Raw genomic sequence first — 144,179 nt, 5'->3', positions numbered from 1 at the left:
GCGCCAAGGTGGACCCCATGGCTGTCCTTTCATTTACTTTTTTCCTTATTATAATACTAAAAATCATGCCCAGGGATGGAGATTAAACACACATGAGGCATGAAGAGGAATAACCTTTAAGAATACAGGTGCTAATAAATTCCTGCCTCTATGGGCTTTGAGTCACCCTTTTCCCACCTAAGTTTCTTTAAAAAATTCTCCCTGACCTCTCCCCAGGGAGTCAGCCTGAGGATTCTTATCTTTGTGCTGTCTCCCTGGCACAAGACCCAGGAAACCCTGGCCTCCAACCTGGCTGGCCTCTTGTCAATTGCTCTTGCCTAGAGACCCCCCAAAGACCCAGTTCAGTAATAATGGAGGTAAAGGCAGAGTGTCCAGGGAGTCCACTGGGTCCAGGATGCTCTGTTCTGGGGCCAGGAGAGACCTATTACCTACAGCAACTGTCCCCGGGACATTGAGAGATGGATAGCCACTTCCTTAACAACTAGGCCTCCCATTCTCCCCCACAGCAGCCCAAACTGGTTTACCCACTACGTCTACTTTGAAGTAATGAAATTGTTACTCATTTTCCTTAAACCACAAGATTCACTCTGCCTATTGAATTAGAACTGAAAAGTCTTTAGGAATGAAAAAGACTAGAAAACAGGCTCCTGAAAGCACCAATGTAGAAGATGAGTGGAGGTGACTTTGGAGGCCTGGAGGAAGGGAGGAAGGGAGAAAGGGAGGAAGGGAGGAAGGGAGGAAAAGAAAGAGAGAGAGAAAGAACGAAAAACTGAGATGGAGGGATGATGGAGGGCTATGTATCCCAAAGCCAAAATCTTTAAATGCTAGAAAGGTCAAATTAAGAGATTATAAATAGAGTTCACAGGGAATGATGAAAATATAAAACCATAGCTCCTGCATCCAAATCAAGTTTTATACCTCAAAAGCCAGTATAAAATATTTTACCTTGATAAGAGACCTAACCCAGGGAGCCAACACTGCACTGGGCCAAAGACTCAAAGGAATAGACCGGACTAGAAGGAGCAGATGCTAACTAACTAAGATCCAAAGTTTGGAGATAGAGAGAGATAGAGAGAGAGAGAGAGAGAGAGAGAGAATTAATTGAAACCAAGACTGAGATGAGTCAGATTTTAGAATTACCTAACAAGGATTTTAAAGCCATCATAAGAATACTTCAGTAATCACTTATAAATTTTCTTGAAGTAAATAAGAATAAAAAATTTCAGCAAATAAAATGTATAAAAATGTTCTAAATGGAAATTATGGAATTGAAAAATATAATAGAAATTGTAACAATTTCCTGAATGAGCTCAGTAGAATGGAGATGCCAGAGGACAGAATCAGTCAACTTGAATAGAAAGTAATAAAATTTATTCAGTGTAAACAACAGAGAGAAAACAGACTGGGTAAAATGAACAGAGTCACAAGGACCTGTGGGACAGTAACCAAAATGCCAGCATTTGTAGAATCAGAGTCCTAGAAGGAGAGGAGAGAGAGAATGGGTCTGAAGGAGTATTAGAGAAAATTATGGCTGAAAACTTCCCAAATTTGGCAAAAGACACAAACCTACAGTTCCAAGAAGATGAGCAAATCCCACCAGGAGAACTCCAGGGAAATCCACACCAAGACACATAATTAAATTCCAAAAACTAAGCACAAAGAAAAACTCTTGAAAGCAGATAGAAAGAAACAACATATTATCCAACAGAAGGACCTAATTCATTTGACAGCAAATATCTCATTGGAAATCAGAGCTGACAGAGGAAATGGCAGGGGACTTTTTAGAAGCTGAAAGAAAAGAACAGTCAACTGCAAAGTCTATATCCAACAAAATGCTCCTTCAAGAACAAAGAGGAAATAAAGACATGTTCAGATGAGGAAAGGCTAAGGTAATTTGTTGCTAACAAACTTGCCCTTTAAAAAAGGACTAATGAAAGGGTACCTGGGTGGCTCAGTTGGTTAAGCATCTGCATTTGACTCAGGTCATGATCCCAGGGCCCTGGGATTGAGCCCTGCCCCAGGCTCCCTGCTCAGTGCAGAGCCTGCCTCTCCCTCTCCCTCTGCTGTTCCCCCTGCTTGTGCTTTCTCTCTCACTCTCTCTCTCTCTCTCTCTCTCAAATAAATAAATAAAATCTTAAAAAACAAAGAATAGGGGCGCCTGGGTGGCTCAGTCCTTAAGCATCTGCCTTCAGCTCAGGGAGTGATCCCGGCGTTATGGAATCGAGCCCCACATCAGGCTCCTCCGCTTCTTCCTCTCCCACTCCCCCTGCTGTGTTCCCTCTCTTGCTGGCTATCTGTCTCTCTCTCAAATAAATAAAATCTTAAAAAAAAAGAATAAAAAAGGGCTAAAGTAAGGTATGATAATGGAGAATAATTTGAAATTTTAGAGAGTAGCATCTTAGAATAGGTAAAACCTGGGGTAAATAGAATATCCTTGTCATGAGATTTTACAATCATATTTGATGATTGAAATATGTGATACTCAAGGTAATAATATTAAAAATTGGGGAAGGCAAAGGGACCTAAACAGAAGCAAGGTTTCCATATTTCACCTGAAGTGGTAAAAGGTTGACACCAGCAGATTGTGATAAGTCACGTATGTATATTGTATTACCTTGAACAATTTTTATACAAAGAGATATACTCAAATACTCTAAAAGTAAATTAAGATAGAATTCTAAAAAATGAAACCCACAGGAAGGTGAGAAAAGAGAAACAGGAAAACCAGAAAACAAATGATAAAATGGCATACTGAAGCTTAAATTTATCAAGAGTTACCTTAGATGTGTAATGGTGTGAATACACCAATTAAAAAAGCAGATTGGCAGAGTGGATTAAAACAGGCTTACAAAAGAAACACAAGCCAATTACATGGTGATTGAAGTGAGAAGAAACTGACTTCACATTTAATGATAGAGGCAGGTTGAAAGTAAAAGGATGGGTTCGCCTGGGTGGTTCAGTCGGTTAAGCATCTGCCTTAGGCTCAGGTCATGATCCCGGGGTCTTGGGACAGAGCCCCACATCGGGCTCTCTGCTCATGGGGAGTCTGCTTCTCCCTCTCCTTCTGACCACCCCCCCACTCGTGTGCTCTCTCTCTTTCAAATAAATACAATCTTAAAAGAAAAAAAAAGTTAAAGGATGTTTTTGTATGGTAACACAGGTTATATGGAAACCAAAATCAAAAACACAATATTATTTACAATTGATATAAATAAAATGAAATACTGTGTATACACTTAACAAAACACCTGAAGGATGTAAATGCTGAAAATTACAAAATGCTTCTAAAAGAAATCAAATTAAATAGAGACATAATATGTTCATGTATTAGAAGGTTTAACTTAGTAAAGATGTCAATTCCCTCCAAACTGATTTACAGGTTTAATGCAATTCTTGCCAAAATCCCAGTAAGGTTTTTGTAGACATAGACAAGCTTATTTTCAAATTTAAATAGAAAGGCATAGTACCTAGAATAGTTAAAACACTCTTGAAAAAGAGGGATAGAGTGAGAAGAATCACTCTTTGATATTAAGGGTAATGATATAGCTGCAGTAATTAAGTCAGTGTAATATCGGCAGAGATGGTCATATAGGCCAATGGAACAGAACAGAGAGCCCGGGAGTAGGGGCACACAGATGTGCTCAGCTGATTTTTGACAAAGGCACAAAAGCAACTCAATGCAGAAGGATAATCTTTTCAACAAATGGTGCTAGATCAATCAGACGTCCATAGACAAACACACATAAGCAAACAAAAAACCTTGAACCTAAATCTCCCACCTTACAAAATAATGGAACTTACATATAACATGTAAAATTATAAAATCATTAGGAAAAAAAATCTTTGAGATATATCTTGATTGTGGTTGCACATATACAAACTTACACATATGATAAAATTCTATATAATTAAATATATATGTAGATGAGTACAAGTAAAATAGGAAATCTGAATAAGAGCAGTGGATTTTTTTGATGTTAATATCCTGGTTGCAATACCGTCTACAGTTTTACAAGATATTACTATTGAGGGAAACTGAGTAAAGTTACTCAGGATCTCTATTATTTCTTATAATTGCATATGAATCTTCAATTAGCTCAAAGTAAAAAAAAAAAACACATTAATTTTAAGAAGCACTTGCAAAAAAACATAAACAATGCAACTCTCACGGCTCCCAATTAAAGCCCAAACTCTTTCGTTCCATATTCCCAGCTCCCTGTAAACAGACCCCAAATTCCCTTCAAATCTTACCTTCCGTGAGCCTTTTGCACACACTGGCTTAATAATTCAATATTCTTGGAAGTTCCCTATGTCTCCCACTCCCCTCATCCACACGCCCCCTTCTCCTCTGCTTCAAGATTCACCTTCAAATGGTACTTCCAGAGGGAAGGAATCCCTCCCTCTGAGTTCCCAAGTACCTTTTCACCTTGTATTAAAGCTTAGTTGGTACTTGTTTTCTATTTTCCACAAAGTAAAGAGCTTTTTACTGACAGGGCGGGAATTCATTTAGCTCTGAATCCCTCACACCTGCTAGTAAGCACCAGCAGGTAGGGCTCAGAGGCAAGCAGGATGGCCAGGGTTAAGGTAGACTCCATCAAGAGGGGGGAGGTGCCAGCCTGACTGCTCCCGAGTTCTGCTTTCATGACCTCTTAACAGTTTAGCCTTTAACTCTAACCTCAGTATCCTCAGTTGACAATAGGGGAAGTACATGGCAAGTGCTGACATGTTAGCAAGTACTTTTGTCAATGCCTGGCACAGATTAGATATTTAGACAATGTAGCTAGAGTCTGGAGATGCGGTCTCCAGTTCCTGTTTGCTCACATAGTAGTTGTAGGGACTTAGACAAACAATTTGTTTGCCTTTTGCATCGTTCTTCACCTGTAAAATGGGGACAAAAATAGCTATGTTTGAAGTAAGATTAATTGGCTCACTTGTGTAAAAGTCAAGCAGGGTGTTGCTTCTAGAATGTGAATGAGCTAACATTGAGTGTTTGCCATGAGATAGGCATTACTCTTAATTTTACATGTGTGAACTCATTTAGAACTTATTCTGAGTATACGAAGTGGAGACTATTTTATCTCCATCTTGCAAATGAGGAGACCAGACATGGAGAGATGAACTGTGGTAGGGGCTGGGAAATCTGGCTCGCTTCAGGGCTTCTGCGTTTTCCATCTTGCTGCCTCATTAGCAGAGACAGCTGGTGTGGTGATGTTCAGGACCCTCATGATTACAATGTCTGAAGCCTGTTTTCTTTCACTTACTTTCTAGGCTTCTCCCCCTTTTAAGCTCTGTAGAAAACTAATGGCAGTTGTGTTTTCCATCCTTCACAAGGACGTAGTATCTTTACAGCTTTGATTTCCAGCATCAAGGTTGCTTCAGAATCCCTTCTTTTATCCCATGCAAGCATTTTCTCCCATTCCTACCACTTCTGTTCCCAGCCTGACTGCTTTCTCCGACCACTCTGCGGCTACAAATAGCCCCTTTTGCACAGAGATATCATCTCCTACCTCATAAATAAAGGAGGCCACCAGATAAAACTCCCCCAGCCCTGGTTCACACATATCCCCATGATATCTCTTTTCTCCACCCAGGGTTAATGCCTTCATCTGAGCCCTGGAGTGCTTCTCAACCTGTGGTCCTAGAATCAAGTGTGTTAGAATCACCTGGAGCTCTTGTTAAACATACCCAACCCACATCTACAGAATCAGAATCTATAGATGAGACCTGGCGGGGGGGGGGGTTGCATTTTAACAGGCCCCCTCAAATAATTCTGATACAGACAAATCTTAAAACTGCTCCTTGAGAACCTTACTTGATCACTGTATTCCTTTATGAACCTTTCAATGTTCACTGTGTCAGTAATCATGATCCTTATTTCATTTCTGATATCAATAATTTGTGTCTTCTCTCTTTTTTTCTTGGTTAGCTAGATGAGTGGTTTATTAATTTTATTTACCTTTTCAAAGGCCAATTTTTTGTTTCATTGATATTCGTATGTTTTCCTGTTAATTTTGCTGATTTCTGCTCTAATTTTTTTTTTTTAAAGATTTTATTTATTTATTCAACAGAGATAGAGACAGCCCGCGAGAGAGGGAACACAAGCAGGGGGAGCGGGAGAGGAAGAAGCAGGCTCCCAGCGGAGGAGCCTGATGTGGGGCTCGATCCCAGAACGCCGGGATCACGCCCCAAGCCGAAGGCAGGCGCCCAACCGCTGTGCCACCCAGGCGCCCCCTGCTCTAATTTTTTTAATTTCCTTTATTCTGCTTGATTTAGTTGTAAATTGTTCTTCTTTCTCTAGCTTTTTAAAGTGAAAGCCTAAATCATCGCTTTTAGATTTTTCTTCTTCTCTAATATGGGCATTTCAGTCTATAAATTTCCTCTGTGAGCACTGCTTTCTCTACGTCCAATAAAAAGTGTGTTGTTAAATCTCCAAATATTTGGGAGGGTTTTTTTTTTAATCTATTATTCTGTTATTGATTTCTAGTTTAATTCCACTGTGGTCTGAGAACATACTTTGTATGAGTTCTAGTCTTTTACGTTTGATCAAGTCTGTTTTATGGCCCCAAATGTGATTATGTTGGTAAATGTTCTACATGAGTTTGGGGGGAAAAAATGTGCATGCTGCTGTTGTTGGAAGAAATATTTCATTAATGTCAATTAGATCTAGTTGATTAATGGTGCTGTTTAGTCCAACTGTATTCTACTCATTTTCTGCCTGCTGGATCTATCCATTACTGAAGGGGTATTTAATTCTCCAACTATTACAACGGATTTGTCTATTTCTACTTGCAGTTCATTTAGTTTTTGCCTCACATGTTTTGATGTTCTGTTATTATATACATACATGTTGAAGATTGCTATATTTTCTTGGAGAATTCACTGCTTATCATTATGTAATTTCCCTCTTTATCTCTAATTATTTTGCTCTTCTCAAGTCTAATTTATCTGAAATTAATATAGCTATCCCAGCTTTCTCTTCATTAGTTCTATTATATCTTTTTCCATCCCCTTACTCTTACTGTGTTTCTTTATATTTAAAATGGGTTTCTTGTAAAAGAATATATATAGTTGTGTCTTTTTCTTACCTACTCGGAGAGTCTTTGTCTTTTAGTTAATGTATTTAGATCATTCATATTTAATGTGATTATTGATTTTTTTGGTTTAATATCAACCATGTTTATAACTGTTTTCTATTCATTGTATTTTTTGTGTTTATTTTTCCTCTTTTTCTGCCTTTTCTGGTTTTAGCTGAGCATATTATGTAATTCCATTTTCTCTTCTCTCTAAGCATATCAGTTTACAATATATATTTATAACAAATTTAAGTCTACTTTCAAATAACATTGCACCATTTCACATGCAATGCAGTTACCTTATAACACAGTATCCCTAATTCATAACTCCCATCCCTTATACCATTAACGTCATTCATTTCACTCACCCATATGCTATAATCACCTAATAAATTGTTACTATTTACTATTATTACTTTGAACAATTATCTATTGGATCAATTAATAAGAAAAGTAAAAGATTTTATCTTACCTTCATTTATTCCATCTTTAACACTCTTTCATTCTTTATTTAAATCTGAATTCTATGGAAAAGCTTTATAGAGAACATGCTGTCTGGAGAGAACACTGAAGGGGGAGGAGGACATATTAGGGAAAAGACACTTCAGAGAGAATGATGTCAAAAGGGCACAGAGCCAGGAAAGTATCCATGGATGAAACAGTAGTTGAATTGGAATTTATCCTAGAAATCATCTGTGGTTTAATTACCTCATTTCCTAGGCGAGTAATTTGCCCAAGGTTACACAGCTAGAAGGTTGCAGAACTAAGACTCAAATACAGCAAGAATAACTTCAGCACCTCTTCTAACCACGGAAGGAGGTTAAGACCTGTTCAAGGTGGCCCAGACCATCAGACACAGCCAGAACAAGGCTTGTCCCTGTCTCTCAGACCCTTCACCTTCATTCTCCCACTGGTGCACATTCTGAAACATAATTAATGTTCAGAAATCCTATGGAGATTTTAGAGATGGAGTTAATATAGTCTTCTGAGGTCAAGGAAGAAAAAGTACCATAGGAATCGGAAATGATATATTCTCAGGAGGCAGAGAGGGTTTATAGAGTAGCTCTAATTATAGCTTTGAATAAGCTGCCTGCAGTCCTCTTAATGAAATAAGCTGGAATCCTTCCTTGGAAAATTTCCTAGATAATCAGGTCTGTGTAAGTGAATGCTTATACTCCAGACCCAAGGGAAGGCACCAATCAACTGAAGCCTCCCTGAAGAGGGGGTGGTGGGGAGGAGAATGTCAGACACCACAGTGGGACTGGCAAAAGAGGGTCTTTCCCTCTTTCTTTCTTTCTTTCTTTCTTTCTTTCTGCTCCTTCCTTCCTTCCTACCTTCCTACCTTCATTCCTACCTTCATTCCTTTATTTCTTCCTTTTTTTCCTTTGTTTTCTTTCTTCTTAAGATGCTAACCTTGGAATATTATGCAGCAATTATAAGTGTGTCATATATTCACATAACAATAAGAATGGATGTTAAAAACATAGTGCTTGCTGAAAAAAGAAAATGGGATGAGATATATGGCACCTCACCATTTATATAAATTAAAGATATATGCCTACAAAACAATATTATACATTTTTGTAGGAACACACACATACAAGATACATACTAAACACATTAGAAAAGTTGCCTGTGGGAGGCAAGGAAAGAGTGATCTATGCAGAATATATATGATTTACATATTCACAATTATTAGACACACATGATATATAAGGATATAATTTATATATCCTTACTACAAATTATAATATATAATTTATATATTCACATATAAAGCATGTGTGTGCATGTTACAACCTGAACAACGATAAGATGCTTAAGGGTAGCATCTGCAAAGGATTCATTTTAGAAGCCTCACACTTCCTGGTATATAGTAGGCAAACAATAAATATTTCTGAATGAATGGTTTCATCTTCAACTTGCGTGATATTCTGAACATGACCAGCCAGACAGAGCAAAGACTTTTCTTCCCAACACATCCTTTACCCCCACTCCCAGTTCTTTATTTTCACCATGGTGGTCTATTAAAGTGGCAAAAAAGAGCTACCTAGAAAGAGAGGAATAATTATTAAAGAATGAAAATAATTTACCCGATTAAAAACAAGAAGCACATTTTATGTTCCTTTTAAGTAACAGAATTCTGTTTCCAGTGTATTCCCTTTTGATTGTTTCCATATGCACAGTGTTTCTACTGTAAAACACTCATTGGCCAAACAAAAGTAATATTTGTGCAAGTCCATAAAGAGAAATCCATTTTCATTCCTTTGTGTCACTACAGCAAGACCCTGGATGCTATTGTGGAACATAATGGCATATGCTCCTCATTTCACTGTTTGAAAGCAAAATCCTGTTTCTGCCAGTAAAATTGAATTCTGCAAGTCTGATTTTTTAAACTTTTTAAAAAAGATTTTATTTATTTATTTGACAGAAAGAGAGAGACAGCCAGTGAGAGAGGGAACATAAGCAGGGGCAGTGGGAGAGGAAGAAACAGCCTCCCAGCAGAGGAGGGAGCCTGATGCGGGGCTCGATCCCAGGACCCTGGGACCACGCCCTGAGCCAAAGGCAGATGCTTAACGACTGAGCCACCCAGGTGCCCCTGATTTTTGAAAATTAAAAAAAAATTTATAGTTCTAGATTTATAGAATTATTGCAGAGACAGTAAAGAGATATACCCCGTATACTCCACAGCCAGTTTCCCCTATTATTAACACCTTATGGTGCATTTGCCACAATTAATGAACCAACATTGATACATAATTATGAACTCAAGTCCATACTTTATTCAGATTTCTGCTGAGAGGACCTCAGTTTTTCTCTTAAGGCCTTCATCTGATTGGCTAAGGCTCATCCACATTATGGAGAGTAATCTGCTTTCCTCAAAGTCTACTGGTTTCACAGTAATCACTTCTAAAAAATATCTTCATAGAATCATCTAGACTTGTGTTTGACCAAACAACTAGGTACCATGGCCTAGCCAAGTTGACACATAAAATTAAGCAGCACAGATAGCATGAAGAGTTCCTATATATCTCATAGACAGTTTCTCCTCTTATAGCTATCTTACATTAAAATGGCACATTTGTTACAATAAATGAACCAATATTGGTATGTTACTTTTAACTAAAGTCCATTCTTTATTCAGATTTCCTCATTTTCTTTTCTAATGTCCTTTGTCTCAGGATCCCATGCAGGTTACTTACCTGCGTTATATTCAGTCATCATGTCTCCTTACTTTCCTCTTGGTTGTGACAGCTTCTCAGACTTTCCCTGTTTTCGATGACATTCACAGTTTTGAAGAGTACTGGTCAGATACTTTGTAAAATGTCTCTCAGTCAGGGCGTGTCTGATGTTTTTTCTCATAACGAGACTGGGGTCCTGTTTGAAGACGAAGAGTACAGCTTTGACACCAGCACTGTGAGGTAAGTACCGTCATCTCCATGTTGCAGACGAAAACAACAGGCGCAGAGAGTAACCTCAAAGAGGGCAAGTACCTTGTCTAAAGTCACACATCTCATAAGTGACGGGACCAAGACCGAAATGCGTGCATCTGGCTCCAGACTCTGTGCTCACAGCCTCTGTGCTCTACCAGCTCTGAAACTGATGAGCATCGACTGGGCCTTGTATTTCCACATGGCTCACGGAAGCCTTGTCGTTCACACGTACTGTCTTCCTGTTGCCTGTGGCACAGAGCTCTCGCTCAGGATGCACTCATCTGACATGGACCCAGCTCCATGGTCAGGCGCAGCCTCCTCTCACCCAGCTTCTCTCCAGGCTGGATGCCACAGCCAGCCTAAACCCTGACACCCTTGAACTTCCCCACATCTGTGAGCAGCTCTGTGCGGGAGCACATCCTGAAGAATCAGACAGAGCTGGGTTTGAATTCGGGCTCTGCAATTTATTGTTTCTAGAATAGCCTTGGGCAAGTATATAATAACATTGACCTACTAGGATTTTCATGAGGATTCAAAGAAATAATGTATATGAGTGTTTAACATAGTGCACTGCACCCCTTTATATAATATGCACTTCCAAAGTAGAAAAAAACAACTGATGTGGGAAATTCCAGTATTTCCACCTTCAAACAGCTCATAAATAGCTACTCATACCCAAAACTGGTTGACAGATCCTCTGCAGACCGTGCATTCTGATTGAGAGTATGGAAAATAGGGTCGATATGTAGCCGTCGGAATGCACAGGGAAGAACACGCACAGGGGCCTCAACTAGTCAGCAAAACCTTTCAGAGGAAGCTGCACTGAATTCAGCCCTGCAGGCAGAATTGGTTCATCCAGGCAGGAATAAGTGGGCGAGTTGCAGACAGGTGCTCAGACACAAAAAGCACACAGTATTTGCGGTGGTGATTTCTGTCTGGTTAATAGGCACCACCCAGGGATCAGTGGGAGATAGGTTAGAGAAGTTAGCTTAAGGAAAGAGTATAAGGGTCTTGAAATCCGGGCGAGGGATATGAGATCTCTCCCTGCCTCCTTGCCTTTCTCTTATACAGCACAAAAACAGCAACAGCAAAGACAAAACCTCTCAGAGGAAAAGAGCCCAGTTACTAAGATGCACTCTCAGATTAAATATTAAAACCCAAATCTCCGTATCCCACATGTAGATGAGGGAGCTTGTGGCCACACAGAAGGGTTCTGGCAAGTGTGTTCTTCTTACAACAAAGCTCTCAGAGGGCTGCATTCACTCGGGATGAATCACGGCAAATCGCAGCTTTGTGTTCTTGGAGATGTTTCCATTCTGCTCTTGGCCAGTCAGTGTTCAAAGTGTTCTGCCCTCATGTAGTCCAAGATTAAGACAAAACAAAAGTGTCACCTGGACCAGAGAATATATAGGTTGGGTATGAACCAGGAGGAACCTCACAGAATGAGCGGGGGTGGGTGGGTACAGTGGGAGAGGGAGAGAGAGAGAACCTAAACAGGCTCCGTGCCCATCACAGAGCCCCAATGAGGGGCTCAATCCCCACGACCCTGAGATCATGACCTGAGCCCAAATCAAGAACTGGTTGCTTAACCAACTGAAGCCACTAGGAGCCCCAAGAAGCCTTCTTCTAAGGTGTTTGGTCTTTGTTGAATTACCCTCTTCAAAAGTTTCAGGTTATATTCTGTGGGTAGCTTTTTTTCCATGAGTTCAACTTAATTCTTTTATTAGTAATTATTAATCTTGGATAATTTCCCCCTTTTATTTCATCAATGTTGCTCATAAATTGTCACATCAACTATGACATTATTATAACTGGTAGTGTAAACAAACAGTTTCCAGAGGTTGATCTGATTAAGGCAGTGCTGATGATTGAATTAAATTATTGAAATGTATCTTACATAAAAAAAAGAGTGTGCAAATCATAAGCATGTGTCTCAATATAGTCCATCACCATAGTCAATAGGACATTTCCAGCACCCCAAACAAGATGTGGTATATATAAAAATGAAATATTACTCAGCCATCAAAAAAATGAAATCTTGCCATTTGCAGCAATGTGGATGGAGCTAGAGTGTATTATGCTAAGTGAAAGACGTCAGTCAGAGAAAGACAAATACCATAGGATCTCACCCATATGTGGAATTTAAAAAGCAAAACAGATGAACATATGGGAAGGAGGAAAAAAGAGAGGGGGAAACAAACCATGAGAGACTCTTAATGAGGGTTGACGGAGGGAGGTAGATGAGAGGCGGGCTAGATGGGTGATAGGTATTAAGGAGGGCACTTGCTATGATGAGCACTGGGTGTTGTATGTATTGAATTCTGCTGAATTCTACTCCTGAAACCAATATTACACTGTATGTTAACTAACTAGAATTTAAATAAAAATTTAGAAAGAAAAAAACCCACAGAGACAGAATCATAAATGCAGAGAACAGACTGGTGGTTGCCAGAAGAGAGGGGATTGGGGGGGTGGACGTAAGAGGTGAAGGGGATTAAGAGGTACAAATTTACACTTGTAAAATGAATAAATCACAGGGATGAAGAGTTCGGCATAGGGATTACAGTCAATGATACTGTAATAACATTGTATGGTGACAGTGGTGACTATATTCCTCATGGTAAGCATAGAGCAATGTACAGAATTGTTGAATCACTGTGTTGTACTCCTGAAACTGATGTTGTATGTCAAGTATATTTCCATTAAAAAAAGTGTATGTATTTCAACCTGGACTTACGTGTTCAGGCATGACTACATGAGAGACATAATGAATTGGCAGATGCTTGCTCCTACTTACAACAAGAAAATTTGGATGTAAGAGACGTAAGACAATACTCAAATAACATTGATTGCTGACACTTCTTCTTTATATTGCACATTTTATGAGATAAAAGCTAAATGAGCATGCTTGTGTGCATACACACATAGAATCGTTATGAACGGGACAGCTATGAAAGCAGGCTGACACCGGTGGAATGTGTTGTTGACTCAAATACCAGAAGCTGTGTCACTGATGATGGAATATTTCAAAGTGATGATCGATTCTTGGTCAAGTTCTGCAACAAAGTACAATCATCCCTTGGTTTATGTGGGAGTTGCATTCCTGGAAAATTCAGTATATATTAGAACCATGAAAAACATCCTTTTAAAAATATGTAAAATGGAGTTAGGTGCTAGGCTGGTCAGTGTAGAGATTTGTTTTACCTATATGAAGCATTTAAAATTTGCGTGGGGCTGCTTCCCTCATGGTAGGACATCAGCAGATTTGTCCCTTGTCCAGTAAATCCCAATAGCACCCCCTAAATATTGTGGCAACCAGTCTCCCCACACCCAACACATTTTCCAACACCCCCCGCCCCCCAGGGAGCACTGCCGTCTCCGTTGAGAACCTGTACCTAGTTCCCGTCAAGACAGAGCGGCCCCCTTCACTCCCACTCTTCCAAATCCTGTGCGAGCACAGTGCGGGCTCCAGAGGGTCCCACAAGCCACATACGAGGATTCCGCATCGCATCGCTGAATCATCTTAAATGTTCTCATCATCTTCCAAAAAGGATGTTTTGGTAAATTATAAACAGACATCTCCAGAGGGGGGAATATCCGGCAAGGTGAAGAGTCAGAGAGACACAGGCAGGCAGGTGAAGCTGGAGGTGAACCTGGTACCTCAAACACACATTCGCAGGGCTTGCACTTTTGCTAAAGGTGAGAAGTAACCTGGTTATCGGGAGGGACATTTGATCAGCTACAGATTCCATTGTCTCTGAAATAAAAACAGGGTAAGAACATGGGTTCTGGAGCTGGACTGTGTAGATTCAACTTGGCTTCACTCTTACTAGCTTTGGGACCTTGAGTAAACAACCATGTGCTTCAATCCCCTTGCCTATAAACAGGATGATAGTAAGAACACCTATGATACCCACCACATAGGGCTATTAGAGGATTAGGGATGTTGATGTAATAAGGTGCTTAACGCAGTACATAGGAGCCAGTGTGTGTGCTATCCAAGCATTTGACAAACAAAAACGCAAACATCGTTGCTCAGAGAAAACACAGCCTTTCCTAGCAGTTTCTCTCACTGAATGATGTAGGATTGGGTTACCTAGCTTGGGTGCTAAGGGGAAACTCAACATCATTCATCCATTCCAACCTGCTACAGTGCAGGAAAACTAGAGCTGGAGACCAGAAGTCTCGTGGCCAAGCTCACGTAGCTAAGTTAGTGGAGGATACAAGTCTCTGGCTCCTGTCTGCTGCTTCTTTGAATACAGCACGGCTAGAGCTGGCCTGGGGTGCAGAGCAGTGGCCTGTGATCTCTCTTACCCAGAGCACCTACAGCTCCCAAATCTAGCCCTCTCCCAACTATCCTCTTCCTCCTCAAACTCCCATCTCTTACTAAGTACAGAGAGCAAAGAACGAAATAAATCAAGTGTGAGTGATCCATAAACTCAAACTCTTAAGGAATAGGCAAATTCAACATGGATTTCCTTTAAATAAATCTCTAACTTTGGGTAGGAGCGGGGATGGGTAAGGAGAGGGCAAAGGTTTTGGCAAGAATTTAAAAGTAAACTATCTGGACTGGTGAAGTTGCTCCACTTTCTAGTTGAAACTGCACACAGTTACTTCAGAGTCTCCCTACCTCATTTGGCTCCTCTGTAACATGGGATTGCTGTAAAGAGTAAGCGAGATAATGTAAAGTACCTAGCACCATGCAGGGCACAGAGTCAGGGGCCAACAAATGTTATCACCATTGCTCTGATTATTTTGGGTGTCAGCAACCTACCACAAGAGAGATCTTTCCTTCGCTCTCTGAAAAGTTGAAGCCATATGTTATTCCACCCCAGAAAGGTTTTATTTCCGTGTCTTCCTCCTCCACAAACCCAGTTACCTAGTGGGGGGCACGGGGATGTCTGGAAAGAAAAACGCCGAATGCTAAGTGGCTCCAGGCCCATGAGCAGCAGTGCCAAGAAGAGCATGGCCGTGGGATTGGATCCAAATCGCCCTCTCGCTGCAGCGTGTTCTTGAGCGTGTTGTCTTCCCTCTCTGACCCCCAGACAAATATTCATTCATTAGACATAATACATGGCAGGGCTTGCCATTATTATGTACTAAATGAAGAATTTGAAATATTGTACAAAAAATCCAGAAAGGCAGTGAAGCAGGATGAATTCTCCCATAGTGACAGCTCAGAATGATTGGCAGCAAAGGGCTTTGCAAAGTTCATGCTTACAAACACGTGCTCTCTTTTACCAGGAAAATTATAAAACTATATTGAGTCATAGCAGGAAATATTAGAAAACTTACTAAAGTGTTTTTATACCCTTAAAAATTCAGTAACTCAATAGTTCCGCTCCACTTTGTCATTGGAAAAACATGAAATGTCTTATTGCAGACTCTGATTTTCAAAGGGACTTGGACCTGTGGGGGGAGGGAGGGCCAGTAAATGCCTTCTTCATGGCTTCTGGGAGCTGCAGTCTCTCGGCTCGCAGAGGTGTGCGTGGCCCGACATCTGCTCTCTGGGGAGCAAGGAGAGGCTGGAGGATCCACCAAGAGCCAGCTGTGTGCCTTCAGTAACCCACTGCACAGCTCCCTCCCTGTGTTAGGAAACCACGTTCACTCCTCCTGCATTCTTGCCAGTCTACAAAACAGGAATTTCTGCCCTCTTGAGGGCATTAGAAAGAAGCTTGTCCCCATGCCTCTACCTGCCCTTCACTTCCTCCAACGGGAGGGAATGACCTCTCTTCCCCGTTCACGGGGGAAGTCCTGAGTGGCAGGCTCTCTTTTCAGGCTGGCTGCACACGGGTTGGAGCCCTTTGTCACTGTGGCTGCTTTCCCGTGGGAAAAACAGTTGGATCCCAGCTTAGGGTCCAGAGAGCCAGGTCTCTTTCACCAGAATTCACGGGTTCGAGGCTGCCCACCCCCATGCATCTGGGCCGTAGCCCCAAATCTGCCCCCGTGGGGGTCCGGACTCAGTCAAGGCAGTGCCATTTGAAGGTCATTTGGTGGCAGGTGCGGTTTGAGGGCTCCAACATGACCACCAATAAAGCTGCTATATTCGTCTTTGTTTGACTGTAAATATGACATTTTTAAATTGGCCCAGAACTAGAGAAGTCCACTACTTAAAAGAGCTGAAGGAGCCAGAGAAATGGTACAGCTCAAGCCCCTTACTGTGTAGGTGGGAAGCTGAGACCCCGTGGCCCCTGGCCCAGCCTCCCAGACCCCAGCAAGGTGCTGGCCGCGTAGTGAAGTGCATTGCTGGACATTGTTCCATTGCCCCGCTGCTCTCAGCACGGCCCGAGCCCTGGGCAGCGGGCTCTCCATCAGACCTCACGGTGTCTCGGCTTTGTCCCGCAGACCCCTGGCCTCAAACCGCTCTCTGCCTGTTGCTTTCACTCCCTCAGAAACATCTGAGCCTCTCTCACCCTGGCAGTGCTCCAACCCTTTTTCTCTGCTGGGGGCATCACCCCCAGTGTCTCGGGGTAAGATCCTAGAAGCTGAACATAGGTCTCCTGCCCCATGCCCAGTGCTCTTTTGGCCCACACCTGGGTGGTCACTTACTGTGAGTTATATAGTTGGGCTTCTCTTCATATTGGACTCCATTAAATAGAACAATAGTTTTAGCTCATCGTGTGATTCAGAGATGGTTGCTAGGGAAACCAATGGGAATATGTTTAACTTGTAAATCCTATAATTGCCCTAAGTTAGCACTAATTTGTGCTTTTGTTTCAAAAGGATTTGGCTGAGCTGACTGGGAAGCAGGTGAGGAGGAGGGAATAATCACAAATTGGCTTCCATGGCGATTTGGACACAGTCCTTTTAAGGGGCTTTTTCCACTGCTTTGCCAGAAAGCCAAAGGGACTAAAGAGGGAGCTACAGGGAACGCCATGGCGTCCTTTAGCGGGCAGGGAAAGCTAGAAAGACAATATAGTGCAGTCCCTCCTACGCCACTTAGGAATCAGATGGTCAGAGTAGAGTGGGGGCGGGGGGGGGGGGGAGCGTCTGAAGTGGAAGGGAGAGATTAAAGAACGTCTACAAGGACTTTTCATTTTTAAATGGATTTGGAATGAAATCTTGCCATTTGCAATGACCTGGATGGAGCTAGAGGGTATTATGCTATGCAAAATAAGCCAGTCAGAGAAAGACAAATACCATATGATTTCACTCATATGCGGAATTTAAGAAACAAGACTGATGAACATAGGGAGAAAAAAAAGAGAGAGAAGAGAGAGCGAGGCAAACCAAGAAAGAGACTCTTAACTATAGAGAACAAACAGGTTGCTGGAGGGGAAGTGGGTGGGAGGGTGGGGGGATGGGCATTACGGGTGTTGTACTTAAGTGATGAATCACTAAATTCTACACCTGAAACTAATATTACACTGCACGTTAAGTAACTGGAATTTAAATAAAAACGTGAAACTAAAATAAATAAATAAAGCACAAGTAAATAAATAAGTAAAATTGATTCGGAATCCTAAAATCATAATTCATAAAAGGCTGCTAACTCCACATTAAAAGAAAAAGCTATTTGGGAAGTTTCTTCATCAGAAAAAGACGCAGGGTGTTCTAAATGTAGGATGTCAGATTTGGAAGAGAGACTGGCATCATCTCTGCCAAACGTTTTCTTTCTTTTTTTTTTTTTTTTTTAAGATTTTATTAATTTATTTGACAGAGAGAGAGAGAGACAGCCAGCGAGAGAGGGAACACAAGCAGGGGGAGTGGGAGAGGAAGAAGCAGGCTCCCAGCAGAGCAGGGAACCCGATCCAGGCTCCCTGGCACCGTGGGATCACGCCACCCAGGCGCCCCTCTGCCGATCGTTTTCTTGATTCACATCCGTAATCAGAGGGTTGCCCACACTCTGCTCTTGGGCATTTTCAGCGATGAAGGACTCTTTCCCAAGGCAGTCAGATCTGTTTTAAAATAGCCGAGACGGTCACCAAATCTGCCTTATCTTGAGTTAAAATGGGTTCCTTCCTTGATGCAGTTGACTGGCTGAGTTCCGAGGCTTGTTTATAAGCCTGAGACATACTCAGCCTCTGTCCTATGTGCCCATCACTGAGCAAGCCACGCTGGTTCTAGGGCCCAGGACTACCCAGCCAGTTGGAGACTCCCACCTTCAGGCAGAGGGTAGAAACAGTAGGGGAAAAAATTCAATGCGATAAAAACCAAAATCAAACTGCAGACCCTGTTGCCCGGGGTTAATGTCATATTAAATTCTTCTTTCCACGGTATCCAGATCAATGAAGGAGCACTGTGTTCCAGATGTGGCCAGGTGTGTTCACTCCGGGGGGGCATTGTACCCTCTTTTGGAAACGCCCACGGCTGAGCTTTCCATTAGCTTGTGGCAGGTGCATCCCACTGGTGACTCACGGTGGACCCTGGTAACCAGTGCAGACCCCCAAGTAGTTCTTACCTTTGTTGGTGCAACATCACACGGCCCCCCGCCCCAGCTCGACTGGTCTGTGAGTGTCCAGGGCCCCTTCTGGCCCCTTGGCTACTTCCATTGTCAAGTTCATCAGTTCAGCATCAGCATTCCAAAATTCAGGATTTCAGGGACTGTTTACCTCTCTGTGATGAAAACCAAAATCAAAGTGCAATCCTGTCTCTGGCTCTTTAGCACCTCTCCTGGTTTTTAAGGCCCCAGGAGCTCACTGCCTGGGGCTAATTAAGCTCACCTGCATGGTCCAGTTTTCTGAACTCTAATTTATCCAGACCAGCATGTTTAATGAAGCGAAATGTCTAACCTGCCCTTTATCGATGGCTTTTCTCTCTCTTTCCAATTCCTTGACAGAAAAGTTGGAGGAAAGGCAGGAGCTGTGGAGTTCTGCTCTTTCTTGAATCTGTTGAAGCGTCATAGTTAAGTTACCTGGTAATATATTGCCTTTGTGAGAGGTAATGGTTTAGGATTTTGGAACAAGATCTCCCACCTGAGTGTCTATCCTTTGCAGAGTCCTCTCACATTGTCTAGTACTTCTGTACTTAATTATTTTAACAAAGAGTTCCAAGGTCTATTAGAATGGACACATGTGCTAAATTCTCATTTGATTCAATTACTCTTGTGGAAAGTCTAGTTTATCTGCCTGCCGCAGAGCCATAACCAAAGTCTGCCTCGTTGTAGAGAAAGAGTCCGGGAAGTAATAAATGGTCATGAGTAGCGACTTCGCAGATTCCGAACAAGGAAACGAGGGCAGAAATCACTGTCCAGGGGGCCTGGGCCCAGGAAATCCAAATCCCAGAGAAAAAGGGATCCCAGTTGTCTCTCTGAATTCTGCTCAAGATTTACTAAGGAACTAGCTGCCATGCAAAACTAGAAATCCAGAAAGGACGTGCTTCTTGGAATGTAGGCATGTGAGTACCCTCAGCGTTAGAGCAAGGAGTCGGACTATGTCTGACCTAAGGAAATAGGAGTGGGAGACAGGACTGACTTCTGAGTCTGCATCTATGGACACAGATCAGGACCCCACACTGAAAGTCAGAGGAGTGTACAAAGATGTTTCAGTAGGAAAGAGGAAAAAATGTCTTCAGTGTCTAACAGGAACGCGCATGGGCTTGGTGTCAAGGTAACAGGTGTGAGAAAAAAGATGGTAATATGCCATCATTTTTCTACCATTTTCTTTCAGAATAATGACCTTAAACTTAACATTGGTCACTGCAGTCCAAGTTTTGCTAAAGGAAGCCAAGTACATGGCTCTAAAATTCTAGAATTCCTTGATGCAGATTTGTGTCTGGGAAAAATCCCAGCTAAAAACAACTAATGGTCACTCTCATAGCAATGCTCTGTATTTAAAACATAGATACATCAATAATACATACATTCTTGAGTGGTTTATTAAAAGGCATTTAGAACCATTCATAAAGAGCAAACGCTAGTATAAGGCGACATGCCCCAAGGGCCGGGAGGGGAGTCAGGGGAGATACAAGATGCATCTCCAGCAAGATGTTGAGTCTGGATGGGCGGGGTTGGCTGCACGGAGACCACAAGGGACCCTTGAAAGTATGCCTGGACGATAGTATCCTCAGGGTTCCCGAGACTCTGTGTGAGCTCTGCAGCTTGACTGCACCAAAAGGCAGTGTGAGGGACAAAGACAGCATCTCTGGGCAGGAGGTAAAGCCCCAGGCCCAGTGGCCTCCAGGTTCTGGGACCCAACCCCCTAGACCTGGGAAAGTGGGCTGTGACTTGATTTCATCCAGGAAGCAAATTAATCCAAACTCTATTCCAGAAACTTGGTGAATTTAGGAACTCACCACCAGCCATTCAACAATGCCAGATTTCAGGGCAGAAGAGTTCAGTGTTTCTCAGGCATTAAATGCCTGAGGCCTCTACACACATATAAACATGCACGCGCATGTACACACACACACACACACACATTATGACAGAGCAAACAAGCCTCACACATTTCCTGGTATGCCCTGGGAGGGGGAACATTTAACCCTCATGGCAAACCTGTAAGGCAGGTACTATTCTATCACCCACATTTCACACAGGTGGAAAATGAGACAGGTGCACAATTTACCCAACCATAGGCACAATGCTGAACATGGCAGAACGGGGACTTGGACCCAGGTCTGCCTGACTCGAAGCCCAGGCTCCGAGGTGAACTTGATGCAGAAGAAGGCACATCCTGCAGTTTTGCAGAAAGCCAGCTCTAGAACCATCTCTGCCCTCCATACCCGGCTCTGGAACTTTTGGTGGAAACAACACTAACGCCAAAGTCGTCCTGACAAGCCCCACAGCCTAAGTTCAATGCGGACTTTTATCAATCTTGAAAATGGGTATAATAATCCTTATATGTACATAACACCTGTGTACTTTGAAGCTGTTTGCCTTCCATCCTCTCACTTGGTCCCACTGATAGCTCCGTGCTGTGGGTAAGGCAGGTATGTGACAGGGGAAGAGCGGCTTCTCGACAAGCTCTATACTGGGATGGAGAAAACTCCGGATGGCCAGTTCCCAAATCATTTGAAAGGGGCATGTTCCCAGCTTACTGGAAAAGGAGCTCATTTTTAAAGTAAAAAAGGCCTGGCTTTGAATCCTGGCTTTTGCACTTAATAACTATGCAACTTTGCTTAACTCCCTCCACTCCTCGGAGTCTCAGATTCTTCAACTTCTAAAAGGGTCATTAATGGGGATACTAATGCTTATGTCTCAGGGTTGTCTTGAGGACCAGAGAAGGTCATAGGGAATATTAGAAATGTCCACCAGCTGCCTCCCTCCTCCCTCAAAGAGAGTACCCACCTCTACCACTCAGCCCCGCATGTGCTCTAGTCTACACAAGATCCCCCCTCCCACTTCCTTCTCCACTGGGACTGATTGGACCAAGGTGGGCAGTTAAGTTAAAGAGTAGTTAGCTGAACTCAAAGGAATCCATCAATTGGCGGAACTGAGTCACTTAGAATCTTCCTCTTTTGAGATTTCTTTTTTTTCACTGAGAACTGAATTTACTTTCCTTCATTTTAATTAGCCACATGGGAGGCACCTGGGTGGCTCAGTCAGTTAAGTGGCTGATCTTGATTTCGGCTCAGGTCATGATCTCAGGGTCATGAGATCGAGCCCCACATTTGGCTCTGTGCTGGGCATGGAGCGGGCTTAAGATTCTCTCTCCCTCTCCCTCTGCCCCTCCTCACCCCAGTCTTCTCTCTCCCCTTCTCTAAAATAATAATAATAATAATAATAATAAATAATCACATGGAATTAGTGAACATATTGGACAGCTCAGGTCTATAGGTTTCTTCTCTGGAGAAGGTAAAGACAGAAGTCAAAGAACTGAAAAACTGGCGGGGGGGATTTTTGTATCACTGAAAAAATTAGCACCACCAAGAGGCTATGAATTTGGAGAAAAGCCAAAGGAATATAAAGGATGGAAATGGGAATTTTTGAAGGTATTCAAGCACCGGTTGGGAGGTAGAGCTAATTGTGAAGATCAGGTAAGTTCTGTCTTGGGCATATTCACCTAAATCCCCATGTAGTCGAATCCAATAGGATTAAAGAGCATTCTGGCACTATGGGAAACTGTTTGATGGAGTGCTTGCTACTCTAAGACCAATAGAACCTGATAAAACATACTTTTCATTTGATTTCCAGGCTTTCAGGAAGAAATATAGGACTCTTCCCCTGAGCACCCTATCCCAGCAGGAAGTGATAAGTGTAGGTGAAAGCAGTTCACCCGCAGTTCACAGCAGTTGGCCCTGCTGGCAGATGCTGATGTTAAAACCACAGTCAAAAGCTAAGTAACCAGGCAGACAGATTAGGCCTGGGACGCTGGCAGGGGGCAAAAGTTTTTAATAGGTAGGTAGCACCCTCTGGCTCTGAGCAAGAGCAAATGCAAAGCCTCTCTAGAGGAAAGCTCTCTCCCTTTGGCTTTCTAGAATTTTCACTGATTAAGATCATTGGTATAAATATCAGCTCTCAGGAAAATGTAACCAAACACACAAGAGACCAAACCACTATGAAGGAGAGGAAGAAGAAACAAAGAACACCTAACTTAGAGCTTGACGTAGTGGAATAATCATATACAAATGCAAAATAATGATGTATTAAATCCTTAAATAGAATGTAAACTCACAGAAATAAGCATGCAATGCCATCAAAAATGAAATGGGAGATTTCAAAGAGAATTAGATATAACTTTTATAAAGAAAATTATTATTCAAATAAAACCCAGATGGGTTAAACAGAAGGAGAGAGAATGAGTGAAATGAAAGATAGAATTGAAGAAATTAAACAGGATGCATCTGAGGGAGAAATAGAAGATAAGAAAGATTAATAAATAACGATCATAGGTTACAGATAAAAATAGTAGATTGAACACATACATTTAACTTTATTCCTTTCCCCAAACCCATTAAGACGGCAGTAAAGGGATTTTTTAAAATTATATAAACCCACAAGGATGAGCAGAATATGAAAAAAGATAATAGCAACAAACTTTTAGAAAATGAAGTCAAGTAAACAAGTGATAATAGACATTACAACTAAGAAAACCAAATTCTAAATTAATGGTGAGAAAAGTGTTGAATCAACCCAATTTTCTAGTAAAACAAACACAAGTGAAGTAGAAGGAAGGACAGAATAGAGAAATTAGTGTAATAAGAAGCAAAAATACAATAGAGAAAAACTACCAAAGCAAAAGTTCTTTGAGAAGACTATAAAAATAGATTAATCTCTGGTAAGATTGAGAAGAAAAGAGAGAAGGTATGAATATGAACAAAGGGGCATGTCCGCAGAAAGGCAGAAGTTTTTAAAAGGTGGTAATAGAATACTCTAAAGTATTTACACCTAAACTTTGAAAGAAATGAAAAAAAAAATTGGAAAAATATTACTTATAAAAGTAACTGAAGAAGAAATAGAAAATCTAAATAGCCTTATAATTATGAAACAAATTGAAACAGTAGCCCAAAACCTTTCTGCAAAGAAAAGTTTCAGATAGTTTCACTGGCATACAATTATGTCATTTTTTAAAAGATTTTATTTATTTGAGAGAGAGAGAGCATGCGCAGGGGGAGAGACAGAGAGAGAGGGAAACGCAGACTCCCAGCTGAGCAGGGGGCCCGATGCGGGGCTCAATCCCAGGACCCTGGGATCACGACCTGAGCTGAAGGCAGATGTTCAACGGACTGAGCCACCCAGGCGCCCCTGATTATATCATAAATGGAAAAGCAAATGTCCAAGAAGAGCCAAGACATTTTGAAGACAAACAGGACAAAAGAACTTGCTTTTTGGACTGCATGACTTACTAAACAGTTAAAGTAATTAAAACAGGATAGTGAGGATAGTCAAATTGGTCAAAAGAGTGGACTGGAGCTTTTTTTTACGAAGATGGTGCCGAACGCTAAGAAGGAAGCCCTTGCCCCTCCCAAAACCGAAGCCAAAGCAAAGGCTTTGAAGGCCAAGAAAGCGGTACTGAAAGGCGTCCACAGTCACAAAAAAAAAGAAGATCCGCACATCACCTACATTCCCACGACCCAAGACTCTGTGTCTCTGAAGGCAGCCCAAATATCCTCGAAAGAGCGCCCCAGGAGAAAGCTTGATCATTGTGCCATCATCAAGTTCCCCCTGACTACTGAGTCAGCCATGAAGAAAATAGAAGACAACAACACACTTGTGTTCATTGTGGATGTCAAGACCAACAAGCACCAGATCAAACAGGCTCTATGAAGAAGCTCTATGATATTGACGTGGCCAAGGTCAGCACCTTGATCAGGCCTGATGGAGAAAAGAAGGCATATGTTCGATGGCTCCTGACTATGACGCTTTGGATGTTGCCGACAGAATTGGGATCATCTAAACTGAGTCCAGCTGGCTAAATCTAAATAAAATTTTTTCACCAAAAAAAAAAAAAAAAAAAAGAGTGGACTAGAGAGAGAGAACTACATAGATATGATAAGTTGCTAGATGAAGAAAGTGAGAGTAGATCATGGGTGGACCATTCAATATATGGGGCTGAGGTCACTGATTATCCAATAGGAAAAAAATGAAAGACAATGCTTATCCTCATATCCAAAAATTAATTTCTGATGGATTAAAATCTTAAATATGGAAAATGAAACTTTAAAACTTTTCGAAGAAAATCTGAATAACTTTATAACCTTAGGATTTATTAAAAGATAAAGTACCACCACCCATCGATAAATCAACTACATTGATATCACCAAAAGACACAAGAAAAGTGAAAAATATCAAATATCTTGGTGAAAGATACTCGTAACAGATATAACTGACAAGAAATTAATGTCCAGATTGTATTTTTAAAAATTCTACAAATCAATTAGGACAACACAATAAAATATGGAAACAGAATACAAATAGGCATTTTACAGAAGAAACAACACAAATAACAAATACACATATGAAAATATGCTTAGTCTCAGTAATCAGGAGAACGAAAACTAAAACCAATGAGATACTATTTTATACACTAGACTACACACTAGATTGGGGAAAATTAATACAATAGCAAGTGTTTATGAGGATGTGGGTTAATGGGAGCTTTTATACACAGCTAGCAGCAGTGAAATTTGTACAATCATTTTGCAAAACGATCACCATTTAATAAAGTTGAAAACGTGCGTTTCCTATTACCCGTCAACTCCATTCCTAAATGTGTAGTTACAGGAGCTCTTGCACACATGCGCTGGGGACACACGTAAGAATGTGAAATGAGGATACTACGGCTGTAGGACCGACTCCAAAGGCATCTCACAGAGGTGTGACTCTTAGAAAGAAGTTGCCCATAGAGCACATCCTTCCCTAATGTTCAAAACAAGCACAATGAAACAATATGGTGCTTAAACATTCATAAGTATGTGATAAAATATAAAAATAAGGCAAAGGAACGGTAAACAACCAAATTCAGAAAAGTGATGACCTGGAACATTCCAAGAAATAGTGTGGTGTGGGGCTCCAGGACATAGGCAGATATGAAACTACTGGTAATACTCTAATTCTTAAGTTGTTGGTGGGCTTTTAGTATTTCATTTAATTGCTTACATAAACATTACATATGCATTTTGTATTACTAAGTGTTAAATAATAAAAAATTTTAAGATACTAGAGGAATACTCAAAGTGATAATAGTAACACTTATATATTGGCTGCAATTTATTATTAGGTACTAATGCAAGGGGCCCAGGAATCTGCAAAGGGCTCTTTCTGAGTTCTGTTTCTGGAGATCACAGTGCGTGAGTTTGAAGTCCATGGCTGGTTAGGAGCCACGTAGCCTCCCAGGGTCATGTACAGGGTCCAGATAGAGGCACAGGGATGAGGCATGTAGTCAAAAGCTTGCAAGCTGGGTCCTGGTGCTGCCTTCCCACCATGTCCTCCGCCTAGCCCCCTGGAGGAGTGAGAAAGGAGTTGACCCTTCTCACTGTAAGCACAGCCACCTGGCAAGGAGCAGGGAAGGTTCACCTAGTACTAGCCAGCAGGGTGAACAAAGCTGTGAATTACTATCTAGGCTGAGAAGGTGTGGGGGGGGGAATGCAGGTCCAGCCCAGGGAAAAGTGAGAGCACAGCAGGGCCATGTGGGACCGGCCAGCAGCCCCACACATCTGTGCCTGCATGACCCCAGCTCGCAAGCCAGAGGGCTACAGATCAAACACAGGGGCCTGATTGTTCCATCTTTTCTCTGTTGAGCTGTTACAAGCTTTTGGGAACCACGGGTGAACTTGGATCAGTTGTTTCCACTATGTTCCGTGGTCTCAATTCAGAAATCTAGACAGAGAATGAGTAAGGCTAGGGGAAGGGAGGACCCTTGTGGTGAGCGGGGTAAGCTGGTGAAAAGTGGCGCAGTGCGCAGCCTGCACCCCGAGCCGGCTTCTCATCTCCCTCGTCTCCCTAGCTCTGAGAGCCTGGACGTGTTACTGGGCTTCAGTTCTCTCTTCTGTCAAGAAGAAGGTTGTTCGCATTTGGGGGTCATTCAACCCTCGGGAGAGGCCCTTTGAAACATGTAGGGGAAATTTGGGGTTGTCACAGTGACTGGGGAACCAAAATGCCGGCGGCGCCCTGGACGAGGAGCACTGGTTCTCAGCGCCCTTCAAACCATCGGCATTTCTCTGTGTCGTCTGCATATGTGATACTCGGTGCTGCCGCCGGGAAGTGGGGGACACTGTGTCAAGGTGCACATCTCTGCCCAGCCCCTTGGGACAGTCGGTCGCTGATCCTCACTTTAGGGTCTGGAGCGCCACAGAAGCTCTGTTCTCACTTATTTCCTGCTTGGAAGCTCATTCTAGAAGGTTTGGTGGAATTCGGTTGAAGAGGGCAGTTACAGACACTACAGACCACGCTCGCTCTTTCCCGCAGCCCAGGAGAAGAAAACTGGTTTGCTCCAGTTGTCACCGCGGAACAACGGCGCACTGGTGCTTTGTTGCCCCATGCAAGGCTTAGCAGCGCCCTCCTTGGGACACGCGGGGAATGCACAGGAGCGGCTGCTCAGAAATGCCTTGCCTTGCGGAGAAAACACCCCGCGGCTGTGACGAGCCAATCGGACCACCGCCAGCCCCTGCGGGTGCCTTAGTTGACACAAAGGTGGGACAGCCGGCTGTCAGAGCTCCCCTGCTCCCTTGGCCGGCGGCTCTTGTGCAATGCGTGAGCTGTACAACTGTATTCAGTGGCCAGACCCTCTCATTCCCTGCCAGTCTGGTGACCCAGCCTTGGCTTCACTGAGGAGCCTGTCTCTCTGTGAATGCCTTGTGGTTGCCTGAACCTAACAGCACGTACCTCCCAGACTCTAGTTCTAGAGAAATGGATCCAGGTGTCCAGCCGCCATGACCTGACACTGCAGATCCCAATTTGCTTTTCCACTCACCACACCCGACTTTGTTCTGAGCAGTCTGCTTTAGTCCTTGCCTCCCAAAGAATGCTCATGAAATTTCACCTTCACACTCTCTCACACCCGTCCTCTGTGCTTCCCTGTGACCCAGCTATTTGAAAGCCTGGCTCATTTTTGCTTCTCTGGGAAGCCTTCTGGGATTGCCCCAGCACAGGAATCACAGAAAATACTCACTGTAGCTCCTTTTGGGCACTGGCTATACAGCTCATGCATTGGTAGCCCTGTGCCCCTAGACGATTTTAAGTTTCTGGAAGGTCAGAACTGAATTGGGGTTGATTTTATATCCTGCGACTTTGCTGAGTTCCTGTGCCAGTTCTAGCAATTTGTGTGTGTGTGTGTGTGTGTGTGTGTGTGTGTGTGTGTGGTTTCTTTAGGGCTTTCTACATAGAGTATCATGTCAACTACAAAGAGTGAAAGTTTGATTTCTTCCTTGCCAATTTGGATGTCTTTAATTTCTTTTTGTTGTCTGGTTGCTGAGGCTAGGACTTCCAGTACCATGTTGAACGACAGTGGTGAGAGTGGGCACTCCCGCTGTGTTCCTGACCTTAGGGGAAAAGAACTACCCTACGACCCAGCAATTGCACTACTAGGTATTTATCCAAAGAACACAAAAATAGTGATTAGAAGGGGAACATGCACCCCAATCTTTCTGGCAGCAATGTCTGCAATTGCCAAAATATGGAAAGAGCCCAGATGTCCATCGACAGATGCATGGATAAAGAAGATGTGTGTGTGTGTGTGCGCGTACGCACGCGTGTGTATAAAATGAAATATTACTCAGCCATCAAAAAGAATGAAATCTTGCCTTTTGCAGTGACGTGGATGGACCCAGAAGGTATTATGCTAAGCAAAATAAGTCCGTCAGAAAAAGACAAATACCATATAATTTCACTCATGTAGAATTTAAGCAACAAAACAGAGGAACAGGAGAAGGGAAGGAAAAATAAAATAACATAAAAACAGAGAGGCAAACCATAATAGATTCTTAACTATAGGGAACAAACTGAGGGTTGCTGGAGGGGAAGTGGGTGAGGGGATAGGGTATGTGGGTGAAGGGCATTGAGGAGGACACTTGATGGAATGAGCACTGGGTGTTATATGCAACTGACGAACTGCTAAATTCTACCTCTGAAACTAATAATACACTATGTGTTAAATAACTTGAATTAAAAAAAAAAAGAACGGAATTGGGGGAGACTTAATGCCCATGCTCACCTACTTAAGAAGCTCAATGAGCAGTTACCATGGTAACACATAGCTTATCTCCCTGTTCTCGCTGATCAAAACAGAAAGACAGACAAACTGCTGAAGAGCAAGAAAACTGGCTCCCTCCCTGGACCGGCAGTGAGGGCGAGGAAACCAAATCTGTAAACTCGGGTTAGTAAGTTGCCCGTGAGCTTGGCCTGGGATGCTCTGGCGCCATCTTAAACCAAGCTTCCTTCTGGAGCTTCTTGTCCGCCTGTAGCGCACAGCCCTCAGTGCCGGCGCAGGAAGCACCCTCTCCATGAGACCAGGAGACCGTCAGAGCTGAAGCTCTTCTCACAAGAAAAACAGCCAGGTCTTCATAGGTGGAAGCCTCATATAAAAGTTGGCTGATTCAAATTTACAAGTTTAAGAAAGAGGTGTTTGGGGTGGTTTTCCCAATCTTTGGTGAACTTGCAGGAGTCTTGGATCTTAAGAACTCAAATCCACCACAGCTCAGGAGAGCAGATGTTTCAGAAAATGCCAGGAAAAGGGCACCTTTGCTGAATGTCCCTTGCCATGCAATCATTGCACAGAGGCTTACTGACCACGTCTGTGATCCAGGCACAGTTCTAGGTTCTAGACTTGCCAAAGGGAATGAAACAGAACTCCCTGCCCTCACAAGCATGCACTCCAGCTCAATGTCCAGCCCGCTTTTCACATGATCCCAGCCCTGCAGGAGACTTTTGGGCTGTGCCAGGGATGCCATCCGAGCTGCTGGGGAAGGGAACCCAGCGGACACACCTTTCAGAAATATTCCTCAGATGCCACTGTTCAAAGTGTGGCCTGCGGACCGGCAGCATCAGCATCATCTGGGAGCACGATGCAGGCTCCTCCCGGACCTTCTGAAGCAGAAACTGCCTTTCAGAAATGGCATGTGGATAAGCTCCCAGGTGAACCATGTGCAGGTGAAGCTTTGGAAAGCGAACTACAGAACCCCAAGTCCCCCACACTGTTCCACAAACAAAAGAGGGCCAAATGGTCAAGTAAGTTTGAAAAGGAGCAAACCCTGTCCCTCTCTTGCAGACTCGGCAAGCTGGCAAGTGAAAGACAAGGATGTCCTCAGAAAAGACACTTGCTTAAAACACCAATGCTCCTCAAACTTATTTGACAGCCCAACAATGATTCGACAACCGTAAACATTTGATGGGACTAGTGTCCTGTGAAATGCACCTTTGGAAAAACTGTCTGGCCCCCTGGCATGCACAGATTCAGCTTACTTGGTTTAAATAGTTCCAGATGGAATGAGCCTATAGCATGATAACTGGCAGCACAACTCTGAATCATGCCCACTGCCTGGCTGGGGCTCTGGACAAAGGTCTCAGTTCTGGGGGCAGGCTAGGGGGATGGAAGGGACCCAGAGACCACTCTTTCATATGGCTGGGTCGGTCTCTGCCCACGACTGAGTGAGTCAACGGCAAAGCTTATGGGGAAAGAAAGACACTGAATCCCCGTGAATACTGGTCAGCACATGAGAGGTAAGCCTTCACGCTGATTTAAATTGCTGGTTAACTTATTGTGAGCATATACACAGGGAACACTGCATTCTAGAAGGAACATGCCATTTGGAGAAACCAGGAGCCAATACAGCATTTCTTGTCACTGGGGGAATTTGAGAAGGTTCAGAGCCCTATATGGTCCACAGGTATCAAGAATCATGATGATGGTGATGATTATGGTGATGATTGTGATAGCTGACATTTACTGACAGTTCTTTCATGCCAAACACTGCCCTAACTCACGTTTTCCTGACAGCAATGCTGCGAGAGGAGCAGTGCATTCATTTTACACACGAGGAAGCTGAGCACCAGGGCTGGTTCCCCGTTTCCTTGTATGTGAATTGTGACTCCTAAGATCTAAGCGCCAAGGACTGGTGGAGACCAACCCAGCCAGATGATGAAGTGGAGCCTCGGTCCCCCATCCCTTCATCCAGCTCCCCAAGAGCTGAGAGCCTTGCCCAGAGCCTCAGCCCAAGGCAGGTGTGATTCAAATTTGTGCCTCAGCAGAACTGCCCGTTACCATGCCATGGGCTCATTCTTTCTGGAATGAAGAAACCAAGAAAGTTGAACCTCCTTTGAGAAAAAGTCTCTCGTGTTCCAATTTAGAGGTGCCATTTCAGATGGGAGGCAGGCGCAGACAGGAGTGGCCTCAGTCGTGGGCCCAAGCATGGGAGGGGATGCCTGGTTTGCCCGAGATTCTGCGTCTCTGTCACGCTCCCCGTGATGCGGACGTTGCTGCGCTGTCCTGGAAGAGGGCATGGTGCTCGGCTGCAGGGAGCAGTGACCTTGCACTTGCACGGCCTGGGCTCTAGTCCCAGCGCAAGCCTCCTCCCCTGGGCCACAGTCCCTTCTCTTTCATGCTTGGAAAACTGGTATGCCCTGCCCTCCACACCCCCACATAAGGCTGCGAGAGCCTCTCACCTAATGTGGGGGACACTGCTTGCCACCTCATGTTTGAATGCATGAATGTTTCCCAAGAAGTCCTCCCCAGGGTCCCCCTGGGCTTGTGGCTGCTCCACACTGGTGATCTGCATCACGTGAGAACCAGCCTAACCACCCCTCTCTCAGGGACACACAGATCTGTTGCCTCCAAATCCCAGCAGTAGAACCCTAGAGGTCAGACAAAACCCAGGGATACATTTTTTCTGCTCCTTGGGATGATACGTTGAGGTCCCTGGGTCCTAGAGGTGAGTCATTCAGTTTATCACGTTTCCCGCATTTTGGGACTTAGCATAGAGCAGTGGCAATGGAGTCATCCAGGTGCAGCCTTGAGAGTTGGCTGTGTAACCACAGGCAAATGACTTAACCTCTCTGAGCTTCAGTGTACTTATCTGTAAGTGTCGTGAGTAACAGTGCCTATGCCGTGGGGCTGCTGTAAGGGGCTGGCACCTAATCAGTGCTTCTTAAAGAGTCGCTATCATATTTGCTATAACCACTGCTATTTGGACATTGGTTACGAGAGGATTCTGAGATATACCATAACAGTAAACTTCTAAAAACTGCCTTTTAAAAATATGTTCTTCTCTCCTTATAAAATTAATATTTAGTCTGAGGTGGAACACCCATGATTTTTAAAATCAAATAGAAATGAAGGGCTTTTAAGAATTCTAAGACTCCTTCGCTCTTCCTGTGTCCTGCTGCTGTCCACCTGGTCCCCTCTGGCAGCAGGTGCTGGTGGTTTAGGGGTGTGTATCCCCCCCCCCAGGGGGGAAGCAGGTCAGCAGATGCCAGCTATCCCCGGCACAGACCTGAAGTCCTCCGGCTGTATGTTGTCCCTTTGCCCTGGAGATCTAGCCCGGGCAGGGGAGGACTGCTGGCTTCATCATTAACTTCCAGATTGCCTCCTGTCCTTCATGCTGAATTAGAGAAGCAGGAATCACAAGGACCTCAGGACAGGGGCCTGGAGCAGCCAACCAGAGATTCAGCCCCGCCTGTGGCTTCCTGGACCTTCCCATCTGAGGGCCAGCGTCTGCGAGGGAGGAGGACAGGAAAAACAGCTGGTACAGCCCTGCTGTGACCATGCACTTGCCAGGCATTACTCTTCTCACAACTACATGGAGTGAGGGACTAGCTCGAGCCCTACAGTGGCAGAAATTGATGCGTGGCTGAGCCGAATGAGCAGAGCAGGTGTTTGCCATCTAATAATGCCCCTGTCCGTATAATATTGGGGGCAGGAAGGGGAGCATATCTACTAGAACATGACAGTAAAGGGAATGTATGCAGTGGCTAAATGGGCTCTGGAGCCAGACCGATTCAGACAAGGCTCAGTTACTTCCCAGCTGTGTGACCTCAGGTGAATCAGTCAACCTCTCTGTGCAGCAATTTCCTCATCTGTAAAATGGGAAATAATCATACCTAACTCATAGGACTGATTTAAGGGTTGGGACACCTGGGTGGCTCAGTTGGTTAAGCATCTGCTTCCGGCTCAGGTCATGATCCTAGAGTCCTGGGATTGAGTCTTGCATGGGCTCCTTGCTCAGCGGGGAGCCTGCTTCTCCCTCTGCCTGCCACTCCCCCTGCTTGTGCTCTCTCTCTAACAAATAAATAAATAAAATCTTTTTAAAAAAACGATTTAAGGGTTAAAATGAGTTCATAAATATCAAGCAATTCAAATACTGCCTGGCACCTATGTAGCAAGGACTCTATAAATGTTAGATATTATCGTTGTTGTTATCAAATTAAATACTACGAAGGTAGGAATCTTTGTCTATTTTGGTTACTGGTCTGTTTTAGAACAGTGTCTAATACTTAATAGGCGCTCCATAAATATGTCTTGGGTAAATGAATATTATTACAAGCGAAACCGGTGTTTTGTAATGCAGACATTATTTATTTTGGCCAGCAGAGGGCAGCAAATAGCTATGACGGGCGCTAATTGTGGGCAAGCATGGTTTTAAATGTTAACTTTGAAGGCTAGTAGGCCTGTCCTTCCTGACCCGGCTGGTGGGTTAAAAGGTTGCCATTGCAGCTGTATGAGTGGTCCTTACCCTCCCACTCACCTCTGTGTCAGTTGGAATGACTGGCAGAAATTTCACCTCACAACAAACCTTGCTTCAATTTTTTTCCTCACGGGCCCAACTTATTTTCGACTTCCTCCCCACCCCCTCCCTCTCTTCTTTCCCTTCTTCTCGTCCTTGCTCTAGGTATCTGTTTCTCACACACACCCTCCTCTGCATCAAGCTAGTACACAGCACACACTCCCAGATCTGACCCTACAACTGCTGCCTGTGCGCCACACCATGACATCTAGTGCATAGCCTTATGCGGTGTTCTTCCCACCCAATGATGCTCAATGTGGCATATTAAACACGGACACCCGATTTGATCAAACTAGGTCCAGAGAGGTACTGTAACTTGGCTAAGGACACAGAGATTAGTTGCGGAGTGAGAGCACGGGCCAGGGTCTTCTGCTCCGTCCACCCCATTAGGTCTCCACTTGCTTTTTTCACCCCAGAGGAGGCTCAAGTGGTCCCTGTGTGCTGATCTAATGGATGCAGCTGCCGGCTTCCGGCCCCAGACGCTGTGGCCCTGGGTGCTGGCACAGAGGAGCAGATCGCTTGCCGGGGCAGCTCACTGAGAGGCCCAGGGAGAGCGGACAGGAGGCCGCCACTGCCTACTCCCTCCTCAGCCTGCTCAGCCCCGACCCACAGTGCTCACATTTCCTCTGTGACCCTCATCTTCCCCAGATGGTGCATCTCCTGGGCGCGGACAGGGCCCACACCACCAAAATGAAAGGTGCATTTCTTGGGAGCCTCTGCGGAGCGCTTGGGTCACAGAACCCAGAATGCAAAGCCGCCAGCTGGAATCGTTCCCTGGATTCAGCCTCGTGGCAGCTCCTGAGTCTCAGCACTAGGCGGGGCGGGGAGGGGGGAGGGTTCCACGGCCATGGCCTCCCCTGGTTTGTTTAAGATCCTGTCTTCCCCAATTATTATTTTAAAAAATTATGCCGGGGTAACTATTTGGAGAAAATATTTAATTGAGATTCCTGCTGAAAAACAAATTCCAGATGAATTGACGGGTCAAAGAAAGAAAACTGAAAGAGGAAAAATTTTAAATTAGAAAAAACAGGGGTAATGCACCCTATTACCTTGCCTGGCTAGTGCAGCATTTCCACCGGGTCAGCGTGTGAGGAACATCGGTCACGCGTCTGCTGGGAAGATCTCCTGTGGTGGCAGCTGTTCCTGCCTTTAGCTCCGTCTCTCAGGGTCCCTGAACTGGAGGCGTCTGCTTCCCTGGGAGTAAAGACCATCCCCACCTGCACTCACCCTGCTAGAAAGAGTTACTGGAGACAGGAGCCACCTGAGGGAGCTCAGACGAGAGCAACGAGAGGTGTGGGGCTGCAGAGCCAATAACTGATTGGGATCTATTTATAGTAGCACCCCCCAGACAGCGACGGCCAGCGGAGCTGGGTCAGGTGCCCCTTATTACTACAGGACATCATTAGCACACAGCCTCCTTTATGATTCTTAGAATCAGCGCTGGTGAGGACTTCAGAGATTACCTAGTTCAATGGGGGAGGGGGGGGCTCGGGTGCCCTGAGCGTCCCAGAGCAAAGCTACATGCAGAACCGGGACCAGAATTCACTAAAAAGCAGTAACTATCCTGGAGCACCTACACATTTCCCAGATTCCAAGGTTTGACTTTTGTCTCAAGGATTTGCTCAGCGGTAGCTGTCATCCTCCCTTTGGCCAGAAGAGGGCAGACACTTGCCATCGATGGAGGTGGAGAGCCACGGGAAGATCTTTTTTAGGCTAAAATAACATCTCCCTAATAAGGTCATTCTGCTCTAATGAGAGTTGCAGCTCAAAACACAATTCTTGATGCTTCTGCTACAAATATGCTACTCAAAAGACAGGGAGGTTCAGAGACTGAAAATCTCCTCTTCATTCCAACTTCATCAGTTTACCTCTCCGAGACTCATTCTTTATTATGTGAGGTCGGATCTCCACTGTGTGACTATCCAGAGGCGATACTAGGAGGAAAATAGGTAAATTATAGTTCCTTATTACAAAACACACACAAAGAAAGGGAGGTCCACAGCAATGGGATGTGTGTGTGTGTGTGTGTGTGTGTGTGTGTGTGTGTCTGAAGAAGAGAGCTGAACAAAGGAGAGAGGTCCAAGCTGTGGGATGGTTTTCTGGTCTTGGATGAACAGATTTGTAAACCCTCTGGCAATTGAAACCGACCCATTTTGCGCTTAGAAAGGCCTTTACACTTGCACTTATATTTCAAACTGTGCTTACTTTATTTTTTTTTTTAAAGATTTTATTTATTTGACGGAGAGAGACAGCGAGAGAGAGAACACAAGCAAGAGGAGTGTGACAGGGAGAAGCAGGCTTCCCGCCAAGCAGGGAGCCGGACGTAGGGCTCGATCCCGGGACCCTGGGATCATGACCTGAGCTGAAGGCAGACACTTAACAGCTGAGCCACCCAGGCGCCCCTCAAACTGTGCTTACTTTGAACCTGTGCTTTACCTATTGAATCTGTGTAAGAAAACGGAAATATCACTGGGATACTTGCAAAGTCCTACAATTAAGTTGAAAAATACTGAATATAAAAGAAGGCATTGATAATATCCATTTTTAAAACTCAAAGGTTTGAGTGGTTACATGGTCACAAGAAACAAAAAAGTAAGATGTGGATATTTTTAAAAACCTAGTACCATTCTCTTAGGATGTCAAGCCCCAGAAGAAGTGTTCTTTTCACACTAATCTGTGCCAGCCACAGCAAGATTGCAGGCCGGGTATCCCATTTTGGAACAGTGAGGAACTAGAATGCAGTTAACAGGCGAGCAGTCCCAAGGAAAGGGTCTGGAAACTATGTCTGCAGGAGGGGTTTTGGAACCGAGACACGAACCTGGAGGAGAGCAGCCCTGAGTGGGAGAGGACCTGTGGGAAGGAATTCAGTAAGAACAAGAAGGTCAAAGCCACAAAGGAAGGGCCGGTCTCAATACTGAAGGGCCTTCTCAATAACTGAAGCCAAGGGCATTGTTCCCGAAAGGCAGCTCTGGACACGGGATGGTTCGAGAGGTGCGTAGAAGACCTTTCTGATGTCCAGAGAAAAGGCATCGCTGAAGTAGTCTTGGAAACCAGGTTATCTCTACACAACCAAAGCAGTCATGCATCAAAACATGATGGGGGAGAGCAAGCTTGCCGAAGTCAGAGCGGTTCTCGTAGCACCACAGGATGAACGGAGCTGGAAAGAGAGGGGACAAAGGTATAGTCCCATGAATGGCAGACTGTACCAGTGAGTTCTGCCAAGTCAGGGGCACTAACATATCCTGAAAGGAGCAACGTTGGCTTGAATGAGAAAAAGATAAGGGTCCTAAAGAATTTGTTTCCACTGCAGTCAGACTGAGATCAGGATGAGCCAGGTGTGCTCACTCACTCACCAACCATCCCCGATTGAATTCCCACACTATGCCAGGCACTTTGGAGGGAGCGGTGTGTGTTTTCTTTGGAGGCTCAGGGATGATCTTTCAGGCTTCACTGTGGTTGAGATGTTACTATCTTTTTCTTCTGTGTCCTCCTTTAGCCTCCATGATTACCCGACAATGGCAAAGGGAGAACGCGTCTGGGATGATGGAGTCACAGGTCGTATGTGCACGTGGCACTGTAGGATTGCCCGGGAACTGCAGTCTACTGAGATTCCCCAATGTGACCAGCCAGCCTCTCACAGCCTCATCAGTTTGAAAGTTGATGAAACATAGTTTCTAGAACTGTGAAGGTGAGAATGAGACCCAAGACCAATCTCCGCTCTGAATTTCTTTCAACCTTCTCAAAAGTACCTGCCAGGGTGTGACTTAAGGGCTCCACCAGCTCTGAGAGGTGCGCTGAAGGACTCGGGCATCGCCGCTGTCACAGTGATTCACCTCAGTTCTGAGAAAGGGTAAAACGACCTGGAGGTCATGCCGGGAATCATTTATATCGTTATTATGGACATTGTTTTCCCAGAAGGGGAAGATGTAGGAACTAGTGAGTACCCAATGCAACTTAATAACATAAAGCCAATTTTGTTTTCTCTTTGAAACAGCAATTGTGTTTTATTTGCCTGGTGAGTATATTGGTGGATTTTCTTATTTTTTAAAAGCAGAAACTTTATACTTCTTTTCTATCATATTCTTCAAAGCACCCTGAACAATTCAGAACTGGTGGTATACACGGCCAGTAATTTTTTTTCTCTAGATTGATGGTCCTTAATAGAGGCTTCTTCTCACCTCTTGGAGTCTCTTGAACTTTCCATGGATCGAAAATGGTTGTGTTCAGTGCGCATTCTTGAAACTGAGTACTTCTTTAGCGGAACGCCAACACTCATTTCATGTTTGCGGAGAAGACAGAACACCCCAAGGGACGGGCTGCAACCTCTCCCTTGGACTTCACTTCTCCTCTAACATCCATCCGCTATTTCTCTCCCATCTGAGGATGAAAGTATCCTTTCATTCTTTCAAAACTAACCTATCAACTTGTGTCCTTGATCCCAAGTGTCTGAATTTCCTTGATGCTTATGTTACCTCACCACCATCTTGACCTCATGGCTGGCTCTTACTCCTCAGGTTTACAAACTCAGTCCAGTTCTCTCCTCAGACAAAAAAAAAACAGAAGCCCTTCCTTTACTCTGGTTCCTCCTGGAGCAACCATCCTACCTCTCTCCTTCTCAATACGACCACCCATTAATTCTGCTCCACATCTGTCTAACTTCTGTCCTGCCACTAGAGAAGGTCAGAGACTTCCAAACCACCAAACCTAACAGGTCAGATCTCTCGGGATTTCTCACTTCTTCCCCTGTGAATCTGGCTCTTTCTTTGGATTTTTTGACAACTTGCATTTTTCTGGGTAAGCTACCTCATTTTCTTTCTCTCACGTATTGACGGCGCTGTGCCCGGTTCACCACTCTGGTTACCTTCCCTGCAGCTCTGAGGCTCTGCTCCAGCTGTACTTCTTATTCTCCATAATGACTGCCAAACCTCCTACCCCCAGTGCTCTGCTTTACCTCTGTTTCTAATTGTTAGCCTGTCGATTCTTCCAGAAGATGGATTTTAAAACTCAGCTCAGGCAAATCCAAGTTCATCAGTCTTGCCCATTGTGCCAGCTCAAAATGGATTCTTTAGAAACTGACCCCAATCCGCAGGGTGAGCCACTAGCAGCCGTTTGACTCGATTTCCTGAACACAGTTGATTGGCAAAGGGTCGGGCAGCTGCCTGAGGCTGAGCTGCTCACATACCCCCTCCTAGTTTTGAAGTGAGCCAGAGACTTGGACTGGGTGTAAATGGTACAGCTCGAGGGGAGAGATCCATGAATTCCTGGTGCTGGGGTCTCTTAGAGTTGTCCCAGTCGCTAATGTTTCCGGTTAATTCCACTCTTCCATGGATCCATGAGATACTCTAGGAAAGTTTTAGTGAAGTTCCTCTTTTGGCTAAGGTTGCTAGAGTTGGCTTCTACTACTTACAGACCTTTAAGTAATAGACCCACTGACATATCTCTAGGAATCTCAAATTCTGTCAAGGGCCTTACTATTCCCTCACCCAGCAAGGGCTTGCTTGAGATTTCACTCTGCTCTTAATTTTCATGAGGCTCACACTGAGAAACTCAAACCATGTCAGTTTTATCTCCAAATAACTCCCTTCCTCTCCATGTCCTCTACTGTCGCCCTAGTTCTGGCCTTGGTAATCTCTTTGCTGAGCCCGCCCAGCTTCTCCAGGCTCCAGTGGTCATTCTGATCATATCGCTTCTCTGCTTGACACCTTAAGGTTCGGTCCTACAGCTCTTACCACAGCATTCAAAACCCTTCTCATTGTGGCTTTAGGAACATGGGGTTCCTCTGCTGTTTCCACGCCTTCTAGGTGTCAGCCAGGCCTGAGGACCAGCCTCATCCAAATGTTCTCTGCTCTTCCCTTCCTCTATGATTTTTGGACTGCAGTTTCCTCTGCCCTTTGGTCTTGGTAAAATCTTACCTCTTGAAGGCCTATTTCAGGCCTTTCCTATCTCCTTAGGAGCAGCTCTCCTTCCATCCTTTGGGACAGGAGATCACAAGTCATGTTTTACGTTCGCCGTCCCTTCCCGACTGCGAGGCACAGGCTACGCTGATTTCCTGGCATGGCGGTGGTTGATCAGAAAGTAGATGTTGAAAGCGCTGGATCACATCACGTGTTTACCAGGACAGGAAAAGGCCTGGGAGAAGAGCCAAAGCCAAAGTGTGTCTTTCCATCATGGCTTAGCATGACTTTAGCCAAAATCAAGGACAAGAAAGGATGGGGGGCTGCTGAGTCTCAGGGTAAATTACACGGCTTCGCCCCAGACCTGAAGCCATGTGTGTGTGAAAAACACTCACAAAATGGTCTCTCGACTCCAGGAAGAACACATTTATATGGCTTAGAGCTTAAGAAGCATTTCCATATACTTTAACTCATTTAATTGGCACCGCAACCCCGTGAAGCAAAGTTTATGAATGCCAGTTTGTAGGCGACGGAACAGCCAGGTCAGGAGGCTTCAACAAGGTCACATCGTTAGTGATGACAGGAAACTGTGCGTTCTAACGTCCGATCCTGTACCCGTTCTCTCTGCTGTGCCACGTGGACTCTCCGATGGCAGAGTTAAAATACGATAAACAGGCTACTTTGGAAGTGAGAATAAGGGGGTGCGGGAGGGGGCGGATGTCTGCTTGTACCTCCTATAACTTTTCTTCCCCACCCTTGGGGCCATATATGTGAGCACTCATTGCCAGCCTGGGGAGGTTAAGCACCTACCTAGCACAGAAAGTATTACCCTATTTCCAGAAATTGATGCCACCCCCAAACACTCTGATTTGGTAGCAAAATATTTTAGTTTTTCCTAAAGCTATTTCCCCAGCCATTCCCCGCCCCACAGACTCGGCAGGGAGAAGATTCTGAGGGCACGTGTGCTGGGGGAGGAGGCGGAGGACGTGTGTATATACGTATGTGCATATACATACAAGTTTATTTAAATGATCAGATCTACACTTTTGGAGGCTGTTGGAAGCATCTTATCAAAAGAAAACACATTTTAAGCAAGAGGTTAAAAAAGCTTTTCAGACCCAAAGGCCATTTAATACAATAAATCCTACTCGGGTAGTTTAGCAAACATTTTTTAAAACCCACATCCAACAGACTGGTTAGTATTGAATGTACAGATTTGGTTTCAAAGCTGAAATGCCCCTGGCGTAATAGACCTTCTCATGAAATTCAGTTATTTTATATTATGCCGTAAAAAATAGGGACACATATCTATTGACAACTTAAATATTAACTCAATAGGCTACTTGGTGATATAAATAGAAAAAAAAACATCAAGTGGTCACAGACTAGGTTTGAGAAGACTATGAACCAGCCTATCCTGGCCTGCAAAGATGTTAAAACCTATCCTAGAATCTAAAACAGGAAAAAGAGTCAAATATTCCACTCCATATAGACCCCATCTGGCCCAAACCATCCCCCAAGGAGAACACCCCCAACACATGAGGTTTACTAACCACCTGCTACAGATGTTACTATGTCACTAATTAACAATGATCACAGAAAATGTGTCATATCAGAGGTTTTGTTATCATACACAACGCATTAGTGGCCGCAGGAATCATCCTCCGAGAGCTACAGTCAGAAGGCGAACTGACAAACGTCTATGCTGCTGGTCCAGAAAAATCACAGCTAGGAGCCTCAAGCATTCGTCTGCGCCTGAGCTCTCTCTGGCACACTCCCCACTTTAGTTAGAGGGGCTGGAATGTGGGGGACCGTCCCAGCCAGGTGTTGCAGCCTCTTACTCCTGGGCCTCCTTGCGGGTCAACTTGTAGATCTCAGTGGGTCCGTCCACATGGGTGATGGTGGTGGTGAGCTGGAGTTCTTCCCCACTGTGGACACCCAGGTCACCTGAAACAGGGTTTTGGTGTTAGACGGGTGCAAGGAGGAAGAAGCAAGCTGGAACTCGCCTCAGCAACAACTGCCCAACACCAGCCCTCATCCCCATCCGAGCTTCTAGACACCACCAGGGCACAAACACCTGGGCCAACGCGCACCCCTTCACTCAGACTCTGCAGTACTTACATAGCATTCCTGTCTCTCAGAGAAGAGATATTAATGACAGAGGAGTCAGCATAATGCTTCTATCATTTGTAGTCATTATTAACATTTAATGAGAGCTTACTCGGTCCCTGACGCTGTTCTTCATGCTTTATATGTAATCGTAGTTAATCCTCACAAGAGCCACCCCAGGTGGGCGCTGTGATCGGGCAGCTTTAGAGATGAGGAAACAGGGAGGGAAGTAAGGACACTGCCCCAGGTAGAGAGGGGCAGACACAGGACCGGGCCAGGAACTAAGCCAGGGAAGGAAAGTCTGACTCCAAGGCCTGTGCTGTGGGCTAAGCCAGCACAACATGCCTCCCCAGGGATGGGGAGGGAGGCACGTACACACTCGCTGTGAGTAATTCACAAAGCAGCTACGCCATGCGAGGGCAAACAAGACCTGCCTATATTTACCAACAGACTGGGCAGGGTACTGCATGTAATACATTTAGAAACATTTAGGGGTTTTCTTCTGGAAAAAAAGTCCCAGAAATGTGCTCTGAATTTTCTGCTGCCCCCAGGATTCTGTGTACAACACCGGTGTTTTGGACTCATCATCAGTGACAGACGTGTTCCTCTGCTAAAATGGAATAATGTAGTCTTTTCTCCACAAGCAAGAAAAAAATAAGTTTCTGTAAATTAAAGTGTTCTACCTGCCATAAGACAAACTAAATGAATGTATAACTAGCAAAGGGAAATGGAAAACATCAGGCTCTAACTGTTCTCAGACTGTGTCTGTGGGGGGTGCATGGACTTGCAGATTTGCAGAAAGAGGTACTGGAGAATGAAAGGTCAGGGTTAGGTCTGTGATTTTTATATTTTATATTTCTATTTTTATTTATTTATTATTTTTATTTATTATTATTTATTTATTATTATTTATTTTTATTTATTTCTATTTTATTATATTATTATAGAATATATAATTTTTCCTAGTTAAAAGCACAGAATTAAATAAATAAGTGCAGTTTTCAACTGGGATTGAAACTTAGAAGAAAGCTTTGGCCCTATGCTTCCAACTAATGTCTTGTCACTAGTCTAAGAACTGCTGGGCATCAATGCATCTCCTGGTCTCAGAACCCCAGGAGTCACCCCACACGCTGGTCCCACAGGCTGCGTGGCTGGTGCTCTTCACATGTGCGTGGACTAGTTTTTCATCGTAGACCCATTTCTCAGCAGCTGTGCGGCTGAATCAGTCTTATTAAATGCTGAGTCTGCAGCTCTCTACCTGAGAGACTTCCTACTTTCAGTAGCTGGGTCATTAGCTGTTGCAGAGGACTGCTAATGGTATTTGGGGCTATTTGCACAAGGGTCCAATCCACAGGACTGGGGGCAGAGCAAGTAATAAAGGGGGTATGAGCCCGGCCTTGGGCATGTCCAGCTTTATCCTCCCTTGGGCCAGGGCACAGACCAACGGGGCGCAAAGGCTGCAGAAGCCTTACACAGGGCCCCTGGGGCCACACTGAACCATTATTTGTATAACAAGCAAGTTTTCCCAGGTCACCAGCTTGCATTCTCACTGCTGCAACTTCTAGCCCACTCCTCAGTCTAGCACAATGCCTGGGCCTCAAATTTCTCCATCAAAGCTAGTTCTGGATTTGCATATCTGGGTGAGCCATCAAAACTTCAAAGCGACTGTCAGGATGTGGATGTCTCTGTGACTCATTAAAATTTCAAAGAAAGTCCTGACCACCCCAGTAAAGCCATTAGCACCTCCAAGTGTTTACCTAAAGAATCCCTTTCACTGAAGACTTAAAAATAGACACTAGAATGTAATTCTACTCAGGTTTTGAACTCGAGATGCTAATTCTTTAAGCTTAAAATGTGACTCTCATTAGCATGTCCTAAAAAATGTGTATGATCCTACAGATCACTTGAGCCAAATTACTTTGGCTTCCTTATTTTAATGAGAATCCCATACTGGTCTTTATGGCCGTTCTAAATACTTTACAAATACTAATGTATTTAATCGTCATACTAGTGCTTTGATAGAAATACTACTGTCATCATGTCCATTCTTTTGATGAGAAAACTAAGGCACAAATAGGTTAAGTAACTTGCCCAAGGGCCAGGTTGGTAAATTGTTATGTGGGATTCAAACCAGAGCAATAAGGCTTCAGAATCCAGGCTGTCAAACCTTTAGGCTATGTGGACTCTTAGTAAACATGCTAGTTTCTAACAGCCAGTGAGACTGCCAGCAAAGGATGAGTCCCCATGCAATGTGTTATGGTCATAAACATATACATGCAATAACGTGGATGAGTTGTTCAGCATGTTAACTTTGCTTCTGTATTTGATGAAAGGGAATTTATAGCACACAATTATCAGTGCATGGGTAGTAAAGGGAGCTGTTATTGATGAGTATTTACCCTATTCACTATTAGGGGCTCAGCATGCCCTGTATTTCTTTATAAGATAGGAAGACACTGAGGCTTAAATGGCAATTAATTTCTCTAATGTGATCCAGTTTGCTCCCAGCAGAGCTGGGATGAGGACCCAGACCACTGGAACCCTGGCTGGCCAAATGTATGATTCATTCACATGTAGTTTTATTGTACCTTGAAGGCCAACTCTCTCCCCACCCCCCCTTTAGGGGGTGAATGTGGGAATACAGTAAGATGGCAGGAGTGGGGATCCCTCCATTTCTTTCCAAATTCCATCAACCCCTACTTCTGCCAAGGTCTTGCTCCATCTGTTATTCTCCCTCTCTCTTGGCTCCTGCTACTCAGTGCACAGACATGCTCAAAATCTTTTCTAAGACAAAAACAAAAACAAAAAACAAAAAAACCAAACAACCCCCCCCAAAAAAAAATCCTTTCCAAAAATGTAGTATGTTTCTTGTTGGGAAGAGGAGAAGAATAAATGGGAAAAAAAATTAAGAAAGGTAAATGAAAGAATTCTTCAGTTTGCAGTAACTCTCTTTCCCGGCTTATGGTGTCAGCTCCTCTCAGCTAATTAACAAGGAGATAAGGGCTTGTTTCTGTCTAACTGTTGTGAAATGAGACTAATCTCTGGCATTGGATTTAATCACTAAGGACTGTCAATGGATCCATATTTATGATATGGCATCCACAGGTATGTAGCTGCTTGCTGCTAGATTTTAACTGGCTGGAATGCATCCTGGAGACACAGAAAGCTATATAAACTACACTATAATGAGACAGCAACAACCACAGCTCCCTAATACTGGCTGCATTTTAATGACAATCCCTTGTGTACCTGTGACTACTGCAGTAAAAGGAAAGAAAACTTGCTAAGATGATTTCAAGACTGTTTCACAGAATCTGGGAGACCAGCAGTCTTTGAACATTATGGAGCTACCTAATTCTGTCCTCACAACCATTAAGGAAAATGAACACCCCATTACCCATATCTGGAAGCCAGAAAGCTCCCATACCATGAGTTCGTATTTCTTCAGGTCATACTCAGTACATATTGGAGCCAGGATTCCAAACCATCTATGTCTACCTCCAAAGCTTATGTTCTTTCTATAACACTCTTGACTTCATTCCTCACTGTGGAATTTTCTCTAGTCCCATACCAACCAACCTTCTACTCACTTTCAAAGCTAAGTTCAAATGGTAACTCTCTGTAATAAAGTCCAGCCTGGTTCATGGCAGAATGAGAAAAATAAGGAGAGTACAGTATTTGTAAAGCTAAACTATTTCCATGGAAAGGACTATGGTTTACTCTAAGGTTATGTCCTTCCTACATTTTGGGTGTTAAAAATAAAGTGGACAGTAGGGCGTGCCTGGGTGGCTCAGTCAGTTAAGCATCTGCCTTCAGCTCAGGTCATGATCCCAGGGTCCCAGAATGGAGTCTGCTTCTCCCTCTCCCTCTATTCCTCCCACCCTGCTCACACTCTCTCTCTCTCTCTCTCTCTCTTTCTTGCAAAAAAATAAAATCTTAAAAAAAGGTGGACAGATTTTTAAAAATCCTAAAAAATTTTTTTTCAAAGAATGTAAATAACCACTGCAGTATCTGATAGGGATAAGTGCTCATGAAAACACCTGCAAAGAGCATCCTGGTACAGGTCAATCCAGGTCCTCCCGGCTCCACTGCACATGGCTAGGTCCAGACCAGCGCGGCAGCACTCATGTTCCCCATGGGGGCTTAGGGACAAACCCTTGGCTGGAAAATAAGAGTGCCTTGGGATGGCTTGGCCTTTGTGACCCCTTCCAGGGGATGGGGCACGGTGGCCTGGATCCAGCCATCTCGTAGTCGCTTTCAATCATTTAGGTGGTTTATACCAGGCGTGGGGTGAGCCATTCCCCACCTACCTCTAAAGTACCTCCAGATACTGAGTACCAGGCAATTGCAAGAGGGTGGACACAATAAAACCTAGACATTTTGAGTGAAAACTTAATGTTATAGGCTTAATTAGAGCCTCCCAAAATTTATTTGTTGAACTCCTAATTCCCAGTACCTCAGAATGTGACTGTATGTGGAGATAAGGCCTTTAAAGAGGTAAGGAAGTTAACATGAGGTCACAGGGGTGGCCTCTAATCCAATATGACATATGTCCTTATAAGAAAAGGAGATTAGGATAGAGAGACACACAGAGAGAAGATGACCATCTACAAGTCAAGGAAAGAAGCCTCAGAAGAAACCAATCCTGCTGAAACTTTGTGGACTTCTAGCCTTCAGAACTGTGAGAAAAGACATAAACTTCTGCTGTTTAAGCCTCTCAGTCTGTGGTATCTGCAATAGCAGCCTTTTTAGGAAGCAGAAAGTTACTCCCAAGAAGGCGACTGAGGTACCTCCTATCGTAGTGGGGTGACAGTTACTCGAAGAGTCAGAAAAAATGATTTATTTTGCCTGGGAAAGAAAAGATCAGGACACTGGACGGACAGCAGCCCTGGGAGAGGCAGGATACAGGAAGTGCCCAACTCCATACAGCAGAGCAGGCGGTGCTAGGCTGGTGATGGCTTGTCACCTGCTTCCCATCTTCATTAGGAAATGGGAAGAGGATTTGAGACCCACTTCAGAGTCTGAGTCCAGCCCTGGTGGTAAGACCACTTCCGACACTGCTCACAGACATCAAGAAGCCAGGCTAGCCATGGGTGGGTCATCTAACATGCAACCAGGGGAAAGGCCTCAATAAAAGGCAGCCACTGTCAAAGCCTCATGACTCAAACCAAACATTTATTGAAGCAACAAAAGCCAAAGCCACCTTTCCTGTGAAACAAGCAGCAGGAGACCTTAGAAGCCTCTGGCAGTAAAACTGACACAGCGTGGTAGCGAGCTACCAAGACATGGGACCCGGGGTTGCTGCTGTGGCTTCCAGCAAAATGAGTGTGTCAGACAGAAGACATTTAGTGTGAATAGAAATAGAAAGGAACCAGTTGGCAATTAGAGTGTCTCCTGTTCCCTTCGTCATAGTCATCTAGTCAGGAATTCCGTTTCTCAGGTTTTTTTCTAAAACCTTCTGACAAGAATTCTATAGACGAAAGAACACAAAAATGAAAGCTATGATAAGACTTGTCTGACTTCGTGAGCAGCTCCAACTTTTTTTCCACATGAAATGGTGGCTGAGGGGGTTGGGACAGTTCGTTGTGTGTGCAGAGCATCGATGCTGAACTCCTGGGAGATGCTGCCTTCATTCCAACCTAAGGTTAACATCAGCCTGCTGCAATTCGTGTCTGCCTGGGAAGACATCCAGAATGATTCACAAATTGCTTACGGAAACAGGTAAAAAGAACAACTTTAATGAGAAGGCAGCAGGAGCTGGGCAGAAAATGTGAATGGTCCTTAAAAGAAAGAGGTCTAAAATATCTTTGCTAAATTAAAACAAATTGTATTTCTGTTTGTATAGGTGTCTATACATATATGTACACACACATATACACATACCATGATTAAAGATATACACATATTTGTATACACATACATATATGTGTGTATATGAAATAACTGACATGAGAACATTTATATTGCCAGCTATGGTAAATCAACCAAGAGCTTCCAACCAAGATGGAACCCAGAGCTCCACACCTTTGCAGCATCAATCAGCTGCTAAAAACATGAAAGTGTTCCGGCCTGGAGCTGTTCTGCCATGTCCTGAGTTTCAAGAGGCACCCAGGGAAGCTTGTCTCTCAGACCAGGATACTAACTCCCTAAGAGTCCCTCCTTTGGGCTTCATGTCACTCCATCTGATCAAACCTGACAGGGTGCTAAGTACTGAGGTACTCAGTGGTTCATTTCCAAGGGTCACTTTCTGATCTACACAATAAAAGAGAAACAGATGTATAAGAAAAAATGCTCTTTGGAAAGCAAGCCTTTCTAGAACCTGCCATCTTCTTTGTTTCTCTCAGTCCATTCCTTGACCAAAAGGGAGAAGCCAAAGTCTATGCCCTCTGCTTTCATTTTCTTCCTACCCACTCCCTCCTGACACTTCTTGGCATCTCTCTCCACGTCCAAACAAAACAACCCCTCTCAATGTTCTTTCTCTTTCCTTATCCCCTTCGGCTGCATCAGAAACCACCTGCCAAGTTCCTGGAAAGGAGCTTTTTCCGGAGGTCCATCCAGGATCCATCTCACGAAGGCAAGAAGCACCACACACCTGGGATTCATTCTCCATAGCAAGAGATCTGAATTCTTGGCTCTGGACCTTAAAAGCAAGGGAGCGGGGGAGCCCAAGCCAACTTAAAAATAAAAACTTTCCATGACAAAGGAAAAGGAGCATGGGAAGACTGGGGGAGGAGAAGGGATGTCATCCAGAGACCCAGAGAATTTAAAAATACAGCGTATCCCCCTAGGAGTTCATTTGCCACGTTTCCATGTAATATTTCAAACTAGCTCTTCCCAAGGAGCTGCAAAATCTTGGCAGACGCTCCATAACCCCTGGGAGATACCGTGTGGTCAGGCGGCAGATGAAGAGATGAAAAGTGAAGGAGAGCAGAGAAGGACCATGATCAGAGAACCCAACGTGGAAAAGCTCTTTCCAAAGGCACAAGGTCACAGCACCATGTGGGAATGGAAGGACACAGCAAGCTGGTGGGGCTCACAGGCTGCTGTGAAGTCACAGCCGATCATGTTACCATCACAGAGCTGCTAAGTTGTGTGACTCGTGTTTATGATCGGAACAGGGTCCCAGAAGAGTCTGCCCACTTAACTGCTTGAAGAATGTTTTTCGACAAGGGCCCTATTGGCGTTTTAGGATGGACAATTCTCTACTAAATGGGGACTGTTCTGCTCACTGCAGGACACTCAGCATCCTTAGAATCTGGCCACTAAATGCCAGTGGCACCTCCCAGTCATACTGACAATTCTCAAACAAACAGGAATACTTCTGGCAAGGGATTTGGGGGATATGACCTCCTGGTGAGAACTAGCTTTTGAGCTTTCTGTGAAATTACAGGTCAAGCTGCCTTCAACCAAAAAAAAAGAAAAAAAATCTGGTAGGAACAGATAAGTGCTATTCTCACCTGCAAGGTTTCAAGCCTCAGAGGGTGGCTGCTCAGCAGCCTCAAAAGCCCTAGGGGGAGCTACCTAATACCTGGCTTGCAAATCAATCCTCTGGCCCAAGAGGGTGGGAGGCAGTCAGCCTGTCTCTGCAGGGCTGGCCACAGCTCTGGCTTCCCACATGCCTAAAACGATGGGCTAGGATGGGCAAATTCTCACCACTGTTGGGAAACCCCTTACCTGTGACAGAATCACCCCCTGAGCTGCCACTTTATGACAGGAGCTGCTCTTCTTTGCCAACGGGAAGAAAGAGAACCACAGAATTTCATGGTCCTAAAAGACTTTAAGAGATCACACAACTGGGAGAAGTGGTGCGCAGGGGTTAAGCAGCGTGCCAGTAGTCACATAACAAAAAACACCAGAACAGTTTACAGAAAGCACTCTAGTACATGGTCGGTATGCAGTAACTATTACCCATTAGCAGTATCATTCCAACTTCCCGGGAAGTCCAGCAACTGCTTTATGGGGTACTTCCCTGGAAGGCAGAAACTTCACCTACTGGGTTCCTGCTTAACACTCTCAGGTCAAGGACACGTCCATGTGGTTTCTGTCAAAGTCCAACAGGATGACCAAGAAATGAAATCAAGATTCTTGTTCACAGGCCCAGAATCCCTTCCTGCTGGTGTTATGGAGGTCCACTGTTTGAGAGGCTACGTGCCACCATTTCCCACGCTGAGTGTAACGAGCCAAGGAGTAGGAAGGAAGACAGGCCTGAAGGACACTCTTACACAGAATGGCAAGTATAGTACTGGAGGTGGATGGTGGCTGAGAATCATCTACAGCCCCAACCCTCAACAGAGATGCCCTTCACTTCCCACACGCTATCTCTCATGTCATCACCCCCTCCTTTTAATCCCAACTCTCAAGATCATTGGCTCATTTGTGAAATATGAAAACTAATCTAGGGGCGCCTGGGTGGCACAGCGGTTAAGCGTCTGCCTTCGGCTCAGGGCGTGATCCCGGCGTTATGGGATCGAGCCCCACGTCAGGCTCCTCCGCTATGAGCCTGCTTCTTCCTCTCCCACTCCCCCTGCTTGTGTTCCGTCTCTTGCTGGCTGTCTCTATCTCTGTCAAATAAATAAATAAAATCTTTAAAAAAAAAAATAAAAAAGAAAACTAATCTAGAACTCCTATTTCTAAAGCATTAATTCAATCAACACTTTCAAAGCACCCTTAAGAACCTGTCCTTGCTCTTAAGGAGTCAGTATTCCAACAGGAGAGAGAAGACATGGGCAAACCCATCGACCACATTTATACAGCAAGTGTTATGTGAAAAGTATAATCATGTTTCCCCAGGCCTGTTTCCTAGAACACTATTTCAAAAAAAAAAAAAAAAAAAAAAAAAGGAATGCTTGGAAAAAGGGGTCCAGGGCCAAATGATTTAATAATTTGGGGAAACACTGTTACTCCCATCCATTTAAAAAGACCTGTAGTAAAAATTAATGTATTAAAGGCATTAAGATGTCTTACAGTAAAAACCTCATTAATGCCAATTAAAAACCCAATGGTTCTCAAATTTGTTTGACTACTAAAACTTATCAATATCCCATGGCAACAATATTCTATTGAATATAGTTTGCTGGGTTCCAACTAGGGTGATCAGGAATAGGTTTCAAGAAAGAAGAAGCATTTTGAATGAGCCCAGAAGATGGGTAGGGTTTTGTTAGGCCCAAATGGACCCAGGGTATGAATCTATTCATTCAACACACACATGGTAAGCACTTCCTGTGAGCAAGGCCCACCCATTGTGCCACAGCTGACATGCAGACCTTAAAGCTCTGGTCTCTGTTCCAAGGCAGTGAAGGGCACTGGCTCTGATTTGAGAAAGAGCATCAAATACTTGGGGAGTAGCAAGAACGTGGCAGGTGTGAAAAAGAGAAGGCAAAGTAAGGGTGGACCCAAATAGTGCGGGACTGAGTTGTCAAAGAAAAAGGAGCTATCAGATCTGCTGTTGTTACCAGGCCACCTATTCCAAGTTAAGAGCATGGCCTAGAGCAGTGACAGTCATTTCCCTCTGCCATGGCTGATAGAGACACCCCAGGCGAGCACTTCCCTTCTCTGGGTCTTAGTTCTTTATCATCTACAAAATCGCCAGACTGGCTAAGTTCCCAAACTCTCCTTATAGCATCAAAGGCACTTAAGGAGAAGATGACCATGGGAACAGCTGAATAGCTATTGGTCTGGACACACGTCAACAGCCTTGCACAAGAATTTGCACGGAAAAAATGAGGCCAGCTCGATATTCAACTCTCAGAACCCAGTCCCATTCCACCTGTTATCTTAAGATCATGCTTCTCAAATCAGAAGAATAAATACAGCATAATCTCCGAGAGTCAATTTTGCTCAAAAAAGTGAGGAAAGCAAATTTAAGTTTTATACTAAAACTGGCACCTATTTCAGACTAGAATGCAATATTCTCAATGTCTGAGGGTTTAAAAAAAGAGACAACGACTTAAAGAAATATCTGCCTTGTGCTGGGAACCCAGAGCCTTTCCTAAGTGGATCGTGAAGAGACTGAAGCCAAATTATTCTGAATAAAACTCTGCTGAAGAGACTGAAACTCACCATTGGACTGGTCTTCCCCATAGTTCTTATGGGATGGCGCATATAGGAACATCAAAGCAAAGACATACAGGTTCCACATCCCATAAATGCCTGTGAAAAAGGCACTGTTCACTTGGACTGTGACGCCGCCCCACTTCCAATGGCCTTCAGTCACCTATGGAAAAAGGACAGTAACATTCAATTGGAACCAAGAAGAAACATAACACCGAGACAGGAACCAACCAACACAAAAACCAAATGTCTTCTATGTAGGGGAAAAGTAAAGGGCCGTGTAAGACTCCTTTTTTTTCTTTTTTCGATTTTTTTATTTACTTATTTGAGAAAGAGAGGGAGTGAGAGAGAGGGAGCATGAGTGGGGGAAGGGGCAGAGGGAGAAGAGAAGCAGACTCCCTGCTGAGCAGGGAGCCTAATGCATGCAGGGCTCCATCCCAGGACCCTAGGATGCTGACCTGAGCCAAAGGCAGATGCTTAACCGATTGAGCCAGCCAGGCACCCCTAGGACGCCTTTTTAAATCTAAATCATACTAGTATGAATTTAGGTTCATACTAGTATGAATTAGGTTCATTTAGGGTTTACTGTGTGTCAGGTACAAAGTCAGTGGTTCTCATGTTGGCTGCACATCAGAATCACCCAGGGAGTATCTCTTAAATAACAGTACATAGTTATCCCTAACTTAAAGAAATTGAGTTTGAGTCTCCCACTTATCCACAACTACAACTCCTTCTCTGCGGTCTGTCTTCCCAGCTAGATGTGAACTCCCTGCAGGCAGAGACCACTTCTGACTTGTTTACTGCCATAGACCTTTGGTGCCTGATGCCGCACAGTGGCTCAGTGAAAACAGGCTGATTAAATAAGCAAATGAAAGAGCAGCCTTCCTTAGTGGGCCAGTGTGGGGAAGCAGAAAAGACACAGGCTTGGAGCCAGAGACCAGGATTCAAATGCAGACTCCACCACTCATTTTCTGTTTACTGTAAGAGAAGATTAAGACTCTGAACTACAGTTTGTTTAAGTACAAAATAGAGGGGCACCTGGGTGGCTCAGTCGGTTAACCATCTGTCTTCAGCTCAGGTCACGATCCCGGGGTCCTGGGATGGAGTTCCAAGTCGGGGGTTCCTGCTCAGCAGGGAGCCTGCTGCTCCCTCTCCCTCTGCCCCCTCCCCCGCTTGTGCTCTGTCTCTTGCTTGCTCGCCCTCTCTCAAGTGAATAAATAAAATCTTAAAAAAAAAAAAAAGTACAAAATAGAAACTTGCAGGGTTACTGAGGAGAATTAAGTAAAAATGTTTCTAGAAATTTCCTAAGACAATAAACAATAAATCTTATGTCCATATAATGTCACTCATGAAGGTAATTATGAAGCTTTCACACCCTTTACAATTCTCCAGGAATGTTTTGAGGCTGTTTTTCCTATGTTAATGACTTGATCATTGTTTTGAGGGCTGTCTGATGACGTATGGATTACACTAAGAGCTGTAAACAGAACTATTGAGCCAAGGGACTAAAAATTTGTGCCAGTTCTGAGATCAGTGAAATGATTCTGACCACTTCTGCTTGCTACAGGAAATCTTAAATGGGAGTATAGAAGAATACTGGACAAATGTCCCTGTGAGAACTTAATGAGACTGGGTTATGTAAACCATCTCTAGCAGCCCCTTCTAGAGCTAAAGTGTAAGATGGTAAGTTATATCTAAATGTTAATGACTTTAACAAGCAGGTGGATTTCACCTCTTGTTCATGAGGCAATGGGTCTATATTCACCTGACACCTTTATAGCCCATGACCCACTGGGGCCCCAGGCATAATAAAACTGTAAGTACAGGTGTTTCCTTTTGAAAGACCTGGAGTGTCAGTTAATTAGTTTAACTAATTGCAGACTTACCAATTTTAGTTTGGCCTTGGTAATACATAATTTTTCATTTTTGTGATGTGTAAACTACTATCACGAACTCTTATTTTCAGAAATAATTCACTTGATACGATGTGCTCAGGAATAGTTTTTGGCAAAGAAGAATTTCATAACCATTACTGATTTTAGAACAATGTATGAGCTTTCAAGCTACTTAGAACTTCTTAGAAATGTCTCCAAATGTCACTCTTCTTAAAGAACAGAATACCCTAACTTTATAAAAATTATAGTACTTAGGGCACACTTAAGATGATCTTAATGCATATAATGGAAGAGGAGAGGAAGTCTTAAGATAATTCCTGGAAATATATGTACCTGCTGTCATAACAAAGGGAACCGTTCTGTATGCAAGGAAGGAGGGGAGGCGGGGCTGGGTGAACTACACATACGATGGAGTAAGGCAGCTGTAATTTTATTCTACTCTGTTAAGGCAGTAGCCCCTCAATAGGTCTCTCTTCTGCAAGAGACCCTCCTTCCTATGACATAAGCTGGGGATACTCAGGACTGAATTTTGCTGAAATTGATTCTTGTTGGGCCTGGCATGAACAATTTAAGGAAACGCCAACCTGTACACCTGGTTCACAATGGTATTCGACAGATGGATGTTTGTTGAATGAATATGGACAGAAGTACAGGCATGTGCAGGAATGCCAGTGCAAGTACATGGAGGTAGAAAGGGAGGATAGAGGGGCATCTGGGTGGCTCAGTCATTAAACGTCTGCCTTCAGCTCAGGGCGTGATCCCAGAGTCCTGGGATGGAGCCCCTCATCAGGTTCCCTGCTCTGCTAGGAGCCAGCCTCTTTCTCTCCCATTCCCCCTGCTTGTGTTCCCTCTCCCGCTGGCTGTCTCTCTCTCTGTCAAATAAATAAATAAAATCTTTAAAAAAAAAAAAAAGAAAGAAAGAAAGAAAGGGAGGATAGAAACAGCCACTCAAAGGAAATATCTAATGGCAAAGTAAAGAGAAAATACTGCATTCCATAGTAAAGAATGATAATTGTACTTAAAAGTAAGCCAATGGTTAATAAGTATTATTTCACTTAAATATTGCTCTCTAATGCAGATATTGGCAAAACTAAGACTTTTCAAAATAATAAGGGTAATGATAGTTAACATTTATTCAATCCTAATATGGCAAGCACTACAGTAAGAACTTTATTTACATGGAAGATATTATTTAGTCTTACTAACAACTTTATGAGGTTGGCAGGTAATAGTTCCACCCAACACCCAATATTTCTACCCAACTTTAGGAGGTTGGCAGGTAATATTTCCCCAACAGGGGAAAACTGTGCCTCAGTGAAGTACATTACCTTACCCAAGATCGCTTAGACAGAAAGTCATGGCTCTGACTCCAAAAGAAGGTATTCTTAACCATTATGTACTATGAGAGTAGGAATATTATCTTAAACAGTGGTGAGTCTATTAAGTTAACATATGAAGCAACTATTGTGGAAGATCAAATTTCCTTTGAAAATTCACTTAATTAACCACACACACACACACACACACACACACACAGGTTTGCATATTCAAATCCATAGAGTAATACAGATGTACTATATATCCTAGACATAGTAACGTATGGTATTTGAAACTGGATATATATGCAAAATACAACTTTACAATAGAACCACTGAAATGAGATGCTCATACCATGAAGGGTACACAGGTGCTCAGATGGTCTGAGGAACTAGCAGATTCATGCTCCCATCTCAGGTTTGTTATGAGATGCCTAGACCTTGTTTAGCATGAGGTTGCAAAATTACCCATACTATTTAATTTGTAATCCTTAAATGTATTATTTCCTGCTGAGAGCAAAGAGTTGAGTTTGCACAAACGAGCTGTATACAGAGAGTCACTCGACTGTGGGTGCGTGCCCGTCTCCTCTCTCAGTTATTCCCGCCTGGGACCTCCTGAGTTCTGAGCATGTTCCCACCAACATGAACCACAGTAAGCAGCCTCAACAGAGCAGGCCTTGTCAATGCGAAATCTTATGAACGCCAAAGCAGTGAGGTGACAGTCACCCCACTTTAACTCCCAGGAAAAAATCAGATAGCCCCAACCAAAAAAGAAAAAAGAAAAAAAAGAAAATCATCTTCCCTCTGCATAAGTCTTATTTCTAAAAGTCCCTGTTTTTCCTGATTTAACATTTGAACAATTTACTTTTGTGTGAAACCACCCAATTATACCCCTGGAGCCAAGTGAAGGTCAAATCCCTTTACACCCAGTAGTCTTGACAACCAACATTCCACTTAACAACAAGATTTCCAAATCCCAGACACAGGCTCTCTTACTGGAAACATTTCCTCTGTGAGTAACAGAATGAAGTGATCACACACACAAAAAAGAGCTGGGGACAGGCTCTCTGGGAGTTTGCTGCATGTGGCTTGACCTGAATGTCAGGCACCTGGGGGTCCCCTTAGTGAAGGTTGGTGACCTTCTCCCCTGCATTGCACTTCTGTTCCCTACTGCCCGCCACCTCTAAACGGAACGCCTCTTTCTTTTCCAGAGGGAAGGGGCTAAAATACCAGACTGTGATGTACCATCTCTCGGTTGCTATGACTGAGGCCATTAAAATGGCAGGCATTAAAAGACTGCCCCTCAGGACCCAGCTACAAAGCCTCAAGGTCACTGCATTCCACAGCTTCCTGTGGGCCCTTCATTCCTGGCCTCAGAGCTTCAATATCCTGGCGAGATCCCCTCGCATTATATTTCATGGGGCTTAAATGCAAGCTCTCTCAGCAAGCCCAAGAGTATAATGGGAGTTTTAATACATTCCTTTTACCTAAGGCTGGGATCTATTTCAAAAAGTTACCCAATAGGTTTTCTTTCAGGTGAGCTCATTGCTGAGACATTCCAAAATGACATTAAAAAATAAATCCTCTGATGACTATATTAGTACAGTACCTGGGACATTGAGAATTATGCCTGAAAACGTCTTAGATATCTATAAATAAACCTTAAAAAAATAACCCAGCAGGAGGAATGTGAGGAGCTAATGGAATCCAAAAGAACTCGCTGCTACCCCCTTGGAGTTGAAATCCACTCCGGGCTGACTGTCGCTGTGGCAGATATAAAAAGCCAGCCACAGGCTGGAGCCGTGTTAGAAAATACTGGGGCAATGGAATATTAATCTTTTTCTCCAAAGAAAAGCCACAAACTCTGCTCCTTGGAAGAACTGGCCTCCCTTGCTTGAAAATGGTGCCCGATGTAACATAGACAAGGCTAAATTCAGGCAACATGTGGCTGCCTTAAAGATGAGCTAGCTTTCCCTTCCTGACTTAGGTGGAAGGGACTCTCTGCAGAGCCAGGTGAGTAAGCGGCATGGGGCTGTGGGAGCGTGGCGGCAGCTTTCTGAGGTGGCAGAGACACGTGTTAAGACCAAAAGTGCCCTTTGTTTCTGCCCTCCTGAGAACTATCTGGGATTGCCTTCATTCCTCAGCCCAGCTTACTTGAAGCGTCTGTTTGTCCAAGCAGTGCGCCCTGCTCTCCCAGACTCACCCAACTGGCCACATGAAGTGTCCCAGCACATTACCGAGGCCCTGGAGGACTGGACACTTGGGTCACATGAAGGAATCAGCCAAAGGATAAGTCAGCCCTCGGATACCCTTGTTTGAGCCTCAGCTGGGTGAATAAAAAACTCATTCAGAATTTGAAATATGTTACTGCATTTGGAGTGGCAACTGAAGTTTCCTCAGTTTTATAAACAGTCTGATAGAAACAGCGCTGGTGTAGGTCATAGCAGATGTGGGAAGCAGAACTTTCGAAGACAGATATGTATTATTTGTTTTGTTTGTTTTCCACACTCATGTCAGCCTTCAACAGCAACACTCATGCTGCCCAGTGGGCAGAGCCCACATGGCTCTAGGGGCCCCTAACGTGGCTCAGAGGCACCCTTGGGTGTCCTTGCATCAAGTTCAAGGGTCCATGAATTGGAATGAGAAAAACTGTATCTTTATTTTCACCAGTCTTTAACTGAAAGTTACCATTTCTTTCAATTACGAATGTAGAAAACAAAGTCCTATTAATATTAGCATTAGCACTACCTGTATATTTTGTTACCCATAAAATCACGACATTTTCATAGCAATCACAATTACAGATACATGTCTGTAACATCTGTAACATGTATAATTGCAAATATCTTTGAAATCCAAAGTATTTTACTCATTTAAAAACATTCAAAGAAGAGGCCCATAGCCTTCAGCAAGTTGCCCAGAGGGTCTATGGTACAAAAAAAGCACAGCAGCCCCTCTACTAGAAGAAAATGAGCCAGCACAATGAGACAAGTCCAGTCCTAAAGCTCCATCTGCACTACTAACATTCTTAGTTTTGGCCAAATACAAGGATGACAGAACAGTTGGCAAAAAAAAAAAGTCAAAAAGTCTGGGTTCTGGTCCCTAACTTACTGAATGTCCTTTCGTACAACATTCACTCCTCTTGTTACTTACAAGAGCACACCTGTTCCTGCCCACGATGTGCCAGGCACTCTGCAAATCACTTTGCAAGCATTACTTCCTGTGGTCCTTACGGCCATCTTTTGTGGCGGTACTATTATTACATGCATTCTACAGATAAGAAAACTAAACCTTAGAACTGTTAAGTAATCCATCCACCATCCCACCCAGCTGGAAAACAGCACAAATGGGAAATGTCTCTAAAGCCATTCGATTTCATATCCTAGCAACTGAGATGACAACCCCTACCTCCCCACTTACTGACAGGATTTTTGTGAAGCTCAAATGAATGGCAGATAGGTTGTCTGTCAGATTTAAACAGTTCTCTCCACTTTCCAAAGCCAGTTGCCAACATTGTAAAATTATTACCACTATTGAGGTTTTCAAGTACAGCAAAATTTTGAGTTTTGGAAATAACCAGCAGAAAGGTAAGATTCTGTCAAGGGGACTTCTGAATTGTATTTCATGTTTCAGTGGCAATATAATTATTACAAAGAATGGCTGATGGACTGTAAAAGGATCTATGTTCATGCGAGATAAAGATCAAGTCAAACTAATACTTGCTTGTTGGTGTTCTGCTATAGGGCTGAAAAAGTGTATTCTCTCAAGTGAATCAAATAAGTGCCCTTCAATCTGGCTGCAGGCTCTTAATTTATGTAGCAACTTTCTTCCTCCTACGAGGCTGTGTGGAAAGGGAAAATTCCATCCACCTCTGGCCAGGTGGTTAAGTCCCAGAGTGGAACAACCTTAAAAAACATGGCTTGAGGAGCTAACCAGCCTCCCTGCTCCTTCCTCAGCAGCTCTCTAGAATTTTCTGTGCAGAGTGGAGGCACCCCTCCAGGGGCATTCTCACCCTGACCGTTCAGGGCCCACTTACCTGACTAACAATGAAGAAAATGACAGTCATAGCAGCACAGGCCAAGGTGATCAGCATGAGGAACTTGAACCTGAAAATCAGCCCCTATTAGGAAGGAGAGAAAGAGTAGTTTACCACTCTCCTGGCTAGCACTAATCCTTTTCTCAATATATTTAAATCTGTAAAAAACCAATTAAAAAAAAATTCTATAAAACAAAATCCCTAAGAGGGACTAGTAAAATCATTTCACATAGTAACATTTCTCCTGCAGAGGTGAAGGCGGTTGAAAAATTTATTGGGCCAAATATTTCTTATGTTCTTATCTCTCATGAAACAGTGATACCAGAGCCTGGGAAATTATATTCACAGCACGTTGTGAGGCTGCTAATTTCCCTGCTAAGCTGGTTATGCTTCTCTGCAAGGGTTCAAAGTCACCAAATCCAAGTTTTCTGCGGTTGTAATAAAATTCTGCTCCAGTGAACAAAAAGAAATGTGCATATTAATCAACATGAAGTGGATTTGGTTGAATTTTCTCATGTGTCACTCCAGCTCTGGAGACAGGCAAAGCTTCAGAAAGTGCCCAGGGTTCGCTGAGAGCAGGATTTCAGAGAACCCGTGTTTCAGGGAGAAACACCTCTTATGCAGGGGCTCTTACGTGCAGATCCACTGCATATAAAAACCCTGGCGTTCTGCAGTTTCTGTTTCTTTTCACAAGAGGAATTAGGCCCATGTCTCCAAGGACAGCCACTTAGGCATGAGTCCAACAGATCCTTGAAAAATTAAGAATGTGTTGCCTGCATTAGAGATTGGAGGATGCTGAGTGTTTTCTCTTGAATACGGCACATAATCTATAAACAGAAATTACTGAATTCTATTTGATCACCTGCTGGATATTTTAGGGGAAATGTGGTCTCTTAGCGTCTAAAAATCAGATCACCTGGGCTGAAGCCCCAGCTCCAGGCTGATTCTCGGCAAGGAAACCTTACCTAAAGCCTCACCCCAGCCAAAGCCCTGATTCCACCCTAGTCAAATCTCCCATCTGGTATCACCCACATCCCATCAAAGCCGAAGAACCTGCTGAACAAGCTCACCCGTCCGAGGACAGAAAGACGGATATACCACAGAGAACTCCAAGATCTGCAGGAGCCGGCTACCTGTGTCTCACAGCCAGATTTAGCCTCTTATTTTGCCCAGAGATCCTACGTGACAGGAGACTCTCTCCACGTGTATCTGAAATAAAGGCTTCTCGTCTCCAGATGTCGGTGTGTGGTGTGTGTTTACACCACACGAGCCTGAAGGTCTGCTCACCTCGTAGTGCAACCGCCGGACTTTGCTCATGGCCGGCAGGCTGGACTGCTTCCCACTGATGTTCCGAAACACTTGAAACACCATGAAGCACAGAAACAGGAAGTAGAGGCAGAGGCAGATACCGGCCACAATGATGAAGGCCATCTGATGGTTTCCAGTGAAGGAAAGGGCAGGCTCGCTGACGACACAAACACTTCTCAGCTCGGTTGGCAACGACACCCATGGTCTCCAAACGGGGATAAAATATTAAAACCTGGCATTCTAAAGCCAGCAATAGAGATCTCCAGACACAGAAGTACAACAGAGTGGAATGTTCCAAGTTGCTTTCTGAGGCAAGTGAGAAGAGGAATAGAGTCTTGCTTATTAGAAATGCAGACTTCAGGGCCCACCTACTGAATCAGAATCTGCCTCTTAACAAGCTTCCCAGGAGATCGGTATGTATAATACATTTGAAAAGCGCTTTAATACTGGGTATTGTTTGCAAATGACTGATCAGGTAGAATGCTACGTTAAAATAACCAGAAGAGTTACAATATAACCCAGGTTCCATGGCAGATCTATAGAATCAGATCTTCCAAGAGCAAGGAAACCAAGTATAATCATGTTTGAGAACCAGTGGGCTAGTCCTTGGATTTTTAGGAGACTGAGACACCGTGGAAGCAGGAGGTGATCACATGGGGGTTGGGAATAGCAACTGCAAAGGATGCTGGGCATGGGACGGAAGGCCTTGAAGTAAAACCAGAGATAAAGTTCTGTTTGCAATTTTCTGTCACCACAAGAAAAATACTGGCAAATGGAACAGAGAGCAGAAGGACAGATGGAAAAGGTGAGAAATGAGGATGAGGGCAGTATACACTTTGAAACTGATCAGGGCAACTCTGAGACCCATCTTGAATGCTCAGCTTGAGAATCACCAAGGCCTGGGGTACACTGAGCTGGATGAGGAGGCAGGTGACCTGAACCTAAGTCCTTTCTGCGACAACTCTACCCCAAGTTGCATATTTTAAGGTATTTTAACAAGTGTGAACTCGGTGTGTATAGTTCACTAAATAATATATTTAATGCAGTTTCTCCTTCTTTCCTAAAGCCAACAGTACCCCAGAATGAAGGGAATATAGTTTTTTGCTACAGTCCTTGACATTTTATTTGCCTCCCTGGACCTTCAACATACATGTACAATGAAAGGGCTGAAGTAGACTTAGCGTTGTAAGTACTTCCCGTGTTGTACAGCTAACATTTTCGGGAGGAAGGACAGGAATAGGGGAGAGCTCAACTCTCTCATCTTTAAGGTAATGATACTACCGAATCAGTTTGCTCACAAAGTTCTTGTGATACTAAGAAGCCCATACGAACATCATGGCCAAAGTATATTTAGCAGCACATAACAAGATATTATTCATCAAGAAATAATACAACTTCAGCCTTTCTCTCCACTACAGAGGACAGTCTTTTTCTCCCAAAGCACTTAACATATTATTCAGGAAGATAAAATATTTAAATCCAGCATCGTAAAGGGGATAAGCTAAGACTGTCGCTTCTGCTTCATGAAGATGACTCAGAGAGTTTATGCCAACCAACCAGAAGCCTCGACAACTCCTCTGGAACTAATCACCTTAGCCTTATCTCCATGTGGTCTCAGAAATGAATAGCAGCAGCGTGCTACGCTGGCACACCAAGGTCACTGTAAGAAGTCTCGCACACAGAGGACTTCAGAAACAGGATCTCCGACAGGGGCCCAGAGATGAACCTGCTGGCTCCAGGGAAAAGCTAGTCATGCTTGAGTCTGCGGTAAACAAGTGTATAATAGATCATTTGGACAGGCTGCGGTAAGACAAGCAACTCGGATCCCTCTGCCATGGGGATACGCTGCACCTTCCTCGTTTTGCCTGCTCTCACCGGGCTTAAAAGCAACCATTAATTCTTCTTATTATTTCCCTTAATTGTGCCATTATCATTGGTGTGAGGATCAAAGCTCTGGCTGAGCACACATGAAGAACATTAGCAGGACTTAGAAAATGATCTGGGCTATGGGAAGAAATGAAACCCCGAAGCCATCAAGGAAGGATACGGCCAGCTCTGTTCCGACATCTGTAGTCCAGATACTGTAGAAGGGATTCGTGAGTTGTACCCCTCTACAAAGAAAAACGAGATGGAAAGATACAATTAATACAGAGGCAATGGGGAACTTTCCTTTTTACACATCCTCTGCTTCTCAGCCAGAAGGGTGGGGGCTGTGTTTAGACTAAGAAAAGTTCACAGACTTAAAGAGAAACAGTTTGAAGGATAGGACCAGCACAAATATTTTTCATCTAGAAAGAACTTTGTCTTTGATTTCAGCCCAATCCTTATCTGTGGATGTGACTACATCTAGTGCTTCCATCCCACAGGCTCCCCAACCACCCTTCCTCTTTTTGAATCCTCCTCCCAAGGAGCTGGGGTGGACACGGGGATGCACATTTCAGCCCAGGATCCCAAAGGCACCTGCTCACCTCTCACACATGTCAAATATGAAGAGGCAGAAAGAGCCAACAGCAATTGGTCCGACTTGCTTCCAGTACCCTGCTATGTGATTCCGCTCATGCTGATCCTGAGGGAAACCAAAATGAGAAATGACATCACGGAGAGCAAAGCAATTCTACAGTTAAGTCAGTCATTCCAACAATCCTGCTGACCACCTTTGTATACCAAGCATCATGCTGGACTCAAGGCATACGAGAAGGAGTAAGATAAAAATCTCTGTTCCAAAGGAGCTCATTTTTTATCAGCCCATCCATAGGGGCTCTCACAGCCATAAGAACAGGATGCTATGGGAACACAAAGAAAGGCCTTGTACCCTCAGCAGTGGAAGTTCTGTGGTCTGCAAAACAACTCCTTCTGAATTAAATTCCTATGTGACCTATGGCTTGTGTTGTTCGGGCGGGTGATCCCCAGAGGACAAAATAAAGACTTTAAGGCATTAAAATATGTCAAGAGATATATCAATATCTCTCATGGTTAGGAAAATAGACATATGTTCTCCCTATCTCCATTAAAAACAAGAGCGGTTCGTCTTGGTAGATATACAAAGACACTAAGAGACAGAAAATGAAGGAATGCAGAGCGAGAAAATGGGGAAAGGCAGAAGACAAATCTCAGCACCCAGGCTGGAGACCAGGTGGGTGGGACAGTCCACACAAATCCACTCTGGCCCTCCACTGCGGCTGGCTGGGCTGCTGCTGGCCCTGAGTCCCCCACACTCCTAGCCCTGCTGCCAAAGGCTCTCAGTGCAGCACCGCTGCAGGACCCCTCATGCCTACCCCAGGTACCCCAGCCATCAGCAAACACCTCTCTCTCCTCTCACTGCTCTCCTAGAAGGGCTGCAAGACTTCAGAAGCAATGATCAAACCCTAGTGGAGTTTAAAAACAGTCCACTCCTACAAAGCTGATGGCCTGAGGAGGACCAAGCTCCAGCTGGCATATCACCTTAGCCACAACATGATGACTGCACCATTCTTATTTTTATCCATGGTACCTTCAACCCCTCCTGAAATAGGATTTGATGTCTGGGCAAACTGAGACAAGGGAGGTCAGTATTCCAGGGTAACAGGGGTTACTAGGCCACCTGGACAAACTGCCAGCTGGAAAGAGCCAGACCCACATTATCTGGGGGTTACCTTGGTCCTGGGGACAAGCGGAGCTGAAGCCAAAGCAGAAGAAACAGTAATAATCACTGACATTTGTGTGTTTATGTTCTGTGAAATACTCACATTAGCTCACTTAAATCTCACAAAAACCCTATACACCAGGCCTTTAAAATCCATTTTACAGATGAGAAACCAGAGATTCTGAGCCAGAAAGTCACTTGCCGGAGGCCACTTGGCTGGCTAACAAGTGGTGGAGTTAGAATGTGAACCGGTGTTCTGACTCCAGAGCTCGGTCCTGTAGCCACTAGCTGATCTAGTCCCTTCCTTCCTCAGGGGGCTCTTACCATCATGTGCTCGCCACAGAAGATGATCCAGAAGGAGAGGAGCATCGCGTAGAAGATGCCCTGTCGGATGTCGCCGAACAGCAGCATCCAGGTCCAGTCAAATCCAATGGAAAACCATTCCACTGGGATATTGATAAAAGTCATGGAAATCCCAAGGGCAAAGATGACTCTGATCATGAGAAGATAGAAGGAAAACCATTTTATTCATCCGGGAGGCAGATTTTCAAAACAAAACAAAACAAAACAAAACAAAACAAAACCACCACCCAGTTTGGGGAACTGAGATGTTATATACTGAGACTGAAGCCATATGATCAGTTGCTTAGTACCACATTAGATTAAGAGTTTCCTACACGATTTTCCCCTCCTTTGCCTTAAAAAATAGACCTCACTGAACATAATTATCCTATTTTACCTATTCAGGTAACTATTAACCTGATCATTAAGAACACTCATGATTATTATTATGATGATGATATCCTCCTCAGTGACTATGAATTGTATAAGCATGTTTGTTTCAGTAAGAAATTACTCCAAACAATGAGAAATACCATTTCCTTTAGCTGCTTGTTTAGTTTTTGTTTTGCTTTTCCCCTACTGCCCTATTAATTGCCACTGACCTATCAAATATCATTCGTATTGTCACTGATTTATTCATACTTTCAATCATACCTATGAAATACAAGTGTTAATTAAGCACGGATCACACGCCGGGCATTTTGTTAGGGCCATAGATAACCAAGCGAGGTAGTACTCTTCTACTCATGGAGATAGATTTGGTGGCTGAGTCAAATAAAATGTGACAAGAGATATGACAGAAGTGTGCACAGGCTTCCCCAGGGACTTCTAACCTTGACAGAGACAGAAATTGAGAGGAGTTGTGAGTCATGACTGGGGAGGTGGAAGGGCATTGCAAGCAGAGGGAAAAGCCTGGATGGAGGCACAGAAACTTGGAACAGCCTGAATCATTTGGGGATCTGCACATGGAGGAAATGACACCAGAGAAGTAAAAAAGCCTGAGCTCATGAAGAAACTTGCCTACCCCATTAGAGAACTTATCCTGAAAGGACTGAAGATCCAATAAAAAAGTTTAAACAATGGAGTGACATTATTCATTCATTCAACAAATTCATATTTATTGAATTCCTACTATGTGCCAGTCACTGCTCTAGATGCTGGGGATATAGTAGTAAACAAAGTAGGCAAGGATCTTGCTCTAATGATGCTTGCATTCAGAAGGGGCAAGAGGAGGGGTCTGGGAGGAAAGATAACAAATAAGTAGAGAATATAATGAAGAAAAATAAAGCAAGGTAAGAGAATGGAGAGAGGCTCTAAGATAAGAGACATTATGGCTGGGCCTGAGGGAAATGAGGAATTGAGCCACAGAGATATCTAGGAAAGAGCATTTCAGATAAAGAGAAGAGCAAGTGCAAAGGCCCTGAGGTGGGAGCATATGAGGCATGTCTGAGCATCATCAAGATGATAGAGAGGAGAGGAGATGAAATCAGAAGTGGCAAGGGTCCAGGTCATCAAGGGCTTTATAGGCCAGGACAAAGGAAATGAAAAGCCGATACAGAGCTCTGAGCAGAGGAGTGACAAGATTTGATTTACCCTTGAAGGGGAACACTGGCTGCTGTGAGAATAGACTGTAGGAAGGAAAATAGTGGTAGCAAGAAGAACAGTTGAGAGGCTATTTTCAATAATCCAGGTAAGAAATGAGAAATGATGGGGAGTTAGATTATGGGGTAGGTTGGATGAGGGGTATGAAAAAAGGATGACTCCTACATCTCTACCCTGAACAGCTGAAAGGATGGAGTTGCCATTTCCTACAATGGGGATGTCTGGGAAAGGAGCAAGTTTGAAAAGGGAGGAAATAGAATGTTGTCCTTTGTATGTGTTACATTTTTGTGCAAGTGAAGATGTTAAATAAATAGCTGGAATACTTGGGTTTAGGGTTGGGAGAGGCTGAGGTTGAGGATATAAATTAAGAGTCATCAGAGCAGAGATGATTTTTAAGACCACGAGACTAGATGACATCACTCCAGGAATAAGCATAGCTAATGGAGAGAAGAGGTCCAAAGGCTAGCACTGGCTCCAAAGTTTAAGAGGTTGGAAAGATGGTTGGAAACAGCACTGGAGACAGAGTGATGGTCAGCAAAGGAGGAGAATAACCATAAGAAGGGCGGAGGAGGCTCTGTGAAGAAAAAGAAAGTGACCAGTTACATCAAAAACTGATGATGAGTCTAGAAAAGTGAGAACTGAGAAGTGACTATTGGATTTGGAGTGTGAAAGCCATTGGTGATCCTGTCAAGAGCAGTTTTAATGACGGGTGGAATGGGCTCAAGAAAGAACACATGGAGAAGGTATACAGACAAGGCTTTTGAGGAGGTTTGTTGTAAAGAGAAGTAGAAAAATGGTGGGGTGATATCAGGGGGAGGTAGGAAAAGAGTTTTGTCCAAGCATGCGAAATAGTAGTGTGTTTGTATATTAATGAGAATAATCCCCCAGAAAGGAAAAGTCAGTAATGTGGGACAGAAAGGGGATGTATCTACGAGAGTACTGTCCTTCTGGAGGTGAGAGGGATGGGCTTAGGAGCAAGGCAGTTTGTTCACTGTGACAGAGAGAAATATCTGACTCAGACCATGGGCATGAAGAGCAAAGACGGAATAGAGAGCCAGAAATGTGAGAGAAGTTTAATCCCTAGGATTTAATAATATTTTACATGTGAAAGCTGAAAGAGAGAAAAGAGTCCAGGGTGATTCGTGGTCCAATCACCAGCCCAAGTAACACATGGACCACTTGAACTAGACCCCAGCAAAGCCAGGACCATGGCAGGCAGACCTGGGATGCCAGTGTTCCTTAAGAGTGCTCTGAAATCAGCCTTACTTTTCTAGCAGCACTGGGGGTCGGGACATCATAGCGATCCTCCTCCAATACCACACCATAATGATGAAGATGCTGGGCGTAAGGAAGGTCTTCATGGCGAACCACACCTTGGTGAAGCCTCCATTTTGATGGATTCCCTAGACAGAGACCAATCATAATTTTGAAGGTGAATATATCTTAGTGTCATTTTCTACCAGCAAATGCATTTTGGGGAGAGGTGAAAGCAGATTTTTTCTGTTGAACTTTCAAGATCAAGAGCTTTAACACTCATAGCATATCCTCTCTTCACATTCTCCCTAGCCCCTCTTCAGGCACTGTAAACATCTAAATAAAAGGCAAAAAAATGGACGCATTCTATGCAACAGGAATCATTAAGAACATGATCAAGGATTTTTTCTCTAAGGTTTTGTATTGAAAACTTGAGATATTTTAAGATGCTCAAAAGGTTGGGATTGGTAAAATGTGTTCAGGTAAATCTATATAGTGGAAGGCTAAGCAGCATTGCAAAGTATATTTATATTATATTCACAATATATTATTAAATTAAAAAAAAGCAAAGAACAAAGAAGTCAGTTAAGTATGATCTTTTTTTTTTTTGTAAGGATATATGTAACTACATAGAAAAAAAATCTATAAGGAGATAAATCAAAACTTCAACAATGATTATTTCTCTAGATACTACAGGTCATTTTTATGTTCTATATGTTTACTTGTGCTTCCTAATTTTCTTTTTTTTTTTTAATTCCATCCATTTATTTGAGAGAGAGAGAGAGAGAGAGCATGAGCAGGGGGAGGAGCAGAGGGAGAAGCAGGCTTCCAGCTGAGCAGGGAACCCGACGAAGGACTCAATCCCAGGACCCCGGGATCACGACCTGAGCAAAGGCAGATGCTCAACCAATGGAGCCACCCAGGTGTCCCTGTGCTTCCTAATTTTCTACAGTAAATATGTATTTCATATGTGATTATTTTAGATTAAAAAAAAAAAAAACCCTCTTGTTCCATGTTCTATTTTTTTGCCTGTTAAATAAATCAAGTGGAAAGAACCTAAAACACCACTGGTCCCTTTAACATTTGTGCTTGCAAGGTGAGACGTAAAAAAAAAAAAAAAAAAAAAAACTTTTATCTTGGTGTTATTATGCAATCATGACCATTGAAATAAAATCTTTTTTTTTTTTTTTTTTTTTTAAAGATTTTATTTATTTATGTGACAGAGAGACAGCCAGCGAGAGAGGGAACACAGCAGGCGAGTGAGAGAGGAAGAAGCAGGCTCCTAGCGGAGGAGCCCGATGTGGGACTCGATCCCGGAACGCCGGGATCACGCCCTGAGCCGAAGGCAGACGCTTTAACGACTGCGCTACCCAGGCGCCCCTGAAATAAAATCTTAAACGGGCATAATAATTGCATTACTTTCCATTTCTGTAATCTCTCATGTAAATTTAAGCCGTCAGCCATCATGGGTATGTTCTTTCTATTTCTCAGGTGAAGCAACGGAGTCGCCAAGAGTGAGATGGAGTTCCCTTCCAATACACATGCCCACAAACCAGTATTCTGAGCCAGTGTTCTAATGTCACGTGCTGCCTGGATCCATTAGATTCACTTACCACCAACTGAATATCCTTTATTTCCCCAATCCCAACGTTGATTTTCTTCTTCTCATTCACAGGCAGCCGGATGTTCAGAAGGTAGTACTTATGAGCTACGGACCCGATTTCCATGAAAGGAAGGACATCACATTCATAGTAACGGCCCTCATACTCTGGGGTCTGGAAGAAGAGCAGAGGGTTTGAGGGAGAATCACTATTTCCAGTAGACTATGTCTGAATTGTCTTACCTTTGCCTCATATCACCAATGCTAATGCTTAAAGGGATACCTTAGAGCTACAGATGATAGAGTACACTGGAGGCATGGTGTCCACCGGCTGCTCCTTACCCCCCCCCCAAAACCCAGCCACATTTGAGATAGAACTAGAAATTTTATTTTTTTAAGATTTTATTTATTTATTTGACACAGAGAGAGTGAGAGCACAAGCAGGGGGAGCAGCAGGCAGAGAGAGAGGGAGAAGCAGGCTCCCCGCTGAGCGGGGAGCCTGATGCAGGACTAGATCCCAAGACCCCAGGATCATGACCTGAGCTGAAGGTAGATTCTCAACCGACTGAGCCACCCAGGCACCCCTAGTGCCAGAAATTTTAGATAAAAAACAGAAATCTCATCTATCTCTTAACACTTTCTCAGTTATTCAGCCCTCATTAAGCCTCACATCAGACTAAGCTGGTCTCCCAGGACTGCAAGGGCTTTTTATTTGCGGCACATCCCTGGAGCCCTTGAAGGCTGTGTGGACTGGTCAACTTCTGATATGTTCAGGAGAAAGCCCTTGCTGATGGTCATCACACTCGTGGATGATGGCTAATTATTTTCATGGTTTCGGCCTGAAGGAGAAGCTACAAAAAGGTGAAAATATCTTCCTTTTATTGATTTGATAGAAAAAGAAGTCAGGGAGCACTTAGGGGAAGATAGGGGGATAAAAAGTAATAATAGGATTAGTTTATTAGAGACACCCATTTGGGATTTTCTGCCTAACTGCTCAAGAGGTGAGATGGCAGAAGGGAACAGAAATTTTAATTAAACAAAATTTAGCCCAATTTCTCGAACACTTCTTGGACTTCCTGCCAAGGATTGAAGAGCTACTGCCCAGAGCATTGGTGTGGGAGATTAAAGAGTAGGGGTAAAGGTCGCTTTTGAAAATTAAATTCTGCTGTGTGTCCCTGCCAAGGGGTCAGGTAGGGGAGTAAATATGGGCACGTAGAGGCATGAGCTCTAGCATCCTGGGACTTGCCCCTGATAAGAGAGATGAATGTCTGCCATCAATGTAGGGTTTATATGCCAGCTTCAGTATTTTCTGGGTGTATACCTCTTGATCAAGTGAAAGGGAAGACCTAATCTGCTGTTCCTAAGCCTATATTTTTTTCTATCTTCAGAGTAAAAAGTCCAGGGAAGAAATCAGAAGATAACAAGGAGCCTGCACTTGTGTATGAAGGGTCTCTGACCCTTTTGTGATCTTGGGGAGTTCTTTATTGGACAGTCAGAACTCAGAGTGCAATAAAAAGAATTTTATATAGAGATAAGACAGAAGTAGAGGTAGAGGAGGCTAATATCTGGATTTTATGCTCCCATTCTTCTCTTCCTCACTCACAGCAGACATTATTAATCAATCATGATAGTTTTTCAGTTTCTGAGATTTGAGGGGCTCTTTTGGAACTATTAGTTGACTACATTAGGCTTATGAGATTTAAAAAATTATTCTGTAGAAAACTTCCTGCTTCTTTCCCAAACTTCAGCTGCAGACTGGATGATTCTTTCTATATAGATTCTTTCTCTCCCCTCTGCTCCTTTCTTTCACACTTCCAAATCAGGACACGTACTGGGGCTCTGCAGGAACTACTGACAACACATTAGAGGCTCTAATTTGACTTCAGATTAAGCTGCATTGAGGAAGCTGATTACCCTCTGTGGTAACAGTATGAAAAAGATTTTCTGATATGTTTCCATTGAGCGTCCTGTTTTATTTCTACAAATTGAGACTTTGAGAGAGAAGGGAACAAAACTTACTTAATCTAATGCCACTGACTTGACTGTGTATTCTCACCCAAGGTCCCAAAGTGGTAGCAGTATTGGGTTGGGGACATGGGTCTTCCAAGTTCAGCCTCCAACTCTGATGGGGAAGAGGATCCTTGAGTACAGCAGGGAAAAAAGAGTGATGTTGCCTCAGACATGCCTAATGGCCGGCATGGTGCTGTGGTAAGGAAGGCACATTGGACTCCATGTCAGGAGATTTAGATTCTGGCCCTGTCCTGGCCCCCTGCTAGGGGGACGGTCATCCACCTCATTAAGCCTCACTTTTCTCCTAAGTAAAACAAGATCTCAGGGGTTCCTTCTAATTCCCCATCATGGTTCTCTGGGTGTCCTCCACTTCCCTGTCCTTACAGAGAGGGTAACACTACCACTCCATAAGACAAATTTACTGAAGTTCAACAAATTAGACACATCAGATTCTGGGATCACGGTCTGTTCTACCTGTCTTGAAGACAAATTCACTGTATCCTGTTGGGGACTCTTCCTTATGCACGGAGGTTTTGCCAGTATTTAGGGCATTTAGGAAGAAAGACACTCTCCCCCTCCTTCCTTTCCCCCATCCCCCTCAGCCCTCCCCCAACTCCAGCATGAGGCTGGCTAATTAGGACAAATTACAGCAGGTGGCAACTTGACTTTTTTTTTCCCCTGACTTCACAATCCACCAGGGACTAAAAAGCTTTAAAGCAATTTCTCATTTAATCTTCAGACTCAAGACTAAATTTCACTGCAATCAAAAAGCAGAGATTTGATGATTCATTTCCTTTACACTTTTCAAGGTTTAATATCTTTCTTGAAAGGGATCAACACATCCTAAAGATAATTAAGCAGCCATCATTAAGAAGCAGTTGCAGGCTTCTTAATGACCTCCCCCTCACTCTGCTTCTCAACGCCCTCCAAGTGTATAAAGAAGGTGAGAAATGACTTTTCCCTTTTCTGAGGATGAAATTCCATACCCCAAGGCTTTATATCCTTTAACTTAGATATCCAACCAGCCTCACCCCTGAAAGATGCATTCAACTTGCAGTGACAGAAAGGTTTTAATTAATTTCCCCCATTGCATGCAAAGATCTGAAAACGTCACATATTCCTCTGCTGCTACCTCCAGTTTCTCTCTACCATTCCTTTTCACCTGCAGATTACCCCCAAACGCCTACCCCCAAACAATTCCAGATGACTTTTTTGGGGGGTGGTGCTATAACTGGCAGCCAGCGGAGGATCTAGGGCAATGATTTTTAAAATTTATTGAACTTGGGGCTCCTCAGTGGCTCAGTCGGTTGAGCGTCCAACTGTTGATTTCAGCTCAGGTCATGATCTAAGGGTCATGCGATGGAGCCTGCACTGGGCTCTGTGCTCAGTGGGGAATCTGCTTGAGATTCTCTCCCTCTGCCCCTCCCCCTGCTTGCATGCACACATGCGTGTCCTTTCTCTTTCTCTCTAAAAATCTAAAATAAATAAATATTTAAACTTTATTGAACTTAAGGAGTTGAAATCTTATTAAAACACAGATTCCTTGGAACTACGCCTTGAGGTTTTGATTCAGAAGGTTTTGGGGGTGTGACCTGGGAATCTGCATTTCCTATAAGCTCCCAGGTGATGCTGGTGCTGTTGGTCCTCAGACCACACTGTCCCCTCGGAAACCTGGAGAAGGGAGAGTTAATAAATACCGGGTGCCCCAACAAGTCCTATGTATCGGGTGTATGGCTTGCCCAGTAGAGTCCTGGTGGCCCATCTGGTTAACATCTCCTTTCATTCTCAAACATCTCCCAGAGTGGATATTAAATAATAAGGTCACCCTGCTGATCTTCATTATCTCTTCTAATCCTTATAAAGAATCCCAAGGCAGGTATTATTATTCCATTTTGCAGATACACAAATGAAGCTTGGACAGATTAAGTACATTTGCCAAAAGTCATATAGTCAGTAAGTGATACAGCCTAGAAGTGGAGCCAAGTGTGTCTTGCTCCAAACCCACACTTTTACCTAATGTTAACAGTATGAACCTACTTCTCCCCATCTTACTCCTCTTCGGGGTAGGATGGACAGCTGGGGCACAGTACTTAGCTTCACTTGCCATTCCTGCCATTCCACAGGGAACCCCAACCTTGCAGTAAGAGGCAAAAGTGAGGTCCGGAAAGGCCAACGCTAGACGAGAAGAAGGACTAAACTGATCAATGGAGCAGGTACTACAAAGCTGCCCAAACCTTTAAAAGGAACTGACCTGAAGTGGTAAGTAAGAAATGACATAATCAAGAATGTGCTTCAGTATACTTCACACACACAAAAATGAGACCATTTCTGTACCTGAAGGGACATCAGAGATCACCCAGCTGAAGGTGCTCCACATCAACACCCTTGAGGAATGTGGGTAACCATGAGTAACAGTAACTACGGCTCCATTTCATCTTCACAGAAACTTTTCCAACTGGGGGTAAGTACAGGTAGGGGAGTCAGAATCTCGGGAAGGCGTGTGTGCGAGGACAACACTCGCCCCTGAAAAGGGTGCCAGGCTAATTGTGACCTGGTCCTTATACCATCGAATCTTACTATCCTCTGAGGGCCACTGAGTCCATGTCTGCATTTTCATTTATGAGGAATCACAAAATTAAAGACCTCTGCCAAAAAGAAAATGTCTCCCTATTTCCAATGCAGGAGAGTAACCTCCCTCCTCCTGGAAAAACCAGAGAAAGGAGAGCCTTAAAAATGGTTGGAAGACCCAGGTCTCAAAAGAAATTAGCTTACTCCCTGGGGGCCTCTTCTTGTGTGTGGTATTCACTGCGATTTTTAGTCTTTGTACCTGCACATTAACTCTGGCAACAAAGAGATGCCTAAGAAACAGAGAAGCAGATACAAGCATTGATCCAATAGGAACAGATTCTCACACCTCAAAATAACTTAGCAACGTTCTTCAGACACTCTCAGCGCTTAAGCAGAGAACCAAGAGTTTATTTTTATGGAGGTATTTCAGAGAAACAACTACATCACTCAAACACGTTTTTCCTTCCTGTGCAGGGACATAAAATCTCTGCATTGCCCTTTTCTCTATTAAGACAAAGGATGATGACTAACCTTTGCGGGTCATGCATACTAAGAATAAGGATTGTATCTATGCAGATTTACTTTACAGTAAATTGCTTTACAGTAAATCTTCTCACGTACCTGGAACCCAAATAAAAACCCTATCAATTTAGATATCAAACCATCCTACCTTGGGGGATGTGAAGGTACATTTGAGTTTCCGGGGCACTCTCTCATGGGCCATTTCAGTCCATTCAGCAAACATATCATCGCGGTAAGCCAGGGAAACATCCATGGAAACTTCTGCATTTTCTTCTGCAAGAGAAAGAAGGCACAATTCCAAAATAGCATCTGGGAAGGTATTTTGGAAACAGCTCAAAAATTCTCATAGGCTCTGCCATGGAAACCAATTAGACAAAAGAAACATATTAGTTCCTAACAAACTCCAAATCCAAGTCTCCAAATCTGGGAACTTAAAAGTCATAGGGTGACTGTTGAAGTTGGATGCTTGGTCCCTTCCATTACCACTCTGCCAAGGAGTCAAAGAGCTTCCACTTAAAGTCCTCCAGAGACAGGGGTCTCACTCTCTCTGAAGCAGCTCAGATGGTCAGACTGTGACTCATGGTCAGTACTTATCTTCCTGAGACTTGCAACACTGGTCCTACATCTGCCCGTAAGAGTCCCATGGAATGTGAGATCCTTCTTCCACAAAAGTGCCTTACATACTTGAAACCCATACTTTATTTGCCTGTGTCTTCTTTCCTCTCTGGTAATTTTCCAACCACCCCTCACAGAGACATGACTTAAGTACCTGTCTTCTGAACATACTCTAGTCTCAAGGCATCCTTCTTTAAATTACTCCCCAAGAAGCTCTCAAATATGGGATTTGTTACTTCTCAAAAACTCAAGACCCCTCTGCAAATTGTGGGGAAAATTAATGTAAAAGATGAAGGGTTCTTCCAAAGTTAAAGAATCATACACAGATAAGAATCTAATAATGAGCACATAATTGTGCAAATGAATATTCACATGTACTTCCATATCAGTAAGGACCATAAATGGGTTTAACTCACCACAGAACTCATTAAGGAGATTAGATTAATGAAAATCACATCTATCCATTTTGTCTGTTTTATACTGTGCCAAGCAAGTTCAAGAACAGAAGAGTCTTAATGGGGCAAAAAAGCACAGAACACATTCCCAAAATGACTGGCGAGCCAGCTCTCACTGGGGTTAGGATATGGAGCTCGATTCCAGGCTCTGGAGCCTGAGCACGTAACAAGTCACATGGGGAACAGATAATAACTGCTGTCTGGAAAATCAGGGCTTTCTATCCACTGGCCCAGTGTGACTTGAAGCCAGTTTGACAATGTGAACCCCAAGTTGTCTGAAATCCAGGAAGAGAAAGAAAGAACGCAAGAAAGGAGGCACTTGAGGCCACCTGGATTTAGATTAAACCCTCAATGAACATCAGTGCCCGGCTACTTTATTGGTACTATTTAAATTCTCACACACACACAGTGAATTGGCCATTCCTGTTTTCCTCCTCTCCCTCCTGAAATACCACAGAAAAAAACCGTAAAGGAAAACAAAGGATATTAAATCACAAGGGGAAAAAATGGTAATTACACGAGCAGACCAGAGACTGCAACCATTTTTTTTTAAATGAAAAATACATGAGGTAGGGCTTCCTGACAGCCACAAGGGGCAAAGCCTAAATTGCTTCAGAAGGGATATCCTGGGAAAGTGAGCCATTATGTCCAATAGACATCCAAGGCCCTGGTGTTTCTGTCTGCTGCAACACCAGCGAGGCCTGGTGCTGATAACAGGGTAACTGGGTCAAAGACTGTACACAAAGTCATTGGACCTCTGGCTCTTCTACCTCTTCCCACCTCTGCACAGTTTGAGGGGAGACTCTGGACTTGAGGACACCAGGCAGTGCAGAGACTCAGGGCTGAAAACAGGGAAAATACGAGTCTACACATAAGAAACTGTGGACACTCAGCTTGACAGAAGCAATGCTTCAAGTCTGTATGTCCTCTTGGTTGGGGCCCAAGCCGACCACAGGTTCTCCTCACTTGACTGCCTCAGTGGTCAACAGAATGAACCAGCCAGAGCTCTAGTATTAGGCACCAAGCGACATCCTTTTCATTTCTAACACTGGCATTAGAAACTGGGACTTTCAGCTATGTTGAAAAACACTTCTAGAACCACAGGTCTCAAGAGGACAAACCTGAAAAGCTGTATAAGAAGTTATCAGTTCTTGGAGCTCCAGAATTCAGAGCAGCACTGGCCCTGGACATTGGCAGGAAGGGCCCTTAATCTGGGATCCACATTTTAAAGGGTTCTGCTGTCTGGCCCTCTTCCAGCTACCTTCCTCACAGGAAGAGAAACCCTCAAGTGAAAGGGACATGCCCACCCAGAGCCTAGTCCCTTACCCCTACTTTTAGAATATGCTCCAAGAACTCAGGACCGACCTCAGAATACCCTAACCAAATAGCTCTGAGCTTATTTTCCATGGCCTTGAAGGGGAGGGTCTTCCCCAGATCTGGCCTCCCAAGGTAAACTACACAACCACTTATGCACTTCTGGGCTCAGAAGCGGTCAAAGGCTACTGTTAGTAGGATACAGTCAGAGCTTGAACAAGGAGGTTGGGATGTCCATACACATAGCACTTAAAGCTCCTTTCTGTAGAGGATGGAGCCAAGGGTGGAGTCAGTCCCATTTTGACTTAGAATTTCAAGGAGTCCAACAATCCTAAACTCAAACCTGGCTTTCCAGTTCATTATAAAGGTAAATTTGTTATAATCAGATAACAGAACTAACTTGGCTTAACATTTTTGTTGGCCCAATTTATCACTTTTAAGTATTCAGGCATACGATGGCTATGCTTTTGTAGGCACTCTTGTCCTGGGCCCCACAAAGATTGGGGATGAGCCTCATTCAGAACAGGTCCCTCAGAGAGAGGGAAGGCCAGGCAGACTCACCTCCTGGCCTGCTCTCAACTTTGAGTTATTCCCATCTGTTGGGAATCCCTAAAGGAAAAACTGTTTTAAAATATGCCATTAAAAGCAGACAAATTTTAAACACTGCTTTCATGTATGATTACTCTGTATTTAGCCCCTATGGCTTCCGTGCTTTCATTTAAATTACCTCACTTAATGTTCCCAACAAACTCTATGAAGTGGGCACGGATATTTCCTTTTGATTAGTGAGTGAGCTGAGGTCCTCAAATATTAAGTAATTCGCCTGAGGTCATATTGTTGTTGGTAACAGGATGGAAACAACTATTTTGAAATTGCCTTAAGAGACAATCATCTTTTTTACATTTGCTCAAAGAAGAGACTGGTTACCTTGTGATGAACACAGTCCATCAAACTAATCACAAAATACGAATATGTATGCTCTGTGCAGACACCCTCTTCTTCAGGCTTCACACCCATCCCGTGGGGAAGAGGCTAGTAAATGGCAGGGCTAGAACTTAAACCTGGGTCTGCATCACCCCAGAATCCCACTCCCGTTTACTACCTTTGTTGGTAGAAAACGGCTTTCAAAAGAAACTTAACGGGGGCGCCCGGCTGGCTCAGAAGGTAGAGCACGTGACTCTAGATCTCAGGCTCAAGCCCCACGTTGAATCAAGCACACTGCGTGCAACGGGCCACTCAACTCTAACCCAACACCCCTCGCAGCTTCCTACAGGAGAAATACGCAGCGCTCCCCAAGGCCATGCGTGTGCCTTGTAGTGCGTCTGGAGTTCTCTCATCTGAGCTTTGAGGTGAAGAGCTGCTGAAATCTACACAGCGCCATTTCAGAAAACTGACTGGAGAAGCGTGACGGGGCGTGGCGTGACGTGACGTGACATGGCGTGACGTGACGTGACGTGACGTGACGTGGTGTGACAGCCGGAAACCTAGCGCCAGCTGGGTTCATGTCACGGTCAGCCCCAACCGTGTGCATGATCAGGGGCAGGCTGGGGCTAGATGGGGCAGTAAGCTCTGTTGGAGGCGCTGCTGGTAGCTCCAGCCCACAGCCATCCTGAAGCAGTACAGGTCAGTCTCACCAGACCTTCTGCTCTTTTCAAGATTAGATAGAAATGCAGGTTGTTTCAAACCTCTCTCAATTTTTAAGTGTCAGTAATTAATTCACTAAAAACAAAAACTAGGCTAAAACAAAATGAAACAAATTCTCTGTGCAGTTCAGCTAATGAAGACTCAGGTGACCTGAGTCATACTGTGGAGGGGACACTTTTCATACAGCCTCCACGTCACCATTCTTTTCTTCCCATTCCACCATCCAGTGAAGTTCTTCCTAAAGCTTTCCATTATTGTTCATGAACTGTATCCCATGTTCCGCCTAATCCTCACACATCACTTACTTCCCGTACAGTCTGGGGCAGGTGTCATCATTCCTGAGTTAGAGAGGTCAAGACTCAGAAAGCCACCTCTAGAAACATCAGAATCAAGCTTCTAGAGCCTCATGAACTGTAGTCCTATGCCTTTTTGCTCTTTCATGGTGTACTTAAAAACAAACCACGGGGAGAATGGTATGGCTTATAGTGTGTCTGCAACTCTCTCATCTGAGCTTTGAGGTGAAGAGCTGCTGAAATCTACACAGCGCCATTTCAAAAACTGGAGAAGCGTGACGTGACATGGCGTGACGTGACCTGGCACCCTGTCCCCTCGTTGGGATGGATGCTCAGGCTTCTTACCCTGTTGGAATAGGACTTGCCTCCTAGGAGTCTCTGACTGTTAGTTACTACATGAAAAACTGCTTAGAACACTGCAGAAAGCATGAAGGACTAGTTATTGATTTTATCATTTTATTAGGAAAGTGAAAAGTCTTATGCCTACTTTTAATTCCAAATAATTGCCAGGTTTCGGGAACATGGAACTTCCCACTATGAATCCCTATCCAGACCTGGAACACAAAACTCAGAAAAAGGAAAGCATTGGACAGAGGAACCCAGCAAAGCTGTGAAGTCAGCCACCTGAATCATTTTCCCTTCTGCCTCCAATGGACTCAGAAATAAAGTTCAGCTTTAATGACTATGTTGAATGTAATAAAACACCAGTTTCATGACTCCTGGGATACTGCGTGGGCAATACTGCCCTCCCTCCACCACCCCCGGAGATAATGAAAGTGAAGAATTCAATTTGCATTCCCTGGGAGAATGGCAGGAAGGCCAAGGCTACCTCTGACACCTCGGGAACCCTCCCTATAAAACAAGGACACTGGTTATACCAGTTCCATGGGGTAAAGTGGTAAGGTATCAATATAGGGCATGTATAGATTTGGAACACACGGTTTTCCACACCTATCCCAAACCAGCAGCTTTGCTATCCTGTGGGCTGTCCAACCTTCACATTTCTCAAATGGCTTTGGAGACACATTTCGGTTGGGTGGAAAATTCATTTAGAATACTGGGAAAGGGGCGCCTGGGTGGCTCAGTCGTTAAGCGTCTGCCTTCGGCTCAGGGCGTGATCCCAGAGTTCTGGGATCAAGCCCCACGTCAGGCTCTTCCGCTGGGAGCCTGCTTCTTTCTCTCCCTCTACCCCTGCTTGTGTTCCCTCTCTCGCTGGCTGTCTCTCTCTGTCAAATAAATAAAATCTTAAAAAAAAAAAAAAAAAAGAATACTGGGAAAGGAGCTGTTGGAAAGGCACTGTGGTTCTTCGTACCTACTATTTCCATCCTGTTACAGACGTGGTGCTCTGACATGGGGAAATCTGCACTCCAGGGTTCTCTAGGTGCAGACTCGGACTGCAGAGTATCATTACAGGTGGAAAGATCTGTGCCTTTCCATATTGGGAAGCACCGACCAATGATACCCTTTGGAATCATGGAAGCTTCTCAGTTAAACTGCCCTGCCCTGCATTAAGAAAAGCATTTGCCAATCAGTTTTCCAAAGACAAGCAGAAAGCCAGAGGACAGGAAGTCCTCTGCATAAGCCAGAAATGGTTGGGGAGACAAACAGGAAGAATCTGAGCACCCCAAGAAATCTAGGGCAGCTGCTTAATGTTAAGAATGGACCCCAGAGGGGTGAAGCAATGAAAGATGAGGCTTCGTTGAGGAAGTGATGAGGATGCTTCTCACTTAGAATGTTTGAAACTGGCATTTGCCGGCCAAGTTGTACAGAGTTTGCGGGCGAAGAGATCTGTTTTGCAATTCTATCTTTGCAACTTTCTGGATTAGTGACCTTGAATGAGTCTCAGTTTCCATGTATGCAAGATGGAAATAGTAGGACCTGCTTCCCAAGGCTGTTGACAGGACCATTTGGTACACAGGTACTTAAAAATACTAGTTTCCCTTCCATCCAGGTTCTGGATGGTTGGGTTGACCAATAAACTGGAAACGCAGGGGAGAAAGGGAAGGGCAAGTTGCATTAAGAGGAAATAATTATTTTATGGCTGCCAGAAGCTGAGAAACCTTGGTTTGCCTAGGCCCTTCCCTTGGGAAAGAATTAAAGAAATTTCAAAACACTCACATGCATTCCCACATTCCATAAGGGAGCTGCCAGTCACTAAGGATTGTTTGGGTAACCTCAGAAGGAGGCCGCACAGACGAGCCTCCTCCCAGCCTCCAGCAGACATATAATCTGGGGTTATTTATGCCAGCGTTCCTACCCCAATCAAAAACTCTCTGACCTGGCTTGTATTTTCTTGACGCTTTCAATTAAGGAAATAACAAAACCAACCCTGTCCTACATCCATGGTTAGGCCTGGCAAAAATGGACTCAGCTAATTATAAATTTGGCCCTGGCTGTTTTCTTAAGATGCCCTACAGGCCTGGGTGTGCACAGTTATAAAAATGAATGAGTACAATTATTTCGCAAACCAGCCTAACAGTTTAGTTCACATTACCTCTCTCGTTTTTCCTCCATCACGTCAAGCGTTTGCATTTAGGAGAAATATTTTCCATGTGTAAGTAGACATTTTTCTAAGTACCATCAAAATGATGCCTTGCTATATAGTGGAGCACCATCTCCTAGTTCAAGTAAGCAGACTGAGATGTGCAATGGGGGAAACGTTCCTCATACTGGGCCCTTTGCAAAGGGACATCTTCTCGGAAAACATCCACTCATCCCTATGGTACCCTACTGTACTACTTTTAAAGGCTGTACATTTGGAAAAGTAGCTGGGGATATCAACTGTTTTGTAAACAAATGGATCTGAAGTACCATGGGATATAGAAAAACTACGTCCACTGGTGTTCACCAGGTTGTATGGCAGCTCCCTTCTCTTCTCACTCACCATGCTTGCCCTGAGAGGTCTCATCTGCTGCTGGGACACCAGTCCCCTTCTTAGTTCAGACTTCCCTCCTGAGTTTCAAATCTGCATGCTCACTCCCCACTGGATGCCTCTACTTCCATGGTTCAGAAAGCCAAACCACCAACGTAGGTAAACTCTGCTCGTCAAGTCTTGCAGATTCACTCCCCTCTCTCCCCTCACTGTCACTCCTCTTGCTCAAGGCCACCATCATCTCAGGCCTTAAATAACTCAACCAAATGCCCCATTCCTGTTTGTTCTTCACACTGCAGCGGGAGATGATTTCTAAAATACTTTCAATGCCTTTACATGGTCCTCCTTAAAATGTTTAAAAGTTGAAACTCCTTAAATGGGAAAAAAAAAAAAAGGCTAATATCTGGCCCCAGGTTCATATGTTAGGAGTTCCTCCCTATTCCTGCCATCTAGCAGGTCACCTTGAATATAGCTCACCACTCTGCCTCCAGCCCTGGAATATGGGTGAGAGCTCAGGCTGTGGAGAGACACAGCCCGGAATTGTAGCCCAGCTTGGCCACTTGGGGCCTGTGCAATGATGGGCAAGTCACTTTTCTATCTAGAGATGAGGATAAGGGTAATGCCCATCTCCTATGGTTGTGAGGATTACATGAGATAAGGTGGGAATTGCTCAGCACAGCTCTGGCATACAGTAAAACACTCAGCAAATGCTGACTGCTACTTCAAGGCTGCTACTCAAGGTTACCTACACTGGCTACACTCAAGGTCCCTGCTAACACCCCAAATTTTTAAAAGGTGTCCCCTTTGAGAGGATGAATTACCAAAAGTTTCCTTTTCCTCTGGGCTGTAGACCGTACTCTGTATCCCCACTCATACCAGACTCCTGTTCATCTTCTAGAAGTCCACAGATTCACTCCCACCTTCCCTCACTCACTAAAACTTAATGAAGTACCCCTCCTCTTACTCCCAGAGGGGCCGGTACATCCGGTTCTGTAACACTTACCCTACTACAGTACAACTACCTCATTATTTCTCTCCCTACCCACCTTCCACTTAGACTGAGAGGTTTCTTAAAGCCAGGAGTGCTTCGGTCTCACTCACAACTCTATCACCCATGTCTTTACATGACAGATATTCGTGAAGTATCTGCCAAATTAACATCATCCTTCTTTCTCCAAATACTTCTACAACCTCAAATTTCTTTTGTTACTCCATCACTTCTATACCCCATATGTGTGGTCTATAGTTTGCTCTGTTTGGGTGGCCTTCATTCTTTCCCCAATGCCTGCTGCCCTTCCCCTACCCCCACACATGTGGAGACATGAACACATACACATACACATCCCTCAGAAGGAAGACGTTCCTCAAATTTGGCTCAATGGTCCCATCAAGAAACAATGTGCCTATTCCCCAGGATTGGCTTGAAGGGGAGTTTTAAGGGAAGGGATCCTGAGGGAGGTACTGTCTCCTTTCTCCCTCTCTAAATTATAATACAGGGTTGCACTAATATTCTGCTTGAGAGGGCTTGTGGGGGCAAAGGAGGAAACAAGATTAACCTCAGGGGCTAGAAATCAAAGAATTCTCTCAGTTTAAGGATTAAGCAAAGCAATAAAAGGGTTGGCCTTTGAGGTATATATCATGCCTGTCCAAGTCTGTAGGGATAAGAGAATAGATGAGACTACTTGAAAGAGATTCCAGAGAAGAAAAATTGTACAGCATTCACTGAAATATAACATGTCATGTCTTTGGTAATCTACTCAAGCTTCCTTTATCAGGTTGGAAAGGAAGCCCAGGAGGAACTAAGAAACCAAACAGCTGGTGCTGCCAAGACAGAATCAATATACCTCTGAAACCTTTGATGCTAGTGGCCCATCCAGTCCAAATCCTTCTTTCTTCCACCAAATATTTTTAAGCACCTCCTAGTTTCCATCAATAGTGGGGGATAACAAAGACATGCAAGGCCAAGTTTGCCCTTAATTGTTGACAATAAAGTAGGGAAGGCAGGTATGAACACAAATAAGTATAATCAGATGTGGTTAGTACTACATTTGAGTACATATATATAGTCAGCACAAAGATGGCAAGAGTACCAGCTAGGGGGTCAAAGAATATAGCACAGAATACATGATCTTTTGGATCACCTCATCTATAAGAGGTGATGTTTAACTGTGACTCACAGGATGAGTAAGAGTTCATTAGGTAATGAAGAGAAAGAATTGCAGGCAGAGGGAGCTGCATGCATAAAAAGTCACAGAAGCATAAACAGTGTCCTGTAGTCAGAGAAATGGAGAAATCAACTAATTCAATATGGCGGAGAATGGGAGAAGGCGTGAAGAGAACAGGCAAGGCTGGAGAGCAGGAAGGATGTGATGACAGAGGGAACAGGCTTGCTTTGAACGCTGCAGCATTTTGTCTAGAGAGATGTTTAAGCACAGAGACCTGGCAGTTGTGTGAAAGGCAGACTGGAATTTGGTAGGGGCAGTAGGGTAGAGAGATCTAGAGATCACGGAGGCCCACTGCACTTTCACAGTTCTCAGCATGCTTAAGATTACTTACTCTCCTAGAAGCTATCACCAGAAGGACCCTCCCAGTTTTCCAAGTAATTGGAGACTCAACAATGAACCAATCTTTGCCTAACAAGGCTGGAGAAATCAGAACCATCCAAGCTGGCAAGTGTTAAAACACAGGGAAGCAAATACAGCAACAGCTCTTTCCCATTTGACCATAATCAACATAAATGTGGAGAGAAAACAAACTTGACAGCCAAGGGAGGAAAACACACAGTGGGCTTCCTTGCTTTCTCCCCAGGATGCCATCAATGCATAGAGCATTTAGAATAGCTGATTTGATGGTTACAAAAATCTACCTGCCTTCTCTCTCTCCCCCCCTCCCCCTTCTCTCTGAAAGCAATTAGAGAAGAGAGCTTCATTCACACTGAATCTAAAAATAGACGATGGCAGAGTTCACAGACTGACAGCTGCATTTTCATACAGTAACCAGGAAAGGAAAGGGATGGCTAATTTAACTTAACAACTTCCAAAACAAGGAGCGCAGAAGTAGTCCAGGATAAAGAGAAAACACAAAGGTCAGTTCTTCAAAGAGCTGCAAGAGGAATGGGGTCAGTCTGTGGCAGTTTATTAGTCCTCCCCAAATACTGACGAAATCAGCTAAGTATTTTGCCCAGATCTGCCCCGAGTCCTTCAGACAAGAGCGCTGGCAGATGAAGCTGCTAAAGGAATCCAAGCAAGATCAGGCAGAAGGGCCACGACTCGCCCTCTTAACTTCTATATGCATCACCCGGACACCCACAAGCTAAGAAAGTCACCATATTTTCTAGATAAGATAAATGAGTGCATCTCCCCTGTCCCCACCACTATACCTAAATTACACTGCCTAGCCTGGGGCAGGGAACAAAATAAAGTTATCTGGGAAATAAACCAGGATCATTAAGAGGGAGAAACCAGGTGTCTAAAAGGAGTGACCATTTCTTCTCCTCTCCTGGGTCGTACGGTGTTTTAGTTTCTCTCCTCACGCTGGCCTACCGAGGGAGGGGATTAGGGCTGGGCTTCAAAGAAACAAGGGAATGCTTGTGGGCGGGAAGCAGATTCTCTGCAGCGCCGACTCTCAGGGCTGCTGCCAGCCAGCCCCACGTTGGAGCACTGTGCCCCAGCATTCCCGCGCCGCATTGCCTCCATCGCCCTGGTGACTAAGCTGTTTCAACAGCTGTGTTATTGCTGGAGTCAGGCCAGTGTTCTTCACACAGAGGATTTGTTTCGCGAGGCTTCTGTGGGGAATTCAGGATTTGGGGCTCTATTTGCAGCTCAGGTCCTACCCTTGATCCATTGGCAAGGGCCTCCCCCGGACTCCAGCTCCAAACAGCCATGGGATGATATTGGGCTGCCACCCAGCCTTCCAGGAGATGGACAGACTCGTAACAGCACAAAGAGGGGGGACAAGGCAATGTGTTGGAAAGAGAGAGACAGAGAGAGGGAGAGAGAGAAACAAAATGGAAAACCACCCTTGGTTGAGCCCCAGAAGACCTCCACTGACCCTCCCTCAATAAAGGCACCTGCACTAACAGGCTGCTTTTCCTGCTGTTCCCCTCCTGCCATCTCCCTCAGTCTCTCCTTTGAAATAACTTCTCTTTCCTTTCAGGTGTCGTTGGCACCTCCTCTGCCTCCACAAGTTTGCCCCTGAACACGAAGTCCCGGCAGCTCGGCCCTCGGCCCCTGGCCTCTCCATGTCTCATCACATTGCTTACACTCCTTTATGTTCCTATCACCTCTGAGGCAAGCGGGGCCTGCTGACTTGTTCCCTCACCACCCCATCTCTAGGCTCTTCGCCCGGCACAGTAGGCACTCCTACTGTGCTGACTGCTGAACAAACTACCAAACTCCTTTGCATGGAGGGCTGACCCTTATTTCCTGTGGATGGGACCAATTTTCATTTCTAGTCCATTCTAGGTTGCACCTAAGAGGCCAATTACCTGCCCTCTCTTCTAAATTCTCACCAAAAGCAATCGGGCCATCTTTTCTGATATTGAAGAGATCGTAGAAATGTTGAGTTTTCTTATAAAGAAGGTACTGTATTTTTAAAAGAAATCAAAAAAATGATTTTTAAAAGCTCCTATTTGTGAGTGCCTCTGTTTTCAGATGTGTAGACCTTTCCGGACACATCCACGCCAGCCGGATCCGGATGATCAGCTGCAGTCGCAACATGAGGAAACTGAGGCCCACGCTCATACTGCTAGTGCAGGAGAGAGGCAAAATAGGAACCCAGGGTGCTTGGGTTCCCCAGCTCAAGCTGTTTGCCATTATGTCACACATTAGGTGGAGTTAGGAGACCGGTTTCTCATTCTAGGTAAAGCCACTTATTAGCTGTACAATTTGAGTAAGTCATTGCACGTATCCTTTCCTTAATTACTAAAGTGGGATCCACTAAGGTCCTTCTAGTTGTAACATTCCACGAAGGCAGAAACCTTAACACACAGCCAGCTGCCAAACTGCCTCCAGCACTTGAGGCATTGTGGCAAAAACAAAGAACAATAAAACAATCCCTGCCCTCAGGGCACGTGTAATGGCCTTAGCGACAAGGGATAAAAACTTGAGTCTGACTAATATATGAGTTAAACCGTAGCAAATGCAAAAATACCAGAGTACAGGGCAGTACTTGAGAAAACACGGTCCCAACTGCAAAAGGACAATAGCACATTTCAACAATGGTTTCTTACCGCCCCCCCCCCCCAAACCCCCCAAATATCTTTGTGCTGCCAGCAGGAAAAGCTAGCTACCAGAAGGGATTCCGTCTGTTTCACGGGAAAGCTTTGTTTCAGACAAGTTTCGTAAAGGAAAAAGTAGGCTAGGACAAGCTTTTTATTTCCAGCCCACCTTTTCTTCATTCCCATGAATGAGGAGGGGATACAAATGAAGGCAGGCAGCCAGGGAGAAAAATAATATGGCTGGTGGTTCCTGACCTCTTGGATTCCTGCCGTCAGAGAAGCCCGAGAGGCAACATTTAATTGTGGAAAAACCAGCCTTGCTCTTCTCTTATCTTTTTCCTCTGTGACTTAAACCCACAATTACTGGCAACCCCTAGATTCCGAGTCACTCAGCTGGTGGTGGCAGCGATGGCTGTGTCTGTAGCTGAAAAGCAAAAGGGGAGTCAGATTTTCCCGGCCTCCGAAGGCAGCCTTGTGCCAACAGCCCTAACCCAGCTTTACGACTTCTCCCATTAAAAAGTTCACAGATGCCCTCCCGTCGGGAATACCACCCTGCGAGAAGTCCGAACGGAAAAGAGAAATGCAGTTTCCAGCTGCTGTATAACACAAAGAACAAGCCACGAGTCTCGGATCCTGAATTCCACATTTTATTTCAGCACTCGATACGTGATTTTCAATTTCTTTTCTTAAGGATCAAACTCCAAATTTCTTTGCCTGGCCATCACTGCAACTCACCAATGGCCCCCTTAGTCTTTCAGGAGCTTATCTTTTCTCTCCAATACGGAATTCTTCTGCAGCCTAACAAATGCACTCATGGTCCTTCACCTACCACACGGTCTTTCACAGCATTTCACGGTGGGAAAATAGGGATCTTTGTCCTGACTTTCTCAGCTGCACACCAGGTGACCCTGGAGAAGTCACTTCACTTCCATAATTTCAGTCTGCAGAGCTTCAAGAGCTCATCTTAAATTATTATCCTATTCCAAAACATTTTAATTTACATGTTAACATGCTTACAGTCAAATGTCATTAAACCATGGCTTGCAGGCATATTCTCCTAAGGACGCTGAAAATTTTCCAGGTCTTCTATTTTAGGATGTTCTCCAATTGCCTAAGTGCTGATCAATACATAACTTGAAGCTCCTGGGGTCTACCTAGATCATGAAGTTGGAGCTCTTACCTAGAGATTCATAAATCTCTGAGTGCCACAGATAACCTTCAGGGATTCAGTTGAAGAAATACGAATACAAAATGTCTGAATGGGACCTATGCACATTTTTTTCCCATGGTCAAGGTCCTTGATCCAAAGTTAAGAACCACTGTCCTGAAGTAATGAAAGGCCTATGGCCAGCAACCACCCAGGTCCTTGTTTTGCACACTCACCCCTGCTGTCCTTCTTGCTGGTCTTCTATGTTCTCTCCAGAACTCACACTCCTACTCTCTGCTCAAGTCCAAGAATAATAATAACTCACCTTTACTGAGCATTTACCATGTACCAAGCACTTCCTATGAAAAAGCCGCATATATATTATTCTAGTTTCATCCTTAAAACAATCCTATAAGGATGGCACTACAATTACCTCTATTTTATACATGAAGAAAATGAAGTACAAGGAAGTTCACTAACTTAACCAAAGGTGTCATGAAATTTGTAAGTGTCAGGTCAAGAATTTAGCTCAAACACTCCAGTTTCCCTGAACAAAATACAGCTACTCTTGGACTGTTTCTTTGCCATCAGATATTAGATAGTCACAAATTTCAACATCTCCTAGAAGATCCCCCCCTCAAGACTCAATTAAAAAATTACGTTTTTTGTAAATTAACCATTTCCCTTTCTTTGTTCATGGAATACTCTGGACACTTGAAACAGAACACACTGGTATAATTTTTTGATTCTTTCTCTCTGGACTAGACTGTGAGTTCCTAATTAATTATTATGAGTACATCTTGAGTATTTATACAGCCTGGGGCTATGCTAAGTATGGAGACAAAAAGATGAACAAGATACAGCCCCTGCTCTCAAAATTCAGTCTTGCCGGATAGACAGAAGTAAACAAAGAAGGGTCATGAGGTTTTTTGAAATTGTAGTATAAAGGATAAGGACTTAAAGTACGAAAAATGCCAGCACATAGTAGAAGTCCAATAAATGACTACTGAATGAATAAAGGAAGTTGGGAAGAGGGCCTCAGAAGCTGGACTGTTGAATTAAAAGATCCACCTTCCCTTTATGAAAACTCTTTGAGGTTATTTATACACTGACTCACCTAAAAACTGCTTCCTGTGTTGGTGTCTATGATACATTTTTTAATGTCAGACTAAAAATACACTTCCAGTACACCAACCCTGTCTGCCTACCCAAGGACTAGAAATGAACACAAGGTAAACACATAACAAAAGAAAATACTAGAAAACTCACTCATGTCAACACTAAGCTCACCCACTAACAACGGGGCATCTTCTAAAATGGCTCATACTTGAGGGTCTGTGAAGTCACCTATTTACAAAGCTGAAGGGATGGATACTCATAACGTTTTTATAAAGCCAAAGAATCTGAAGTGAGTCATGGACTCTCAGCAAAAGACAGCTGGAGTAGATAGGACCTCGGGGGTCATCTGGTATATTTGCCTACTCAGAACAGGGAGGTGCTCCATAGCACTACAGACAGACTCGAGAGGCCAGTGCCTTGACCCCACCCCAAGATCACTTTTACCTATAACCCCTCTAATTCTCAGCTGTGAGACTCTGGACAAGTCACTTAACCTCTCTGGTCTTCAATTTCCTCTCTCTGCCAGGGAGACCTGTTGAGATGATCGGATGAAATAAAAGTAGAGTTGTCTTAACCCGAGATGATCTAAATCCCGATTTTGCACAAGAGAGAATCTGACTGCTCTCCTTGGGTGAAGGGCCCATCCTAACCCAATCAGCTGTGGCTGGGGGACCAGAGTGTGGCCAGCAGCCCACTCAGCAGGCATGGTGGAAGCCCACAGTCTGAGGGAGGGCAAAAAGTAAGTTCTGTGAGAATATGGCATGAAGCCAAAGCAAATGCCTGGCAACAAAGACAACCGTCAGCATCTCTGGTACAAGAGTACTTTGTAAAGAGAAGGCCACCCAACATACACTATCACTGTGGTCATCAGTATGAATCTCTCCACCCCAACCAGCATTGGCCGGATAACTACCAGTGACAGGCTGCTCCGTGCTTGAAGAGACAACTCCAACTATGTGACAGCAGCTTTTTTTTTCAAGATGCTGAATTTAAATATTTTCAATCTTCCCCCGAACCTTACCTTTAAAAGAAGATATAATCTTGCTTGTTAGGTTAGGCCTGGGCTTTCCCTATGGCCATAATATGAATAACAGGTAAGGCAGGAAAGAGACACCCATTGGACAATTATTTTAGGAAATAACTGAGACCAGAAAATTTAAAAATCAGAACCTCCTCCCGCTTTAAAGAATTTCTACTACCTCTCCAAACAAATTAGCACCAACTTACCAAAGCAAAGAGGAACTGGAACCATTTCTAGCATCAGTATGCATACAATAGGTATATATTAAGGGAAAAAAATTTTTTTCAAATGTTGAGTCCCTGGCACTTTTGCAAGTCGAATTCTGCTTCAACAGAGGGTTTTCCTTCCCCCATCTAGCTTATTTTTGCTTTGAAAAGTATAATCCAGAAAACAGTTTTTCTTCATATTTTCTTATGTTAACCAAAATAAAGATAGGATTCTCAGTAAAATAACCTCATATTAGCTATGTGATGAATGACTGGCATTTAAATACTGACAGGAATACCCCAAGTGAGAAGAGGAGGTAAAAAAAAAAAAAAAAAAAACTAAAACCACCTTATACATAGTGGGGGTGCCATCAAGGAATCTGCCACTGCTAGCTGCTTTGCTATTCACATTCTTCATTGATGTCACCAGGATTTATTTTAGTAGCCAGGATATACTTGTTATGGATGCAAAGAGAATCTCCTCGTTTATATTCTAAACTCAGAGCAGGAAATCAGACATGTGGGTGATCTGCAGCTGTGGCACTATAAACAGATTCTAGACTGCACTACATTCCCTGAACTACAGATCGGGAGATTGAAAAGAGAAAAATAGAAAATACACCATTTTAAAAAGACCAGTGCCACTTCTGTCCAAGAAGATTTGGGTGCTGTTTGGTAGAAAGCTCACTGACCTGCATAGGGTAGTGTCCTTGTTGCCACGTACCACCCACCTACCTACGTGGTTTATGTACAACGAGGAGATCCTGCTTTGTCTTCGGCCAACTCTGCTACAGTGGGCAAGTATCTCAGGGTATAAGGTTTCTTCATCCAGGAAATTAAAGGATTAGCCCCTTTAACATTTTGGGATCAAGTAGCCAATTTGAAAACTTGACAAAAGCCACAAACCCTCTTACTCCAAAAATACATACAATAAATATGACTGAAATTTTATATAGAATACCAGAGGGATTGCCTGGCCCTTGAAATCCACCCACAGGCTTCCTGGTTGAAGATTATTAGACTAGCAGCACTCTAAAGTTCCTTCCAGGGCTCAAAGTCTGCAATCACACAGCTGATGCTTAATAACAGGTACAGCAAATTATTCAGACCATAGGTGAGTGGTTTGTTATGACTAGAGACTAACCCAATATGATCTCCTTTCCGATGTTAAATTGGCCCGTAAGCCAATGGATGACTGGAAGGAAGGAGGAGGGACTGGATATACCAAACTATAAACATGAGTTTAAAAAATCGTCAAAAGGTTTTAGAGGAGCCCGACTCTGTTTCTAGGCTGTATTTCTTCATTTGGATGTACAGAACACAAAACCTTTGAGCCAAATGATGGAGATCCCACAGTGTTATAGTGATACTGTCAAAGAAATGAGCTTACCAATAATCACACCCAAATAAAACAACCTAAGTGTTCCCATTTTCCTGCCAATATAAACTTGTTCACAATGGTTAATTCCAGAGTTATGCCTGAAGAGTCCCTCAAAGGGAAAGATAACCCATAAACGAAAGCAAACAAACATGGTGTCCCTAATCTCCACTCTCCTGGGTTAATCAACAAAATACAGTCTTCTCCTGCGATTTTAGTTTCTTTCTAACCCAAGTCAGTAGGTAAGACTGATTCATATTAGAAAATTCTAGGTTCTCGCCTGGGTTTGAAGGGGACACATGACTCCATAAGAAGAAAGCAGACTGGCCATATAAGCCCATTTCAAATATTGACAACCTCCCTATATTTATTCACCTCTGCAAACCCCACCACATTTAAGTCTCCTGGATCTTTTTGGTATATTTTAAGCTTTTTCAGTTTATCTTTTTGGGGGAGGCGAGTGGAGAGGGCAGAGGAAAAATGTGGGGTCATTTCTGATCATACTGACTCCAATTAAGGTAGATAAAGAAATTTAAAAAATAACTTCAAAAATATTGGTGGGGCACCTGGGTGGCTCATTCGGTTCAGCGTCTGCCTTCGGTTCGGGTCATGATCCCAGGTTCCTGGAACGGAGCCCCACATTGGGCTCCATGCTCAGCGGGGGGCCTGCTTCTCCCTCTCTCTCTGCCTGCTGCTCCCCTGCTTGTGCTCTCTCTCTCTCTCAAATAAATAAATAAAATTTAAAAAAATATATTGGTGGGGCGCCTGGGTAGCACAGCGGTTAAGCGTCTGCCTTTGGCTCAGGGTGTGATCCTGGCGTTATGGGATCGAGCCCCACATCAGGCTCCTCCACTATGAGCCTGCTTCTTCCTCTCCCACTCCCCCTGCTTGTGTTCCCTCTCTCACTGGCTGTCTCTATCTCTATCGAATAAATAAATAAATCTTAAATATATATATTGGTGACACCAGCCTGTAATAAAAACTATCCAATCAGGGGCAGGGGTTACAGCTGGTTTAGCCTTGGACTCTGAGGCCTGGGTGGTGATTTCAGGGTCTTGAGATCAAGACCAGCGCCCCATATGGGGCTCCACGCTGGGTGTTGAGTTTACTTAGGACTCTCTTTCCTTCTCCCTCTGCCTTCCCACCCCCTGCCAGCTCTCTCTCTCTCAAATAAATAAATAAATCTAAAAGAAAAAAATCTATCTGATCAGAAATGTTTCTTATAAACAGAGACTATAACATGGTCATGATTCAAAGAAGGTCTCTTTTTGAAAGGCGTGAGAGAGCAGAATTAGATTTCTTCTTAGTAGTTGCTACAACATATTTTCTTAAAAAGGACTATCTGATAAAGTATGGAAATCCAGCCACACGAATACCATTGTACCAATGGCCTGGATCCATCATTAGCTGGTAGTTTCACGGCCTATGGAATCCTCTCCCCCATTAAGCTCTCTTTGTGGATTCTTTCCAAGAGGCATCTGAAAACATAGAATTAAGAACCACAGCTCTTGCTAACGGCCAAGAATAAGTTCAGAGACTTTCTTCCCTCTGTAAATTTACCCCTAATCATTTTAGATAAGTTTGTTTTTTTACAGTTAACAGACTGTTCTTTTATTCTTATGGTCCTCACGTGATACACAAACGGAAGAGCACAATCACTTTGTAGAAAGTTAGGCGGGACGCTCAGGTATGGAACTAGAAAACGGGGTAATAGTACCATTCTAATTATTTTTTTGACTAGAAATATGTTTTACAGAAATGTTTTCAGTTTGGGAGAAGAAAAATCACTTGTCAGTTATAGAAATAATTCCGTCATTTCATGTCGTCATCTGCAGTAATGAAACAAGCACTTAACACTCGATCCTAGCGTACAGCACAGGGCTCAAGGCAAAACATAATGACTTCATTACCCAAGAACAGAATAGACGGGCTGGCCTTTCCTACCCCACAGCATTTTCCAGTATTTTTCCAGACTAAGGAATTTTTAAACTCCTTCAAATTCTAGATTTACGACTCAACACAGATCAATCTGTCCTGAGGCTTTCTGCCAATGAATCTCAGTGCTTCTATTTCAATAGCCTGTAGATTTGAAAGCTGGGTAGAGACATGTCAAAAAAAAAACCAACTTTCTTTTATCTCTGCACCCAGGTTCCTCAAAAGAAGCCCCATGGAGAGTCTGAGGTTATGCAAAGTATGTGACTTGCAGTTGTAATCAGTAGAGTGACATTCCTTTTTACAAGTAGGCACCATCTTAGCCAATCCAAACCTGTCTTTCACAAATACATACATACATGGAGTGACTGATAATACACTTTAAAAAGAATGAAGTACACCCACTTCAGAGGATATTTTCAAATAACAGAATTTCCTGTCACAGAAAAATCGAAGCCCATCACATAGGTAAGCATTCATTTTTCCCAATGATTAACCATATATGCAGGTGCCAGATGTTTCGGCGGACTTTTCGCGGACACCCTTTTCAGGGTACTCATCCTCCCCTCCATTTCCCCTTTGTTGATGTCCCTTACAACTCTGCAGAAGCATCATGTCTATGCCCTGACAAACAGGTTAATTCCAAGCCTTTGAAATATTCAGGACAAGTTAGCACTGGCCCAATCACAGATTTTGACAGACAGGTCTGCACGGGATTTGTCATTGCTATTCACCAAAAGCTCAATTACTCCTGCTTCCGAGCATCTGTACGTCTCTAGATTCCCTTCAATGGGCTTCCCCTCTCCCCAGCTCCTGCAGACTATTGTTTTAAAACTGTCACCACTTCAAAGTTCAACTGGTTACTTTTTAGACTTAGCACTGAAAGACAATTGTAGGTTTTTAAATGTTTATGTTTAAAAGGTGAAAAGTAGGGGTTCTGTTTAAAATCGCTTTTTCAAACCAGGATTACATTTTTTTTACATAACACACATGGAATATCTTCTGTCAATAATCAGATATAATATACATACTCTCTAACCACTTTTACTACTGTAAATTTCCCTCTAATGTCACCACGTCTGATGAAATCTTGGAACTGATTAAGTAATAACGAGCTTTTAAAGAGTAAGTCATTGATTTCTTTCTGAGGGTTTGTCAAGATCTCAAATTCTAGCTAAAACCTGTATCACCTTAAATGGAAAAGTTTAAAAAGAATATACATGTAACACCAAATGACTGAAAGTAATTTAAAATATATAGTTCTTAGATTACTTTATCTGCTCAAAGACCCTTCAAAGGTAGCTGAAAACTCTGGCTATCTTAATTTTTTAGTGCACCCCTATTAGGTATGGGTGCTTATGTTACAGGAAATTTAACAATTTTTTAAGATAAGAATCTTTAGTACAGGGTCGCCTGGGTGGCTGAGTCGTTAAGCGTCTGCCTTCGGCTCAGGGCGTGATCCCGGTGTTCTGGGATCGAGCCCCACATCAGGCTCCTCCACTGGAAGCCTGCTTCTTCCTCTCCCATTCCCTCTACTTGTGTTCCCTCTCTCGCTGGCTGTCTCTCTCTGTCAAATAAATAAATAAATAAATAAATAAATAAATAAATAAATCTTTAAAAAGAAGAATCTTTAGTACAATCTTTTCTAGATGAAGATAAAATATATTTCGGAGGCAGAATACATACTTGAGAGAGAAAGAACATAAGACACATACAAATTCATTTAGATACAGAAATGTTTTAGTTAAAGCCTCACCAATGAAGGCATTTTTAATGTTAAGGATTAATATTTGCTGGAAAGTAGGGGCACCTGGGTGGCTCAGTCAGCTGGGCGTCTGCCTCCAGCTCAGGTCGTGATCGTGATCGTGGGGTCCTGGGATTGAGACCCACATTGGGCTCCTTGCTCAGTGGGGAGCCCACTTCTCCCTCTCCTTTTGCTCCTCCCCACCCTGTGTACGCATAGGCACACACTCTCTCTCTCTCAAATAAATAAAATCTTTAAAAAATATATTTGCTGGGAAGTAATTCATTTGTTAAAATATGTAATAGGTTCTGACCACCAAATAAGATGTGTTGTGTGTGTGTTGGAGGCGGGGATCCCCACATACCCAACAATTCTCAGATACCAGCAGAGTATCCTACAACACAACTCAATTCTGACGCTATCTACCTGGAGATGGCATGTAATCCCCCAGGTTAAGGGCTCCATCCCACAGAGTGTCCTCCACTTCAGATGCCAATCTCAAGCCCAGGGTGCTACCTGTGCTTCTGACCAACTGGCTATAAAATGGGACGTTCCCACAAGCCCCTACTTGGGTTTAAATTGCTAGAACAGTTCAAAGAATTAAAAAGACCCCTTTACTCACTAGATTACTGACTTACGAAAAAGGATATGAACCAACAGCTAGGTAAGAGATACATGGACAAGGTCCCTAATGAAATGCCTTCTTTCCTCAGAGTCTGGGGCCCGGCAGGGCGGCATAAGGAAGCATTCTGGTTTCCCAACCTGGTAGCTCTCTCTGCACTCCATTCCTTTGGGGTTTTTATGGAGGTTTCATTACATACATACAACTGATTAAATCATTGGCTATTGGTGACTGAGTTGAGTCGACCTCCAGCCCCTCTCCCCTCCTTGAAAATCAGGAGCGGAACTGAAAGTGCCACCTCTCTATTCATGGTTGGTTCCTCTGGCAACCAGCCCTGACCCCTGGGTGCTTTCCAAAAGTCACCTCATTAACATAAACCCAGTTGTGGTGGAAAGAGGCTTCTTAGGAACAAGACACCCATTTCACCTTTATGGCTTCTGATGCTTTTTCAGGAACTGAGGACAAGAGACCAAATATTACAACAAAAGATGCTCCCATGGTACTTATCACTCAGGAAAGTCCAAGGGTTTGGGAACTGAGAGCCAGGAACTGTGGGTAAAGACCAAATATATTTGAGAAATATATTTTGGTGATCGGGATGCCCAAATATATATTTCTTATAAATCACAGTATCACAACATTGCTTATTCCCCTCATTGCAGCACATACCTTTCTTTCTTTTCTGTTTCCCAACCACTGTCTTTCCCAACTCCTTAAAAGGACATGTTTTGTTCAGTCTTGTATCCTCAGTACTTAGTGTTTAACATATGGTTGGGATGTAATAAAGTTTGAATGAGTGAACAAACAAATGTGTTACACAACCAACGAAGACGACAATAGGCAAGAAAATGTGGTCATGCGAAATGTGAAATACCACTGAATGCTTTGGGCTGTTGTGCAAATCTGGACCTTCCTATCAGCCATTCCTTCTATCTAGAATGTTCTTCTATTTGTCCTCACCCTCACCCCCAACGTCTTGTCAGAGTTTTCACTCACTTTAAATATCTATTTGCTCAGCTCTACACACACACACACACACACACACCAAGGCAGACTTCCCTTACCATGTTCTAAAGCCCTTTCTTTGTATTTCCACAGCTCCTGTGCATACTTTGGTTGCAGTCCCTAGCACATCATACCAGCATGATCATTTATTTGCCCATCGTTGCACTTGACCATAAGCCCCTTAAAGGACAGTGTCTTCACCTGTATCCATATGTCTAGCCATCAGCACGGTGCCTGGCAGTAGTAGGCACTCCAAACAAAAGGCACTACAGTTTAAAATAACTGTAAGGTAAGAGACTGAATGAATGGAGGCGTCTCTCCATTCTGGAAATTATCTCAGAGTATCTGTTTGTTCCCGATAAGATGTCCCATCAAGCACATACACTGGCAACTCCTAAACAAAATAAATTTAATGATTATTTATGGAGATTATTGCTGATACAGGAAAATTAGAATTAGAAAAAGTGCTTTAATCCAAGGACAGGCCCCAGGTAGAGAGGTCTTCAACACACTTTTTTCTCTTTCCATCTCACCCATCATCCTGTGTCAGTAAAAAATGTTTTCTTCTCAACCTAAGGTTTCCTATACTGTTCTCAAATGCCACATATAATCTCCTCCTCATGAAATGTTTCTATGTCCCGGCCCTCAGAATCTTGAACCACACGTAAGTAGTAAGCTACAAAAAACAAAAACAAGACAAAACAAAAAACCAACCCTGGTTTTATGGGAAAATGAGTGCTCGTGGGGTGGCAATCCCATTTTGATGAGGATCTTTACTAAGACAATGACTTTTCTCAAAGTCTAGTGGAAAAAGACATTTTGAAATATGGGACCTTTCCGAAATCCTCAAATCACTCCGCTGGGGTGAGCTCCGACCTAACACTACAAAGGTGATGAAAGGTGGCGTTTAGGGCAAGGCTTTTGAAGCCAGGCTGTCTGGGTTTGAATCCCAGCCCTTCCACTCTCTCACCTTCTGACCTTGAGCAACCTCACGGGGACCCAAGGTTTCTATCTGTAGAATGAAACAGTAAGACCTACCTCACTAAATTGCTAGGAATAGGCAATGGGTTAGTACAAGCAGGATATTCAGAAAAGGACCTAGCAAGTAGTTAAGTAGTCAGTAATTTTCTGTTCTTAATATTCTCATTTTACTGTTACTAGAACTGGCTCTGAAAGAACTGGAAGAGAGAGAGTGTCCAAGGTAGGAAAGGAGTGAGAAGAGAAAACACTTACTGATTTGGTTGTTCAGCTTGAACGCGATGTCCAGCTGCAGGATAAACAGCATGAACTGGAACCAAGGGCTCATCTCCATGGAGGGAAGGGGGATATGGACAGAAAACACGATGTCGTTGGCTTCGATTTCCCTTGGGATTGCTTCCTCGATGTCTCGGATCTTGTCACATTGGTTGGGTCCCCAGGGCATTAGCCATTTTGTCTTGTGATGGTTTTTACGGACATCCACACATTTCACCGACATGTAGGACACTGCCGTCGTGGGCCCTGGGGCTGAAAAGAAAAGGGTTTTCTGGTTTAGAAAAATCATCCACTGTGGGGGCGCCTGGGTGGCACAGCGGTTAAGCGTCTGCCTTCGGCTCAGGGTGTGATCCCGGCGTTATGGGATCGAGCCCCACGTCAGGCTCCTTCACTATGAGCCTGCTTCTTCCTCTCCCACTCCCCCTGCTTGTGTTCCCTCTCTCGCTGGCTGTCTCTGTCGAATAAATAAATAAAATCTTTTAAAAAATTTAAAAAAAGAAAAAAGAAAGAAAAATCATCCACTTAAGTGCTCATTTGTGAGCTAACGTTCGCCTCCAGTTTTCATACTGCCTTCTCTAATTGGGATCAGTAATACCTAGGGATCCCCCAAATCCAGGTGAGGAGCCTTCAGTGACCTCCACAGGTGTCAGAAAGTATCTCCAAGAGTCTTCCCATTAGGTTTTCAATCACTGTCATTTTCACTGAAAGAATACATTTGTAACCACTTTGGTCCAGGTACTTCCTTACTCCAAACAAATGTCACAAAAATCTACTGTGCTTCTGTTTCTACCTGCCTGAGGGTTTGGAGGGCTCTGGGACTTCACAGAGCACAGCGTCTGAAGTCAGAAGACCTGCTCAGAAGCTGGTTGAACAACTGACTGTCAGTTCATCTTGGGTAAATTGGTGAAATTGCGTAGTTTCAGGACCCTCATGTGAGAAACAAGATGGTTAGTTTCTAAGACTGGCCAAGACAGTTGGTTTCTAAGATTCTTCTTAGTTCTAACAGCGCATTTGATGGAAAGAAAGAACTACATTGACCTCAGGCCCTCACTTAGTGTGGTAACTGTCAGAGGTGGGAACAGAAGCAGACTGTACTTCAGAGGCACCCAATCCATGCATTTGATCTGTGCACTTCAAAAGAGATCATCACATCTGAACTATACAACATTTTTTAAAAACACCGTTTTGTGATTATAAAGCGGTTATAGGATTATAAAAGAAAATCTACAAAATACAGAGATTTTAAACTTCAAAACAACATTTACCCAAAATCCCACTAGAGGGAAGTAACCACTGTTGGAAAAATATCAAAATACTATCTTTTCTATGAGTGTGTAATTAGATAAAAATTTATAAACGAATTACATTATAGAACTTTAAAAGACACTAATATTAACATATATTTCTATAAAACAGGATCACACCATCCATAGTTTTAGAGTTTTTTCTTTTTATTCATGTAAAGAAGCAGAGTAGCACAGTGGTGAGTCCCACCCGCTCTGGAGCCAACCTGCCTGGTTCCCTCATTCCTACTTCTGTCACCACCAATCCACACTAAGAAAGTTTTGGGTGAATTATTAAACCTATGTGTGTATTAATTTTATCATTTCTTAAATGGTAATAATAATCATATGTACCTCTGCAAGTCACTGTATACACTAAACAAGCGAACGATAAAAGTACAAACTCGGGGCAAGTGGGTGGCTCAGTAGGTTAAGCATCTAACTCTTGATTTCAGCTCAGGTCATGATCTCAGAGTTGTAAGACTGAGCTCAGTGAGGGGCTCTGCACTAGGCGTGGAGCCTGCTTAAGATTCTCACCCCCTCTTCTTCTACCCCTCCCCCCAGCTCTCTCTAAAAAAAAAAAAAAGTGCAAAATATTTGCTATTATATTTTCTATATAATAAAAATTTTTCAACTAGTGTTTGCAAAATAATCAGTCACATGATATATCAAATTTAATCTACATAATCTAATCCCTCCCCCACAACTTGTAAAGGTTGTCTATATATAAGAATAATTCTTTGCCTAATATTTTTTGCTAGTAATTTAACTTTTCCATCTTCTGTCTAAATTTGTTTACAGCATATTTAAATATAGAGAAGTTCCAGATTTTCTAGAATATCTCTTTACCTAGGGCGCCTGCGTGGCTCAGTTAAGTGTCTGACTTTGGCTCAGGTCATGATCTCAGGGTCCTGGGATGGAACCCTGCATCAGGCTCCCTGCTCAGCAGGGAGTCTTTTTCTCCCTCTGCAGCACCCCCCCCATGTGCTCTCTCTAATAAAAATAAAATCTTTAAAAAATAAATAATAAATAAATAAATGAAATTTAAAAAAAAAAATCTCTTTAGCTTTATGTTTTCCCCATACTTTTGTGCTTAGACCTTCTTTATCTCCAAATTCAATAAACAGCCACCTTTATTAATTTCAAGTTATTTTTGTACAATTTTTAAAAAATATTTAAATAGTTGATCCACCTGAAATTTGTTGTGATATAAAAGATGAATTGAGGGCCCAAGTTTTATTTTTTCTAAATATTTAAATTATTTTTTACTGAACAGACTCTCCTTTCTTGTTGATTTATGATATCGCCTTTATCTTACATATACCTATAGATGTTTTTGGACAATCTGCTCAATTTCATGTATTGGACTGTCACTTCATGGCTCAATACAACATTGTTTTGAATCATATATGTTGATGGTTTGTATCAGTATCTCGCAGAGTAAATCCCCTCCCACAATCCATTTCAAATTTATCCTTTTTATCCTTTTGCTGGGATTTGATTGAAATTACATTAAATCTACAAAAGAATGTGGACAGAATTGGCATCCTTTCCCAACATTTAGTTTTCCTATCCAAGAACAGTGATTGCTTTTCTATTAACTGGAATCCATTCTTACATCTCTTTGAAATGTTTGCAGTTTTCTTCATGTGGGTCCTGCTAGTACAATATACTTTAAAACTATTTTATACTTATTTTTTATATTTATATTTATAAAATGTATCTCTGAAAATAAGCAGGAAAAGGAAAACATTACAGATTATGGTGGTTTAAATATAAGTTTAATTCTGTGCATGTGATAAACTGGCATACTGTGCTTTCACACCTTTTATGAGCAGAAATCATCTCTTATGTAAGATCAGGTAACTGGAGAAATACATAAAGCAAGAGGAAAGTCACTTAGGTGGCAGGAGTGTGGGGGTACCTGGCTGGCTCAGTCAGTGGAGCGTGCAACTCCTGATTTCGAGGTTGTGAGTTTGAGCCCCACAGTGGGTGTAGAGTTTACTTAAAAAATAAAATCTTGAAAAAAAAAAAAAAAGGAGGCAAAAGTTTTTTGCCCTGCTTCTAATGCTCAAATACATATTTTTTCTATCCCTAAATATCTGTCCTAATGGTAAATTTTTAGTAAAATGTTACGTTTGCAGCAAGTTGTGGGAATGTCTACTCAAATGTACCGGAGAACACAGCACGCCTAAACTCTAGCTGAAAGTCCTTCAGTGCACCACAGAAGCACCACTAATCCATACAAGGGAAGTTTTTCTTTAGAACTCAAAACTGTATCGCAAAGATATTTTGGATTCCATCTGGCTTATTAGAAATAGGAATCAATCAAACTTTGGTTATCCTGACTCAGCCAAACAGCCCCGACATTAGAAAAACCAAACGGTACATTTAACTGAACCCTTTTTAATGTGGCTGAAGAAATAAACAGGGAGACGAAACTCATGAATTCTATTTTTGGCTAACATACTCAAACTGACTATTTGCTGCAGAAAATAGTTACTACATTTTAAAACTTCGATTCTTCTAAAATGAACCTAACCTTTTTTCATTTCTTTTCCTCCCCTCCCCACTTTTGAAAAACAAGTCTCTCCCTCCTTAGACCAAAATGAAAAATAACCAGCTGAGTTCCTCAGCTAAGCTCCAAAACCACATTCCAAACTTAATAACAGAGAAGCTGAACACTTTACGGGCACAAAGGCTGCATTTTTAATGGACACAGTGAACGCCTGCCTTTGTAGCAGCCTGAATTATTTTCATTCTTTCATTAGTCTAGTGTATCTTGCATAAAGAAAAAAATCCCAGGAATACTAATATTTTCATAAATCTCATGGCAGTGAACTTGGAGAAGCCTCAAGCGCATCTCAAGCCATATTATGGGAATCACAAATATTTTTCCTCGCTTGAATAAATTAGTTCTCTAGTCTCTAGTCTCAAAAACCTTTTGCATAACTTAAAAAAACCTTAAGATAATTCAACATTTTCAATTTTTCCAGTAGTGCTCAAAAGGGAAAACACTTGGATTTTTTGAGAAAGTAAATCAACATTCTGCTATTCAAACGTGAACAGTTAATGTTCTTCCAATAATATATTTACAACTGAAGACTACTTCCTACACCAGCTAAAAGTGAATTTCCAGATGCTTCTTTATGTAGAAAGCCTTTATCAAAGTAAACTAAAAACAAAGCTTATGGCTAGTAGAAAGTGTTTTCACTAGCTATAGCCAAAATTGTGACTACATGGATCACAAAACAGTGTCTAAAATTTAAAAAACAATTGATTTCTGTCTTTAAAAAAAAAGAAAAAAAAGGAATAAGTATGAGGGATTTTTACTGTAAGAGGAAAGAATAAAATGGAAAATGTCGAAATTACCTGCAACTGTCGAAGACACCACAATCAACTAACTAACAGGTATATGTAATGTAGGCCCTACTTGGTCACTAGCATGGTTCTAGGGATTAATAGAGTTTGTGTATTTAAGAGGGGACTGGATGGATTCAAGTCAACAAACTGAGTCATGTTTGCTCAGGTGAAAGCTAAAAATAACCACTCCCCAGTATTCCTAGGATGGTAATGCAATATCACCCAGCTGCCTTAGCACACATTTCAAGTGTCGCCTCTACCTATCCATAGCATTTAATTGCGGAAAGAAAAAAAAAAAAAAGGCCAAAACCTACTTCACCATCAGTACAATGTACTAGTAGTCAGAGCAATCTGGCCAAAAATGAAGTTGCCCAGGCACTGTGGATTGGTTAACTTACAGCGGGTGAAGACAGCATTCAGACCATGCAGAGAGGTAATAAACGTTGAGCTTTTCACTGAAAAGTGAGTTCAGTTCTCTTTACTGTGTCCAACATAGGCCATTTTTCCCTTCCTTATCTGTACTTCAACTGCCTGTATTTTTGGCCTTTGCCTCTCCATTATAGTACAGGAACGGTGACATGTGATACTGTAGGACATTTAATTTTAAAGGGATATGAAATCCATAAGACTTCTAAATTCAAGGTTGTGAAAAACTGCACAAACACATCTTGTTGCCTCTGAAAATTCAGTGGCTCCTCAGCGACATACATTACAAAGGTCCATACTGCATTCCCCAAATAGGTCTTGAGTACCTACTCCGCGCCAGGCACCGTTAGGTGCTACAGTGAACCCGACAGACATCAGCCGTCCAGCCAGATGGAAGGTACAAATGATGGGGGAAACGGGCAATAAATCATAATTACAGTAAAAGGTAATTATAATTGTGGATGTTACATTTATCCTGACATTACCTGAGAAAGGGCAACAGAAAGATATTTAGGAGGCAAGAGACATGAATTCACTAGAATGAGGTAAAAATTCCAGTCATCATTACAACATAACCTTGAGTAAAAATGTAAGTAAGTGAACAATGACTAAACCTGTACTCCTTTTGGAACAATATTGACTCCAGTCAGCTTCCTGTTATAGCATCTCAAATGCCCGTCCAGTTTACAAATTACCAGCTAGCCAACCACTACCGCTATCATGCTCAAAGTTGAGTCAACATCAAATCATTAGCCCCTACTCCCTCCAGAACCTGTAATTAAAGAGCTGGACAGAGATACAAGACTTAGTTGCCTCCTAGAAAAGTTAAAATAAAATTAAAACAACATGCTGACATGACACATGGTCTCCGTTTAAGCCAACGCAGACTATTTCTTTCTTTGCTTTATTACAAGTAAAGAAGCTTCCTTTAGCAATTATCTAGAAGTATCACTATTATGCGGGCATTGTGCTAACTAAAGATAGAGACAAATGACAGTCCCAGACCCCAAGTTGCTCACAGTCAAGCGTGGGAGGCTGAGAAGTTGGCAGCGAAGTGCCTCCTGATTGAAACTCGCTCGGACAGAGGTTTGTGCGGGGAACAGAGGGTTGGGGGTGGCATGGTTTCAGCAGCCTGGACTTAGCCTCCAGGGAGAGCAGGTGCTGGTCAGCCAGGGGAAAAGGGGGACGCCGAGTGGGGAAGATGCTGAAAAAGAGCAGGTGCCAGACCACAGAGTATCTAGAACATCACCGTGAGTTCTGCAGAGGTCTGAATACGAGTATTAAAATTTATAAAGAGATCATTTGACAGCTGAAAATGCAGCACCACCCTGACTTTGTTTGCTTGCTCTGATCAGCGACATCGTTCTACTAGGTGCCTTGGCTTCTGCTCCCCACGGCCTCTGCTCCATTCTGCAAAGCAATGGAAGGAAGAATAATCAAGAGATCCACAAATAACAAAGAATTTGTATTTAGGGGGACTCTTTCCTTCCAAGACGCCCATCTCTGCCCAGCAGGCAGCCACAAGGCCAGACATGAACTCTCCTGGAAGGAGGAACAAGACGGTGGTGGGGAGAGAATGGTGGAGCTCTGCCTCCTATTATAGCAACGGGGCCTCTAAGGAGCCTTTGAAGTCTAGCTCACCTCAACTAGAGCAGGAATGTCTTCCTGCAACAAAGATGATATTTTTTTAAAAGATTTTATTTATTTATTTGACAGACAGAGAGAGTACACGCAGGGGGAGCGGCAGGCAGAGGGAGAGGGAGAAGCAGGCTCCCCGCTGAGCAAAGAGCCCAACGTGGGGGGGCTAGATCCCAGGACCCCAGGATCATGACCTGAGCTGAAGGCAGACGCTTAACTGACTGAGCCACCGGCACCCCAACAAAGATGATATTTAAAGATTAATCTGCTTTGGGCTACAAGGGGAAGGAATGTGCAGAACAGACCAGTTAAAAGGGTAAGTCATGCTTACAAACATTAATAATCAGAAACTCTCAATTTGAAAAAGTCATGATTTTAAGTAAAAACGGTCAAACACTTCAGAAATATTTTAGAGAATTTTACTTTCACCATAGCAATTAGCTAAAAGATATGAAAGCGGGGAACAGAGGGTTGGGGGTGGCATGGTGGCAAACTACACAACCCTGACTTAACAACATACAGACAGTTGCTAACAGATACCTTCCTCTAGTGACTCAAGAAGGAGGTTGCTCTAACTCCTGAAATCTAGTGTCAGTTAAAAATCTGCTGTCATGATTTCTGCACCTGCAAAGACACAAATGCTAGATTTATCTATTTTTTTTATAATTTCATTTATTTCCTACCTCATTCCTAAAAGATTTTGAGTTACTAGAAAGTAGATATTAGACTTTATTTAAAAAAAAAAAAAAGAACTGAGACTGATTTAAAAGGACAGGATTACTGTTGGTGTGGGGGTGGGGGACGGGCACTAAGAATGACTTGGCCCAGGTCCACATCTACAAAAGGAGAGAACAAAAGCAGTAGCTGGATAATGTGACCCCCCACAACATTCACATGGGCTACAAAGAGAAAGGTAGCTAAAAGCCACTTTTCATTTTGTAACGTAGACAAAACTTCCACTGCCTCACAATGAATGGGATTTATAATTCAAGATTATATACTCAAATCGGTTCTAAGCTTTTCCATCTGAACATCTCTGTCTTAATGAGAACTTATAGGAAATGTATTGGGTATTCAGGCCCTTGGATAACTCCAGGGTTTATTCCGGATTTTTTGATGTGCCTCAGGGAGGGGAGGAGCAAGGGAGGGGAAAAGGAATCTAGGTGGCAGAAACCAAGGAGAACAGATGAATTTCTGATATTTATACAACTACAGTTTTCACTGAAAGCTGCCCCCCTCCCCCTGCCGCAAAGCACTTATTTAACATAAAAGAAACTTCAGCTAAATTTAGAAATTAGCTTTTAAATGTGTTGAGTTCCCTCAAAGATTCTGCCTCCCTTTCTCAAGCTCGAAAACCTCTTGCTTTGTTTCTCACGAAAAGGAAACGCGTGGCATACACTGTACAAATGAAGTCCCAGATCGTGTTATCCGTCTGAGTTGTGAGGGTTTAGACCACTAGCAATTCCTTGAGCCAATTCTGCTAATGGTTCTCTCCAGGTCAGTTCCTAAAAAGGTTTCTTCGTGTCCGCTATTGCAGGTATCCAAGTTGCAGAACGTCCCAGTATAATGACCGCTTCAAAATTTTCAGCTAAAGAAAGTGTAAATTCTTGTGTTAAACTGACTTAGTGCTTCGGAATTAACCGACTCAGTCTGTTAATTCCTTTACTGAAATTGCTCTGAACTTGTAATGGTCAGACATTCACTCCACTTCTGCCACTGACTTTGAAGATGAAATTCTCTGATATTTCAACCATGCCAATTAAATCTCACTAGATTATGAAGTGAAATACTATTTCACAATTCAATCTCAATTACTGGGGGACTGAAAGTGGGTCTGCACGGCCAAGACCTGGAGAAATGATTTTCTGAATTATCCTAGCTATGCCCTAGTGCACGTAATGGGGTATGCTGAGTGAAATGTAATTCATTCTTGCCAGCAATTTTCAGTAAGTAGTTAATTATGCTAACATCTGTTCTAGGAAAGCTAAATTTTTAAACACAGCAGAACATTCCTCTACACTAAACTACTACCACCAAAACACACACAAACACACATACACACACACACACAGCAGCGTTGAATGCAAAGTAATTTGTACTATACACACAAAAGTCAAGCACTTATTTAAAAACAGTTCCCTACAACACAAACTCATGGATAAATGACACGGACATTTTGACGGCAAAGTTTCAGAAATTGTAGCAAACAGTTGCGTAATTCATTCTGATAAAAAATATTGAAAAATATTATATGTTTACATCTTAGGCTGTTGAGAATTTTTAATGCTTGGCCTGCAAACTCAATTGTTCTGGAGCCAAAGATGTAACAGCTTTGAAGAATAGAAGAATTACTCTATATTTGTCAGAATCTACGCGGCAAGCAAGCAGTACCACTTGGCTTCCATTACTTGCCTGGCTTGGATCCTGTGGAAATGAGAAGCGTTGGAACCAAGAGGAAAAAAATTAGAGTGCTTTGGGACATGGAGCCAAACTCTTACATAGTATCTGAAATGCTGTGGTAAACATGAAATTACTTTAGGCTCAAGATTGGTGCTAGTTTTGGGGGTTTTTTTAAAAATCTTTTTGAAAAAAATAATAAAATGCACGTGAAGGGCCCTGCACAAAAGGGCACATAAAACCTACTGACCATTAGACGGGCTATTTGGGGGAGAAATCCCAAATCCTGGATTCAGATTAAAAAACTGACCCTCACTTTTAACATCCAGCAGCAAAGAGAGACTAAATCGGGAAGCTCAACGTAAGTACATTAAATTACTAATTCTAACCTCTATTTCTGAAAAATGCCTGCAATTAGTGTTTCTCCATCACTCCAGAAATACTCAAAACAGTAAAAATTAAATGTACATGAAGTAAACACAAAAGACCTCCACAGAAAAACCAAATGGCTCATCTGTTGACGCTATTGCTCATTGCTCGGCAAACCAGTCATCTGGGCTGAAATTTTGAGTTTGTGCCAATGCTTCAAAATCAGCCACCTTTTAGCCAAAAGGCTGTGGAATGTAGCCAAGACCACCTATGGAAAGTGAATTATAGCATCTTATAATTTACTACCTTGGCTATGATCTCATAAACCCAGCATGGAGGGTGAACCAGCTCTTGTGTGGGAAATCTCTCTGAGCTCGGGAGGGGGGTGGGGGCTCCCAAGGCTGCTCTGGCAGAGCTGTAGGGGTAGGGGTGACAAAAAGGTGGGCAACTGGCCCTACTTCATGAGCAAGTTTGCCACCAGCACACTCTTGTTTTAAAATTTTAGGGTTAGGAAAGCCCCTATAAACACTGTAGGAGAAACAGCTGCTTTGTTCTGAAGTACCTGTTACACTCTATAAAATTTCACACATTTGCTATTTATAATTGATTATAAATTAGATAGTCTACTTTTGTCAATATCGTCACTGTTAATAATAAACACAAATACTAACTAATATGTGGATTGTGCATTACATCTTATGGAGCATTTTCACGTACTTGGATCATCTAATCCTCACAGAAAACAGGTCAGTCATGATAATGACCCCACGGTACAGGAGAAGATTGGTGGGTTTCATCCCACCAGTTAGTGGCAGAGCTAGGACTAAAACCACCATCTGACTTCAAATCCAGTCCCACACTGCCTCTCAACTGCTCGTTTATTATTAGCTCACACTATTTATCAGCTCTCTCAAATTACCGGAGAGGTAATGTGTAGGGCAGAGAGATGGAAGAGAAAGACTGAATGGGGCCATGGGGCACTTGCTGCAACTCCACAGACAAGACACTACCCAGCGCCGGACTGGGCACCACACTAAGGGAACCACTGGGATAGCTTATCTGGGAGACTCAGTTGGCGACAGAGTATCTCCACAGAGTTCCTTAAAGGGACAGTGGAATAACAAGCTGCCAAAAATGCACTGAACTCACTTGAAACTAATGGCTACCCTCCCATGATTCACTGGGGTTCAAATTCTGGGCTGAAATGTCAGCCTAGGGAAAATCCAACTCAGGAACACATGATAGACTGGCCATGGATGAGCCTATGACACATCCTGTAGGCAGAATAAGGGCCAAGGATACAAGTTAGACACCGGCTAACTTCAGAGAAACCTAACACAGAATTTGCTGACAGTTCGGGTAAGCAAACAATGGCACGATCTGACTCAGGGAAGGGCAAGTTCCCCATGCATGGAAACATTCAGGAAGTAACCAAATAGATAAAAGCCTGAACTAAAATAAGGTTTCTCAGTGACACCAAAATGGTAGTCTCCTATCCACACATGTGAGATATTAGAGAATGGAGACTATAAGACCCAAGAAAAAGCTTCATGCAATTTATTGATTTATTTTTCTCTATATTCTAACCCATTTCAGAAAAACAAGCAAAGCAATTAAAGGAACAGATTATGGGGCATTTCAAAGGGTCAAAACTTCAGTGCTGGATAGTACAAGCTGAGGCTAAGGTCAAGCAAGACTTGCCAACAGCTTTATCCAGATTTTCACAAATGCCAGGAATAATCGTGTCCCCTCCCTGAATATTCAAAGAAAAGGTAGGACCTTAGAACTTCTGAATTTCCAAGAATTGGAGGCAAAGAGGTAAATTTTAAGGGAGAACTGCAATTTTAACAGTCACACTCTTAGGAATTGTTGGTTTGTTGGTTTTTTTTAAACACTAAAATAACAAAATTAACTAAAATCACTACATAACTGTTAAATATTTTAATATTTTCATCAGTTCTAGGTTCCAGCTCAAGTGCCACCCCCTTCACTCAATTTGTTAAATGCTTAGAATGTGCCAGTTTCCATTTCCCTTCAGTAACAAATGATCCTTACTTCCTCAGGTGCCAAGATCACCTGGCCTATGTCTTTATTATAGCATTCCACTTTATTTGTAAAAATAGTTTCTGAACCCTACAAGAATTATAAGCTCCTGAGAGGAAGGACCATATCTTATTTTTCCTATGGCACCAAGCATAGAGATTTAAACATGCACATCCTCCAAAACGGAATTAAAGAGAATTTATGTCCTAATAAACACATTAACATTATATCATGCTGATTTAGGGGTGCCTGGCTGGCTCAGTCAGTAGAGCATGCAACTCTTGGTCTCTGGGTTGTGAGTTCGAGCCCCACAGTGGGTTGTAGAGATTACTTAAATATAAAATCTTTAAAAAATATATATAAATAAATAATAAATTATGCTGATTTACCTAGCAAGCTTTTATCAAACACCTAAGAGGCAGCATTTTAAAAATGCCATAGTGGATTAGATCCATGGCCTGCCTATATGAAAGTACAATTGAGACTGGTATTCAGAAAGAGTTTGGGAAGAAGCCATGGCTGTCTTCCATGATGCCAACCTCCAGATGCTACCCCTGGTCCCCAGCTGAAGTTCATGTCCAGTTAGGATGGTTCCTCCAGATCTGTGTCTACCTATATATAAAATAAATACTGAATTTTGAAGATCAAAATGAACTTTTCCTGGGGCACCTTCACTCAGAAGACCATGGGACTCTTGATCTCGGGGCCCTGAGTTGGAGCCCCATGTTGGGTACAAACGTTACTTTAAAAAAAAAAACTTTAAACAAACAAAAAATGAACTTTTCCTAAACTGAAATACTATCATCCCAATCCACAGGAAAGAAAGTAAATTTACACATCAAAAGAATGTATATGAGACAGACAATAGGCAAGCAAAAAAACATGGTAATTTCTGAAAAATCCCTCCCAAAGGGATTGTAGCCAATATTAAAATTTGTGGGGGCATGTTTAGGAAACTACTTTTGAGCATATTTTCTGGAAATTGAGGTTCTCAAATGTAGGGCTTAAAGTTATTTATCCCATTCGAGCACTGCCCTAAGGAGCTCAAGGCCTGCATGCTAGAAAGAAAATAGGAGCCAACATGAAATAAAATATTCACACCTTAGCCTTAAATGCATGTAATTCATGGCTGCCTATTTGAAGATTTAATGGCAAAATCTATATTAAGAACACACAGAGGGAAAATTCAGGCCATTTCATTAATATTCTCCAATCAAGTCCTACCAGAGAGTAAAACAAACACCCCCTTCTGAAGACATCAAATCCTACTTTTGAGGTCAGATCTACAAAACAGGCTCAGACAGAAATTTGGGCAAAGGAACCTTCAGCTGCACATATGGTCTATTTACCTAGCAGCTCTAAAGGTGTTTTTCTCTCTGGTCTAATGAATTATGTATGAAAGTTCCCAAAGAACTAGCAGTGAAAAGAAATGAAGACCTGGTGTGAAGGAACAGTGGAACATGGGATGGCTACCAGAAGTCTTGAGATGACAAACGGAACTTCTGAATGGGGACAACAGGTAAATGCAACTGCGACAGGAAGGAAGAGCTATTTAGGAGGAAGAATTTGCAGACTCTCTTGATTCGTGTGGGATGTGAGTGAGAAAGAGAAGTCAAGGATGTTCCCAAGTTCCCTGCATGGGTAGCAGACAGATGGCAGTGTCATTTGCTAGGGAGAGGAGTCAAAGGAAAGTAACTCCTGTCACTAGTTGAATATGCAGAAGCTTCACTGCTTGTTAAAGAAAGGCGCTCAGTTTGGAGGGGGCGGGGGGAGAGGGTACAGATAAAAGGTCAAATACACGAATGATTAAGATTTGGAAGAGGAATTAGATTTATTCTAGGTAGTCCCAATGTTGCAAGTTCTAAGGAAGAAGATCTGAGATCAGTAAAATCCAATGATACAAAGTTAACCTGAGCAGTTGAAGACAATGAACTGCCCACGTTTGTGTGAATAGAGGTGTTCCTGCTGGTACCACCTGGTGCGTGCAAAGTGTGCAGAGGACATTTGAGCACTGGATAGGGATGGAAAGAGCCTTTAGGTCTTTCTTCATCATTAACATTCTATGACCCTTCTTCACACATTTAGAGATCCAATTCTGGGCCACAAATCAGTCTTCTATTCCAGAACTACTGCAGATTTGAGAACAATGTTGGCAGAATGAATTATCTCACAGAACAGGATTGCTGAGTTCTAGTGCTGGATATACTACTTATCAGGCAATCGATCAACATTTGGGCCCCAGTTCTCTCAACTGTGAAAGGAAGTATTTTAACTGTTAGTCACTTCTAAATTAGAAACTGTGACTCTCGGGCGCCTGGGTGGCTCAGTTCAAACTGTGACTCTTGGGCGCCTGGGTGGCTCAGCTGGTTAAGTGTCTGCCTTTGGCTCAGGTCAAGATCCCAGGAGTCTCCTGCTCAGCAGGGAGTCTGCTTCTCCCTCACTCTCTGCCCCTCCCACCCTGCTCTTGCTCTCTCTCTCTCTCTCAAATAAATAAATAAAATCTTTAAAAAAAAAAATCCGTGACTCTTAAGGAAATTTATATACTCTGTGTTATGGTAAAAGTCATTGTTTTAAGGTTAAAAAAATATCCTTTTACATTAGGGTCAATTTATATGCCAAGAGTAGAGGCCACCAAGCCTTGTCCATCTAGGCCCCTTCTCCCCTCATTTCCCTTGTATTTTCACATTTGTTTGAGGAAAAGACCTTAATCCTCCTCCTCTGTTCTGTTGCTCTTAGGGGTCAGAAAGGGCTCTGGGTGTTTTCTGTCTTCCAACAACTGGTGAGACAACAAACTCTTCTAGAAAGCAAGGGCAAACTTAGAGCCAACTGTAAACCTTCATACTGATGTATTCAGCATGATGAAATGTATCCCTATAATATAAATTATGAGAAGGTGGGTCCAATCCAATCATAATGAAATCATTTAAGGCATAAAAAAGCAAAACTCCATTCCAGCTTTCAGCCAATGGCCCATACACTCACAGTATAATACAACACAAAGACATTCCAATACAATGAAATAATTTGGAGCATGTCCAGCCTCTATTTTTCAGGATGATAGAAACAAGCTCACTAGAGCTGAGTCTATTATTCAGAAGAAATGGAAGTCATGGCACACACTGCCCTAAGCCGAAAGATCATTGACAAAATTTGCTAATGAGACATCAATTCATAACATTCAAATTTTCATTTAAACTGTTGGATTCTTAATATATTTCAAAACTTACCCAGATTACCCTTTACATATTCCATAGGAGAAAAAGGATGATTACAGTGCAGCAAGGGAATTGCTTTTACAGGAAGCGTTCTTTATGCTGCAGAAAATACAAAATGTTCTAAAAATCAGAATGAGAAAAATTAAAAGCCAAAGCTATAGAAGCAAAAAAACCTTGGGATTCAAATCCCATTTCTGTTACTTACTAGCAATTCAGTCAGAGAACTCACATGCTTTACAGGATGCCAGTTTCCCTTTGTAAAATTCTACCAAGTTCCCACCTCAGAGGTTTCTTGTGAAGATAAAATAATTAATAGAAAGAGCCTATTACAGCACCTTGCACATAGTGAGGCCTTAAATGTTAACTTGATAATAACAGTGCTGCCAACAGATGAAGAAGAAGAATCTGGGGAGATGGCAACATACTCCTTGTTCTCTATCCTGGCATCTTTCCCTGAGGGATGTGTTAACCAACATTTAGGGAACTAAAAGGTCTAGATCTTGGGAACTTAGGTCATTAAAGACAGAAGTTCTCCTTGTCTCTCAGTGACTAGCCCCCCAAATCAGAGATGATTCTAGAAGAACTTTAACTTGAATGTTTAAGATGTCATTCCCTGAGAAATATCCCAGTGATATCCTAAGCAGACTGTTGTTTGAGGGAACACAGAATTTGCCTTTAGTTTTCTCCTCAGTGAAATGGGACTATTAACATCTTTCCTCCACAATTATTTTCACAAATTATAAAATAATTTGTAATAATTTGTAATAATTATAAAATAATTTGCCAAAAGTATTAACATGGGTCTTCCCTACTCTTTCCCCTCCTCCCAACAGATACAGAGAACACTTTTTGCCTGTTCTGTTGCACCCCCTTGCCTGCCCTCCTCCCCCCTACCCCCATGAGAGTTCAGCTGTTGCTAGATGGACTGTCTGGGTTTTCATGATACACAATCAAGAGAAAGGGGCCAGTAGAGAAGACAGGCTTAGGCTGGGGGAGCAGTTTTATCAGAGGAGGTCTGTGAGAGATTTTGGAAGAGGCTAGAAGCATCAAATGGAGGGGAAAGACAAGGGGGTTTCTAGAAATATTGCTACAGATTATACGCCTTCTTTATCATGTTTTGGCAGTATAAACAAAGAATTGAAGTTATTATTTTAAATTCATTTTTGGTTGATTGCCCATTTCTGTAACAGAATCACTACTTCAAGACTGGACCAATAAGGTCAGTCATGTCTTTAGTAGGGTCTACATTTAAAAAAAAAAAAAAAAAAGGATAACAGGCACAAAAACCTCATATAAACCTTTGGCAGGATTTATTTAGTTAGCACATGACATTGGGAAGTTGGAAAGCACTGACGTCTTAGAAAGGCACGTTAGGATTATGGGGCTAGACTATATGAGGTTAGAGCTACAGCTACACTAGGTCATCATCTTATTTCAATATTTTGTCCAAAGTCTGGGCTCCTCACCATCAGAGAGCTACACCTGCCAATTCCTTCTTCATATTCTTGGATGCCCTGCCCCAGTCCTTCTATCCCAGGGTTTCTCAACCTAGGCACTACTGACATTTGGGGCTGGATAACTGTTTGGGGGCCACTGTGTACATTGTAGGATGCTAGCTGCTAGTCCCATCAGTTGCTAATAGCATCTTCCCTCCTCCCCCAGCAAGTTATGAAAATCAAAAACGTCTCCTGATATTGCCAAATATCCCCTTGTGGGCAAAACTGCTCCTCGTTAAGAACCCCTGTTTCATCCTAACCACCCAGGCGTAGAAGAAATACTTACACCCCACAAGTCATTTTGATCCCAAGTTCTCAACAACCCATGACCGTTACAGTTGTCTGCATGCTGGACTGCCTGCATCGGGCTGTTATCTACAAATCGTAAATGATTATAACGGTTACCGTTTGTTGGAAATTTCTTATGTGCCAGGCATTGGGTTAGGGAATTTAACTTGATTGATTTTCATTCTTATACATAAGTGGTAGATATTGTCTTCACTTAGACAGGAGTAAAATGAGGCTCTGAAATGTAAATAACTCATCCAAGGTCATAGCCAGTGAGTGGTTGAACTGGGGTTTGAACCTAAATTCATCTGAGCCTACAGTCTCTTTTTGACTCATGCCACACTATGTCTCCTAATGAGAAAAACCAATGCAGAGATAGATCTGGGAAATGCATTTGGTGTAAGTTCTAGGAGTTAAAATGGCGAGGCCAGAGCATAGACTGTTGCAGAACTCACAGTTCCCTGCAATAAACTGACCACCAGCAATATAAATGCCTCTGTTCTAAGGACGTTACCATGTTGATTTTTAAATTATGGATTTTCTACTGCAAACAGGAAAATGGTGGTTTCCTCTAAGTAGAAACAACAAGCAGTAGCTAGTTGCCATAGTAGCCGAGATAAACTTAATCTTGACTGGGAATACAATCACCAGAGAGGAACAGCAAGTATGGTAAGGAGTCAAAACCAGACGAGGAGAGTGTTTTTCACCTGGAAAATAGAAAGTCAACGGACAGAAATGGTAATCGTTTTCAATTATTTGAAAGGCTACCATCTAACAGAACGGAAGCACGTGTTCTAGATTATTTCAAAAGGAAAATCCAGGATTTGTAAGGGGAAATTACGATGAGATAATGGAAGCCAGTTTTCCACTAAATGATAAGAAAGAACATTTAACCATCATAGTGTTTCAACTGGACTGAAAAATTAAACAAGCTGTCTAGAGAACAACTAACTCATCACTGAAATGGGAAGGTGATGGCAGGGAGGTCGTCCCCATTGGGAGACCCCAGTGTGGGTGAGGCTGGACTAGATAAATTCTCAGGCACCTTACAAAACAAGAATCTGCTTCTCTGAAGAATCAGGAAATAGTCAATTCCTGCTGAAAACAGACAAACGGCGGGTAGGGGCAGTGGGTGTGTCCACTGGACAGAAAGTACCAGCAGTAACTCATCACTATAAGAGGAGAGGTAAACTCCAGTTGTGCCTGGGAAGAAAATATTTAGGTGAGACAAGATATAAGAGGGGAAGACTCTGGGGGGGATTTTTTCCTTCTGCTTCAAACACATGACCATGAGCTAGGGCACTAGGGTTAAAAAAGGAAGACCAAGAATCAGGCAGCTCTTTCTTCTGTCTTCCAATCCTAAAACACTGTGATGTCTCTTTCTTGGAATTTACAGCCACCTCTCACTATTTTGGCTTCAAAAGTCCATTAAAAGAAAACAGGCAAACACACAGCTAGGGGATAGCTAGAGTAATAGTTGATTAGCTCTCTTATAAACACCTAATATTGCCTTTGGTTTCACGACCCTTGTTTCACCTTCAACCAAGAATTTGTTATACAACATCTCACCACCGGAGTCAGGGAATGGAGAGCACAGGGCTAACCTCAAACTTTCCTCTTAGAAAACCAACCACATTGTAAATTTGCAGGACTTGTCTTGGAAAATTAAATTATTATAACAACCTCTAAGGCACACAACTTCCCTTATAAAAATGAGGTGCTGAAAGCATAACAGGTTTTCAAAAAAAAAAAAAAAAAATATATATATATATATATATATATATATATATATATATATATATATATATACTGATTCATCTTTCCATATTAAATATGAATAATACGTAAGAGAATTTTCCCTATCTCTTCATCTCCAGGGCACTCAAAGCATTTAGTCTCATTATTTTACACAATGCTGGTTAAGTGGCTACCAAAGATTACTATCCTTTGATTTCTAAGAAAGCAACTATAGAAAGATTAAATAAGTAAGTTGTCTAAGGTTGCTCAGTAATCGAGATGCTTGGAGTTTTCCATTCAGTGCTTGTTTTAGCAACTTAGTACTAAAAAAGTGATTGAATCTTGTAAACTCACCTGAACTCCCAAGTCTTACTCATTTCTTCTCCACTTCTCACACACACCTGAAATTTTCATCATCTAAGCACAAAGCTGCCACCATGTAGATCTTGGACAAGGGTATCCTACCAGACCAGTGCCACGACCACAGGAAACCTGCACCACACCTTCCTGGGTTTTCCAATCAGAACCAACCCACTCCCTTATCAAGTGAAGTTGATTCTGCCTGGCTGTGTCTGGGAAATTTTTAACCCCTCAATTAGCTATTAACAATTGGTTTAACTCAGACGGGACAGAGGACAAAATAATAGTGGCTGAAAAAAATGCCTCCACCATTCTGATTACAAAGGAGGCATGATTAACGAAGTTTCCTTTGTGTCTAAGCTCCATTCTGAAAGCCAGAGAAAGAGCTTTCCACTCGCTTTGTTGACTGCTGAGTCTTTTCCTACTTGTCTCATCACCCACACAATCTGTTCATAGCCCAGAGAGACAATCCAGCCAGTCTGTGGAGAGTTCCTAAAACATTCATGTCGTGAAAGCAGACAGGATGAACAGGACCTCATCTCAACAAAGGATGATGGGACATTCAGCAAAAGAGTTCACAAAGGAAAATACCGACCGAAGGCCCTAGGCTGAATGGATTTGCCCACAATGTCTAACATAAGCCTGTCCTTGCGGGTATTTGTAAACCTTCTGGTCAATTTACAACCCCCTCCAGGTTTTGTCCCCCAAACGCCATTGCTTTTAGAATAAAAGGTTTTTTAAAAAAATACAATGAACAAGTTAAGGAAGTCCAAATCACTGCTTTAAGGATCCTCCTGTCTCTGAGACCTTTAAACATAAAAACAAAAGTGAGAAAAAGATTCTCATTACCAACTCAACCACCTCAGCAGTTGAGATAATGCATATAAAACACTTAGCATATTGCCAGGCACACAGTAAATGTTCAATTAATACTACCTAACATTTTCTAATGTACTGCTTTGTTGTCTTAATAATATTCTTGTGTATGTCCTGCCTATCAGCTAAAACAGGGCCACTTTGTCTTTGGTGTCGTACAAAAGATAAGTGCCATCTACGCCATCATCTCCATCTTCTTATACATCATTATCATAGATCCTACCGATTTATGGTAGGTTATGGATGGGATACTAAAAGCAAACCTAGTCTCGTAGCTGGCAAGTGGTCAATTTCCAAATTCGTTCATTTTATATCCAATGATTTCTTTCCATAACACCATAGATGAGCAGACGATCAGGCCTTGTACCTCTTTCTATTCCTCAGAATTCAGCCAAGTACTAAAATATACCTTAATCACCATCTAAACAAATTTACTGAGGATTTTCTAATAAAAAGAAAAGAAATGGGTGGAAAGGCCAATATATTTGGCTTTGAGAAAGACATGCCTCTGTTTTTATTTGCCAAGGAAAAGCATTACCAGGTCCACTTAGCAAATAATAAAAGCAAGAGAAGCATGAGGATTGAAAGACACGTCTAGGGAAGCAAATGGGGCTAGAGTCAGATCTCTTGATATTCTGCTCATGGTCTTTTCTATTAAGCTCATTTTTAATTCAATGCCTTAAATGAGGTGAGTCTTGTCATGAATTATATACATCAAGTTGTGCTTCAAATGACCATCCCATACTTTAAAGACCCAGAGCAAACTCTCTAGTTCTTAAAAAAAAAAACTTTTTATCTGATCTAAAAAATGCTTAGAACACATTCTATTTCACCCAACGTTGACCTTAACGACAAACTGTCTAATGTTATCGATCCTGTCTCTCCAATCAAATTTAAGTTGGTTGAAGGCAAGAGCCACGTGTGTACTTCCGTCTGTAGCCCATCACTAACCCAGTTCAGGGACTATTCTAACATGTGCTGCCTCATTCTTTGTTCTGCTTCACAGACTCTTGGATGTCCTAACGAAACCTCAAGCCACTGTAACATCTACTCAAGTTTCCCAACCATCCCCAGAAATACTGCTCTGCTTGGGCAGTCATTAAAGCTTCTCCTATGCCTTCAAGAACCTCATTTTAGCTGCTGGGACATCCTGTTGCCATCCATTTCACACAGACATCCAGCTCAGCAGGAGTACGTGTTGCAATGAGCTTTACTTCAAAGCCAACAGCCTGGCCAAGCTCCAGGAATTGTCACTAATGATCTTCACCAGCCACTTGATGCTCCAACAGTGGTACAATACACACACACATACACACACACACACACACACACACACACCCCATTTCAACCACTACTCTGGTTGGATGAGCTATGCCTCCAGAGGTTGGTTCCATACCTGATTTTATATTTTATTGTTACAGAAGACTTATTCCATGAAACCTGAGCAAACTCTCCAAATACACCTTCTGCAATATAGAAACGGTCATCAACCTATCCTTAAACCAAAATGCCGTAAGTGCATCAGTCTGGGGTCTTTCGGTTGCAAGAGAAATGGAAATCTTGCTCACAGTTGCTTTAGCAAAAATCAAATGAATCAATTAACAAGGTGAAGCTGAAAAATGTCCAGAGACAGAGCCGTCTTTAGAAAGAGGTTGCTTTGAGAAATCACATTATGTGAACAGACCTCACTTCTCTACAGTCCCTGAATTCTACCTTATATTTTATTAGCTTCATTCTCAGGCTTCATTAGAGGGACTCCAACAGTTCTAGGCTCATATTATCTGGGTTCAAGTTCAGTAAGAAAAAGATATCTCTTTCTGGTGGCCTCCAACAAGCCTCAGAATTCACTCTGGGTAGACTAACTTGAGCCAGGTGTTTACTGTGGCTTGGTTACGTGCCCATCACTGGAGACAGAGGTGAAGGTTCTCTTCAACCACACAGATGGGAGAGTGGAGGGGGCAAGTGCAACAGGGAAACTCACGGTTCTGCTATCAGTAGAATTAGGCTGAACCATTCTCCCCAGTAAGTCTTCTCTCTTTCCCTAATCTCTAAGAAGTTGTATTACAGGGATGGAAATGAAGGAAAGAAATAACCAGGCAAATCACAAAAGAATATAAATAGCCAGAAAGCATAGGAAAATAGATGCATCCTCACTATTAATCAAAGACATGTAAATTAACAGAAGATATTCTTGGCACATTAGAAAATTTAAAAAAATAAAAACAATGCTCAGGACTGGCCAAGATGCAGGGAGATGGACACTTCCAGACTTGACCCATGGGTTCTCTGGTGGTTATTACTGATCCGAAAGGCAAGTTGGCAGTCTCAATCAAAATCTTTAAAAATGAGCATGGCTTTTCTTATTTTTATTTATCTATTTTAGAGAGAGAGAGAGTACAAGTACATGAAAGCAAGGGGAGGGGCCGAGGGAGAGGGACAGAGAGAGAGAGAGAGAAGCAGACTCCCTGCTGAGAGCAGAGCCAACCATGCAGGGCTCCATCTCACAACACTGAGATCACAACCTGGGGTGAAATCAAGAGTTGGACACTTAATCAGCTGAGCCACCCAGGCACCCCATAAGCATGTCTTCTGACCTAAGATAAATTCATAGAATGAAGTGTCTAAGGAAATAATTAAGGGTATGGTCAAGAATTTAACTACAAGGAAAGTTTCCCCAGCATTGCTAAAATACAGTCCCCGAGATGGAAATATCATCAATGTTCAGATACAGGAAGTTGGGTAACTTAATTACAGTACATCCATTCTATGGAACATCATACCAACATCAAAAATGGCCTTTCGATGCATATTTATTGGCATGACAAAAATAACGGAGGAAGGCACACAGAAGTGCTAATGCAGTGAGTGACCACACCACAACCACTTTCACTAGCTAAACATAGTAAATTAGTTTCACTCTCATCTAGGCGCTCTCTAGCTCCTTCTTAAGATTTACCACAGGGTTCTAAAGACCCAGATTCTGCTGAGGAAAAGATCAAAACATCTGGATATTCTCAGGAGGCTGAAATTTGTTGATCCTTCAAAGAGATACTCCTTACATACTCAACAACTGTTTATAGGAACATCTGAGTATTTTATCAGGTAGAGGTGAAGAAAATGGACCACTGATGGCATTGACTTTTCCTGGAGACAGCTCAAAAAGTAATGTTTGGCTAACATACAGTGACTTCTATGACAAATAATTCTCCGCATTAAAAAAAAAAAAAAATACAAGCTCCTCCCCCAATCTTCAGTATCATCATATAGCAATTAAACTTCAAATCCCCAGAGTAATTCCACCACAAACAAATCTCACCAAGTCAAACCTTCACAAACAAAACTCACCACAAACAGGGCTATTCTCCCTCTCAGTTTCCATAACTTTGAAATGTGAATATCCTTGGTGAACCCATCTATCTTAGAGTGCTATTGGTAAGGCCAAACGAGAGGATTTCTAGAAAGTGCTCTGAAGAAGGATAACAGCACTATATAAATGTGAGGTAGTGAGAGTATGAATTCATCACCTAAATTTAACATACCCTCAACAAAGCACCTGGGAGTCCATGTCAAACCTCTGGCTCTACCACCATGTCTACATTCTTTTCCTGTAGTCATTTCTGAAAACCAGATGTTGGCCTGCAAAACTTCCCTGCAACAAAAGGACAAGACCTTCTTTACTTTCAAATCAGCCAGGGTGATCATAGAAGTATGGTGTTTCTAGCTGTTGAAACTGAGGTAATAAAGTAATGGAGGGAAATGCCAAAGATAATTCAAAAAGCAGACAGATGTGCCTGGTATAGACGAGAGACTGAAATGGAAAGGACAGTAGTATGAACAAGTAAACGGGTTAATGGTTTTCATATTATCTCATTCAAGCCATGGCAATTAAAAATCCCAGAAGATAGAAGCTTCTGAGAATGAGAATTCTTTTAGAATTAGCACACAGTAGTAGTACAAGCAATATTTTAGAGGACTCCAGATTTCTTCCCAAAGGAAATCGCTGCTTTAGAAAAGAAAAAAAAAAAAAGTTGTTTCTTGGTAGTGCTGTGCCTCTATACTAGACTTACAAGTGTTTCTTCTACAGTCTCTTTCCCATTTTGAAGAATGGTAAAAGTTTAAATAAAGCATGGATGGGTCAATAATAAGTACACTGAAGTTCTTAAATGCCCTTCTTTTTAAACCTCTACCCCAATTACATCCCTCCCTTGAGGATATTTACAATCCTCTATGACACATGCTCTGTACCTTCTTGGTTCAAGGAAAACACACCTACAGCATTTCAAATTAACTACTGACCCTTACTCTCACACTATAAACAAACCCTTTTCAAAATCTCAATTGCATTGTGTCCACATTGATTAAAGCTTGAAGCCTGGTGACCTCATGTGGTGTTAACTTCTCCCATGCACCAACAGCATTCTGCCTTTCTACTCAATTACCCCCTTTGGTGCCAGAGGATCGCTACCCAATGAACATACACAATGGACTTCTGCTTCATTACACTAATCAACAGCAGGATAGAAATAAGCAGAAGAGGAATAAACAAGCTAATTTATCATGAGGACAGAGCAAGCTTTCACCAGTCTCGCCATGGAAAACTTCAGTGGTTAACGGGAATATCAATGGTCTGGGGGTGATGTTTATGATCTTACAGATTATAGACAGAGCCACAACAGAAGCTCAGTGATTAAAGAATTTTGCAGAATAGCAGGTGTGAACACCATGCACACAAAACCCATCCATGTCTTCAAACTCTGTGGTCTTACATAAAACCTACTTCATAATTATTTTGAGAAGTTCAACCCAGGGCTTTGGATAACATGGACCGACACCCTGGTAATTTGCCCCAAGTGTTCGACCTAACTGTGGGGCCTCTCTTATTCATCTTTGACGAGGTGGTCAGGAGGGACCCAGCCTCTTTGTGAGAAGGATCTGGATGCCCCCCCCCCTTCATTAGGCATGGCAAGGACACAGCGGCTGATTGAATTAACAACTTAGGAGGGCTTCAGTCCCAGTTCCCAGACATTAGCACCATCATCCAGAACAAATTAAAAGTCTCACAGCAATTAAGCAGATTTTGAAAATGAATTTCCCATGGTTCAATGGTTCAACAAGCAATCTCGAGTTAAGTATTACAGGAAAGTTTAGGAGGAGGAGAGGAGGAGCTGACTGCTGAATTTCCAAAGTAAACATTCAATTGGTGAAGGCAACAACAAAAAACTTTTCAGCCTCTGCTAACTAGGGTTTCCCACTTTTTTATATGAAATTGGAAATATTCAGTCACGGAAAGGGAAAGAATAAAAAATTAACATGGATTTGTATTAAAATGGTGGGATTTCAGGATTTTTTTCTTTGTCTTTAATGCCTTTCACATCACTGTATTCTTGTTCAAAAACATAAACAAAAATTAGGAGGGAACAAAAATGTATGATCCTAATCTCTAGATTTTAAATGTACACAAGGCAACCTAGACCTGACAGAGCAGACAGAAAACCTATGTCAGCCTCCCAAAGGACTCCAGGTGAATCACTCCTGGAACTCACTCCCGGGTTAAAAGAATAACACTAACGATGAAACAGCACCTAGCATATTCCAAGTGCTTACCATTTATTTGCCAGGCACTGGACACATTCTTTTACCTCATTAATCTTTTCACTTAAGTCATTTAATCCTCACAGAAATGTCATATGATGAACATTACTGCTCCCATTTTACCTATTTGAGAGACAAGAAAACTCAGGCTCTGAGATGAGGTCATTTGCTCTGGGCCGCACAGCCAGCAAGTGGTGGGGCCGGGATGTGCACCCAGGTCTTCCAACCCCACAGCTCTTGCTTACATTTAGAATAGCAAACTCCCATTGCCAGTGTGGTTTTACCCAGTCTTTGGAGTTCTGGATGGGTCCATTGCCAAAAAAAAGAAAAAAAGTGTCATTATTTTAGAGGAAGAGAGTACAGGATGACCCAGATGAGGAGGGACTCCTGCTGCCTTTCAAGCCCCTACATTCTCCCAACACCAGAGCCTCCCTGCCCCCTTACTTCACGCCAGCTCTGCACCCCCTCCTCCACAATGCTCCCTCCCATCTCCACCTGCTCCACTAGAAAGGCCAATAGGCCTAAGTTCCTCTCTGCCCCCAGGCACACATTGAGCACAGCACGCACGTTTGCATACACTTCAGGAACCTAGACAACTGTGTGGAGGAATTCATTCCCACACACCAGTCCACAAGCTGAACACATGGAATGCAGAGGTGGTTATTTGCATGTATTAGGCTTTCTTGTCAAGGACAACTGACATCGTCAATATATTACCCATCTCTATGAAGAACTGCGAATGCGTCTGCAACATTCTTAGGAGGGAAACTCTGAAAGATGAATTTCCCATCTTTAAAAGTTTATAGAGATCTAAACAAACTATCTGGTCTTCTTAAAGAAGGCCCTAAAAACCAGCCCTCGTGGAGCATAAGAAACACATTTACTTCTTAAAGACAATAAAGCACAAAATTGCCATCATTCAACGTTCTCATCTGAATATTCAAAGTTTGGAAAATACAGATAGTAGTGTGTGTTCCCTTCCTTCCAGCAAACTTCATCAACCAAGCAGTCAGTCAATTCTCTGCCCTTATGGCCAAGTGAAGACCAAATACGTAGATCAGACAGAACAGTAATCAGCGTAACCATAGGCATGGATAACGAAACACTCCACTAGTGGTCGGGACACTTCCTTCCCATCTTACTATCTCACTGTGACTCCTCTAGGCCTTAGTCTCCACAATATAATACGAGAAGGTCTCTTTCCAAAACTCAAAAAATTATACACTTTTATATATCAAAGCATACAAACCGTGAAGGTGGAACAATCTTTTAGGTTCAAGCAAATAGTAAGAAACCTCCTCATTTAATTATAAAAGAATAGCTTGGAATACAACGTTACAAGTCTTAGGGCAGATCTTAAAAGTTGAAGCATTTTAGCTATCTCTGCAGTAAGTCCAAATGCAAAGTGTTTCTTCCTTTCTTCCATCCATCCATCCTTCCTTCCATCCTTCTTTCCATCTATCCTTCCTTCCATCCTTCCTTTTTCTTTCTTTCTTTCTTTCTTTCTTTCTTTCTTTCTTTCTTTCTTTCTTTCTTCTATAAGTATTTCTGGGCAGCTCTGCTGCATTGCACTGTGTAACCACTCAAGTTAAAGATAAGCAAATTAGACCCTTCTTTGCTCTCATGTAGCTTACAGTCTTATAGAGGTTATATTTTCATCTTTATTTTTTGTTTATAATTTCTTATACTATAGCATTATAATTCTAGCTAATGTCTCAGTAGTTAATATTTTATAAGAAAAAAGATCATCATTTTTTTTCCCTAGAAGTTTGACTTTCAAAGGTCTTTGTCATTTATGTTATATCTGGAAGCAAAAAATTTCCCAATGGATGATGACTTCAATTTTATAATTTAAAACAGAACAACTGGGATTCATTTTACAGCAAGCATGGATGGAATATACCCCTTCCATGTATTGAGTGATATCTATTTAAAAGACTTGCTACCTGGGCTTATCCATGCTATAAAGAGCCATGAAAACTGGTCCAGCATTTTAAAAGACAAAATTTAGGATTCAAATTAAACCTCGGTGAAAACTACCACTGACTGACTCAAAAAGTGAATCACTCTAATTCACCAAATGGGTAAATGACATGCTTCTCAAATTGTTGGCTAGCATGGATTGTGCCTAATAGAAGGCTATCAAGCAGGGTTGCTGGGTTTCTAATTTTATGTACTTCACTAAGGAGCAGAAATACCTTGCCATGAGCCTAACCAGACAGAGGATGACTCAAAAGAGAGAGAGAAAGAGAGAAAGAGAAAAGAAAGAGAAAGAGAGAAAGGAGGAACCTTGAGGAAGTTAATTAGTGACAACTTGTAAATCAGGGAAATAGCTAACATATATGAATTGATCTCACACGTAGGTGTAGGTAACTTTAAGTTCATTAAATCTACAACCTTCCTATGAAGGGGAAATTTTAAGTAAGCTCGACACCCAACATGGGGCTTGAACTCATAATCCTGAGATCAAGAGTTGCACGCTCTACCGACAGAGCCAGCCAGGTACCCCAGGGGAAATTTTAAATGCGGAAACTGAGGCTCACAGCATGTAAATGGTTTGTCTAAGCTACAAAGCAAGTTTGCTAACAAACCAGATCATACCCATTGATCAGCCTTAAAACCACAAGCCATCAGTTAGAAATCTGATCACTCTGAATGAAAGGACCAATACGTTTATCAAAAACAGAAACATCATAAGGAAAACCTTGAACCAACGCCTTGTTTATAGAGTGACTGTTTCCTAGGAATCCCCTAAGAAGCCCAAGTCATCAAAGGCAATTTTCAAAATTACTGCAGCAGTTCTGGTTAGCCAGGAGACTTACGCTAAGGTGAGCAAGAGGACTTTCCTGGATGGAGCTGGTATCAGTAACTAACCCAAGACCTGACAAAGAACTATTATTGTCTCAAATATATCCTTATGCTGATTTTGTTCAAATCCCAAATGTATTGCTCATCCTTCTCCCAAACTCTATTTTTTCTCTTTCCCTTTTTTAACAGGTGGGTGAGGCAAGGAGGAGGAGAATGGGAAGATTCTTCTGATACCTATAAAAAAAAAAAAGAAAGAAACACACTATTTGAAAGATGACCTTGAGTGTCCTTTTAGTTTAAAAATCTTGTGCCTACAAAGTATCCTGTTTATTTCTCTTTCATCAACTATTATCCAGAAATATCATGTCCTCATAGTGCAAAACTCTTTTCTGCTTAGATATGTTTAAAGAATGATGCTAGGGGGGCGCCTGGGTGGCACAGCGGTTAAGCGTCTGCCTTCAGCTCAGGGCATGATCCCGGCGTCTGGGATCGAGCCCCACGTCAGGCTCCTCCGCTATTAGCCTGCTTCTTCCTCTCCCACTCCCCCTGCTTGTGTTCCCTCTCTCTCTGGCTATCTCTATCTCTGTCGAATAAATATAATAAAATCTTTAAAAAAAAAAAAGAATGATGCTAGGGATGTAACACCAGTTCTCTCAGGAAACTGCAAACTTTGTAAAATAAGGAGGAAGGGTAACTAAAAGGATGCCTAAGGTCCCAGGGTTTCCTATCACAGCTGAGCCCTCTCCCCCCACCCCTTAGAATTCTGAAGAAGCTGATCCTTTGTATGCTTATGAAGGCCTGGTCTATCAGGGACCTCCAGGCCCCATGGTTCAGTCTTTTGAAAGCCTCAGTAAAAATCTTATCTACAACTTCGCTTAGCTCAGGCATGCTGGGGCTAAAGTTGGAGCCCATTTCACACAAGCCAGAACTAGCTCAACAGAACAGAGAAAAGAAAGGAATGTGGGGACGTGTCTTCTCCACATTTAAGGCATTCCGTTCTCGGGCAAGTTACAACCTAAGTGAGAGCAGATAAAATCTGTAAGAACCCAGAGTAAAAAGAACAGGGCCTCAAAAAGACCTGATTTGCCTTGAGAAAGGGCTGGATTTGATAAAATATGGAACCCAATTTTTGGTTGTGATCACCTAAAGACAACCATGTTAAACAGAGACTTAAAAGTCAAGATTTGAGGCAAGAATATACAATGGGGAAATGACAGTCTCTTCAATAAATGGGAAAACCGAACAGCCACATGCAAAAGAATGAAATTAGATTACTATCTTACACCATGCACAAAAATGAACTCAAAATGGATTAAAGACTTGAATGTATGACCTAAAGCCATAAAACTCCTAGAAGAAAACATAGTTAGTAGGCTCCTTGACATTGGTCTTGGCGATGATTTTTTGGATCTGACTTCAAAGGCAAAGGCAACAAAAGCAAAAATAAACAAGCAAGGCTATGTCAAACTAAAAAGCTTCTGTGCGGCAAAGGAAACCATCAACAAAATGAAAAGAAAATCTACTGAATGGGAGAAAATATTTGCAAAACATATATCCCCAAAGAGGCTAATATGCAAAATACATAAAGAACTTCGTGTGCCTGGCTGGCTCAGCCCGTAGAGCATGCAACTCAATCTCAGGGTCATGAGTTTGAGTCACATGTTGGGTTTAAAGACAACTTTAAAAAGCTTAAAAAAAACCACACACGCACACAAAAACACAAAAAACCTCACACAACTCATTAAACAACAACAATGACAAAAACCAAACAATCTGATTTAAAAATGGGCTGAGAATCTGAATAGACATTTTTCCAAAGAAGTCATACAGATGGCTGACAGACACACGAAAAGATGTTCAACATTACTAATCACCACGGAAATGCAAATCAAAACCACAGTGAGATATCTCCTCACCCCTGTTAGAATGGCTAGTATCAAAAAGACAAGATATAACAAGTGTTGGCAAAGATGTGGAGTAAAAGGAACCCTTGTGCAAGGCTGGAATATAACTTAGTGCAGCCACTATGTAAACAGTGGAAAACCTATGGCAGTTCCTCAAAATATTAAAAATAGAATGACCATCTGATCCAGCAATTCCACTTCTGTGTATTTATCCAAAGAAAACGAAAATGCTCATTCAAAAAAAATATATGCATCCCCATGGTCATTGCAGCATTATTTACAAGAGTCAAACTATGGAAACATCCTAAGTGTCCAATGATAGATGCATGGATAAAGAAGATGGTGCATATGTGTATACGGTGCATATATACAATGGAATACTACTGAGCCATAAAAAAGAGTCAGGTCTTGCCATTTGCAACAAAGATGGACCTTGAATATATTATGCTAAGTGAAATAACTCAAAGACAAATACCACATGATTTTACTTGTATCTAAATCTGAAAAACAAACGAACAAAACAAAACTAAGAGATACAGAGAACAGATTGGTAGTTAACAGAGGGGAGTGGGGTTTGGGGTTAGGCAAAATTGGTAAAGGAGGTCAAAAAGTACAAACTTCCAGTTATAAAATAAATAAGTCATGGGGATGTAATTAGTTCACAGCAGGGTGACTACAGTCAATAATACTATATTGCATATTTGATAGTTGCTAAAACCGTAAATCTTCAAAGTTCTCATTACAAGAAAAAACTACTTGGTAACTTTGTATAGGGACAGATGGTAACTAGACTTATTGTGGTGATCATTTCACAAGATATATAAATATCAAATCATTATGCTGTACACCTGAAACTAACATTATATGTTAATTATACCTCAATAAAAAAGTCCATATTCATTCCCGCTAAATCAGAGGATGCAGAAAAAATAGTGCATTGTGATTCTGCTTACTTTCAACAAAAAGGCAGAGGAGGAATAATTTACAATATAACACTTGTACATCTGGAATCACAAGAATATGCATGGCAGTCATAATGGCATGGAGCCTTCAACATTTTAAGCCCTGTTTTGGCAATTTGAATTTTCTGCTTGCAATTACCTTCAGAGTAAAGAGGTGGCAGAGATAAAGAATGAGCAATTTTGTTGTCTCTTTTGTATGCAAAACAGACAAAAAAAATATAGGGCATGTCACTTCCCCCAGACTCACTACAACTTCAGAATTATGCCTGCCACAGACATTCCCTGAAAGCAGAAAAGTTAGTCACAGAATTTTAGACAAGGAAGCCTCAGACTGATTAAGTCTTAAAACTAAACACAAGGATGGTAACTTTGGTTGCGTTAGTGAGGACCATAGTTGTGGGGGTTTTTTGTTTTTTTTAAGTTTTAAATTTACAACATCTTCTCGAGCAGGAGGAAGCCCATCTACCACATTCAGCAAGCAAGGGAGGAATTTAGTTGTTTTAAATTCTGTGGTGTTCTCTGAAATCCCCATAGAACAGCGTTAACACTATATGTAATTCTAACACTATACGTAATTCTATTGCTAAGAATATTAAGTATACAAGGCGCCTGGGTGGCTCAGTCGGTTAAGCATCTGCCTACAGCTCAGGTCATGATCCCAGGATCCTGGGATCGAGTCCAGCATGGGTCTTCCTGCTCAGCAGGGAGTCTGCTTCTCCCTCTACCCCTCTCCCCTGCTTGTGTTCACTCCTGCGCTCTCTCTCACAAAAATAAATAAAATCTTAAAGAATATCAAGTATACAAAGGCAAGAGGGAGAGGACATTAAAGTTATTGTTTGCTTTTTTTTTTTTAGAGAGAGTTAGTGGGCAGAGGGTCAGAGAGAGAGGGAAAGAGTATCAAGCAGGCTCCATGCCCAGTGTGGAGCCTGATGTGGGGCTGGATCTCACAGCCCTGAGATCATGACCACAGCCAAAATCAAGAGTCAGACACTTAATCAACTGAGCCGCCCAGGCACCCCACAATTTTATTTTCAAGTGACAGAAAAGTCAATAGAGCTGGAGGAACCCCAAGCGAGGAGCTCTCTGCACATTACTGCTATGGCCTTCAGATGATCAGCATGCAGAAGCTCAAAAGCAGATACATGCTTCCAGTGCTGACTGACAGGAGAATCCGAGTCCAAGCTGTGGCTCTGCCTTGAACTGTGTAAACCGAGTCCCTGCCCTTTCCTGGAACTCTGATACCTCCTCAAAGGAGGTAAGATGGTCTCCAAGGCCCTTTTCACAGTTTAATAGCAAAAGCCCCACAGCTTCCATTCAGGCCAAATACCACCAACGTGTACAGATAAAGGGGACGCAATAAGCTGCACTCGTGGCCAGAAATAAGATCCCCAGTTTTAGCGCAGACTCAATTATCATACCGGCCTACAATGTAATGATACCACCACCGGCAGGGGGCGCTACTGAGGTGTGGAATGACTCGCCTCTCTCTGAGAGGCCCCACTTCCTTTGTCCTCATCTTACCTACTTTACTCCTACATCTCTCTTCTGCCAGTGAATTTTGGTGGCAAATCATTACAACTGTTGTAGACTTAGAAAATGGCATACCCAAGCTCTATTAAAATGTGTATAAAGCAGGGGCACCTGGCTGGCTCGGTGGGTGGGACACGTGACTCTTGATCTTGGGGTCGTGAGTTCAAGCCCCATATTGGGTATAGAGATTACTTAATATATATTTTTTAACTGAGTATAAAGCAAAAGTAATGAACAGACCTCAACTAAAAACATGAGGAATTCTTCCGAAAATAAAATGTGCATGCTTTAGGACAATGATCGAGACTTGCATTCTTATTTACTAACAATTAATGACAATATTATCATCTACCATTTGGGGAAAGCTCATTTTGAGACATTTGGTGATAACATGGGAATTAATGTTAGAAAGCAGGATCATCTCTCTGTGCACTCTCAAACCCAAACCAGGTATATTTTGGGTCATGCCCATACCTCCTGAATCTGGAGGTGTTTGACAAAGTGGTGATGACTCAAGGAAGACAAAGAACAGAAAATGCGTGGATGGCTCAGTCTGTTAAGCATCTGCTTTCGGCTCAGGTCATGATCTTGGAGTCCTAAGATGGAGCCCCACATCCGGCTCCCTGCTCAGTGGGGAGTCTGCTTCTCCCTCTGTGCTCTCTCATTCTCACTCTTGCTGTCTCTCAAGTAAATAAATAAAAACTTTAAAAAAAGAATAGAAAATAAACAATGTCACAGTTAAGTTGCCCCAGATCTAGGAAGAGAGAGGAAGAGAGAAAAAAATGTAGGAGAGATGGATATGGGGTTAAGCAGATGGCTTCAGTGAAAAATCCTCTGGGAATCTCATCTTTGGTGGGCCCGGTTCAGTGACACACCCAACGGGTGCCAAGTCTTAGAGAGGGGGGCTCCTCACAGCCATCATCCATGATGTAGGAGGGCTCTGTCCCACATCGCAGTTGAGGGGGAAGCCAAGGAGCTTTTGTGACTTGAGATCATTGAGACCATAGGTGGTCTGCAGAGTTCGAGCCAGGTCTCCCTTCACTGTGTAATGCTGCCTGGAGATCAGGAGCTCTCTCTTTGGGAGGGGCTCAGCCAGGACTAAGGCAGCAGTTAACTGGCCCCCAACCAGGTCTCAGGAGCTTAGCCTTATTAATCTGGGCTTTGAAAAAAAACTGAGCCAATCATTTACAGATCCATTACCTTCTCTCTAATGAAAAATCATAACGCCTTGCCAAAACAAATGTAATAACTTGGCCTCTTCTTTCAATTACCTCCACTCTCTTGGAAGTGTCTATTTGTGAATAAAGCCTCTGAGTTAACCCAGGGAATTAACCAGCAGTTTAAGAAGGCCCTATAATTCCTAGGGGATAGTGAAGAAAGAACACCTCTTTACCAGGAAATATTAACAGAATGGAGTAGGAAGGAAAAAGAGAGAGCAGAAAATTGCCCTCGAAGTCCCCGAATTTAAAAAGGCACAGGAGACAGAAACACTAGTTCAATCCGAAGGAAGTGGATGGTATCAGAAATAGGTTTTGGAAAGTCAAGTACAAGCTGTGTCCCAAAGAGATGGCCTCGTATGTCTACAAAGGCCTTAGTTTTTCTTTCCTGTGTCCATATTCTTCCCCTATCTTCCTTCCCACACCCACATTCTCCTCTCCTGTATTCAGTAGCTATATGCAGGATCCATTCTGTATGCTAAATCCAGAAGCAATCGAGGCATTCAGGAATTTGGTTATTTTGACACATTTTCAATGACAATTCTCAGTTCCTCTTTGCTGTGTGTAAGAATTTCTTTTTGGAGGGAGCTGGGGCATTATTTTCTCAGGTTTGGCCCTCTCCAGCATCGCCTGCAAGCACCGGTCAACATTTACAATGGCTGCTGTATTCAAAATTGGGATCATTTGTTTAGGAAGTAACTAGGTCAATGATTAGTACCCATGCAGTGAGGGGAGTACGTGGTTTGGGAAAGAGGTTGAAACAGAAAAGGGAGAGACTGAGCTTCCATCTTCTATTGAATCTGTGTAGAATCAATTTTATCACACTCAACACCTTGTTTCCTGTAGAAATTGAAGGAACAATAGGAGAGTGGCTTTAGACTGAAGAGCATGACTTAGGATTCAGTCAAGGATGATGCGCTTGAGTGCCTGCCCTCTCATTTCCTATCTCTGTCCCCTCTGAGAAGTTCCTTAAACAAGCATCTGATTCATCTGAAATCTGGAGAAGGCACCTGCTTCTCTACGTTGTGATGATGGTTCAATGAATCAATACATGTAAAATACTTTCCATAGCCACCCAATAAATCCTCAAAAAGCAACAAATCATAATTAACCAAATCCCTTACTACTGGTCTGATGACAATCTGATTATTGCTTTTGCTCCCCTATAAAATTTAATTAGAGGTGGAATGTGGTGGAAGCAGGGAAGAAGAGGTAGCAGTAAAAGGCAAAAAGTTGAACCTAAGTATTTTTGTATTCTAAAACATGACTTGCTCTTTTCTGCTGTTTAGCAACCCTTTTAGGTTAGCCCTATTATGAAAACAGTAATTGCAACACCTTTCATCATCAAGTTTGAAATTATCAATGCCTCAAGCTCCCCTTCACTCCCATCCTCCTCCCCATCCGGGCATCTTCTCTCAGAAATATCCACACTGGGCACATCTGTCTATTCTATTAGGCCACCCTTACAACACCTCAGAGAAGATGCAAGACATAAATGAAACAGACATGATCATTTCACGTCTTGATGGTCCCTGTCTCCCATCATCTCTTAGAGTCTCTATCAAAATTGAGAGCAGTAAATCTTTGGATAGAGAAAGTCTATCAGCATTTTTTTCCCCAAAGAACAAAATATACCTATTCATGGTGTCAGCATGGAAGCCTCTCGTTTGAGATGCTCCCATGATTAGGCATGGGTGTGTATACAAACAGAAATTTCCTTTGGAAAACAGAGTTGTCAACTTTGAGTAAAATGCCCTTCTTTTCAATTGCTGTACCATCCCTGCCAATCCACACCCTCTAAAAGCCTCTCCAACCGGCTGATTCCTTCTCTCCTCTTCCTTTGGAATAGTCTTGATGTATATAACTGCATAAATGTGTTAAAGCCACTAACCTGAGAAAAATTTTTAAAATCAAGTAATCTTCCTTAAAGTAGAACTCAAACGCTTTTATGGATAATGAACTTGGCTGCTCAGCCAACTGGATGATTCAGACGATTATAGGAACCAGTTTGAACCTGTAAGAAATTGGTCAGATGGGCATATGCAGACTTCTCAAAAGGTGTCCTCCCTTAGCCTTGGCCGAGTACTGCTGTTATGTAAAGCTGAACTCCATTTCATTTATCATCATATTGGATTTTTTTTTTCCATTTGATATGTTACCTAATGATTAAAATGAGAAAGCAGCGGCATTTACAGTGTTATTCATCCTCTCTTTCTGGATTTAAACCACATTTACTCAATCTTCAAAGTCAAGGCTTTGGGAGGTAGGGGCAGGATAAACTGATGGTTGAGGATTGTGGCTCTGATGTCAGATTGACTGGAGACCATTCAGAGCTTTGACCCTAGCTGGATAATCTTGACTCACATGTAAAATAGGTACAGCGCTACCAATCTGGCAAGGCTTTGCATGGATTAAATTAGGTAAGGTCTGGTACACCGTGCACATTTAACTAACATGCTAAACATTTGTTATTTTAGTAATACATTTATTTCAAGATGAAATAATAATATAATTATTTGACAGTATAATTAACAGGGCTTCTCATTTCACATGTTCTCAGGTTCTCAGCAAATAAGAATTATCTGATGCTAGGCACTTCATCATAGGAAATCTTTTGCTAGTGAACTTGGATTAAGAAGCGTTCTTTTCTACCTCTGGCTCTCCTAGGTTACTCAGGCTTCAAGTCCCCTCTTTGCTAACCCCTAGTCGGCACAGCAGCCCTATCCTGGGCACACAGCAGGCTCTAGTCAATATTTTGCATGTTAGGTAAGTGACACATACGAGCTCTAAGCTAAGGACTTTATACAATCTCAAATTCTAAATCTCCATAGAAACACCTTTATGAGAAAGATAAGGTAAGACTTTTTCCTCAGTCTCTATGAATTAAAAAAAAAAAATTAAAGGCCAAATTATTGCAAAATGTCAACGAGCTAGGAAAGGCTTTGAGCCTAGATATGAGTTCAGGCAGGATATCTGAAAACCTTACAAAGCCATACACGACATGATTATCTCAAGGCAATGTTTCTCACTTTGAATAAGGAAAAGGCAAAGTTCCAACAGAAGGCTAGACAGGCTGTATGGAATGATTAGATGAAAGCATGATTAAAGATTATTACAACAAGCATGATTTTATTGCAATAACCAAGTAAACAATTAAGTTTGTAAGAAGTCAATAATTTCCACTAGAAAAAATTTCCCACCTTTTTACAAGAAGAATTTTTGAGATTGCACAGTACTCCTACAAACCACATCAGATACTCCAGTAGTTTAACAAAGAGGAAAAAATGACATGGTTTAGTCAGGTATGAAATTTTGCAAAATAAAAAGGAGAATCAAATACAGAAAAAATGTGTGCTAACATCAACCAAAAGCCAATTGATTAGTTCTTTTTGAGATTCTCACCAGATACCCAAACACCGCAAGATTACAGGCATTGCATTATTAATATATGCTAAAATATAATATATACCACAACAAGCTTAAAGCCTAATGTACTGGGAAGTAAATCTTTACACTCTGTGTAAGTCTAATTCTATTTGATTTCTTAAAATCCTGCAACTTCCAAATGAACAATAGTAGCAGAAACAAAAATTCACATGAATGGACACAATCAAGACTATCAATAGTTCCCATTTAAATAATAATAGCACAATCATATGGACTGTACCACTGAAAAGCAATAAATAAGTCCATATAAAAATTGAGAAAACTGATTATATATGTTTATATTATAGGTACATAATATTCTCAGCATTAAAAAACAAAAAAGGTTACTCATGGTAAGCTTTTGAAAGAAAGCAATCCTCCCTGAAGATAAAATAATTGGCAATTTGTTGATACTTATTCGGAGTTTAAGTTTGGAATATTCTCATTTATGGTATGCTTAAAACAATGCAATCATTTTTTATTCATTCAGTTCTGATCTTCATACTCTTCTTAACAGTTTTAGAACAGGTGGGAACAGTGACCTGCTTTTTCAACCATTATATCCCCCAGACATGACTAATTTGAAGCTGAGCAAATTGCACATAATGGGCCAGGGATTCAAGTTCATGATTTTTAGTAGGCTGCACTCTTGTTTCAGGGCACATGGTCTCTCCCTCCCCCTTTCTACCACCCCTGCAGCTGCCTCTCCGTGAACTAAATTCACCAAACATGAAATCAAAGGGAATTTTTTTTTTTTTTACATTTTCTGCAGGCTTATTTTTAAGGAGGATAAAGATTAGGCTACATCTTTAAAAATATTTTCTTTTCCTTTAGGGGTTCTTAAATGTTTAAATACATTCTAAATACCAAAGAAGCTAGAAACTTAAGAACCCTTCTCAACACATAAGAAAACAATCAGATGCATGATTTTATAATGGCTCAAAGTTTTTACAGAAGCATGGCATAGTTCAGTGAATTTATGAATACTCCAAATTCTATCACATAAGATACTGCTTTCTAGAGCCTTTTTACAAAATACCATCAAAGGTTTGCAGTATAGAGACACTGGCACAAGAAAAACTAATGACCAAAACAAGCAGAAAACAAAACAAAAATTCGGTTTGAAGAGGCCATTGGGGTAGAGAAGTATTGAAGCTGGCTAAATGAAAACCAAATTCTCCCTATTTGCTTTTTATCTACTGTTTACATTTTCCCCATCAATTCTAGAAGGCTGCAACCGAATACCAATTTAAACATCATCTAAAACTCTACCAGTGAGGAAAATGAACTTGTTGGTTAACTGATTCGCCTGGTCACTTTGGGGTGCATGGTTTGTCACGATTGTTTGCGGGTGGTGGTTGGTTGCTGTGTTTTGTATATATGTGTAAGGGGTATTTATAGTCTTACAATCAGGAACTTTGCCATAGAGATCCTCCCCTTCCTAGGTTGCCATGTTTTCTTTCATGGGGACAACAGTGATCAAAAAGAAACATATATTATGGCCAATTCAAAGCGAAGATTTCACTTTCTCACTTGGCCTCTGCAGATGCATTGAAAAGACACTTCTCCCCTCCTCCCTCCCCAACCCCCCCAACCCGACTTCCTACATATCAGTGGAATTGAGCAGTGAAGGAATTCTCCTCTCACTGGAGAATGGAGGAGGGCGTTTCTGAACTTTTCTTCAACTTTCCAGCCTACAAACTGCTTCTTCAACCACTGATTCCACTTGCCCACTTGGATGAAATTTCAGTCTTTGCTCAGTTTCACCTGCTTTTCATTTTAGGGAAGTCTGGTGGGAAAACATCCCACTTACCTTTTGTTGATATTTTTTCCCCATATTTGGGTCTTGTACTGTACCCAAGTTCCTAGATTTGTTTAACAGAAAAAAAAAAACCCACAAAAAACCAAAACTCTAAATGGTTGAGATAAAGGCTAGTCACTATATGGCCGGTGAACTGCATCTGGTCTTTGCCGTCTCCCAGCAAGTGGCCAGAGTGGGGACATAGCCTTGGTAATTGAGGAAGGAAGGGAGCTAAGCAGTAAACTTTCACAATTTCCCCCAAGAAGTGTTACACATAGATGTTTTTCTTTTCCAAGAAAAGCTGGAACTAAAGCAGTTTATCTATTGAGAGGAATCTAGTTACAGGACCTATCACTAACTTTTTAGACGGTTATCAAGTACGGTCACCAACCAAATTCTCTGGGAAAAACAAACCTTGGCACCATTTCCTGCAGACAAGTTCCTGTTTGAACATACAACTGTTCTAATCCTACAGCAACTCTAATGTCCAGCGGCTACTCACCAGTGCTCTTGCACCTTTCTCCACAGTACTAAGATGCTAGAAATTATCCTAGTTCAAGAAGTGCCCTAAGAAACCTTCAACAGTGGATAATGGGCTCTTCAAGGCTAGGAACTCAGCTTCTTAGGAAAAGAAAAAGAAACACACACCAACAAACACCAGGGAACTATGTGTAATGGTTCGCTGCTTGTGCAAAAACCTCAAAGAGGATGAAGGTCAGACAGGGATAATAGGCCAATTTAATTCTGAAAGCACAAGGTGCAAGAAATTTTAATTATGGTCTGCCACTGAAATCACACAAGATCCAATGGCATCTAACTGCAACTGCTCATCAAGGGAGACAAGAGGTGTAATTGTAACCGCTGCATAATCACTGTGAGGGCACAGGGAAGGCTGCCTTCAGCTCCCAGCAGAGAATGTATTAGGAGCCTAGAAAAATCCAATACAGGGAAACATGGAGATTGCACGTAGCCAAACAGGAGCTCCTAACAGGAAAGCCAAACCCCGTTGTGTGTGTGTGTATTTGAGGGGTGAGGGCTCCAGGAATAAAAGATTAAGCTGTTTGGCCCAAATTGAGAATATGAGCTTGGAAAACTCTGAACCCCTTTCTGCTTTGTGGATACATACACAGAGAGAAAGGCATGATCTCCTCCAGAAATTTCTGCCTCGGTGAAGCTTCACCCACTCTCCTTTGTTTAAAACAATTAGCTTGGATGTTACAGTGATTTACAGAACCAGACTCCCTTTAATTTGTTCCCATCAAACCCAAGTCTGGAGACAAAACGCCACACACACGGCTCGAGGTGCCCCAGCCCGTGCAGCTCTCACGTCCGCGCCGCGCGGACTCTCGCAAAGGGACAGGCAGAGAAAGCCCCTCCGTGGACTCTCCACTCCGCAAAGTTTCAGAAATCCGCGAAGAAAGCCAAAACCACCCTTCCGCGCCCGTTGCAAAGTTGGCATTGAAGTTTGTGCCGGGATGTCCTAAATCTCGAGGGGTAAGGGGACGCGAGTGTGCGTCCAGGCTAGAGGATGGATGGAGATGGAGAGAAAGCAAGAGGGAGTTTTTACGAGTGGAAGATCGTGAGACCATCTTCTTCACCCGGAAGCCTGTTTGGCTCCCAGAGGTCCCGGAGGTGCTCACCAGGGGAGGCGCCATCGCCGGGGGCCGGAGAGCTGTCACCTGCGGGGAGCCGCGGCGGGGGCGGGAGGCGCACTGCTGAGCGCCCGGGGAGGATCGGGTTGGGGGGGGGGGCTTCAGAATCACCGGCTCTCGGGGCTCTTAGAAGTGGGGGAGGGGAGATTCGCTAGAGGGCAGGAGGCCAAGAGCAACACCTTTCGGATACGCTTTTCCCCTCCTACCTCTCCAACTTCCCGCAGCGCCAGCCAAGGACTTTCTCCCACCGCACTCTACCGCATCCCGCCTCCGGGCCCACCTCCCGCCGCGGCAGCGGCGGGGTCTGAGAGGTGGGGGTGGGAGGTGCGGCAAGGAAGCAGTCGGCGCGACGGTCGGGACCCAAAACGCAAACTCTCACCCCCTACCCGAGACGACCAAAGGCGTTTACACAGGCAAGGATCACAGACCCGTAAGCAGGGCTCCCGGGTTAGCGCCGGGCGCAGTTCCCTGACTCTTCTGTTGTTCCCAATAAAGTCGATTACGTTGCCCTCCGGGAGCTGATTGGAAGGGAACGGAAAGGAAAAAGGGGGAACGCGGGAAAAAGCGGGGGGAGCAGCAATCAACTTTGTAACCCAGCGCTTCCTCGCGCGATCCGTCGCCATGCTTAAGATTCCCACCCCCGCCACCCCCCTCCTTCCTTTCAAGTGGATACTGAAACTAGGCCAAAACTTTTTCCCCTCCTTTTCTCTTAGCCACTAGACTGGATTGTGCCCCACGGAGCCCCATGGAGCTCTGCTTTCTTAAGCACAATAGCCGGACTAATTAGATCATAGAAGCAAGGCAGTGATACTGTAACAAGTAGCCCGAGAGGCAAAGAGGGAAGGGGCCCGAAAAGACAGAAAGGGGGAAAAGTTTGCAGCTCTCGCACTTACCAATCAAGCCTCCCACCAGAAAAGCGATGATTTGGAACACGAGCAGAATCCCACCGACAACGCACAGCTTCTTGGTGCTCATGTTTTCTATAATTGCCCCAGCCATTTTTGCGCCCCCTTTCTTCTTTCCTCCTTGAAATAAATGTTTTAGGGTGTGCTTTTTGCCCTCTCTCCTCTCACGCTCCCTCCTCCCTCGCTTCCTTTCTGGGCGCTGCAAAACTTCAGGGGTGTGGGAGCGCGGCGAGGATGGGACCAGGACGCAAGGCGCCCGCACGGATTCCCCCGGCGCAGCCGGCTCGGGCTCCCCCAATGCCCGGAGCTGTGATTGTGGCCGCTCCGCCGCCTGTGGACGCTTAAAGGAGCAGGGAAGCGGATCACATGACGTCGCCTCCCTCCCTCCCTTTCTTCCTCCCTCCCTCTCGCGCTTCCTCCCTCCCTCCCTCTCTTCCTCTCCCCCTTGCCCGCCTGTGCGGGGCTTCGAGCTCCGGAGGGTGCTGGCGTCCCGCTCCCGGGTCTCGCTGGCAGTCTGTCCCGCCCGGGACTGGTGTCGTTTGGGGGTTGATGTTGTTCTTAAGTGGGTTCCCCCTACCCCGCCTCTCACACGTTTCCTTTTCTGGTGCGAGATTTAAATCACCCACGGACAGCTTTGAGACCTTTAACTTACGCGTTGACTTTAGGAAATGGGCCTCACCCGCAACTGCCAGAACTCTCTTTAGGAAAGAGGAGGAGAATTTTTTAAAGGGACCCAAAGATGCTTAAGTCAAAGCACAGAGATGCAGAATAAAGTCTTCGGCTTCCTTTGACCTGATCCCAGCCTCAGTTATTGGGCACATACCCAGCTAATTTCCCCCACTGCACCCCTAGAGGAACCCTGTGCTCCAGCCAAATCAGACCACTGTTCATTACCACATTATCCACCACTCCATAGGCTTCCAAAGCCTTGCCCTGGCTCTTAAATACATATATGTGTGTGTGTGTGTGTGTGTGTGTGTGTGTGTGTATACACATATATATATATATATTTTTCTACATCATCGGAGTTTTAAACCTCATTGAAAAACCAGCTTGTCTGAAAATCCTAATTTTCCAAATCGCCTCCATGTAATATTTCCTTGAACCCAACCCCTACAACTCCTGTGTTTACATTCTTAGCTCCTATTGTGAGGACTTGTGTGTACACGTTTGTCTCCACCACAGAGCTGTAAACTCCTGGGAGATAGGGACCCAGTTTTATTCATCTTTGTACCCACCCTCCCCCACCCCCATGGTTCCTAACAAAATTCTAGCTCTAGTGGTCCTCCATAAACTTTTGTGGAATGAATAAATGAATAAATGTGAAAGTAAGCCCACGTTTTGCATTTCAAAAGCCTGAAAGAGACCTTATTTGATTTAGATGGTACACAGATTTAGTTGCAATGTTTGTTGTCCCTTTGTGAGGATGTATTTCTATTTAACTTCTAGGGGAAAAGGAGGGTGGGACTCTTAAAAGATTTCCTGTTCTATCAAGCCTAAATTCCTGGGCCTGGTTTTTCCATGTTCCATAAACTGATCACTTGCCGAAATAGACCCTTGGTTTCCTCACCCCCCACCCACCCAAACAAGGTTTGCCACCCCTTAGATACCTGGTTTCTTACCCCTCCCCTCTATCTACACCCTCTTCATGCCAAGGGAATACCACAAGTCCCCTGTCCTCTATTTCTGAACTTGCATTGCCCTAATGGAAGATGCCATGCAGGTAACCCTTAATGAAAGTATTCATTTCTAGTCTCCAACTAAACTAGACACTTTTCAAGGACAGGTACCAAACTTCACGTATATGAAAATCCATCTCCTTGGAGTTTAACAGTTCTTAAGAATTCTGGGGATATAACTGCTATTTATTCATTCTTTCCTTCAACCCTTTAACCAACAGTGCTCACGCATTGAAACCTTAACCTGTTCCAGGCTTTCTGTTCTAAGCCCTCGAGGATACCAGAATGTGAAGACATTGACTGTCCTGGAAGAGCCCTAGTCTGGCTGTCATTCACTGAATAGTGATGAACAACCTTTGCTTTGGAGGACACCAGATCAGATGGGAAGAAGCAGACAGAACTGCTGTCAACAGTAGTGGTCAGGGGGTGCCTGGGTGGCTCAGTCCTTAAGCGTCTGCCTTCGGCTCAGGGAGTGATCCCGGAGTCCTGGGATTGAGCCCAGCATGGGGCTCCTCCCCTGGGAGCCTGCTTCTTCCTCTCCCACTCCCCCTGCTTGTGTTCCCTCTCTCGCTGGCTGTCTCTCTCTGTCAAATAAATAGATAAAATCTTAAAAACAAAACAAAACAAAACAAAAAACAGTAGTGGTCAGAAGCGTTTGGTACCCAAACACAGATAGACCAGTGCAGGTTATTTACCTCCCTTCTTTACCTTTTCAGAAGCTTATATCATTTTTGTTTCTCCTGACAAGAGCAGCTTCCAGGGCATCATAAAAAGAAGTAGGAATGCCCTTCTCACCTCCGTTGCTAGTTAACTCTACATTCTGTGTTCTCATCTCAGCAAGCTGCCAACTTCCACACATTTGAATAATAATGATGCCTTTGGGTTCGAATTTCTTTTTAATACCAAGGAATTTTTTTAAATTAAGGTTGACAGGATTCAGTCTCAAGATTTACTCTCCATTTGATACTATGTTTCACTATTTAGGAAGAAGGAAATGGGCGGCACCTGGGTGGCTCAGTCAGTTAAGCATCTGCCTTCTGCTCAGGGCTTGATTTCAGGGTCCTGGGATCAGATCAGATAGGCTGAGTTGGGCTCCCTGCTCAGCGCTCAGCGGGGGGTCTGCTTCTCCCTTCCCACTGCTCAGGCATGCTCTCTCTTGCTTTTTCTCTCTCTCAAATAAATAATGAATAAAATCTTTTTTTAAAAAGAAGAAAGAAATGGTGCTCTATGCACTTCAAGTATCAATTGGATCTACAAGAATGTGTTAAGTGCCCCCCCCCACCTTTATCCATGGCTTAGTTTTCTGTGGTTTCCTTTAACCTGTAGTCAGCTGAGGTCTGATGGTCTGAAAGCAAGTGATCCTCCTAACCTATTGTCAGAAGGTCAAGGAGTAGCCTAATGCTATGACACAATGCCTTTGTCATTCACCTCCCTTCATTTCATCATGTAGGCATTTTATCATCTCGCATCATCACAAGAAGGCTAAGTACAGTACAATAAGATATTTTGAGAGAGAGAGTACATTCACATAGCTTTAATTACACTATATTGTTATAATTGCTCCATTCTCTTATTAGTTATTGTTGTTCCTCTCTTACTGTACCTAACTTTATCGTAAGTATACATATGGAAAAAACACTGCGTATATAGGGTTTGGTATTATCTGAGATTTCAGGCATCCGCTGTGGGTCTTGGAACATACACCTGCAGATGAGGACTACTGTATTTATTTAACATTAGTGAGCTCCTCAACTCATTTTTCTATCAACTGTTACAACTCACTCTACTCCCTCAGCTCCCAAATGCATCTCTTCAGAGTAACTAGCCTCACTTCTTCAGTTCCAGTTTCCCCATCTGGAAATGAGAGGCTTGGAATAAAATATTGGTTCCCCACCAAGGTGGTCCCCTTTTTTTTAAAGGGCACTTAATTAAAAAGGTATATATATATACCTTTCTTGAGATAGATATAGATATAGATATAGATATAGATATATATAATTTTTTGAGAGGGAGAGAGAAAGAGAAAGAGCAAGCACATGGCAGGGAGGAGCAGAGGGAGAGAGTATCTTAAGCAGGCTCCATGCCCAGCACAGGCTCCATGGGGCTCAACACAGGGCTCCTCATGGGGCTCCACATGTGGCTCGAGGTGCGACTCATCATGGGGCTCCATGCAGGGCTCCACCTCACAACCCTGAGATCACAACCTGAGCTGAAATCAAGAGTCAGACGCTTAACCGACTGAGCCACCTAAGCCCCCCTCAAAAAGAGATATTTCTAATTGCTAATCAATGCTTCTCACTTTCATGCGATTACAATATTGCCAAACTGAATGTGGGACAGACACTTTCAGTATTCATCACCATGAGTTGCTTTAAGAAAAATTTACAATTTCTATTATATCTTTTTAAAAATTAAAAGTGACTGTCAGATCCTTAGTTCCCAAAGGAATAACACAGGCAAGTAGAAAAGAGCAAGAGTGAGTTGTTCAGGTTTGGCATGGAGCCTGGAACCCAGCTCTGCCCCTTGCTTGCTATGTGTGACTGTGAGCCACTCCAGTCCCTGAGCACTCTGAAGCTCAGCTTTCTCATCTGTAAAATGGAGATGATGACTGTACCTGCCTCATGGTAATCTTGCAAGAGATGATAATGATGATTATATTTAAGAATCCTTAAGGGAAATCAATAACCTTGCATTAAAAACTAGTAAAACTGATCATTAATTGGCTGTTTCTCAACTCTAAAATTTTATCATGTTATAATTATTTTTTGAAGTATATTTTAGGAGCAGTCTGGATGATTAACTCTACTTGACAAGGGTGCTAGTTAGACCAACATCTAGTATGGAACTCTGAGCAACACTCAGTGAACTTGAAATGCAGAAACATTCTATTCTAAAAAATGCTTCTGATCACCAATAAAGCACTTGTCATGGGTCCTTAGATAGATTGTTCCAGAGACCAGACAATCCAAGAGTGCAATCCAACTCTTCCAACAGCATTTGATCATTCCAACTCCATTTCACTAGATTTTAAGTTGGAGATCCTGATTTATCGATCATTTTATTTGAAGGGTTTGTCTTATGGAAGATCATATTGATGTACAATGCATATTTATGGAGTGAATGGATGAATGGATGGATGAATAAGTGAAGGTATATTAACTGCAACCAGCCCCATTCCCCCACACTCCAATTCCTATATGACATATACTGACTAAATGCCTGTCTGGTTTATATACCCTGGGCTGTAGTTTGCACATATATCTATATATGTGCTGTATTGTCACCCTGGTTTGCAAGCTGCTTAAAAACAAGGAAAGTGTGACCTGAGCCTTTGTCTCTCATAGAGCCCCAGCACTGTACCTTGCACAGAAGAGGGCTCCGTTCCTGGAGTTGAGAAAGCCCACTCAGGAAGCCAAGGGCACCATTCCATTATTGTCACTGAAATAAATGTAATGCAGAGATCTAAAAGAATTGCATATACCTCCTCAAACACCTAATTTACTTCCCAGAGGGACCTAATGTGAGTAATAATCCCACTCTGAGTCGTCTCATTCTCATAAGTAGCTTTTACCCATAAATGGCTTCCCGGGGCTCCTCTGTTGTTGATATTTTCTTGTAGTCAGTGCCTAAGAATGTGAGCAGGC

The 144,179-nt window shown here is 42.8% G+C and overlaps 1 protein-coding gene, 1 long non-coding RNA gene and 1 pseudogene across 2 annotated transcripts in view; 1 reads left to right on the top strand and 2 right to left on the bottom strand.

The window, feature by feature from the left end:
* LOC130543445 (uncharacterized) overlaps positions 1–10,589 on the bottom strand; it is an 18,825-nt gene extending 8,236 nt beyond the window's left edge. Inside the window, exon 1 of the long non-coding RNA XR_008958807.1 lies at positions 10,277–10,589. This is a non-coding gene — a long non-coding RNA (uncharacterized LOC130543445). The remainder of the gene's footprint in view (positions 1–10,276) is intronic.
* Positions 10,590–24,314: 13,725 nt separating this feature from the next.
* On the top strand, positions 24,315–24,783 carry LOC113254254 (60S ribosomal protein L23a-like; annotated as a pseudogene).
* Positions 24,784–40,594: 15,811 nt separating this feature from the next.
* On the bottom strand, positions 40,595–139,385 carry WLS (Wnt ligand secretion mediator). Its single transcript, XM_026497839.4, has 12 exons — positions 138,845–139,385; positions 97,548–97,820; positions 73,878–74,002; positions 68,643–68,804; positions 67,042–67,178; positions 64,156–64,324; positions 62,678–62,775; positions 62,257–62,320; positions 60,189–60,332; positions 58,902–58,985; positions 51,664–51,817; positions 40,595–41,442 (listed from the first exon to the last, which is right to left on the bottom strand). Exons 1-12 carry the CDS (start codon positions 138,948–138,950, stop codon positions 41,333–41,335), a joined length of 1,626 nt encoding a protein of 541 aa, XP_026353624.2. The 5' UTR covers positions 138,951–139,385; the 3' UTR covers positions 40,595–41,332.
* Between the last annotated feature and the right edge of the window lie 4,794 nt (positions 139,386–144,179).

The sequence above is a fragment of the Ursus arctos genome, unplaced genomic scaffold (assembly GCF_023065955.2).
Source record: "Ursus arctos isolate Adak ecotype North America unplaced genomic scaffold, UrsArc2.0 scaffold_12, whole genome shotgun sequence".
NCBI classification, from domain to species: Eukaryota; Metazoa; Chordata; class Mammalia; order Carnivora; family Ursidae; genus Ursus; species Ursus arctos.
Note: the sequence above shows the minus strand (reverse complement) of the source record. Positions and strands in the feature narration are given on the sequence as shown.

What these genes read in the sequence shown, in the direction of transcription:
- WLS (XM_026497839.4), bottom strand. Translation starts at nt 138,950, where the DNA reads ATGGCTGGGGCAATTATAGAAAACATGAGCACCAAGAAGCTGTGCGTT. An exon ending in TCCGGCGGTTGCACTACGAG is followed by an intron (nt 58,986 to 60,188) that starts GTGAGCAGACCT and finishes CCTTCCTAATAG; the next exon opens with GGGCTGATTTTCAGGTTCAA. An exon ending in TTTTCTTCATTGTTAGTCAG is followed by an intron (nt 51,818 to 58,901) that starts GTAAGTGGGCCC and finishes CTTTTTCCATAG; the next exon opens with GTGACTGAAGGCCATTGGAA.